Source organism: Sus scrofa, chromosome 4 (genome assembly GCF_054392235.1).
Source record: "Sus scrofa isolate SSC_HxYL_T2T_F1_AM1 chromosome 4, Sscrofa_HxYL_maternal_Yorkshire_Landrace_v2.0, whole genome shotgun sequence".
Classification (NCBI taxonomy): Eukaryota; Metazoa; Chordata; class Mammalia; order Artiodactyla; family Suidae; genus Sus; species Sus scrofa.
Window position 1 is genome coordinate 97,774,121 of NC_139386.1, and position 137,997 is coordinate 97,912,117.

At 53.7% G+C, this 137,997-nt stretch overlaps 5 protein-coding genes and 1 long non-coding RNA gene across 18 annotated transcripts in view; 3 read left to right on the top strand and 3 right to left on the bottom strand.

The window, feature by feature from the left end:
* Positions 1 to 638: 638 nt before the first annotated feature.
* On the bottom strand, positions 639 to 26,906 carry PEAR1 (platelet endothelial aggregation receptor 1). Of its 5 annotated transcripts, none has more exons than XM_001929517.5 (24): positions 26,790 to 26,906; positions 16,824 to 16,943; positions 14,845 to 14,954; positions 14,023 to 14,127; positions 13,279 to 13,379; positions 11,888 to 11,980; positions 11,370 to 11,613; positions 10,036 to 10,156; positions 9,703 to 9,839; positions 9,404 to 9,616; positions 8,927 to 9,101; positions 8,720 to 8,840; positions 7,298 to 7,461; positions 7,093 to 7,195; positions 6,816 to 6,962; positions 6,499 to 6,624; positions 4,603 to 4,731; positions 4,359 to 4,487; positions 3,957 to 4,169; positions 3,682 to 3,764; positions 3,441 to 3,576; positions 3,226 to 3,300; positions 2,876 to 3,124; positions 639 to 1,816 (listed from the first exon to the last, which is right to left on the bottom strand). In XM_001929517.5, exons 3-24 carry the CDS (start codon positions 14,943 to 14,945, stop codon positions 1,665 to 1,667), a joined length of 3,117 nt encoding a protein of 1,038 aa, XP_001929552.1. In that variant the 5' UTR covers positions 14,946 to 14,954; positions 16,824 to 16,943; positions 26,790 to 26,906; the 3' UTR covers positions 639 to 1,664. The 5 variants fall into 5 exon arrangements, with proteins under 5 accessions (XP_001929552.1, XP_013852407.1, XP_084878825.1 ...); XM_013996953.3 differs by having other exon boundaries at positions 3,414 to 3,576; XM_085022699.1 differs by having other exon boundaries at positions 11,888 to 12,187; positions 12,888 to 13,379.
* Positions 26,907 to 27,078: 172 nt separating this feature from the next.
* LOC106510126 (uncharacterized) lies at positions 27,079 to 36,009 on the top strand. The gene is made up of 4 exons (XR_002343414.2): positions 27,079 to 27,587; positions 29,892 to 29,972; positions 32,199 to 32,334; positions 32,956 to 36,009. It is a non-coding gene; the product is annotated as an uncharacterized LOC106510126 (long non-coding RNA).
* A 5,279-nt stretch (positions 36,010 to 41,288) lies between these two features.
* On the bottom strand, positions 41,289 to 59,740 carry NTRK1 (neurotrophic receptor tyrosine kinase 1). 2 transcript variants are annotated; one of them, XM_001929525.6, is made up of 17 exons: positions 59,459 to 59,740; positions 56,229 to 56,303; positions 55,853 to 55,924; positions 53,774 to 53,842; positions 52,871 to 53,016; positions 52,477 to 52,619; positions 49,383 to 49,515; positions 47,193 to 47,519; positions 46,757 to 46,774; positions 46,545 to 46,597; positions 46,154 to 46,256; positions 45,503 to 45,649; positions 45,082 to 45,212; positions 44,666 to 44,838; positions 43,723 to 43,963; positions 43,204 to 43,362; positions 41,289 to 41,687 (listed from the first exon to the last, which is right to left on the bottom strand). In XM_001929525.6, the coding sequence occupies exons 1-17, from the start codon at positions 59,668 to 59,670 to the stop codon at positions 41,502 to 41,504; spliced, it is 2,388 nt and encodes a 795-aa protein (XP_001929560.2). In that variant the 5' UTR covers positions 59,671 to 59,740; the 3' UTR covers positions 41,289 to 41,501. The 2 variants fall into 2 exon arrangements, with proteins under 2 accessions (XP_001929560.2, XP_084878828.1); XM_085022702.1 differs by having other exon boundaries at positions 53,672 to 53,842.
* A 758-nt stretch (positions 59,741 to 60,498) lies between these two features.
* INSRR (insulin receptor related receptor) lies at positions 60,499 to 79,865 on the top strand. 6 transcript variants are annotated; one of them, XM_085022696.1, is made up of 23 exons: positions 60,499 to 61,127; positions 61,924 to 62,082; positions 66,059 to 66,610; positions 68,680 to 68,983; positions 69,079 to 69,221; positions 69,465 to 69,609; positions 70,483 to 70,697; positions 70,989 to 71,115; positions 72,991 to 73,229; positions 73,441 to 73,608; positions 73,706 to 73,901; positions 74,089 to 74,130; positions 74,207 to 74,427; positions 74,634 to 74,770; positions 74,854 to 75,016; positions 75,223 to 75,328; positions 76,007 to 76,059; positions 76,243 to 76,472; positions 77,412 to 77,522; positions 77,643 to 77,802; positions 78,088 to 78,217; positions 78,341 to 78,475; positions 78,752 to 79,865. In XM_085022696.1, exons 2-23 carry the CDS (start codon positions 61,956 to 61,958, stop codon positions 78,993 to 78,995), a joined length of 3,948 nt encoding a protein of 1,315 aa, XP_084878822.1. In that variant the 5' UTR covers positions 60,499 to 61,127; positions 61,924 to 61,955; the 3' UTR covers positions 78,996 to 79,865. The 6 variants fall into 6 exon arrangements, with proteins under 6 accessions (XP_084878822.1, XP_001929559.3, XP_020945319.1 ...); XM_001929524.6 differs by lacking the exon at positions 60,499 to 61,127 and having other exon boundaries at positions 61,493 to 62,082; XM_021089660.2 differs by lacking the exon at positions 60,499 to 61,127 and having other exon boundaries at positions 61,493 to 62,082; positions 78,756 to 79,865.
* Positions 79,866 to 104,188: 24,323 nt separating this feature from the next.
* Positions 104,189 to 115,005, top strand: SH2D2A (SH2 domain containing 2A). Its single transcript, XM_001929530.7, has 8 exons — positions 104,189 to 104,329; positions 104,936 to 105,096; positions 106,171 to 106,343; positions 107,404 to 107,493; positions 107,744 to 107,912; positions 111,458 to 111,607; positions 111,793 to 112,101; positions 113,886 to 115,005. Exons 1-8 carry the CDS (start codon positions 104,296 to 104,298, stop codon positions 114,051 to 114,053), a joined length of 1,254 nt encoding a protein of 417 aa, XP_001929565.3. The 5' UTR covers positions 104,189 to 104,295; the 3' UTR covers positions 114,054 to 115,005.
* Positions 115,006 to 119,652: 4,647 nt separating this feature from the next.
* The window catches only part of PRCC (proline rich mitotic checkpoint control factor), a 27,335-nt gene continuing 8,990 nt past the window's right edge, over positions 119,653 to 137,997 (bottom strand). For 2 of the 3 annotated variants that reach the window (XM_085021282.1, XM_085021283.1), the window contains exons 2-8: positions 136,922 to 137,064; positions 132,946 to 132,993; positions 130,171 to 130,737; positions 126,985 to 127,080; positions 124,887 to 125,030; positions 122,820 to 122,885; positions 119,653 to 120,114 (exon numbers count right to left, since the gene is read on the bottom strand). In XM_085021282.1, the coding sequence (XP_084877408.1) occupies positions 120,028 to 120,114; positions 122,820 to 122,885; positions 124,887 to 125,030; positions 126,985 to 127,080; positions 130,171 to 130,737; positions 132,946 to 132,993; positions 136,922 to 136,924 (1,011 nt within the window). In that variant the 5' untranslated portion in view covers positions 136,925 to 137,064 and the 3' untranslated portion in view covers positions 119,653 to 120,027. The remainder of the gene's footprint in view (positions 120,115 to 122,819; positions 122,886 to 124,886; positions 125,031 to 126,984; positions 127,081 to 130,170; positions 130,738 to 132,945; positions 132,994 to 136,921; positions 137,065 to 137,997) is intronic. The other variant, XM_001924343.7, reaches the window with a different exon arrangement.

Here is a 137,997-nt window from a genome sequence, read left to right on the forward strand (position 1 = left end):
GGTATCCTCTGCTGTGCCAAAGCTTGTCAGTTTGATTAGGTCCCATTGGTTTATTTTTGTTTTTATTCCTATTGCCTTGGGAGACTGACCTAAGAAAACATTTCTAAGATTGATGTCAGAGAGACTGTTTTGCCTATGTTCTCTTCTAGAAGTTTGATGGTGTCTTGTCTTACGTTTAAGTCTTTAAGCCATTTTGAGTTCATTTTAGGGCATGGTGTGGGGGTGCATTCCAGTTTCATTGATTTACATGCGTCTGTCTGTCCAGTTTCCAGCACCAGTTGCTGAAAAGACTGTCTTCTTCCCATTTTATATTCTTGCCTCCTTTGTTGAAGATTAGTTGACGGTAGGTGTCTGGGTTTATTTCTGGGTTCTCTATTCTGTTCCATTGGTCTGTATGTCTGTTTTGGTACCAGCACCACACTGTTTTGATTACTTTTTTTTTTTTAAGGGCTGCACCCATGGCATATGGGATCAGTAGCTGTTGGCTATAGCCACAGCCACAGCCACGCAGGATCCTTAACCCACTAAGTGAGGTCAGGGATTGAACCCACATCCTCATGAATCCTAGTCAGGTTCATGGCCATTGAGCCATGTAGGGAACTCCCCACACTAGTACTTTTAATTCACTCAGCCACTCAGCCTTTGGGGGAACATTTATTGAGGGCCTGCTGTGTGCCAAGGGAACCAATGTTGACCATAAACACAGGATTCCTGATTTCAAGAAACTTACAGTCTGGTGGAGGAGGCAGAGAATAATCAAATAATCCCATTAAAAAATAACACATTAATAAGAGGGGCCTGGCATCCTGTAGGCCTTCTGCAGGTATCTGTGATCTGTGATCCGTGCTATGAAAGAGGTGGGGGGAGGTATGTGAAGGATGAGCAGGAGTTAACAGGTGAGTGGGGGAGGAAGAGCATTCCAGATGCTCAAAGTCCCCGTGGTAGGAAGAAGTGTGGCTCATAGGCAGATCTAGAGGCCAGGGTGACTGGAGCACAGGGCACAGGGAGCACAGTTCAAAATGAGGCTGAAGAGACAGACAGGCCAGCAAAGGTTTTAAGGTATTTGACAGTTTTGACCATGCCCCAAGAGCCCTGGAGCTCTCATGAAGACGTTCAGGCAGGGATAACCTAACCAGCTTGTATTTTGAGCAGCTGTTTGAAGGGAGTACCAAGTGAACGCAAGGAAGCCAGTCAGGCTGTTTCTAGAGTTAACATGGGTTTGGGCTGCCTCTCTGCTAAATAGTGAATGCCAGGATCTGTGCCTGGCACCCCTCTGAAATCACACACACACACACACACACACACACACACACAGAGCCTAGCCCTAGAGTGCACAGAAAAGTTCCCAATATACATTTTTTACATCAGTCTAAAATCAGAGTTATCTAGCAACACTCAACCCACCAGTTTATGTACACAGGGCCCTAGGGGCCTTGGGGAGCAGTGGGCTGGGGAAAAGGAACACAAGCTTCCTGCTGACCAGTGTCTCCCACGATGGAACCTGGGAGCCAGGCTCCCATCTCCATTCATTTCCTCTATGAAACATGTTCATGTTCACGGCCTGCCGCTTCTCTCCCTGCTCCTGGCAGGGTACAGCAGCTTCTGTCCTCAGCCTCGGGCAGCAAGGAACAGGTGTGCTGACCTCTGCACACCATCCCGGCCCCTCAGCGGTCCTGGCGCCGAAGTGGGGGTGATGGGGGATGCCGGACTGGAGGCAAATCATAGTGTCCAGGGATGTGGCTGTTCTTGGGCGAGTCGTAGTGGCCCGGAGGCAGGCCTGGAGGCAGAGGGGGCTGGGAGCCCATGGAGTCTCGGTCTGGAGACAGAAGGGAGACGATGAGGAGAGGTTGGCTCTTCCCCTTCCCTCCACACCCCTTCCCTTGCCAGACTTTCTTTTTCTTTCTTCTTCTTTTTTCTTTTTAGGACCACACCCAGGGCATATGGAGGTTCCCAGGCTAGGGGCTGGATCGTAGCTGTAGCCGCCCACCTATGCCACAGCCATAGCAATGCCAGATCCGAGCCTCGTCTGTGATAAGCGACACCACAGCTCACGGCAACACTGGATCCTTAACCCACTGAGTGAGGCCAGGGATCAAGCCAGAAACCTCATGGTTCCTAGTCGGATTCCTTTCCGCTGTACCACGACGGGATCTCCCGCTTCTCCAGACTTTCTGCCCAAAGCCAGATGGAGGGTGCTGGGCTATAGACCAGTTTGTGCAGGTCCTTAGCTGACAGTGGGGGAGGCCACCTCGACCTGCCCATTTCTCAGGCTAGAAGGACACTGTCACCTGCCTTGTTCCCAGATTTTCTGAATACTAACTCCACCAACCCAGGTGCTGTAAAACCAATTCAAATTCTCAGCCCTGTGAGGTAGGTACCGCCACCTACAGGCTGGAAGAGGCAATGCGACTTCCTGAACATTGTGCCTGTTTTTGTTTTTTGGGTTTGTTTTTTTGTTTTGTTTTGTTTTGTTTTGTTTTGTTTTTTTCCTCTAGGGCCCCACCTGCGGCATATGGAGGTTCCCAGGCTAGGGGTTGAATCAGAGCTGTAGCTGCTGGCCTACACCACAGCCCTAGCAACGTGGGATCCGAGCCGCGTCTGCGAGCTTCACCACAGCTCATGGCAACTGGATCCTTAACCCACTGAGCGAGGCCAGAGATCGAACCTGCAACCTCATGGTTCCTAGTCGGATTCGTTAACCACTGCGCCACAACGGGACAGTGTGCCTGTTTGGAGCCCAAGTCTGACCCCAAAGGCCTTGCTATTGCCGCCACTTTGTGCTGCCTTCATAGCCTCTCGTTCTGTGCTTGTTCTTTTCCCACCTCCTGGTCCCAGTTCTCTCCAGTCCCTGCCCCAGTGGAGAAGGAGGGCTCACCATGGGTCAGGGGGCTGGGCTGCTCATAGGTGCCGCTGTCTCTCTGTGGCTGGGGGTGTCGCCGCCTCTGGCTGTCCCTTAGCTGAGGAGGCTGCCTGGGGGGTGACCCTGAGGGAGGGCCTTTCATCTCCACGTAGCTGCTCTCCCGGGGGCTCCCTAGCAGGCTGGGCAGGTCCCGGATGGTGGCGTAGGGGTTCTCGCTGCTCAGGGAAGCCATGCTGGCCCCCAGCCCCTCTTCAGAGATGGGCCCTAAGGACAGAGGAGAGAAGTCAGGCTGGGTGGAGGTGCTGGCTCCTAAGCCCCCGTGCAGCCTCCCCCCTCGTGCCACCCCCCCCCCCCAGTGCCCACACCTTTGCTATAGAATGGGCCTGGGCCATTACTGTTGCTGTAGCTACAGCTGTAGCTTCGGTCCAGGCGGCTGCTCCCTGAGGAGGAGGAAGCAACATGCAATCAGACCCTGGTCCCCCTCCTCTAGAGCTGGAGCCCAGAACCCCCCTCAGATGGCGCAGTATGCCAGGCTGCACGCATCCACCCTCACCAGAGGCCTTGGCTCCCAGGCTCCTACCCCTGTCCAGAGGCCCCGGAGGGGGCTCGCGGCGGTGCTTCCAGTCAGCAGGCAGGGTGGCGTGGTTCTCATGCCCAGGGGTTCCACCTGGCCGCTCAGGGGTCTGGAGGCTGACAAAGAGCTGACTGCCTGGAACCTGGGAGGGGGTGAACAGGACAGGAAGAGGAACATGCAAGTCTGGAGCATGGCAGAGAATGGGGGGGGGGCATGCCCACAGTGCATCCCTGCCCCCAGCACTGACCTTGTTGGGGGGCGGAGGGTTAGGTGAGCACAGTGTGTGGTAGCTGGGGTTGGAGTAGTAGTGACTGTAGCTTGGAGGGACATCTGTACAAACACACAGGCACCTGCTGGGTCAGACACAGGCCTGGGCCCAAGACAGTTGTTCTGTCCCAGAAGATCCAGTAAAAGGTCTGGCTGCCTCCCTTCCTCTCCCCAACTCCCCACTGCCCGCTTCCCAGGTGCCCCGCACCCCGCCCACCCTGTGACTAAGAGTCCCCCACCCCCAGGCCAGCTCACCTGGCATGACGTACTCAGAGCCATCCAGTCGCCCGCTGCTGTAGGCCACTGCCAGGTGCTGGTGCTCCTTGCCTTTTTGCCAGTGGCGGTAGCCAATGAACAGCACCACCAGGGCCACCACCAGGGATCCCAGCACGGCGATGCCAATCACTGCTCCCACTGAGCTATAGGCCACTGGAGCCGTGGGCATCATGGTGAATGGCTCCTGGCTTCCTGCATGGGATGGGGTGGTCACTCAGGACAGCGTCTTAGCTCCGTGGGTGAACTTGGGACGTGCGCATGGGAGAGGGCCCAGTAGGGAGGCAGGGTGGTACAAGGGTACCACCTAGCAGAGATCTGGGCAGGTACCTGTGTCTTGGCTCCCCAGGGACAATGGGGTTGGGGAGCTAGAGGAGAACTCACCGATCCTGCAGGGGGCACCACTGTGCCCTGGGGGACACACACAGGCCCCGGTCTCGGGGTGGCATCTCTCTCCAGAACCACACTGGCATGGTTGGGAGCAATTGGCACCGAACATCCCTGGAGGACAGCCTGGGAGAAAGCCAAGGAGGCAAGTGGGGATCAGAGGGGCTGCCAAATGGCAGTCCCCTCCTTGAGGTGGGGCTGACTTGGGGGAAGAGGCATGGAGCTCCCCTTCTGTTGGTACCTTCCAAACAGAGATGTCCGATCCAGCCTGGGGGGCAGAAACAACTCCCATCCTGGGGGTGGCAGGTCCCACCATGGCGACACTGGCAGAGCTGGGCACAGTTGGCTCCCCAGTGTCCTAGAGGGCACGCTGCAAGAGGCAAGGTTGGAGCCTGTCTGGTGGGCAGGGCCAGCCCCTCCTGGGTGAATTCTCATCATTGAAATCTTCCACTGAGCTTTGGTCTCCCCAGGGACACCAAGGCTTCGAACCCACTCTACACACAGATGACTTACAAATGTTTATCTGCAGCCCTGTCTCTTGACCAAACTCCAGATCCATGTGCCCAACTGCCTGCTTAACTCCTACACTTGGCTGTCTAATAGATTTTCAAAATAACGCGGTCAGGGCCGGACAACCAAAGGCTTCCAAACTCCTCTGTATTGCCTAGCTCTGGACCTCAAAATAAGTAAATAGATAAACAAATAAGAGAGAAGTAAATGGCAACACTATTCAAGGCATAATTTTTGTGTACTTGACACTAGCAAATAATCTAATCTAGCAAATAGTAGTTACTGAATTCTATGGGGAAAAAAAAAAAAACTATTGTCCAAGATCACTTTCTTCTAGGGAGTTCCTGTCGTGGCACAGCGGAATTGAATCCGACTAGGAACCATAAGGTTGTGGGTTCCATCCCTGGCCTTGCTCAGTGAGTTAAGGATTCGGCATTGCCATGAGCTGTGGCGTAGGTCACAGACACAGCTCAGATCTGGCAATGATGTGGTTGTGGTGGAGGTTGGCAGCTGTAGCTCCAACTAGACCCCTAGCCTGGGAGCTTCCATATGCCACAGGTGCGGCCCTAAAAAGCAAAAAAAAAAAGATCACTTCCTTCTACCCTTTCGTCTTTTTTTTTTTTTTCTTTTTTTCTTTTTTTGGTCTTTTTGCCTTTTCTAGGGCCACTCCTGCAGCATATGGAGGTTCCCAGACTAGGGGTCTAATCCAAACTATAGCCGCTGGCCTACGCCAGAGCCAAAGCAATGCCAGATCCAAGCTGAGTCTGCGACCTACGCCACAGCTCACGGCAACGCCGGATCCTTAACCCACTGAGCAAGGGCAGGGATCGAACCTACAACCTCATGGTTCCTAGTCGGATTTGTTAACCACTGAGCCACGAGGGGAACTCCTACCCTGTCGTCTTTTTCAGCTGGTTGGTTTGTTGGTTGATTTTTTGGTTTTTGGTTTTTCATTTTAGGCATACAGAAGTTCCCAGGCTAGGAGTTGAATCAAGGTGGCAGCTACTGGCCCACCCAACAGCCACATCCAAGCCAGCTCGTGGATCCTTAACCCACTGAGCATCCTTAACCCACTGAGCGAGGCCGGGGATCAAACCTGTATCCTCATGGATACTTAGGTTCTTCACCCACTGAACCACAATGGGAACTCCCTACCCAGCTGTCTTTTTCGTGGTAACAGCTTCTCATTTCCCCTTTTCAAAAATGTGCTTTACTTGTTTTTTTTAAACTAATCTTTTCAAGGATGTTCTTCTTATATTTATGTGGGGAAGAGGCCACATATAAATAAATGAAAAGAAGTTGGCAATGTGAAAGAAAAAAAGAGAATGTGTCCAAAAGAGTGCTTATAGTTTTCTCTGCTGTCCCCCAGGCCTCCCACGCAGAGGCGGGGAGGGTTTTCTTTCCTGACCTGTTCATTCTTGCATCCTGGGCACCTAGAACAGTACATAGCATATAGGTGATGCCCAAGACATAGTTGTTTTAAAGGGTTAGTATAAATGGCTGAAACAAGTTGGGTTCAGATGCTTTTCTACCCAGGAGTAAAGGAATGGAAGCCGCTGGTCCTCAGCCCCCACCCCCCACCCCCCACCGCATGTACACACGCTCAGACACATAAGCCACCACATACGTTGGGAGCAGTCAGGGCCGGTCCAGCCTGCCAGGCAGTAGCAGGTTCCATTCGAGGGGTGGCAGGAGGAGTGGTTAGCACACTTGCAGGGTACACAGCGTTTGCCATAGCGGCCGGGCTGACAGGCTGGGGGAAAGGGGCTCGTGGTGACTGGGGGCAGGGGCCAACCCTCTCTCCCTCCCTCTTTCCCACTGCGGTAACTGGCCCAGAGATTGGAGTCAGCACGAGAGATCCAGTGGGGTAGGGTGGGGACTTTGGGCATTGCCACTGCCTGGCCCACTACTGCTGGCAGGTGGAGGGAGGGGAGGGAGACTCACGTCTCTGGCAGGAGGGGCCTCGGAATCCGGGTGCACACACACAGTTGCCATTCTCGGGGATGCAGGTGCCCCCATTCTTGCAGGTGCAGGTGTTGCTACAGTTGGTTCCCCAGAAGCCCTCAGGGCAGGGCAGGTGGCAGCGGGTACCTGTTGGAGGGGTAGGATGAGCCTGGCCTGTGCCCCCCTCTCCTATAGGAGTTCTTCTGGACACATATCCTGTGAGATGCCTCCTGCAACTCCACAGCAAGCCTGGGATCTGGACACCAAAAATGCTCACCCGTCCAGCCAGCCTGGCAATGGCAACGTCCATGAACAGGGTCACAGCCATCAGAATGGTCACAGTCGCAGTGACTGGCACAGCCTTCACCAAACTGCCCCTTCTTGGGAGAGGGAGTGGGTGGAAGAACAGGCCAGTCAGTGGGGTAGGGGGGTGGGGGCCATACCCTCCTCTCCACAGGGCAGGCAGGCTGTTGTGCACGTACCGGGCAGGGGAGCTGGCAGTGGGCCCCGTGCCACCCAGGGGTACAAGTACAAGCTCCAGTTTGGGGGCTGCAGGCTGCCCCATGGGCACACTGACAGCTAGCATTGCAGTTGAAGCCCCAGGTTCCAGGTGGGCAGGGTATTGAGCAGTTACCGCGCTGCCAACCTGAAAGAGGAGACTTGCAGTTAGGCATGGGGACCCAGTTCCCCTCCTGAGCGAGCACACCCTGGACATCGGCTGTGCCAGGCTCCACACTGAGCTGGGGATGGGGATGCTCAAGGCCCCACAGGAGACAAGCATATAAACTGTTAGAGGGCTGAAGGCTGGCCGGGGCTGCACCACCCCCTCTGGGTCTTGGTTGCTTCTTCTGCAAAATGAAAGGGGTTGGCAGCAAACCCAAATGCTTACAGAGTCCCCATGAGGTAACTAATCGAGTTCTCCAGATCATGTGTAACACAATAGGGAGGAGTGGGGAATGGAGACAGGACTTTTTTTTTTTTTTTTTTTTTTTTTTTTTTTTGTCTTTTTGCCATTTCTTGGGCTGCTCCTGCGGCATATGGAGGTTCCCAGGCTGGGGGTCTAATCAGAGCTGCAGCCGCCGGCCTACGCCACAGCCACCGGCCTACGCCACAGCCACAGCAACGCTGGATCCTTAACCCACTGAGCAAGGCCAGGGATCGAACCCTCAACCTCACAGTTCCTAGTCGGATTCGTTAACCACTGAGCCATGACAGGAACTCCTGGGCTTTTTTTTTTTTTTTTTTTAATTTAATGCTTTTGTCTTTTTAGGGCCCAATCCGGGGCATATTGAGGGTCCCAGGCTAGGGGTCGAATCGGAGGTGTAGCTGCCAACCTACGCCACAGCCACAGCACCACCAGATCCAAGCCAGGTCCACAACCTAGACCACAGCTCACGGCAATGCCAGATCCCTGACCCACTGAGCGAGACCGGGGATTGAACCTGCATCCTCATGGATGCTAGTCAGGTTCTTTTCCGCTGAGCCACGACAGGAACTCCTAGACGTTTGTTAAATATGACAGAGAGCTAGTCAAATAAAACACATCCATGTCAGAATCTAGCCTGAGGGTTGCCAACGTGCCACCCCTGGTAGCTCTCCGAGGCCCTTCCTGGCGCTGCCATTCTGTAATTCGTCTGATTGAGAATGACGAAGGTTCAGCGAAGAGCTGCCTCTGGCCTGGGTCTTTAAGGACAATTGGGATATTTGCGGTTGAAGAAAAGCAAAATGGATATTCCAGGAAGGAAGTAGCCTGGCTACTTTCCCGCCGTCCAGCTGCTGCGCAGTGGCTCCGCCCTTACCCTGCAGCCTCTCTCCTACTCTTGGCCGGCCCCTACCCTTGGACTCGCCCTTCTTCTCACGGCCCCGCCCCCAAACCTCCCTTTCCGGAGACCCCACCCCATTACCTTCCTTGCAGATGCAGGCGCCGTCGACCGGCGAGCAGGCGATGGCATTTTCGCAGGAGCAGCGCGAGGAGCAATTGACGCCATAGGAGTCGGGAGGGCAGAGGCTAGCGCAGTGCGGGCCCTGAAAGCGGGCGGCGCACTCATGAGAAGGGCGGGCGGGCTCCCGGGCCTCTCCCCGCATCTCCCTTGCTTCGGGGCGCGCCTCACCGTGTAGCCCGGCGCGCACCGGCAGAGGCCGCTGTCGGGCTGGCAGACGCCGCCGTGCAGGCAGAGGCAGTGCTCCTGGCAGCCTGGCCCGTGCGTGTCCTGCGGGCAGCTCTCGTTGCAGTGGAGGCCTGCCCAGCCCGGCAGGCACGAACACTCCCCGCTCATCGGGTGGCAGCTGCGGGCGGAGGCGGGGACGCGGCGCGGGGTCTGAGTTGGGGGGGTCCGTAGGCCGACATCCTCGTCCCCTCAGTGTGGTGGGAGCGAGGCGTCGCCGAATTAAGGGGGCCATGGGGAGACTCGGTGATGTTCCGAGAGAGCGGTCCTTCCCCATCCCCGAGGCCCCTCCCCTTTCCCTTCTGTGACATCTGTGCCGCCCTAAGATATACCTCTGTCCTTTTGGTGACTCCTATGGCTTCAGCACCAAAGGCTTCTCGCGTTGGCCTCCTGACCCCTTGACCAGAGTGTCCCGCGGCCTACCTGAAGCTGTGTTCCGGGTCGCAGGTGCAGGGCACTTGGCAGCTGAGGCCGTAGAGACCGTCGGGGCAGAGGCGCTCGGCGCAGCGGTCCCCGGTGAAGCCGTGTTCGCACAGACACGCGCCGTTGGCCGGGAAGCAGCGGGCACCAGGGGCGCAGTCGCACATCTCAGCACAGTCCTGCCCAAAGTAGCCCACGGGGCACTCCTCTCGGCACCTAGGGGCCTCATAGGAGTGAGCTTGGTCGTGCCCACCTCCTCCCGGCTCGGCCCAGCCACTCCAGCCCCCACCAAGGCCTCTCACCGGTCCCCCGTGTAGCCCGGAGCGCAGCGACACTGCCCAGTGAATCGGTCGCAGAGGCCTCCGTTGTGACAGCGACATTCCTGGGAGCAGTTGGGTCCATGGAAGCCCTCAGGGCAGGGCAGAGAACAGATGGTGCCCTGTGGAGGTGAGAGGTCCATGGAACCCCAGATGCCCAGCCCTTTCACCATAGCCACAGGAGCCCTCAATACCCCTATACCCCAAACCCTCAAAACTCTGCAGGGCACGCATAGCCTACCTTCTCACAGCATCCTCCTCGGAGCCCTGTAGAGAACCACCCACAGAATTCACACCCACAGGCCCCACCCTTCATACCATCCAGCCAGGTGGGCAGCTGCAGGAGCCCTGGGAGGCCTGGAAGACACCCCCGTTGTGGCAGGGAGGGATGCTGGGGCAGGAGAAGCCAAAAGTGCTAAGTGAACAGGACTCCTCGCAGCTGTTGGGCAGAGGGGGTGAAGTCTTGTGTAAGCAAGCAGTGCTGGCCTCTCCTCTTGCCTCCAGGGGCTGCCCAACCACACTCAGGCCCTCCCCGGAGGAAAGCTGACCCCGGGGCTCAGTGAGTCGCATACCTCCCTCGAGTCTCATCCCCCTTCCCTGGTGGGTACTGCAGGGGTCAAAAAGCCAAGGCTGGAGTTCCCACTGTGGTGCAGTGGGATCAGCAGAATGTCTGCAGTAGGTTAAGGGATCTGGCTGGGTTAAAGGAGCCAGCACTGCTGCAGCTGCAGCATAGGTTGTACTGTGGCTGGGATCTGATCCCTGGCCCTGGAACTCCGTATGTAGCGTGGCAGCCAAAAAAGGAAAAAATAAAAATAACACCAAGGTTTCCAGGACTGGAAATGGCAGGAACACCCAGCGCCATCAGGCGGGGCAGAATGAAGAGCCAGGGGTGGCATGTCTGTCTGCTCCACCTCCACCTTTGCTCATGCTGCTCCCTTTGTGGGAGCACCTCTGCTGACTGTAGTTTTCTCTCCTGAGGCTCAACACCAGAGCTCCTCCTTGAAGCTGGATCTTCAACTAGATGCACATCCTCTCTCCTGTGACTCCCCAGCTCTCTCTGCCCCCTGCCTTGCACTACTTTTCTCTGCATCCCTGTCTCAACCCTACTTCGGGCTGAGCCTTCATACTCATGCCAGCTCATATTATCTTCACAGCAAGGCTTCTAGGTGGACACTACTGCTCCCGTTTTACAGGCAGGAAACAAGCTCATGAAGAGCCAACAATTTGGAGTTCCATCGGGGTGCCATGGATACGAATCCGACTAGGAACCATGAGGTTGCCAGTTCGATCCCTGGCCTAGATCAGTGGGTTAAGGATCAGGCGTGGCCGTGATCTGTGGTGCAGGTCACAGACGGGGCTTGGATCTGGCATTGCTGTGGCTGTGGTGCAGGCCAGCAGCTGTAGCTCTGATTGGACCCCTAGCCTGAGAACCTCCACATGCCGTATCTGTGGCCCTAAAAAACAAAACAACAAAAAAAGAGTCAACAATTTGCGCAAGGGTGCTCAAGCAGCGAGCAACAGAGCCGGTACCATGACCTTGGCCTCTTGACTCCATCCCAGCGTTTAGGATCCTAAGTCTCCTTGCATCCCCTGCATGCCCCGTGCATCCAGTGTTTGCCGCCCCATTAGTATGTGTTCCTCCTGTTACGCACCTAGGCCCCGTTCTCTCTGGGGGGCAGAGGCAGGCTCCAGTCTGGGGGTCACAGGGTGCCCTGTGGCACTGGCAGCTGTATTGGCAGGCAGGGCCATAGCGTCCAGGGGAGCAGGGCTGAAGGCAGTGTGGGGGCTGCAGGCCAGGGGGACAGGAACATGCCCCACTCTTGGGGTCACAGGAGCTGCTATTGCCGCAGTTGCAGGGCTTGTCACACTGTGGCCCCCACACTCCTGGGGCACACGCTGTGGAATGGGGAGGGCAGAAGGGGGTCACCAGGGGTCTTGCCCCCTCCCCAGCCTCTAGTTAGCCTCTGTCTCTGCCTCCCAGACCCCACTCAAGCCCCATGCCAGTTTGGGCCTATCTCCTGCCCCAGACCTCAGGAAAAGGCATCTGGCTGCTCTGGGAATCTGCTGCGTAACTGCCTAAGCACCTGTGCCCTGGCAAGGAGAGTGTGCCCAAGGGTCCTTCTTCCCTGAGGACACAAGAGACCATGCCCAGAAGTCACCAGGCACTCACCACTGGAGCAGTCATCACCCCGCCAGTCTTGCACACATTGGCACTGATTGGGCGCCACGCAGCGGCCATGGACACACTCCTGAGAACAAAGCGCTGAGGCAGAAACAGGAGGAGGGGGGAGGAGGGAGATTATTAAGATGCTTCCAGAGTTCCCGTTGTGCTGAAGTAGAAACGAATCTGACTAGTGTCCATCAGAATGCAGGTGTGGTCCCTCCCCGGCCTTGCTCAGTGGGTCGGGGATCCCATGTTGCTGTGGCTGTGGTGTAGGCTGGCAGTCATAGCTCTGATTGGACCCCTAGCCTGGGAACTTCCATATGCCATGGGTGTGGCCCTAAAAAGCTGAAAAAAAAAAAGATGCTTCCACCCCTGCTCTACCCACTTTTCATCCTCTGAAGCCCAAGCCCAGCTTCTTCCCTCACCAAGGACCTGGAGTTTACCAAGCAGCAAGTTTGCCTCTAAGATGCAGAAAGACAGAGTAAGCAACTCAGGTCAGTACTTGTAAGACCTCAGGATTCTGGGCTCCCCAGCTCCTTTCTGTAAATTTCTCCAAGTACCTTGTCGGGAAATGGGGGTGGGTACATTCCTCACATAAGGACCGGACATGGATGCTGTCCAGAGAGAGGGTAGGGGTTGGGGGCAGGGGGCAGACTGAGCAGGAGTTTCTCTAGGGCTGGTGATGGTCCATGGCTGAGTGGAAGGGAAAGAGAGAAAAAGCAGGCTCCGCTCTGGGGGTTTCAGAGTGGTGGGGGCAGGGGACAGGAGAAACTGGACAGTGACAAGTCAAGACAGATAGCAGCAGGAGTTCCCATTGTGGTGCAGCGGAAACCAACCCAACTGGTATCCATGAGGACTCAGGTTCAATCCCTGGCATCATGCAGTGGGGTTAAGGATCCAGTGTTGACATGAGCGAGCTGTGTCGTAGGTCACAGACATGACTCAGATCTGGCATGGCTGTGGCTGTGGTGCAGGCCAGCAGCTGCAGCTCCATTCGACCCCTAGCCTGGGAATTTCCATGTGCTGTGGGTGTGGCCCTAAAAAGCAAAAAAAAAAAAAAGACAGATAGGCACAGAGAGATAGGGACAGGAAGAATCAGAGAGAAAGCCAGACATCAAGTCCCGAGACATGGTAATAGAGAGACTCAGGCAAAAGGAGAGCTCTGGACAGAGATGCTGAACCAGAGACCACTGAGAGACATGGAGATAGGGGATGGGAGAGACATGGGGTCAACTAGAGACGGAGGTATGAAGGGACAACTTCGTCCCTAGAGACACCAAAGCCAAGGGAGGGGGAGGGCAGAGGAGGAGGAGTAGCCCCCACGCTGGTGGGGGCAGGGAAGGCCTAGGAAGGTGAGTCCAGGCCCCTCCCACTCCACGGCCCCACCCATGACTCACGGACACAGGCCCCTCGGCTCTCATAGAAGCCCTGGCAGCACTGCAGGCGCTTCCGGTGCTCCGTCTTCACCACCTGGCGGTACACAGTCCGGTAGACAACCCTGGGGGAGACCAGGAAGGTGGCCCACGTTCGTCTTTGCTGAGGGGCCGGCTCCCACCCTTGACAAGGTGGCACTGGGGGAGGCTGGGGCACTGCCCACACTCTGGGCTGGAGGGGCATAGAAAGAACATTCCCGGAGTTCCCGTCTTGGCTCAGCAGTTAACAAATCTGGCTAGCCTCCACGAGGACGCAGGTTCGGTCCCTGGCCTCGCTCAGTGGGTTAAGGGTGTGGCGTTGCCATGAGCTGTGGTGTAGGTCACAGATGTGGCTCGGATCCCGCGTTGCTGTGCCTGTGGTGTAGGCTGGCGGCTACAGCTCCGATTGGACCCCTAGCCCGGGAACTTCCATATGCCATGGGTGCCGCCCTAGAAAGCAAAAAAAAAAAAAAAAAATTCCCTACTTCCCCCCACCCAACCACACACACACACACACACACACACACACACACACACACTACACCATGCCTGCACACCCCAAACACACCCCCACCACAAACCACACACATAGCATGTCTTGAGGGCCTTGAGGCTAGATGCTTCCTCTGAGTTCTATTCTGAGAAAAGAAAGGGGGTACAGAGGGCGTGGGCCTTGGCCGAGGCAGCTACTCGGGCAGCCCATCTGCCCTCGGGGCGGGGGGCACTCACGTGGGCCGCGGGCAGGTGTGCGGGCTCTCCCAGGGCCGGTCGCAGGGCTCCGAGGGGAGCAGGCTGAATGGGCGCAAGTGTGACTCCTTGGTGGTGGTGGTGAAGCTGCAAGACAGGGAACAGGGTGGGGGTGAGGCAGAGAGAAGCCTGAGCTGGCCCAGGGAAGCAGGGGTGTGAGGGCTTTGCCACAGTGGGGAATATTTAGCTTTGCTCCCCCAAGTCTAGGAGGGACCCCATCCCACCCCCTTCAATCTGGAGAGGTCCTCCCAGAGCTGGCATATCCCAGGGACACTCCCAGCAGATCCCTCTTCTCACCCTCTGCCATCCACCACAGCCTTCTAGCCCCCTACTCCCGCCCCTGCATTTGGAGAGCTTGGCGTAGAACTTCTGGACTTGAAGAAGTCTTGAACTAGAACTAGACTTCTAGAGCCAATGGAGATGAGTTGAAGCACTTCTGGCCAAATCTTGTCCTGGAGCACGTTCCCTAACCCTGTCCCCTTTGCTCTTCCCGGGGCGCCCCTCTGCTTGCTCCACAGTGAATGACTCCTACCCATGTCCTGTCCTGCCACCAGACTCACTCAGGGACCAAGGGACTGGGCTTAAAAAAAAGGTCAGGGTCAGAGCCAGGATAGAGACTGAGACAAGGTCAGAGGTGTGGAGTCTGGGGCAGCCCATTGAGGGGAGCAGAGAGAGCAGAAGCAGAAAGAGGAGGGAGCTGAGGGCTGGAGAGGGGGTGGGAGGGATGGGGGGAGGAGGGTAGGGGAGAGGCATGGGGATCTGGCCGCCTGGAGCCCTCCGGGCACAGCAGGGGCCCTCTCTCACCTTTCCCAGAAGCTGCAGGTGTTGGGATCCTTGGGGTTGAGGGTTCCAGCCAGCCCCAGGGCCAGGGCCAGGAGAAGGAGGGAGCGCAGGGGCGGTGACATTGCTGAGGCCTGTAATGGACCAGGTTCGGAGCAGGTGAGGGGCACTGCAGCCAAAACCTGGAGGAGCAGATCTCTGCAGAGACCGAGCAGGGCTGGCAGAGAGATGAGGCTACTGCCTCTGGTCCTCCGGCCCCTGCTCCATGGGCTCCAGGTCTTATTCCCGAGCAAGTGGAGCACTGCACTTGTCTCTGAGCCTTTTTCTCACATGCTTTCCTGTCTGGACACCCTCCCCGTGTTCTTCGTCTTGAGTATTCACCTTTCAAGATCTACCCTTGGTGTCACCCTTCTTTCTCTGCCCTGTTCCCGACTCCCACTGGCAGACTCCCCCCACCTTATCCTTTCTGGGACCCCCCCAGCACCATCCACCCCCACACCCATGTTCTAGCGCCTGTTTCCTGACCATGATGTCTAGAGGCAGGGACCTGTGCCTAAATTCCCAGACCCCAGCCCAGCCCCTACGCAGGGCACTTTGATATTGTACAAATAGATATGAAATTGGAGCTCACGAAGGGAAGTTATGACGGAAACTGACTTGGGCTTGGTTGGAGGAAGAGCTGTCCAACCATCAAAGCAGGTCTGTAATGGAATCAGCGACCTTGGGTGGTGAGCTCCCCGTCACTGGATGTATGCAGGCAGAAGCCAAAACCACCCTAATGCAGTTGGGGGCTTCTTGCCCTATGGGGTGGGAGGAGGGCTGGGTCCAGGTGACCTTGAAGAAGGCCCCTCCCTACCCACTGGTGGGCTGGCCCAGCTTATACTGACTCCTGAGAGCCAGTTGTGACCTCTCTTCCCAACTCCTGGTTCAGTGCTGTTACATTTGCAGCTTGAAATCAAACATGGCGGGGGTGGAATTATTTACACCATGGAAATTGGCAAACAGCACAAACCACGGCCCCATCCCCACCCTCCCCAACCCTCCCAGCAGAGCTGGTTGTTAAAGACTTGCCCAAACACCCCTGTCCCTGCCTCTAGGCCCTATCACCAGAGAGGTCCCCAACCTGGTCTCAGAGATAAGGAGAAGCCCCCACCTACCTCTGACCACCCACTCGCCATCTGGAAATGGGCTCCTCCCCCTCTCCTCCAGCCCTGGCCTTGCCCAGTGGGTGGGAAGCCGGTCAGGACCTCAGAGGAGTCTGTTCTGTCTCCTGAGCTCAGGAGCAGCTGAGCCCTTTGAGCGCCCGCCCCCGCTGGCGGTTTCAGATTCTCTGTTCAGTGTTCCTAAAACTGGCCCTGGCTCCCGCCTCTATGCCTCCCTGAGGCGCCCACATCTGCTTATAATTTTGCCGAGAAGAGAGAGAGGTCGTGGTAGCTGGCCCCTTACCCCCCTGAGTATCTCTGGAATGCCTGCCGCCCGGCCTCCACCCCAGGCCCCCCACCCACACGCTCCCAGGGTCCGAGGAGGCCGTTCAGCTTCCACCAGGACAGCCCTCAGAAGGATGCTTCCTGCCCTCGCCCCAGCCCACTTCTGCATCCGCCCCACCCTGAAACCTCCCAGTGGTCTGCTCACCACCCTCTCAGCATCTGGGAGGCTCCCTAGGCTCCCCTACGCTCTCCAGGCTCCCTCCCCGCCACAAGTTTCTACCCCCCCGCCCCCAGTCTTGTAGAGCAGCACTGGCTGCCCAGGACTCTGGTTAGTTGCCCCATCACAGCTCCCCTGGGGCAAATTTCCACCTAGTTTTCTCCTCCTTTTTTTTTTTTTTTTTGATCATGCCCATGGTATGCAGATTTCCAGACTGGGGATCAAGCCGCACCACAGCAATAACCAGAGCCACAGCAGTGACCACGCCAGATCCTTAACCCACTGAGCCACCAGGGAACTCCTCCACTAGTAGTCTCTTTGAGTTCTTTCCATCCGCCCCCAGTCCCCAAATAACTCACCAGGCCTCTATGGCATCCTGGGGCCTGAGACACTCAGGTGAGCCAGAAGCAGGGAGATGTGACCTTGAGCCCCAAAGCTTGGGGGTGGGGCAGAGAGAGAGTCCTGGGGGATCCTGGTACCTGAAAACAGGAAAGAAAGCCTGACTGGACTGTGGTATGTGGGGAGGGCAGCAGGGAGTATAATTATGGGTGGGGTGGCTCTGACCTACCACCCTCCGAATTCAGAAGGTGGGATGAGGGCAGGGGGGTGGGGGGCAAGGCCAGAACTCTCTTTCCAGCGGCTTGGCTCCTGAGCTGAGCACTGTGGTCCACTCTGAGGGTTGGGGGGTGAGGGAAGGGACCCAGCCTGTCCTCATAGAGCCAGGCCACAGTCAGGAATGTCCTTCAGATGACCCTGTAGTCTGTCCCAGCACGCCACCTCCATAGCATCCCCCACAAGCCCCCTCCCCCTCCCCAACAGAGTTGGCTCCTTCTCCCAACATCCCCAAACCATGCCCTCCACCCCTGCTCTGCCCTGGCTGCCTTCCCAGGCCCAGTGTCCCCTCCGGGGTTCAGCCTGTCTGGTCCCAGCTGACTTTCTCCCCACTTCCCCCTCGCATGTGGCTTGGTGACAGGGCCACGGGCGGGACCCTGAGCCCTCCACGCATCTCCCTCCCTTCTTCCCTCAGTCTTGTCCACACTCCCCTCTTCCTGGAGCCCCTGCTGTGGCCCTGGGATGCGGGGGCTCAGATTGGAGCTCATTCCGTCTAGATCCAGGGTCATCACCCTTGCCCCTGGGTGAGCCTCATCTCCAGCTGCACAGGGATCCCAAGGTTCCCCTGGCCCAGATCTGTCCCTAGAGCTCCAGGTTGCAGTGAGGTGGACAAGACCTGTGGCAGGAAGGCCCCATGAGCACGGGGTGGGGGGTGGGGTGCTGCCTGTCCAAAGAAAGTCCCTCCTCTCACTTATAGCAGCCCCTTCCCACCAGCCACCTCCTCTTAAAGAACTTTTAGAGGAAATGGTTCACTTGGGTTTTTTGGTTTTTGTTTTTGTTTTTTTGTTTTGTTTTGTTTTGTCTTTTTGTCTTTTTAGGGCTGCACCTGCAGCATATGGAGGTTCCCAGGCTAGGGGTCTAATCGGAGCTGTAGCTGCCAGCCTACACCACAGCCACAGCAACGCGGGATCTGAGCCACATCTGCAACCTATACCACAGCTCACGGCAACGCCAGATCCTTGACCCGCTGAGCGAGTTGAGGGATCGAACCCACAACCTCATGGTTCCTAGTGGGATTCGTTTCCGCTGCGCCATGATGGGAACTCCCACTCGGGAGTTTTGAGAGGGACCCTGAGCTGGGCAGGGGAGCACGATGAAGGCCTGATCCTAATCCCAGCTGCGTGACTCTAAGAACTAGAGGGGTGGGGAGAGCCTGTTTTCCCAAAGGACCTCAGGCTAGAGCCGGAGTGCAGAGCTGGCCTCAGCTGGTCAGCAGTGGGGCTGGAAGCCGGGGCCAGGGCAGGGGGTGTAGAGGGGCGTTGGTGACATCAGTGGGAGGTTGGGTCAGCAGGGAGGGGAGAGATGAGAGGGAGATCCCGGCAGGAGGGGGCAGGGTTTGGCCCGACCAGCCTCAGCCCCCGAGGAGGGGACACAGGCCAGGCCAGGAGGCCAGAGCCCCAGCCTGGGGCCCTAGGCTTGTGCCCCTCTGAGCCTTTGTCCCTGAAATCTTGGCCCACCCTCCCCAGCAACTTCCATCTCAGCAGCACTGGGGCCCATGTGATTACACATGCCCCTTTAAAGGGTTTATTTAAATTTTTTTTCTTTTTCTTTCTAGGGCCGAATCTGAGGCATATGGAAGTTCTTGGGTTAGGAGTCAAATCGGAGTTGCAGCTGCTGGCCTACACCCCAGCCACAGCAACTCGGGATCCAAGCGTTGGGATCTGAGCCTCAGGATCCAAGCTGCATCTGAGACCTACACAAAAGCTCACAGCACCAGATCCTAAACCCACTGAAAGAGTCCAGGGATCAAACCCATATCCTCATGGATAGTAGTCAGATTTTCAACCTGCTAAGCCACAATGGGAACTCTCTTTTAAGGGGTGTAATTATTGCCTCCCCATCTGGTTCCGGGGTCCTCACTCTAGGCTCCCTTCTCTTTCTTCCCATACAGATGTCCCTTTCCCTAGGCAGCACCCCCCATCTTCCATTGCACCTCTGTTTGGTTTTGTTTTTGTCTTTTTCCAGCCATACCCATGGCATATGGAAGTTCCCAGGCTAGGGGTCAAATCAGAGCTGCAGCCACCAGCTTGTGCCACAGCCACAGCCACTCAGGATCGGAGCCAAGTCTGTGACCTGCACCAGAGCTGGGGTCTCGCAGCGCTGGATCCTTAACCCGCTGAGCGAGACCAGGGATCGAACCTGCATCCTAATGGATACTAGTTGGATTCTTAACCCACTGAGCCATAACGGGAACTCCTTTCAGCCCCACTCTTGCTCTCCATCTTCTGTGGAAATGGATCACCTCCCGTCTGCTAGGGACGCTACTCCCCTCCCAGGAGGGGCTGGAACGCAGTGCGTTGTAGGGGCGCTCCCCACCAGAGAGAATTTGGCTGAACCCAAGAAGAGCTGGGGAGGGCCAGCTGGGCTGGACCCTGTGTAGGCTTGGAGGCCAAGAGGGCAGGGGATGCTGAGGGCCAGGCAGGCGTGCAGGCGGGACTGGGGACTCAGGGGGCCTGGCCAGGAGCCCAGCTGCTTTGCATCTCGAGGTGGAGGAGAGAGAAATGTCAGCTCATTCTTGACTGTAAACACATCCCGGTTCCCACGCCTCTGATCGCGTTCTTGCGGCCGACCCCACCCCCATCCCCTTCTCCAGTCCAGCCCCCTGCCAGGCTCCCCTCTCCCCATAACTGAGACTATTAAAAAGATATGCAAAGCCTCTGGGATTCCCGCTCCCTCGCTTGCTCGCTGGGGCTCTGGAGAGACTAGAAACCGCAGGGAGGGCTCTGCCGGTCTGGGTTTGGATCCCAGCTTGGGGATTACTGGCTGTGTGGCCTTGGGCAGGGGACTTACCCTCCCCCTGCCTGTTTCCTCATCTGTAAAGTGAATAACAACACCTACCACAATGGGTTGACATAAGCTTTACATGAGATGATCCACATAAATCGCTCAGCACTCTGCCTGTGCTGAGTAAACGATACATGCGCTCTGGGCATTATTCTTGTTGTGAGGAAAAGTGTGTGGGGCCTTCCATCCAGGGTGCAGTAGGGAGTTCCTGTTGTGGCTCAGCAGTAACGAACCCACCTAGCATCCACGAGGTTGCAGGTTCGATCCCTGGCCTCATTCAGTGGGTTAAGGATCTGGCGTTGCGAGTAGCAGATGCAGCTTGGATCTGGCATTGTCGCCGCCTGTGGTGTAGGCGACCCCTGAAGCTACGATTCGACCCCTAGCCTGCTGATGGCAGTGAGACAGCAAGAGGGGCTCCCCCACCAGCTCCCTTCCAGCTGCTCTCCTCCGGAAGGGGGGGCAGCAAAGGATACCCTCTGAGCTCTGCACCCCCTCCCGCCCCCGTTCAAACCTGGGTGCAAATCCCAGCTCTCTGTTCCCTCATCTCTAAAACAGGGAGGATAATAGTACTTCCCTTTGTGGCATTGTTGTGCAGATTGATGCATGAGTTGATACAGATCAAGCGATAAGAAGCTAATGAACTTTGCTCTTTCCCGTGACAGCATTCTCAGCCCTGCACCCAGCACAGCCCCTTCCCCACTCTGCTTGGCATGGTCACAGCCTTTGAGTGTTAGTTCCCAGCCTTTGAGTGATAATTCCCGGGAAAGCAGTTTCTTTCTTCTTCCCTTTCTTTCTTTTCTTCTTCTTTTTTTTTTTTTTTTTTCCCCCCTGAAGAACCCCCAGGATGATCCGGGAATGGGAATGGGGCCTTAGATGCTGACAAAGAGAAAGGAAGTGGAAAGGGGAGGGGACCGGGCTCCCCCGAGAAGCTGATCCCCCAGAACCATGGGCTGCCCGCCAGGTACTTCTTCAAGCCAAAGGCTGTTGACGAGGCAGGACGCCTGGATTCTGCTTCCATCCAGTCCTCAGCCTGAGCACCAACTCTATCTAGCTCCTAGCCTGGTTCCCCTGGCGCCTCCCCTCTCTTTCAGTCTCTCTCTCTCTCTCTGTCTCTCTCTCTCTGTGTCTCTCTCTCTTCCCTGTTCCCATCTTGGAGTCCAAAATTTCTAGAACTGACAAGCTGTGTGACCTCAGGCACGTCGCTTGAGCCCTGTGAGCCTCCATTTTCTCATCTATAAAATGGGTGAATAACCCCCCACATCTCTCAGGGTTTAGTGGGAGCTGGAACTGCTGGTCCCAGGGACCAGCCTGGAACAGAACCTCAGAACAGAGGCTGCTCAGTGGACATGTGTTGATGCAAAAACAGAACCTCCCCAAGTTCTAGGCTCTCTGCCTCTTTCTTTGGCCTTTTGTCTTCTTCTTCAACAGAAGCTCTCTGTTTTCTGTCTTTGTTTTTTTCCCCTTCCTCCATCAGTTGCTTGGTCTCCGTCTTTCTGCTTCTCTCCTTTTTTTTTTTTTCCTTTTTTTTTCAGGGCTGCACCCATGGCATATGGAAGTTCCCAGGCTAGGGGTCAAATCGAAGCTATAGGCACAGCCACAGCAACACAGGATCCAAGCCTCATCTGTGACCTATACCATGCGCACAGCAATGCTGGATCCTTAACCCACTGAGCCAGGCCAGGGATCAAACCCACGTGCTCACGGATACTAGTCCGGCTCATCACTGCTGAGCCACAGTGGGAACTCCTTAGCCTTCCTTTTCTGAGTCAAGGTTACCATGTACAGTTGCACAGTATGTTCACTGCACCAGGGCATCTGCCTTCAGGTAAGGAGCGGAGGTAGAACTCCAGCCCGGTGTCTTAGCTTAGTGCCAAGGTGGCCTCGCCCTGTGGCTCTCTGGTCTTTCAGGCTTTCCCTGTGTCTGTTTGTGCTCCGTGCTCTTTTCCAGCCTCTCTTGGCCATGGGGACAGGATCACTCGGCCCTTTCCACTCAGCAGTGAGATCTCAGTCTAAAGAGTCCCCTTCCCTCCTCACACAAGGACAATGCTCCTCTGACCCAGCTCCGCTCCACGTGCATACAGAACACACGTGTACACGCTTGTACACGCACGCGCAGAGCCCTCCAGCATCCAGCCGAGCCAGGCCTCCGGCATGCCAGGCATGTCTGCCGGATGGAGGGACAGGAAGCCTGCATGTGCTCCAGAGGCTGGGCGGGAAGGGGGCAGGGGTGAGGGGCCGGCCTTGTGTTCTCTGTGACTCAGGAAACAGAGGCTAGAGGGTCCTCAGCCCGACCTGTTTACTCATCAGGAAATAGAGAAACTGAAGGGATTTGATTCACCAAACACTCACCCCGCACCTACTGGAGGCTGGAGGCAGTCCCAACCCTTGCCGACACACATAGGGGTAAATATTGTCACCCCCACTTCACAGGAGAGACCATGGAGAGTGTCAGGTAAAAATGACTTGCCCAAGGGCCACTGGTGGTCAGAGACAACAGTAGGATTAGACTCTGCTTCAGAGATCAAAGCAGGGTGGGGGGGAGTGGGGGTGGGGTGGGGGGAGTTTAACCCCTGGGGTGACCCAGGCCAGGGAGTAGCTCCCTTTCTGGCTCTTTGCACACTCACCAAGGACCACTCCCAGATACCCTCCGAAAGCTGCAGCTCTGCTCTAGTCACTGCCTCTCTCTAATGCCTCTGTGACTCCCCACACCACAGGAAAGGCACCCAGGGCCAGGTGCCCAGGCTCAGCTCCTGCTCCCGTGCATCTCTCACACTGGACAGCCCATTGCCCCTACGGGCCTCTTACTGTTTGGCCACCTCTGCCCAGGTGCCCCCTGGAAGGCCCAGGTCCTACCCATCCTTCCAGGCCAGCCCCCTCCAGGAAGTCCCCTCAATGGCTCCACAGCTCACCCATTCCCCCTGTCCCTCAGACTTTCCTCCAGGCTCTTTGCACCCTCACCATGGACCCCTGTGGCCCAAAGGAGCCCTGGGTTGTTCTCTCCCAATGCTTCCCTGAGGCTGGCTCCAAACTGGACACAGATCAGCCCCTAGAGGCCAACACTTCCCCAAACCCCAGCCCTAGACACCCGTGTCTCCTCTGGGGCAGGTGGGAGGAACTCAGGTCGAGCCAGGAGTTTACAGCCCCTGGAACGCCTCAAGTCTGATGGACAGATGAGATGATGGGTCCTCACCTTGGCTTTTTTTTCTTTTTTGCCATTTCTTGGGCCGCTCCCGCAGCATATGGAGGTTCCCAGGCTAGGGATCTTATCGGAGCTGTAGCCACCGGCCTACACCAGAGCCACAGCAACGCGGGATCCGAGCCGCGTCTGCAACCTACACCACAGCTCGCAGCAACAACGGATCCTTAACCCACTGAGCAAGGCCAGGGATCGAACTCGCAACGTCATGGTTCCCAGTCGGATTCATTAACCACTGAGCCATGATGGGAACTCCTGGGTCCTCACCTTGGGACTGCCAGCTGTGAGTCTTGTCCCCCCACCCCTGGAACAGCCTCTAATTCTATTCCTGTCCCAGGCTCTGCCAGTGGGCTGGTTGCCCCCTGGATGTTCCCTCATGGCTCCCATCAGGATGTTTTTATTAAGGTCTGTCTTCCCCAGTGGAATAGAGCTCCAAGGGGTCAGGGCACTCCTCTGCCTGCCTCGCCACTGTGTCCCCAACACTGGCCAGCACCTGCCTACACGCACGCTCCCAGGGTGCCTGGCACCCCGTGGGCCGAAACTAATCATTGTGTGGAGTGGATGGACGGATAGGTCCTGAAATCCTTTCTGACTTTCCATCCTTACTCTGTGGGGAATGGGGGAGAGGGAGAAAAGTTTGAACTGGGCCTTCCTTCTAGGGTCCTCAAAACGCAACTTTAGGGAGTTCCCGCTGTGGCTCAGCGGGTTAAGAACCCAACTAGTATCGTGAGGACTCGGATTTGATCCCTGGTCTTGCTCAGTGGGTTAAGAATTGGGCGTTGCATGCGCTGTGGTGTAGGTCGCAGACACGGCTCGGATCCCACATTGCTGTGGCTGTGGTGTAGGCCAGCAGCTGCAGCTTCGATTCACCCCCTGGCCTGGGAACTTCCATATGCCCCACGTGTGGCCCTAAACAGCAAAGAAAAAAAAAAAAAAAAGCACAACTTTGGGAAGCTCATTGAAGGTGAAGTTCAGAAAGAACTTCCCAAGGTTAGGAAGTGAAAAGCAGCTCTAGACCGGCCCTCCTGAGCGCAGGCAGGAATTCCTCAGGGCTGGCCTCCAAGTTCCTTTGGGATGAGTGCACCCGGAGTGCAAGGCACTGAGTCACCTGGAGAGGAGGGGGCATGCCCTTGTCCTGCAGGCTCTGCCCATGGACCACGCCCCTCACTGTCCAACCACACACCTGCTCCTACAGGGGGGACTAGGTCTCCCATGCCAGAGTATGGGGGTGGGGTGGGAGGCAGAGGCAGGAGAGGGGACTCCTGAGGCAGGAGAGTGGCCCAGCACCCATCCATGGGCTCTTTCTAGAGACCTCCATCTTGCCAAGTGTCAGGGCCATAGCACCAATTATCACCCCTTGTTCAATGGACCTTGTGAGCTGGATCCTTTCTTTTTTTTTTTTTTTTTTTTTTGCTTTTTGCTTTTTTTAGGGCCATGCCCTAGGCATACAGAAGTTCCCAGGCTAGGGGTCTGATCGGAGCTACAGCTACCAGGTTACGCCACAGCCACAGTTAACGCCAGACCCGAGCCACGTCTGTGACCTACACCACAGTTCACGGCCGGATCCTTAACCCACTGAGCAAAGCCAGGGATCGAACCCAAAACCTCATGGTTCCTAGTTGGATTCATTTCCACTGCGCCACAATGAGAACTCCTGGATCCTTTCTTTTCATTCCCTCAGCAATCCTAAGGAGTAGATGTTATTACACTGCCCCTTTTGTAGATCAAGAAATCCCAGCCCCTTTAGAAGATGAAGAAATCCCAGCGAGGTTAAGTAGTTTGCCCAAGGTCACACAGCCAACCAGTAGCAGAGCGGGAATGTGGACCAGGTCGATCGAGCTCCAAAGGCTATGATGTCCCTTCTAGGTCCTTCTGCCTCTATGATTTCTCGCTGGTCTTTGGACTCTGTCTCTTCTATATCTACCTCCTTCTCAATCTTTCTCTAGTCTCGGTTCTATTTTTCCAAGCATGCCTCTCGCTTCCCCCTGGGCCTTATTGTTTCCAGGAGTCGCTAGGCCTGGGTTTTTGCATCTGTCAGTCTCTGTCTCTGTTTCCATATTTCTGTTCCTTGATGACTCTGTCTCTGTCTCTCTCTCTCTCCTTCCCTGCCTTCTCTTGCTGCTCCTGCTGGCTTCTAACCCATGGGTTAGGTGCCAGGAGTGGTACCACCACCCTCCCCACGGCTGGGATGGGCCCCGGGGGCCCCCCATGCATCTCAGGAGGCCTCTTTTTCAAGGCTGCCAAGAGAGCTGGAAGGAGAAGCTCAGAGCACCGTGGTGGCAGTGCTGCCTAGCCTGAGTCTCCTCTCCAGTGGTGGCAGCGGGGGGTTGGGGGGGTGGGCAGGCGACAGCAGCCCAGCGGCCTCTATCTCTATCCAGGTTTCCGAACCCTGGATGGGGCTGCCTGGAGAGCCAGTTTCCTCTTCTGGGAAAGTCCGATAGGGAATGGAAGGGAGGGGCCCTGGGTAGTGGAGAAACCGACGCCAACCCTCAGTGTCACATCCCAGTGAAGAGAGTGAGACAGAGGGAAGACTGGCCAGCCCAACTCCTAGGCGGCAGGGAAGGTGGCCCCAGCTGCAGTGGCAAGTGTGACGAGTAGACCTGGGGAGACCTCAAAGGGGGAAGAGGCAGCAGCAGGAGAGAGATGGCTGGAAAGAGGACAGCTGCCCCCAGGCCCTGGCTCCCATGGACACACACACAGGTGCTGTATCGTGGATTGGGATGTGGGGGGATTCAGACAGCTCCCCAAGCTCCCCAGGCCCAGCTGAGGCTGGGGTTGAGCACTGACCCCTTGCCCAATCCTGCTTGGAGCCGAGGTCTGGCTGAGCCTGGGAAAGTAGGGCCAGTACAAGCTGTTCCCATTCCCAGGGACTGAGGTCACAGGCAGCCCTGGGAGAGGCCACTCATAAAAGGCCAGAGCAGGACAGCTGAGAGTTGACTACTGGAGGCTGGAGATGGGGCAGGGGTGAGGGATGGCCTTGTGGGGGCCTGGGCCCCTGGGGCACCCTACCCTCACTCCCCTTCTTCACACCCACCAGCCCTTGGGGGGCTTTCTGAGGGTCCACATGCCTGAGACCTGTAACCAACTTCTAGTCCTCAAAACCGCCAAAGCTATGCCTGCAAACCTGGGTCCCTTCCCTACCTCCAGAAGGCAACGCTGTCATGAACACAGACCAGGCACCCTTCTAAGCAGGAGACATGTTTGTGGGCATCTAAGCCTCACAACACCCCACGAGGTAGACACCATATCTGATGATTCCCCTTTTAGAAATGAGAAACCTCTAGGGAAACTCTCTAGACCAAGGCCTTGTCAGCGCAAATGAGGACGAGAGGAGGATTTGAACCTGGGCGGGCTTGACTCCAGTGTGGGTGCTCTTAACACTTACACATCCCTTCAGCCAAGTAGAGGGCCTGGTCTGTCCCCTTCTTTCTCCAGCCCTGAGAGGGGGCATCGGGCAGATGACTGCCCCTGGCGCACGGAGTCCCATCCGCCGGGCTGGGAAGCAGCCGCATTTGCACATCATTTACATGCTGCTTCATTATGGATGCCAGCCCCTAATTCTCTTGGCCCAGTTCCACCGCCCCTTCCCCTTCAGGTCTCTCTGTGGGGCTTTCTTTTTCCCCCACTCCCCTCCCGGGGGGGTTTCTCGGCCCCAAGAGGAGACCTCAGAATCTGCTTGCCGGTCCCCCCGAGGCAGGGTGGTCGCGAGACCAGGGGTGCAGTGTTCACTCACCTGCCACGGACCCTATCTCTCCAAGTGCTGGGGTGGGCTCGGAGGAGGACAGGGCGGGGGGGTCCTTGCGTTGAATCCCCACCCGACTGCGGGAGTGGCGGGGAGGCCGAACATTGTGGATCGCAGGGCGGGGAGGGGCGCGGAGGGGCGGGGGGCAGGAAGGGGGTGGGAACTCGGGCTCACGCCAAGGCAGGAAGTTTTGACAAGGAAGCCGGGAGCCGGGGGAGGGGAGATCCAGAGTGCCGGGGAGGGAAGCTGTGTAGGGGTGGGACCACGGAGGTCTAGCGGCGGGGGCCACTCCCGGCAGCCTGGACCGGGAGCAGAGAGGGCAGGAGCAGGGGAGAGGAACAGGGGCCCCGAGTCCCAGTCCCTCCTCTGCGATTCACCCGCTGGGTGACTTTGGCGTACTCCGCCTCTCCGGCCTCAGCTTTCCTATCTGCAAAGTGGGGTGGTGGAGGAGCATCAGTGAGATTGTCTAAGTGGGACACCTTCCCAGGGCTGCCCAACAACTGTTATTAAAGACTCAACCCGGGGACCGACTGGTCGCGTCCCAGTCTGGGAGAAGCGGATCGCGGAAAGGCCTCTCTTCTCTAGCCGCCAAAAGCACACCGAGGGAGGGTGTGATCCTGGGAAGCAGTGTTCTGTGGAGTCTCCGCCTTCGCCCGCCCTCTTGCTCCAGGGCCCCAGGCGCTTCTGTGCGTCGCGCGCCGAAGCCTTTGAGCGGAAGCAGCCCGAGCCGAGCGCCACCTTGCGGCCAGCGCCTGCCTCACAGCCCGCACACCGGACCTGAAAGTACAGGTATACAAACCATCACCCACAACAGAAAAAGCTACAACAGTTCGGAAAGAGCAAGACAGGGACATTCACCTTTGGCGACTTTTAAAGTTCAGCCTTCTTTGAGTATTACTGACATATAGTAATAAAAAAATACCCCTTGAACTGAGTTGCCCCCATGGAGCACTGCAGGCAACTCGGGTCGCCGCGGAGGTGCGGGTTCTATCCCCAGCCTGACTCAGTGTGTTAAAAGATTTGGCATGGCAGCGGATACGGCCATACATTTTTTTTTTTTAAATGTAAGGTAGCCCATTTAGAAATGTACAGTTGGATGAGGGTCTTTTAGATTTTTTATTATGGTAAAATATACACAATGTAAATTTCACCGTTTTAACCAATATTTTTTTGTTTTGTCTTTTTAGGGCTACACCCGAGGCATATGGAAATTCCCAGGCTAGGGGTCTAATCGGAGCTGTAGCTGCCAGCCTATGCCACAGCCACAGCAATGCCAGAGATGCAGCTGAGACCCACACCACAGCTCATGGCAATGCTGGATCCTTAACTCACTGAGCAAGACCAGGGATCAAACCAGCAACCTCATGGTTCCTAGTCAGATTCGTTTCTGCTGCAGCACAATAGGAACTCCATTTTAACTATTTTTAAATGTATTCTTCAGTGGCGTAAACTACATTCGTATTGTTCAATATTCACCACCATACATTTCCATAACTTTTTTATTATCTTAAAACAAAACTCTATACCCATTAAACTATAACCCCCCCTTTACTCCCTCCCTAGTCCCCAGTAAACTCTATTCTCCTCTATGAATTTGAAAACTACTTTAGGTATCTCATGTAAGTGGAATCACACAATATTTGTCCTTACAATATGTGTCTCGCTTATTCATTTAGTCTGATGAGTTTTGACGTATATGTTCATTTGTGTAACAACTACCCCAATAAAAATTAAAATATTTTCCCTCTCCTCAAAACTTCTCTTGGAGTTCCTGTCATGGCTCAGTGGAAATGAATCTGACTAGCATCCATGAGGACACAGGTTCAATCCCTGGCCTTGCTCAGTGGGTTAAGGATCTGGCATTGCCATGAGCTGTGGGGTGGATCACAGACGGGGCTTGGATCTGGTGTGGCTGTGGCTGTGGCTGTGGTGTAGGCTGGCAGCTGCATCTCCGATTCGACCCCTAGCCTGGGAATCTCCATATGCCTTGGGTGCAGCCATAAGAAGCAAGACAAAACAAAACTCTTGTGCCCCTTTGCAGGTAATACACCACCCACAACTCCATCCTTACTCCCCAACTCCAACCTATGAAATCTCTGATTTGCTTTCTGTCGCTGTAAATTTCTTTGTTCTAGAACTTCATATAAGTGGATTCATGCAATATGTATTGCTTTATGTCTGGCTTCTTTCATTTACCATAAGGCTTTTTGATAGTTCCTTGCTCCTTATCACTGCATTGCATAAAGATACCACAGTTTGTCTTTACACCAATTAAGGGGCTCTGGGTTTTTTTCCCTCCAGTTTTAGGTACTATGAATAAATCTACTATGAACATTCGTGTACAAGTCTTGTGTGAATATATCTTTTCGTTTATCTCTATAGCTGCTTAGAAGTGGGATTGCCGGGTTATAACCATTATGAATTCTTTATGCATTCTGGTTCCAAGTCCTTTGTCAAAAATATCTGTTGAGAATTAAAAATATGTGTCAAAAATATTGTCTCTCAGAATAGTCTCTGAGAGACAAGCAAGTATTGTTCAGTTTGGTGCTTCCAGAAGTGGAAGGTGAAGGGGTGGGAGGATCAGAGGGTGCTGCTGCTTTGGGGAGGGAAGGAGAGGGACAGGTTGGACGTTGCTTTTCCTGGCTTCGGCGTTACCAAAAGTCTCCAGCAGGGGGCAGCAGAAACCAGAACACAGATCCAGGGTCCGGAGGCCAAAGACCATAGAGCTGCAGCATGTCTGAGGCCTGAGGGGCCTAGAAAGCGGTCTGATCATCTCTTTACAGGAGTAAAGGAGAATGAGGACCAGAGAGGAGGAGCATGCGCGCCTCCCTGCTTCACCTGGCTCACTTGTTCTCATCCTTCCACATTCAGCTCAACTGCCCTTTCTCTGGGAGCCCTTTCCAGCCTCTGCCACTCCCTCCCCGGTCCACTCCTGCATGTGAAAGTTTAAGTTGCCCTCTCTCCCTAGACTCTCAGTTCTTCAAAGACTGGGGCCAGGTCAGAATCATCTTTGTGATCTCAGGGCCTGCCACAAAGTAAGTGCACCGCTAACATTAGAGTGAATAACTGCCACCCTATGCTATGCACTTCCAGGTCTGTGGACCCCAGCTGTGCCTCCAGGACCCAGCCCTGCAGCTGGAAGGATGGACAGTCCCTCTGTTGCCTCCCTGGAAGGTACAAGGGCGCCCAAGATAAGCTCCTCACTCAACCTTTTTTTTTTTTTTTTTTAACAGCACTCCATTTCATTTCTTTTCTTGTCTTTCCTTTTCTTTTCTCTCCCTTCTTTCTGTCTTTCTTTCTTTTTAGGGCCACGCTTACAGCATATGGAAGTTCCCAGGCTAGGGGTTGAATCAGAGCTGCAGCTGCCAGCCTACACCACAGCCACAGCAACGCAGGACTGGAGCTGTGTCTTCGACCTACACTACAGCTCACGGCAACACCAGATCCTTAACCCACTGAGCGAGGCCAGGGATCAAACCCGCATCCTCTTGGATACTAGTTAGGTTCAGTTCTGCTGAGCCACAGTGGGAACTCCAGCACTCCGTTTTCTCTTTGCCTGATGTTGAGCTGCACCCCACAGGCCTGCAAACCCTGTACTTGCCCAGCCTCAAGACAAAGAAAGAGCCCAGAGTCAGCAACAGAGACACTGATGGTTTAATAGATGGAAGATCTTAACAAGTCTGGAGCAAGGTCCCAGAGTGAGGGGTGGGTGGGGGTCGGAGGTTACCAGTTATAACATGGAATTGATTACAGGTTGGCTTATCGGTTACCAGGGAAACCAGCAAAGGGGCACACCCTTTTGATAAACTATTACAGTGGAGATAGTTGTGACCTAAAAATTAGAACAGTCACTAGCTGGGGTGGGGCATATACATAGGAATTTACTGATTGTGCTCTATGATTTTTTTATTTTTATTTTTATTTTTGTCTTTTGTCTTTTTAGGGCTGCACCTGCGGCCTATGGAGGTTCCCAGGCTAGGGGTCTAATCAGAGCTACAGCTGCCAGCCTATGCCAGAGCCACAGCAATGCCAGAGCTGAGCCACATCTGCGACCTACATCACAGCTCACAGTAACACCAGATCCTTAACCCACTGAGTGAGGCCAGGGATCGAACCCACAATCTCATGGTTCCTAGTCAGATTTGTTTCTCCTGTGCCATGACAGAAACTCCTGATTGGGCTCTATGATTAAGAGGGAAAGTCAGTCATAGGAGTAGGGTGCAGGGGAAGCAGAGACTGGTTGAGAAGGAGATATACAGACAGCAAGAGGACAGCCATCTTGGTGGCCTGATCATACACCTAGTGCCCAGGATACAAGGGAAATGACATCATAATGATACTGATGATAACTACTAACTTGTATTAAACAAAACCTTCTGATTCCTAAGCACTCTTTTAGGACCTTTATATGTTACAAGTTATTTAGAGAAGAAATACAAGTTTCCTGCCCTCAAAGAGCTCATGTGCTAACTGGGGAAAGAATCAATTTGGGTAGTTCCTGTCATGGCTCAGTGGTTAAGGAATCTGACTAGGAGCCATGAGGTTGCGGGTTCGATCCCTGGCCTCACTCAGTGGGTTAAGGATCCGGCATTGCCATGAGCTATGGTGTAGGTTGCAAATGAGGTTCGGATCCCACATTGCTGTGGCTCTGGCCTAGGCTGGCAGCTACAGCTCTGATTCGACCCCTGGCCTAGAAACCTCCATATGCCATGGGAGCGGCCCTAGAAGAGGTAAAAAGACAAAATAAATAAATAAATAAAATAAAAATAAAGACTATCTTTATAAAAAAAGTCAATTATGCATTCAGAGTCAATTAGTCATTCATTCGTGAATAAAGATTTGTTGAGCACCTATTATGTGCAGGCATAGGGGTTGGAGCCATGAATAAAATGGACAAAAATATCTGCCTGAATATCAAAGGGAAAAAATGGGAGAGTCCCCATCGTGGTTCAGTAGTTAATGAACCCCACGAGCATCCATGAGGACAAGGGTTCGATCCCTGGCCTTGATCAGCAGGTTAGGGGTTCGGTGTTGCTGTGAGCTGTGGTGTAGGTGGCAGACTCGGTTCAGAACCCGCACTACTGTGGCTGTGGCTGTGGCATAGGCCGGTGGCTACATCTCTGATTGGACCCTTAGCATGGGAACCTCCATATGCTGCAGGTGCCTCCCAAAAAAGACAAAAAAAAAAAAAAAAAAAAAGGAGCTTTCATTTTAGTAGTAGTGCTGGTGAAGAAATGATAAACAGTATCCATAAAATCATGACACTTTCAATAATGATAAGTGAAAATATCCTGAAAAATAGAGAAAAACAAACCAGGAAGAATGACAGGGGGTCACTGCTAGGGGTACAGTTTTTGGAAGGGTGGGCAAGGAAGGCCTCACTGAAAAGGTGTCTTCCAGACCAAGCTGTAAATGAGGTGAGGAGGGAGCCACACAGACTCCTGGGAAGAGCATTCTGGACAAGACAAGAGCAAGGACGAAGGCTCTGGGGCCAGAGCATATGCCAAGTTCAAAGACGCCAGGAGACTGGAATCAGGTGAGTAGCAGGGAGCATGGTGGGAGATGTTGAGAACAGAGGCGGACTGGTGCTCAGATCTGCAGGGCCTTGTAGGCTGCAGCAAGGCTGCTAGATTTTGTCCTGCATGAGATGAGGGGCCACTGGAGGATTGGGGATGGAGGAGGAACATGGTTTAACACGGGTTTGGGGGTTTGTTTTGTTATTAGGACCACACCCACGGCATATGGAAGTTCCCAGGCTAGGGGTTGAATCCGAGCTGCAGCTGCCCGCCTACGCCACAGCCACAGCAAAGGCGGGATCTGAGCCCCATCTGCGACCTACACCACAGCTCAGGACAACGCCAGATCCTTAACCCACTGAGGGCGGCCAGGGGTGGAACCCGAGTCTTCGTGGATACTAGTCGGGTTCATTACTGCTGAGATGCAACGGGAACGCCTAACTCAGGTTTTGAAAGAATGGCTATTGTGTTGAGAAAAGGCTGTAGGGAGCACAGGTGGAAGCAGGGAGAGAGGGAATGAGGCCATGGCACTGGTCCAGGTGAGCCACGCGGTGGCCTGGACCCGCGGAGGCGCTGAGGAGTGCGTGGGCTCAGATCGCTGTGGCAGGTGCGAACAGGGAGTGGGTGCCTCTTCCCTCCAGGATGAGAAGGGGTTGCTGAGGATTCCCGGAGGCCTTGAAGGAATTGGAAAGGGCTGGACAGGACTCCTGGATCCAGCTTGCAAAGAGCGGCTCAGAGGTGAGCACGGGGCTGTCTCTGTCTTCTGAGTACACAACTCCTCGGGTTGGATGCCTGCGCGCGCACCTAGCGTGCCACTCCCTGCCTCAGCCACAGAGGGGCGCTCCAGAACACAGACACAGGGAGCCAGCGGCCTTGACCCCACGCAGCCCACAGTGGCGGTAGGAGCTGAGAGGTTGATAAGGTTCTCTCAGGAAAGCCCAAAAGGAGAAAGGCTGGCATGTTCTTGCAGCTCTCCTTGCCTCTCCAGCCAAGCTTGTCATAAATGCTTGGCAGTGACACTGATGACAGTGGTGAAGATACCCACTCATGGGGGGGTGCTCATCTTAATATGGGGGGAGGGGCTGTGAAATACAAACTGTGACCCCCCCATTGCCTACCTTCCAGTCTGGCCTCCTGTTCCTCCTTCAGGCTCCCAGTTCCCTGCCCACCCCCCCACCTCCCGGGGGAGGGTCTCTGGCCTGAATTTACCCAAAGGCCCCCACCCCCTACGGGCCCCCTCCCAGCCCTGCCCATGGCCTGCCCGCCAGCCTGCCTGGCACTCAAGCTCTCTCCCCCACCCCCTCCACTCTAGCTGTAATCACAGCTCAGCCCAGACCGCCTCCCCCCCGTCCTGTGAATAATTGGGGCTGATTTAGGGGCTATCAGGGGAGGGGGGGGCTAATGGAGTTCGTGGGGGGCCGCCCTGGTGATGAGGGGAAGGTTGAGAGGCAATTAGCAGGGCTGACAGCCTCGGGAATCACCTAATGCGCCCGCCTGCCCGCAATAAGGGTTAGGGAAGGGTTGGGGGGGCTGCCCCACCCCCACATCCAGGGGTGGACTTGGACTTGAGGAGGCATCTTGGCTCTCCCTCAGCAGGGGGCTGGAGGACAGATAGCAGGAGGGACTTCCAGAAAAACAAGGGCAAGCTGGTGGGGGGGGCGCACTATGGGGAGGAGGAGGCTGAAGGGGTGAGTCAGGAGGTCTTGGTCCTCCATAGCCCCCCACATCCCAACACAGACACACACACACACACACACACATACACACGCGCACAATGCCCCAGCTGAATCCTATCCCTCGCTGGGGACCAGCTCCTGATTAATACCAACATTATCCCTGAACACTCTCCCCTCCTGGCCTCCCTGTCATTAATTACCTCCTCGCCCAGCCCAGCAGAGGGGAAGTCAACTCCTCGGGGCACAAGGAACCGAGACTGACCCCCTGCAAGAAGCTCCTCCTGCTCCTCCTCCCTGCTTCCAAAGGAAAAGAGAAGAAAGGAATCTGGAGGGAGGGAGAGCATGCCCTCCTGTCCCCAGCTCCCCCACGTCTCCCTCTCCCAGGCTCTCGCCCCCCACCCTCCAGAGTCTTTGTGCAGTTTACGTTCCATCCCCGCCCTGCAGAGTGTCAGCAGGAAGCTGAAAAACCTCTGGCCAGAAGGGGGCCCCCCTGGACGAGGTAGACAGCAGATCCCTGAACCCCTTCTCCTGCCTACATCCCTTGTGACTTCAGGCTGGGAACCAGACTCTCTACAGACACGTGCGGAGAGCCAGGTTTACACACACCTGCACACAGGGACCGCCACCCACAAACGCAAAGCCAGACACACTGGGACCAAAGCCACCGTGGAGGTGGGAAGGGGTGACACCCTCCCCTGTGAGGTAGCACCGACCACCACCCATGGAATCACACCAGGAACATTCAGTCGGCTGCTTGGAGCGGGGCGGGTCAGGTGTCACTGAACAGCCAGTGTCAGTGGAGGAGGCTTTGCCTCAGCTGAATGTATATGAGCCTCAGGAGGGATTCCTGCTTTCCCTCTGTCTCCCTGCACCCCCACACACACACCCCTTAATGCAAAGGGTAGTGTACTGAAACCAAGCCCACGCCCACCCCAGCCGTCTGCCTGCCCCCGCCCCACCACACAGTCTGCTCCTTGCCCGGGGCGCCAAGCCCTGTCTCTCCCCTCAGCCCCTCTGCCTCCCCAGAGCACTTGCCTCCCAAACTGTGTCTTTGTGTGTCTTTCTTTGGGAAAACCCAGGCAGCCCAGCTCCTACTCAAGGAGAAGGGCTGGAGGCTCCGTGAGATTTGTCTGAGCCCCTCCCAGCACCCCCGTGAGCCCCGTTATAAGACCAAGGGAGCCTGGAGACCTGACAATCAATACCCCTCAAAGATGAAGATGCTAATAACTGTATCCCCTCTTGTCCTCCAACTCTTGCCTACATTAGCTCTGACCACAGGCCCCGGGCAGCTGGGACCTGCAGAGGGCGGACCTGCAGCTAAGTAACCCCTTCAGATCCAGGTGGCAGGCAGGAGGCTAGACAGAGGGAAGGACTTCCTGACACTCCAGAGTGGGAAGCCACAGGGATAAAGGATAGAAAGACCCAGAAGCATGTTTCCCACTCCTGGATGTATACACTGGGGACCTGACTTGGGGCCTGGGAGGATTCGTGACCTCAGAAGCACTCGACAGGGGTGCCAATGTCCATGTCTAATCCCTGAGGGCTGCCTGGAGGAGGTGAGCTAGGAGAGGAGTTCCCACTGGGGGGAATTAAGGGAATCGGGGGATGGGAGTTGATGGCAGTAGTGAGTGGGGGACACTCTGGCCCTGCCTTCCCTGCAGCACCCAGGGCTCATCCTCCACCAGGGCGGCTTGGGGCAGCCCAGAGACCTGCAGCCTGTGGGGTTTCAGAGGCGGGAGAAGCCCTCTCCTCACTCACACACTCCACAGCCAGGCTAGCCCTCTCTCTCACGCTGCTGCAACTGGAGGAGGTGGTGGAGCCAAGGGACAAGAATTTCTCTTCTGTGAGCTCCAGTCCCCCAAAACATTTCTCCTGCCAGCTTGGACTATCACCCCCCCTCCCCCAAAGACCAGGGTCAGGTCCAGGACTGAGGAAGCTCAAAGTCTGTCCTAGGAGAGAGAGAAAGATCTGGAAAAGGAGGAAGAAGAATGAGAAAGAGAGAGGAATGAAAATAGAAAACATTATGAGAAAAAGAATATATGTATATACATGGAGTTCCCCTTGTGGCTCAGCAGGTTAATGAACCTGACTAGTGTCCTTGAGGATGTGGGTTTGATCCCTGGCCTCGCTCAGTGGGTTAAGGATCCGGTGTTGCCATGAGCTGTGGTGTAGGTTGAAGATGAGGCTCAGACCCCACATTGCTGTGGCTGTGGTGTAGGCCGGCGGTTATATCTCCGATTCAACCCCTAACCTGGGAACTTACATATGCCATGGTTGTGGCCCTAAAAAAAAAAAGAATGTGTGTGTGTATATATACATATATATACGTATATGTGTGTGTGTGTGTGTGTGTGTACATTCAGCAGAAATGTATATATTCAGAAATTGACAGAAGATTGTAAATCAATGGTACTTTAATAAAAAAAATTTTTTTTTAAAAAGAAAACCAGACACAGCACCTACCACAGGCCAGGCCCCATTGGAAGAGCTTTACACATGAGACTTGTTTAAACCTCATAATGACCCTATTACTATCCGTATTTTATTTTTTATTTTTTATTTAATTTTATTTTTTACTTTTTTTTTTTTTGTCTGCCCCCTTGGCATGTGGAAGTTCCCAAGCCAGCAATCGAACCCGTGCCACAGCAGTGACAATGCTGGATCCTTAACCTGCCGAGCCTCAAGAGAACTACTCATTTTTTATTTTTGACCTGCATCTGTGGCATGCAGAAGTTCCTGGGCCAGGGATCAAACCCGAACCACAGCAGCAACCGGAGCCACAGCAGTGATAACACTGGATCCCTCACCTACTGAGCCACCAAGGAACTCCTGTTACCTGCAGTTTATAGAGAAGGACACTTAAGGTACAGAAAGGTTGAGTAACTTGCTCACTATCACACAGCTGCTGGCAGGTGCAGAACCAGGCCCTCTGGCTGCAGAGCCTAGAAGCTTAACCTCCAGGGAACTGAAACCTGGAGAAAGAGAAGGGGCTCAGGGGGTGGGAGGGGTGCTGAAAAGCTCTGTCTTGGGCCTCAGTCCGAGGGAGGACTCAGAGTAGAATACACTGCCCCACGGCTCTGTTCCGCATCGGGTGCTCTCTGCTTTTTTCTCTGTGCCTGTGCACAGACCTCTTGGCTTCTCTGCTCTGTTTCCTTCTCCCTCTTTCCTCTACGTGGACTCCTCCAGCAGCTCTGGTTCTGTCTGTCTCTGTCTCTCCTGGCTCCAGGTCTCTATCCTTGTTACTGCCCCAGAGCCAGAACTGCTGAAACTTTCCATCTCAGCACTGGAGAATCTATCAGAGCCAGGGCAGGAGCGCCCTCAGAGAGAGAGAGCCAGTCAAGGAGGAACCTGATCCTGGGAGCCACAGAGTCACTTCACTGCCCCCTGGGAGCCTGGACTGCCTGAGGGTTCAGCCTGGCTCTAGGCTGAAAGTTGGGATTGCAGGAGTTCCCATTGTGGCTCTGTGGGTGATGGACCTTACTAGTATCCATGAGGATGTGGGTTCAATCTCTGGCCCCACTCAGTGGGTTAAGGGGCTCTGGCCCCTCCTGGGACTGTCAGCCCCTGTCTCATCGAACAGCCTTTAGGAATTGGGCAAGACAAGCTTTCTCCAGCTGGCATTAGAGAGCCCAGGGCCTACAGGGTCTGGAATTTTCTCTAGGATCTCTCTTCAGCTTGGGGGCTCAAGGGGACACAGGACAGGACATTCTCCACCCAGGCTGCCCCAGCAGTCTGCCTGCACTGTTCCTGGAAACTCGAACAGATGCTCTGCTCTCCTGTCGGGAATCTAGCTCCCTGAGGGAGCAGGCGGGAAGGAGGCAGAGGCTGGTTAGGAAGGCTGAGGGGGTCAGGCTGGACTCCTGGGTTCTGTAGGGAACCCATCCACGCACCAGGGGCCCCTGGGAGCCACACCGGCTTTTGCACACTGATACCACTGATGCCTTCTCTCCAGAGCCCTATGGAGGAGCTGGCAGGAGCTTCCTTAGAGTGGGGAGTTTTGGGTTCTTTCCTCAGTGCTGGGTGGTTGTTTTTTGTTTGTTTGTTTGTTTGTTTTTATATGGCTGCACCTGCAGCATATGGATTTTCCCAGGCTAGGGGTCGAATCAAAGCTGTAGCTGCTGGCCTACACCACAACTACAACAACGTCAGATCCGAGCCACATCTCGGCTACAGCACAGCTCACAGCAATGCTGGATCCTTAACCCACTGATCAAGGCCAAGGATCGACCCCAAATCCTCATGGATACTACTTGGATTCGTTTCCACTGCATCATAATGGGAACTCCAATGCTAGACGTTCTTGAAGTACCCGCCACCTCTTCTGAGCCTCTGTCTCCCAACCAAGGCAGCGTTCTCTGAGAGGGAGGGGGAGGAGGGGTGCCTATGCCAGATCCAGGGGACTCACATTTCTGATCCCTTTGGCCTCAGGTGGCTGTCCCTGTCCCAGCACTCCATGGGTCCTCGGGGCCCCATTCCTTTGATCCCTGCAAGCGTTCATCTCAGCTGGTTGCTTGGCCCCTGGCGTGTACGTGTGTGTGTGTGTGTGTGTGTGTGTGTGTGTGTGGCAGTTGGCAGGGCAGGGGTGGGAGCTAATGGACTTGGCACAGCCAGGAGGTAATTAACAGGGAGGAGGAACGTGCCATAGTGGGGTGGAGGGGAGCGCTGTTAATGATAATGAGATCCAGCATTTACAAGTGGAAGGTGCTGTGTGTGTGTGTGTGCGCGCGTGTGCGCGCACGCACATGCGTGCGCGCCTGTTTGTACGTACATGCCTGGCTGCGTGGGGTAGGCCATTGTGCCTGTCAGTGTGCTCATCTGCATGTCCATCAGTGAGGGGGAGGGACCAGGGGGCCTTTTAGGCCACAAAGCTGGCATTGTGAGGGTTAGCCCCCTCCTCTTCCCCCAGGACGAGGTCCCAGGGCCCCACCCAGCTCAGAGCGACTGGCTTCAACTCCTGTTCCTAGATCAATGAAAACTATCCAGTTCCCTCTCCCATGCTCTCTCGGAATTTTCCTCTCCCTGTCCTAACCTTGCGCCCAGAACCCCTCACCTCACCTGCCCAGATTTTCCAGCAATACCTACAGCTGTGGTTTTAAGAGCCTCTGAGGGCATGATGCTTTCGACCTTGGAATGGCTCCATGGGCCCTGACGGATTCCTTCCGCTACCTCCAGCCCCTCTGCTTCAATGATGCTCAATGTGGACCAAACCCCGGGTCCCCTGTGTCTCTACCCACAGAGTCTCCAAGGCCCAAAGTGTGTCCCACCTCCCTCCTCAGCCCTGAGGAGAGGCTCAAGGGGCAGAGGAGGAAGTGAGGATGGGGCTGTGGGCGAGACAGAAAGCACCCGCCTGCCCCAGGAGTCCATCCTAGTCTCCAGGACTCTGATTCAGCTGCCTGTCCCATCTGCATGTGTTTCCGCCACTCCTCTGTGCCTCTGTTTCTCCATCCGTGTCTCTATCTTTCTCCTTCTCTGTGCCCTCTCTGTGGACTCTCAGCCTGTCTCCACATCTGTAGGTCCTGTCCCTCTCTCTGTCTGCATTGCACCTGTCTCTGAGCCCACCTGTTGGATCTGATCCCCTGACCCTGTCTCTCCCAGCATCTTCTGCCCCCCTCTCCCCCGAGTCTCTTCTCTTGCTTTAAACTCTCCCTTTGGGGGGGCAGTGCCGCCCCAGTCCCGCCCATCCTAGGGCCTGAGAGGAGGGCCTATGAACTTGGCCCTTAGGGACCAGACCGACCCCCCGCCCCATCAATCAGCCTGCAGCCCCAGGTCAGACCTCTATTAGCAGTAACCAGCCTGGACAAGAGGCAGACACCACTGGGATAGGCCTAGGGGTGATAAGACCCAGATTGAATCACCGGGAGGGTTGGGGGGGAGCTGGGCATTCAGGGACATGAGACAGCCACACCATTAGCCCTGAGGAGCCATGGGGAGTGTGGGTTATTGCAGGAGCTGGGCAGGTGATTGGAAGTGATGGGCCTGAGGGTGGGGGAAACGGCTCCTCCAGGGAGAGGAAGATGGGGGCAGGGCCCAGGTCCTGGGGAGGGAACCACCCAGCCTCGGAGCTGACAGAAGCCTCGGGCCAGGCGGTAAGGCCATTGGTGACAGAGAGGAAGGGTGAACCTACCTCTTCTCTCGAGCAGGGATGGGGAGATGGCTCTGTCCTTTGGAAACAGCCATCTTGTTTGATCCCTGGCCTCCAAGTGCTGATCTCCAAGCACATAGAGACAAGAAGAGTAACAGAGGGTCCTGTTTCCCTTACCTGTTCCTTTTTTTGTTTTTTTTTTTTTTTTTGGTCTTCTTAGGGCTGCTTCTGTGGCATATAGAGGTTCCCAGGCTAGGGGTCCAATCGGAGCTGTAGCCAACTGGACTACACCACAGCCACAGCAATGCCAGATCCGAGCCTTGTCTGCGACCTACACCACAGCTCACAGCACCACCAGATCCTTGACCCACTGAGCAAGGCCAGGGATGGAACCTGCATCCTCATGGATGCTAGTCAGATTCATTTCCACTGAGCCACGATGGGAACTCTTCACCTATTCTTTTATCCTGCTCCTTCCCTGCCCCTGCCACACACACACACACATGAATGCACATGCCCGCATGCTCTCTCTCTTTCTTTCTTTTCTTTTCTTTTTTTCTTTTGGCTATTTTTTTTTTTTTTAGCTTTTTTTTAGGGCTGCATTCATGGCACATGGAGGTTCCCAGGCTAGGGATCTTATCGGAGCTACAGCTGTCGGCCTACGCCAGCCACAGCCACGCAGGATCTGAGCCGCATCTGCGACCTACACCACAGCTCACAGCAACACCGGATCCTTAACCCACTGAACAAGGCCAGGGATCAAACCTGCATCCTCCTGATTCCTACTCTGATTCGTTTATGCGCCCCGACAGGAACTCCCCTCTCTCTCTTTCTTACTGTGTGCTTGCTCTATTCTGGCCGCATCAATACAAGGAAGGACCCAGGCTTCCGTCCTGTCCACCACAATCTCTGACTTCCATCCCTCCCACTGCAGCCCCAGCCTTCCTGAACCCAAAATACAAAGATAGGCAGTCGGAGTCTGAAGATCTGGAAAGCTCAATTTGAGGCTGCCTAACCACCAGGCGAACAAGATGATCATGGGACAGGGAGGCAAACCACAGCCACAAGGCGGAGGTGACAGCTGCATGGAGTAAGGGTAGGTGGTCAAGGGTAACCAGAGAGGGGGAGGATCCCAGAGAGTCACCCCCCTACCTGAGTCCCTGTAATGACCCCCTTCCAGAACGACGTCATCCCAAGAATCGGCAAGAGACACAGCCAAGGGATAATAAATATAATTGCTATGATGGAACCCTGCCTAGAGAAACAGGCCCGTCCTCCGCTCCCAGACCCCACTTGTCCCCTCCTGCATGCTGAGGGTGAGTTAGATGCTTTGAGATCACCCTGGGGCCCCTGGGAGCCATGGGTGTTGCTGAGGGCAGGCTGCAGCATTCCAGCTACCCAGCCCCAGCCCCAGCCCCGGGCCAGCTTCCTAGCCCAGGACATCCAGGTAGACAGGAGGCGCCTGGGCCAGGGCTTGCAGCTGGGCATGTACATCCTTGATGCTGTGGCGTTGTTGGGGCTCCCGCTGCCAGCAGCCCCGCATAATGGCATAGACCTCTGGCGGACAGGCACGCGGTCGCTCCAGCTCACGTCCCTGCGTGATGCACTCGATCGCCTGGGGCCACCAGAGGGAAAAAGAAGAGGGCAGATGGAGCTGAGGCTGACCCAGCACTGCCTCTGCCTCTCTCAGGCTCCCAAGGTGGGCCTCTTGGCTACTAGCAATCTAAAAGGATGCAGTGAATCCCAAGATTTCTTTCCACTCTGACACTGAGCAGCAAAAAGGATGGAACCCAGAAAGACCCTGGGAAGGTTGGGCTGGGGTAGAATTGCTTTCCAAAGGGCTGGAATCAGACCTTCAGAGGACATGCCAGGTGGGTTGAGAAAGGGGAGGGGCCAAGGCCTTTGCCAAAATCCATCAGCTTAGGGCTGAGGGCTGAATGAAGGAAGGTGAGGATCTTGTCTCTCAGCCCCAGAGGGCAAGAAGGAAGAAAAGAGCAGGGCTGCAGGTAAGGCCTTGAAAAAGGTCTGGCCTATTTTTAAGTCAGAGGGAAAACCCACTTCCCACTTTTTTGTTGTTGTTGTTTTTGTTTTTTAGGGCCATACCCAAGGCATATGGAAGTTCCCAGGCTGGGGGTCCAACTGGAGAGACAGCTGCTGGCCCATGCCACAGCCACAGCAATGCGGGATCTGAGCTGTGTCTGCGACTTACACCACAGCAGCACCGGATCCTTAACCCACTGAGCAGGGCCAGGGATGGAACTTGCATCCTCATGGATACTAGTCGGGTTCATTTCCACTGAGCCACAGTGGGAACTCCCGAAAACCCACTTTTTTTTTTCTCTTCTGTAGCTAACACTTTGTGGGGACCTTGCTCCTCTAAAGAGAAACTGCAGCAGGAAAGCCCAAAGTCAGACTCCAGGAAGGACTGCTAGAGCAGCTAAGGGATCCAATGAAGGAGAGATGGTGGCAGAGAGATGGTTGAAGGGGCCTGGAGCTACTTCCCTCCTTCTTCCCTCCCTCCCCATTAGAGGACTTGGGTTATGGGCGGCACTAATTCCATTCCTTCTCTCAGTGCTTGAGAAAATTAAAATCTATAACCCTCTCCCCCACCCCACCAGCCTCCAGGGAGCAGACTGCATTAGGAGGAGAAATGGAAACTGACAGCTGCGAGCCAAGAAGGGGGTGGGGGGCAGCTGCTCTGGGAGAGGAACACCTGGGGTCTGCTCCGGCTGTGTCCAGCCAGGAGGGCAGAGGAAGGGGGGCAGGACTGTCCTTCGTACAGTCTAACCTGCAACCTTCCTGCTGCAGGCCCCTTTGTGCTGTGTTCCTCTTCACGTGCGTCTCCCTTTCAACCTGATAATGCCTACTCGTCTATAAAATGCAGCTAGGAATGGGGGTCTGGGCTCCATTTACAAAGTGCTTTGGCCCCAGGAACCAGTTAGAGTAGGAGAGGGAAGAATGCGAGAAAAGCACAGGTTAGGGTGGAGGGAGCAGTGTCTGCAGGATGCTGGATGGATACTGGAGCGGCAGTAGGATGAAGGGCAGAAGGGGACAAGATTCCCTGAAAACGAGGCCCAAAGGGGCAGGGGAGGGGGCGGCCGGCGGGGAGTGACCCAGCGAGTGAAGCTGACCTCGGTGTTGGAGAGCTGGTACCAGGGTTGCTTGCCATAGGTGAAGATCTCCCAGAGCACCACGCCGAAGCTCCACACGTCGCTCTCGGTGGTGAACTTGCGGTAGAGGATGCTCTCGGGCGGCATCCAGCGGATGGGCAGCATGGTTCGGCCTCCCACCTGCCGGCGGGCGGGCGCCGCGTCACCTCCAGGGGGCGCCCGCCCCGGACAGCCTCTCTCCGCGCCGCCCGCCCCAAGTTCCGTCATTAAAAATAGATGGAAGTGGCTCTCCCGCCCAGGGCTAAGAGGGAAAAACCGATGGTGCCGTTTCCGTCCGGGATAGTGGAGACAGACCCTCCTCCACTGGGGGCCGAGGGGATAGGAGGAGGCTTAAAAACCAGAGCCAGAGAGTCTCGGACCCTATTCCGCTCGAGGAAGGGGTCGTGCCCGGTAAGGGCAGGCACTTGGAGCGGGGGGACTTGGCATCAGGGTGTCTACAGTTCGGACGCCGGGGGAGGGGGTGGGATGAAAGGGCCTTACGCGGTAATAGTCGGTGCTGTAGATATCCCGGCTCATGCCGAAATCGCCGATCTTGACCACGAGGCCCTGACCCACCAAACAGTTGCGCGTGGCCAGGTCGCGATGCACGAAGTGCAGACCCGCTAGGTACACCATCCCCGCAGCGACCTGGCTAGCCACAGCCAGCAGCTGCCCCAGGCCCAGGGGCCCTGGAGCCACGTCTTCCCCGCCGGCCAACAGCTTGGCATCAGGCCCGTGGGACCTTCGAGAAAGAGTCGGGGAGAAGTGGGGAGGCTGGCAGGAGAGAACCTCCAGAAGCCGGAGGAAAGGAAGCCCCGGGAGCTGGGGGTGGAGTGGGGGACTCTGGGACTGGAGGAAGGAAGGAACAGGGGAAGCTGCTGTCCGGTGAGCGCGAGATGGGAGCTAGGGTGCTCTCACTTCCAGAGCGTCCCCCAGTGCCCAGGTCTTCCACATTCATGCTTTCCTCTCAGGCAGCCGCCTTGGACCCCAACCCCAGAATCTAGCTGCCCACTGGCCTCTACATCTCTTGCCCAGGTACACCTCCGACTCAGCCCTTGCCAAAATGCAACTTCCTGCCAGCCTGCCCCTCCTCACTGAAGGTGATCTCCCTCCCCCAGGCCAAAAAAGTCCCTGCCACCTCCTATAGGCCTGGCTGCTGCGTGCCACACATGAGTGTGCACACGCTCTCTGCAAAGCCTATCCACCCCAAAGGTTCAGCTCCTGGCTTCTGCTAATGTAACTTCCCCGACTGTCACCACTCTATCCTCCACACAGACTCTCCCCACATTCACACCTCTGCCTTAGAACTCCCTGGGGACAGGGGCTGTGCCTTCCTGCTCCATCCTGGTGTCCCCCCTCAACACAGTTCAGCAGTCAGGCAGGGATGTGCTGGTAGCCAAGGGACAACAGGCCAGGGGCTGGCACCAGGGCTGGGCCATCGTACCGAAGGAAGCGGTTAAGGTCCCCATGCCGCATGTACTCAAAGACCATGAGCAGCGGACGGCCCTCGGTGCAGACGCCAAAGAAGCGCACGATGTGCTGGTGCTGCAGCATGGTGAGCAGCTCGGCCTCCCGCTGGAAGTCCTGCCTGGCGCTCTCGGACACTTCCTTCAGCGCCTGGATGGTAGGGGTGGGGACAGGCCTGGGTGGGAGCCCCAGTTCGGCCTCCCCACATCCAAGGTGGCTCACCAACCCCCTAGCCTGACCCTAGCCTCTCCCCCTCCTCTCCCACCCCCCCAACCCCTCCCAACCCTCCAATGCCCCCCCCAGCCCCCAGCCCCCCAGGCCTGGAATGATGGTCCTCCGGGAGGTGGCGAGGGGGTGGGGGGGGGGTGCAGTAGCTCAGGGCCAAAGTCTAACCTTGACGGCCACTAGCATCTTGTCCTGCTCGGGCAGCAGGTTGTGGCACTCGGCAAGGAAGACCTTCCCAAAGGCGCCCTCACCCAGCTCCCACTTGAGCACGATATCCCGGCGCTTGATGTGATGAACACCTGGGGGAGGGGCTTGCAGGATCAGAGGGGAGCCCCAGTCTTGGGAAGGGTGGGGAAGGGGCTGGGACGGGGGCTGTCCAGCAGGGCTGTGCTCTGTACAGGGGTGCCAGGCAAGGGGGGAGGATGGAGACTGAAAGTGAGCCTTCGCACCTTCACCCAGCCCCCCTGTGTGGACATGGGTGGGGGAGGGGGGTGGGGAGGCTTGTTCAGGCCTGGGGTGATGACACAAAAGCCCCCAGGCACACACAGGCTCACCCTCCCCCACCCCTTGACCCAGCATAGCCCCTCACAGGCATCACTGAAGTACTGTGGGTTCTCAATGATGTGGCCTTGGAGCCCAGAGCCTTTGCTCTCGGTGGGGGACAAGGAGCTGCCACCCAGTGTCATGAAATGCAGGGACATGGCCAGTCCATCCTCTGGAGCCAGCACAGCGGGGCCTGGGGAGAAGACACAGTCACGTGGCGGGGTCACAGCCCAGGCACGCACCCTGGATCCCGCCAGGTGGCAAGCAGGGTGCCAGGCGACCCCACCTGAGAACTTGCATGGAGGGAACAGAGGAGCTAGGAGGCAAGGCAGCAGGCAGGGGGAAGGAGAAACACTACGGCCATTCTCTGCCTGGCTCCTGTCCAACCCCAGGCCCCATGGGCCACCAGAAACTCCCCCACTCCCCCCGCTCGCCGCCCTGCAGAGCTCAGACCTCCCACACCCACTTAGTGTTTGACTACAATCCAGCCACCAATTAGCAGCTGCTGCCTCTGAAACTACCCCAGCCCCGATACACACACACTCACAAGCCCCACAGCAGCCCTCCCGTACCCCAAACACACAGTCCCTGGAACTCCACGGGGGCCCAGGCCCCCACACAGAGGACAGAGAGGGAAGAGCCTGCAGGAAACAAAGCTCCAGGCAGACTGACAGCCCCTCTGCAGCCCCCCACTCACGGTTGATCCCAAACTTGTTCCTCCGTCCACATTTGTTGAGCACAAGGAACATGGTAGAAAGGAAGAGGCAGGCAAAAACGGCCAGGCCCACGGCCATCGAGACCTGGGGATGTGGTGTGGTTAGATCTGGGGGTTCTCCTGGGCTTTCAGCGCTCCCCCGGCAAAACATTTCTCCATCCTGCATAGACGCCCAGAACCGAGCCCCCAGGCCTGCCTCTTCCTCCTCCTCCTCTCCCCCCGGAGGCCCCAGGCCACGATGTGAAGGAGGCCACCGAAGCTCAGATCAGACTCTTGTGATCTCCATGCTCTGACCAGAAATTATATGCAGGTGCGCCTCTAGCCCAGCCTCCTGATCCCGAGTCCCAGACTAGCTTCCGCTTTCCAAGCTCACCCCAAAAGGTGTTTCATCCTTCTCCACTGGGTTTCCAGATGTGCTGTTGGTGTCTGTGGGGACACAGGGCAGGAAGTGTGGGCTTTGGCACACTCTCTGTCTCCTCCACCAGCTCCCCACCCTGGCCCCGGCTGACCCCTCAGGGATCAGGATAAGTGGACCCTCTGCCCCAGGGACCAGAGAGAACCTGCCCTCCAGCCTGGGCTACTCACCGACTGGCGAGAAGGAGACTGCAGCAGGAGGGAGGAAAGAAAGCAATCAGATGAGGTTAGAGAGCAGTGAGACCCTTCCCCCTCTGGGACTCATCCCTTCTTGGGGTAGGGGCGGGGCCAGGAGGCAGAGCTGCCGACCTCAAAGGAGAAGATGCATGTGGCCCTTTTCCAGCCGGGCGGGGGATGCCCTGGTGTCTGGCTTTCTCTTCAGCCAGCCCGAGAGAATAGAATTGCTCAGGGGTTCAGGACTCCTGGGGTAGGAGCAAGGAGGCCAGCGCAGAGCTGGACACCAGATCTCCAGGCTCCTTTCTGTCCAGGACCAGGCACTCCAACTTCTGAGGGCAGGATCACAGCAGGAAGTGGGTCGGGCATCCCTGGTCACCTGGATCTGTACCCAAGTAGAGCCTGAGGGTGAGGACAGGGTTCAGGGTCGCACCAGGGATGGGGTCCTCAGGGTTGAACTCAAAAGGGTTGTCCATGAAGGCGGCCATGATGGAGGAGGCATTCTGGCCCAAGGGGTTGGTAGCCAGCAGCGTGTAGTTGCCGTTGTTGACGTGGGTGGGCTGGTTGAGGCGCAGGCAGCCGTGCCGCATAGTCTCATTGGCTGCCGGCTCCATGAACTCAGTGAAGATGAAGCTGGTCTCATTGAGCACGGAGCCATTGAAGAACCAGCGCAGGGAGGGTGCGGGCTGCCCGTCCACCGAGAAGGGAATGCACCAGTGGTGCTGCTCCACTGCTGTGTGCAGGCTCACGATGGGAGGGACTGTGGGCCAGAGAGGGGGACAGTGAGAGTCAGGAGGCAGCTGCAGGGAACCCAGTGCTGACCTGACAAGTCTCAGGTTGGGGTGGGGGAGGGGGGTGGACAGCCTGAAATCAGGGGGGTGGGCCTAAGAGAAACTGGTCTGCAGGCCCTAAGAAATTCACAAGGAGAGACATTTTGAAGAAAGGTGACAGTAAATCTTAAATAAATCAGGCAGCAGGTGCATAAAATTCAGAAGCTTAAAGAACTTCGGTGGTCAGTTGAATGTAAGTAAGTAAGAGTCCTAAAGCAGTGGGGTACCAGCTTATTGGAAATTGGAGATTTTTGGATGAGGGATGGAGAAAAATAAAGTGTAATTAACATTAAAAGGATTGGGGAGTTCCCCTGTGGCACAGCGGGTGGAGGACCTGGTGTTGTCACTGTAGCAGCTATGGCTGCAACGGTGGTGAGGGTTCAGTCCTTGGTCCAGGAACTTCCACATGCTGCAGGCGTGGCTGAAAAAAAAGATTGGGAGGGGGCCTAAATATGAAACAAGAAAAACAAGAAACAATTAAAGAACTTCTTGAAAAAAGATAAGGGTTTGAAATAGACCCAAAAGAGGCAAAAGCTCTTCAATAACAGAAAAGATATATGTATATATATATATATATATATACATCTATAAACGTATATAATTGGTACTGGAATTCTAGCCAGCATTCATGCAATGGAATACTATTCAGCAGTGAATGGAAGGAACTAATTGTTACCCCCATTAATATGGATAAATCTTACAAACGTTGAGCAGAAAAAACTAGACACAAAGTAATACATGAGGTGTCATTCCATTTATATGATGTACAGGAACAGGCAAAATTCAACCATGTTGATGGAGAAGCATATGTGTGTAAAATTATTTTTAAGAGCAAGGAAACGATTATCACAAAATTCAGGATGGGAGTTCCCGTTGTGGCTCAGAGGGTTGAGAACCCAACTAGCATCCATGAGGATGTGGGTTTGATCCCTGGCTTCACTCAGTGGGTTAAAGGTGCTATGAGCTTCGGGGTAGGTGGCAGATGTGACACTGATCTGGCATTGCCATGGTTGTGGTGTGGGCCAGCAGCTCTGGCTCTGATTAGACCCCTAGCCTGGGAACCTCCATATGCCATGGGTGCAGCCCTAAAAAGACCAAAAAAAAAAAAAATCAAAAAGTCAGGATGTGGTGCAGGAGAAGAATGGGCTTCTGAGCGGGGAGAGAAAGGGAGTGTCTTCTGAAGTGCTGGTAAGAATAGCTATTGTTTAGGATTTCCTCTCTTGGATCAGTGGGTTAAGAACCCAACTAGTATCCATGAGGACACAGGTTCGATCTCTGGCCTCGCTCAGTGGGTTAAGGATCTGGCGTTGCTATGAGCTGTGGTGTAGGTTGCAAATGTGGCTCGGATCTGGTGTTGCTGTGGCTGTAGCGTAGGCCAGCAGCTGTGGCTCTGATTCGACCCCTAGCCTGGGAACCTCCATATGCCGCGGGTGTGGCCCTAAAAGGAAAAAAAAAAAAAAACCTAGGATATAGGGCAAAAGTTCGACAGAGGGATGGATATGAAGAAATACAGTGGAGCAGTGAGAACGGGCAAGCAGCTGGTGTCGAGGGCCTCAGGTAGCAAGACTTGGGCAGTGGGCCAAAAAGAAATCCATCTCCATCCCTCTGGCCTTGACGAGCCCACAGGACTTCCCTCAAAGGATCAGGTTTTCATGGGAATCTGGAAACAGCTGGGAGGGAGCAGCTGTGGACACACACACATCCCACCCCTTTCCTCCAGCCCCCTGGCTGGGGCTGACATCTTTGGGGAAGATGGGATGGGGGTGCGTGCCAGGGCAGCCTTGGGGACTCACAGGAGACGTTGACCTGGACGGAGATTTCAGCCCGGCCCACATGATTCTCGGCCCAGCACGTCACGTTCTTCCTATTGAGGTCACTGGTGACATGGGCCAGGGTCAGTCCCAAGGACGGCAGACTCCCAGATTGCTGGGTCAGAGAAGAAAGGAGAAAATCCAGAAGAACATCAGCTGCCTTGGGGCTAGAGGCGGGGTGCAGGGGCTGGGGCTGACGTCTTTGGGGAGCCCCTCTGGTTGCAGATGGAAAAGAGAGGAGGGATGAAAGGGAGGGGGAGGAAAGAGGTGTGGGAGAGAATAGAGCAGAGAATGGACTTCCTCCGCGAGAGCTGGTTTGCAGGCTCTCCTGGATCATTTATTTAATGATCTGAAAAATCTAGAGCACAACCAATAATCTCAAAATCGGCACAACACATCCCAAACCGTAAAACCACCCATCTGAACAACTCGGTAGATATCAGAGATCCCAAGTTCCAAATGGACACAGCGAATCAGAAAACCAGCTAGGACCTCACCACCTACACAATCTGTTTTACGCATAGTTCTAAGAAACTCAGGCTCAGCCCCAGAAAGATCAGAAACAAAGAGATGGTGCCGATAACAAGGCAGCAGTTAGAAGCAACGGCAGCATCATGACAACTGCCTTTTGGCAGATGAAAAAGAAGAGTGAAGTTAGAGAGGCTCGGTGACTTGGTTCTGAATCATCATCAACAGATTGAATCAGATTCAGATTCTCTTCCTAAGACACTATGGACCTCATAGGACCTTAAGACAATCCTTAATCTTACTGAACCAAGATCTTATTCTGCAAGCTGGAGAGGGAGGCAAAATGATCTTCTGACACGTGATAAAGCTATTTCCCCAAAAGGATGAAAACGAAGGACGGGGTGGACTAATCCGAGTTATCTGGAAATTTCACAAACACGGAATCCCTTGAATAAATGCCAGCGGAGGTGAAGTTGCAGGGGGCTTCCATTGGAACATGTGAGTTCAAAGACTCCAGAAGAGCTTTCCAGCCTCTCTTGCAAGCCCTGGGTTCCAGCAACCCCAAGGGGAAGCCCTGCCCTAGGCTGTCCCCAGTTCCTCCAAGTCCCCCTGGGGTACTGCATCCTCTCAACCTTTCCCTTGTGCTGCTCTGCCACCCTTCACTCTCCTGAGGGTGAACAGCTTTCCTGTCTCCATTTGACTCAGTAAGGATGTGGCTTTTCTTTTCTTTTTTGTCTTTTTGCCATTTCTTGGACCGCTCCTGCCGCATATGGAGTTTCCCAGGCTAAGGGTCGAATCAGAGCTGTAGCCGCCAGCCTACACCAGAGCCACAGCAACGTGGGATCCGAGCCGCATCTGCAACCTACACCACAGCTCACGGCAACGCCGGATCCTTAACCTGCTGAGCAAGGCCAGGGATCGAACCCGAAACTTCATGGTTCCTAGTCGGATTCATTAACCACTGCGCCACGACGGGAACTCCAAGGATGTGGCTTTTCTATAGAGTGTCTCCAGAAAACAGAAGTGGTGGCAAACATGTAAACCTCCCAAAGAGAAAAGCAAAAACCTGGAATTTCCCCAAACAGATAGCTGATTAAAGGTCTTTTCACAGACGATCATGGCCAGCCTCCTGCTTCTCTCTTGTCCCCTTTCTATTACTCACTCTCAGTGGCTTTGATCTCTGGGGTGGGAGGAACTGCTCAGTGGCTAGCGGTCCATCCGTCACATCTGGACTCCCTGCTCAGGGCTCTCTGGTTCCTTTTTCAATCTTGTTCCAGGGGCCATCAGCAATGCTAAGGTTGACTCCACTCCCAAAGCGAGGGTCTCCAACCTGAATAGCACCTGCCTCCAGCTTTCAGTGGCTTGGCTCCTCCGGGGGGCTGGAGCCTGTATGTCCATCAACAAGGGGGCCAGATTTGGGGCACATCGCCAGCCTCTGCTGGCCTTGTCCATGAGACCTCCTGAATCATCTAGGGCTACTCTCGGCTGTCCATCACCAGCCTGAGGACAAAGGGCAAGACTTGGGAAGGTGCCCAAAGACAGAGCTCTTCAGAGATGATAGCTAGAGGCCAGTGAGTGCCCAGAGGCAGGCCGGACATCGCAAGGCCATCATGTCCACCTCCTCAGTTGACAGATAAGAAAACCAAAATGCAGGCTGATAGAGCGATTTTTCCAAAAGTCACTCTGAGAATTAATTAGTGAGAGAGCTAGAACCAGACCTGCGCCTCCTCTACTAAGACACGTATCACACACCCAAGAGTATGTTGCTTCTAGCATCTCTAGAAAATGACCAGGAGGTTCCTGAGAACTGGTGTGGGTGCAGGACCACAAATACTGTGCCCTCTCCCTGGTTCTCAGCTTCCTTATCTAGAAAGGAGGTGGATGGCAGAGATGGTCTCTTGGGTTCCTCCGCTTAGCTCCAGTAGGAGGGATCTGTGACCCTCTCTCTTGCAGCCAGCACCATGTTTGCAAAGTGAGGGCCTATGCTGGAGTACCCATCATGACGCAGTGGTTAACGAATCTGACTAGGAACCATGAGGTTGCAGGTTCGATCCCTGGCCTTGCTCAGTGGGTTAAGGATCCAGCATTGCCGTGGGCTGTGGTGTAGGTCCCAGATGCAGCTCGGGTCCCGCGTTGCTGTGGCTCTGGTGTAGGCTGGCAGCTGCAGCTCCAATTAGATCCCTAGCCTGGGAACCTCCATATGCCGTGGGAGTGGCCCTAGAAAAGGCAAAAAGACAAAAACAAACAAACAAACAAAAAAAACCCAAAGTGAGGGCCTCTATGTTTTGACAATCAGAGGAGCCTGGGGCCCAAATTCCATGGGTCTAAACCATCTCTGTCCATCCCTCACCCTCTATGTGCTTCTTCTTCTTCTTTTGGCTGCATCTGCAGGCTGTGGAAATTCCAGGGCCAGGGATCAAACCCCAACCACAGCAGCAACCCAAGCCACAGCAGTGATAATGCTGGATCCTAAACTCCTGTGCCACCAGGAAACTCCAATGTGTTTCTTATTCATTGTCTCTCTTTCCCTGTCTTTGTTCCCTGTGCCCTGTCCAGGCCTTAAATGGGAAGGAGGGGTGCAGGAGCAGGGTGGCAGAGGGCTTCTTACCATCACTGTGGCTGATTCCTCCAGGTCCATGAGGATCCAGCCGGCCTGCTCCAGGCCCTGCCCCTCCACCTGGCACTGTAGCAACACGTCGTCCCCCACATCCACAGAGCCATTGGGCATCTGGATCTTCAGCTCAGGCTCACCTGGTGGCCCAAGTTGTCCCCGGGGTGTTAGAGCCGGGAGGGGCCTCAGAACTCCTACTGAGGGCCACACTCTTTGTCCCTCCCTCAGTGACTCTGTCCCTGCCCCCCAACCTTCAGTTCTCCTCAGATCCTGCCAACGCCAGTCCCCCAATCCTTGTTCAGGGCTTGCCCCCCACCCCAAGCCCTGCCCAATGCCCTTGCGCCAAGCATGTGGCTCTTTCCTAGCCCCTCACCCCACCTCCGGCACCTACCACAGCTGGCATTGGGCATGAGGGCCAGGGGTCCCTGGCCCGGACACTGCAGCTTCTGTTCCCGCACTCCGGCCCGCCCCTCCTGCTCCCAGCGCTGCAGCCAGAACAGGGCACAGGAACAGTGCAGAGGGTTTCCCGACAGGACTCTGGTGGGTGTGGGAGACACCAAGAGAGTCAGGGGAAGGGCAGGCATGAAGGAAGTACTACAGCCGAGGGAGTGCAGTTAGACTGCGGTGGGGCGGGGTGGAATGTGCCCGAGGTGAAGGCTTGGGGACAGAGGATCAGCTCCTCTCATGGACCCTGCCCCGCCTCCCAAGACCTTGTTAAAAGAAATAGAATCCCTGGAAGTCAAAGGCAGCCAGCTGTGGGCTACATGGAACTCTCTCATCCCGCGCTCCGCACATGACAAGCCAGGTGAGGGTCCCCAGTAGGGTGTGACAAGAAGGGAAGGGCACTGCTTTCGAGAGTGGACCCAGAGACCTTGGGCACCCACCAAGCTGTCCCACCTATCCCATGACCTTGATGTGCTAGGAATGTGGGCAGATGTGCTCACGTGCACAGGCCCAGTGAACGCACAAGCTCAGCCTCCTGAGCATACCCTGGTCAGTCCTCAGGGGGCTGGCTCTCCGCCCCCACCCCAATGCGCCCAGGGCAACAGCCCCCTTGTGGGTGGGCCTGCGGACTCTGCTTTGCTGGGGGTTCACGGGCACGCGTGGTCCCCAGTCTCGGCTCACTGCCAAACATGCTGTCCCCCCAGAGACTCCCCTTCCCCCACAGTTCCACACAGACACAGTGACATACCTTCACACAGAGGTATAAGTGCCCCGGGCACATGCGTGCATGCGCGCGCACACACACGCATACACACTTGCAGCCCTTGGCACTGGAAGCCCCCACACTCACAGTTCCTGTAAGGAGAGGCCCTGGACGGTTTTCCAGGAGAGAGACTCCAGAGCATTGAAGGAGAGATTCCTGCGGGAGTTGAGACAGAGCAGAGCAGACAGATCCCGTGAGCGACCCGACCTCGCTCTGACCCAGTGGCGGGGGGGTGGGGGGGTCTTCGGGGAGGAGCCAGGAAGAAGTTGACATCTGGCTCCCCCACTCGGACCCTGGCAGCTAGAACCAGCCCAGGGAGCCATGGGGGGTGGGGGAGAGGCTCTTTGAGTCCCACTCTTCTCCCTGGGACAACAAGGGTTAACCCCACTTAACCCCCTCCCCAGACCCAGGGTTGGGGGTGGGGGTCTGAGGGAACAGCCGCTCCCTCCTCCCCAACCCTTGGCCCCAGCTGGCAAAGTGCTGAGGCCCCAGCTGGGGGCAGGGACGCCATCTGTGCTCCCTGCCCGCAGAGCCCAGGACTGGACCAGAGGAGGGGGCGGACAGGGCTCCCACACTCCCTTGCCCCCTGCCGGATGCTGAGGATCTCAGAGTTCTTCCCCTGCCTCTCTTTCCTTCTCCGCCTCAGGGCCCAAGGAAAGTTGGCTGGAAGGCACCCCAGGCCCCCAGCAACCTAGTGCTAGAGGTGCAAAATGTGAGTTCAGGAGTTCCCATTGTGGCGCAGCAGCAACAATCCGACTAGGAACCATGAGGTTTCGGGTTCGATCCCTGGCCTTGCTCAGTGGGTTAAGGATCCGGCGTTGCCGTGAGCTGTGGTGTAGGTTGCAGCAACAGCTCCAATTGGACCCCTAGCCTGAGAACCTCCACATGCCTTGGGCGTGGCCCTAAAAAGACGAGACAAAAAAAAAAAAAAAAAAAAAAAAGTGAGTTCAGCGAGGGGCTGGTTCCAGGACTCTGTGCCCTGTGCCAGGCTGCCCCGCCAGGGACCCTCTGCCTCTGAGAAGCCTGCCCTGACCCCTCTCCTTGCTCACCTGTCCTTCCGTTTGTGGGTGGCTGAGTTGGAGAGTAGTCACACAGAAAGATCAGAAAGACTACACACTTTAGGGCTGGGGAGACCTCAGTGTGGTTCTGTCCCGCCACTTACAGCTGTGTGACCTCAGCCTAGAAACATAACCTCTCGGATCTTCAGGATCCTCATCTATAAGATGAGGATGACACTCCCTCTCTCACCAGGTTGATTGTGAAGATTTACTGACGTAAATATCGTAAGATGTCACTGAGTACACATTTTTTTTTAATTAGGGCTGCACCCGCAGCATATGGAATGTCCCAGGCTAGGGGTTCAATCAGAGCTGCAGCTGCCGGCCTACACCACAGCCACAGCAGCTCATGTCAACACCGGATCCTTAACCCACTGAGCAAGGCCAGGGAGAGAACCTGAATCCTCACAGATACTAGTCAGGTTCTTAACCCCCCGAGCCACAACGGGAACTCCTGAGTATACATTTTTAACTGAAGCCCCAATACGTAGTCAGTGAGGTAACATCCCCTTATTTTGCTATTGTTGTTAAATCCCAGGATGTAATAGAGTCGAGAGTACCCAGCACAACTCTGTGAATGGCAGGCTTGCACCACACTTCCCATCTCTCCACCTGCACGTAGTGGGAAAGAGGAGCTAAACTCCTGCCCTCAAAAGGCTGCCTCCCCACCCTCTACAGAAGGGGGAGCTGTGACTCCCAGAAATGGGGCATACCCCAGAGCAGCAGACCTGATCCCCCAGCTCCCAGGCTGTCCCAGGGGCCAGGGGGCAGGTGGGATTTGGAGTTCAAGGCCAGGACCCAGAGTCCTGCTCCTGCTTCTGCTCCTAGTCTTGCTCCCTTTGGACTGGTATGTATCTGAACCCCGGGAAGAAAAATGAGGCAGGCACCTATGAGAAGTGTCCCTGTAGCATGAAGCATGGAAGTGAGACAGCAAGAAGGACTTCCTAGCTGGCAGGGGTGGGAGCTGAGAGCACTGCCATCCCTCCGGCAGATGAGAAGGCCTGGGAGAACGGGTGGGAGGACTTGCCTTCCTCAGAAACGTTTCCTGCATTAGCCGCCCCAGCCTGGGGGTCCTCCCACCTCCCTCTGCCCAGCCCCGGCCACTCACAGATGACTGAGCCGAGGAGTGAAATGGAAAGCATCTGGCGCCACGAAACGGAGACCACTCTTCACAATGGTGCTGAAGAAGGTGTGGCAGAATCAGCTCCCAGGACGGTGGCAACCCTGGCCCCAGCTCCCTGCCCATGCCAGCATCACCACCCCCCACCCAGTCTGCAGTGCATAACCCTGGACCCTTCCCCACACCCTCAGAGCTTTCTCAGCCACCTGGGACCCCTATGAACCCTGAGATCTGACCAGCCATCCTCTCAGTCTTCAGCCTCTCAGGTCCTCCCAAGCCCCTAGGACCCTTGAGGCCTCCCTGACCCTCTGGCCCCCCAGGCGCTGTGTGGAACCCCATGCCCACACGGTCCCCAGCCCCTCACAGGTTCCTCAGCTCCCCCAGGCCTCTCAGGTCACTGAGCGTCAGATGCTGCAGGTGCTGCTGGTTCTCGATGTAGCTGTGGGGAGAGGGGATGGGAGTCAGGGGCCCAGGCCCACGAGTTCCTGCACTCACCCACCCAATTCCTTCACAATCACATGCACATATGCAGGCATGCACATTTGTGTGCCACATGCACCCCGTCACGCAGAGACCTGTTTACACGTGGACACATGCACCAGCATGCACACAGGCATGCATCCAGGTGTGCACAGGGACCCACTGCCTCACGCACAGTCACACACTCCCATGCATGCATGAGTCCTCACACCATCACACAGGCGCACTCACACACACTCAAGCATGCACACACACACACACAGGGACGTAAACACAGGCACAGAGTCGCACCTCCTCACATACAGCCACACGTGCATGCATGAACCTACGGATGTGCACAAGTGCATCTCACACTCTCCCACATGGACACACATAGGCATGTAGATCTCATGCACACACACACACAGAATGTGTGGGCATACTCACATTCACAAACACACCCAAGTCCATTCTCAGCTTGGTGTTCTGCTTTTATACACAGAACCTCTCCTGCACACGCTCAATAACGGGGGTCATGCTGAACCAGTTCCTTCCACAAAAGGCCTGTGCCCGGCGCTGCCACTGCCCCACCCAGCACAAAGGAAGCCCCGTGGCCATGTAAATATGCGCTCCCAAACATGCTGGCTCAGGGGCCACGATCTGGGCTCACCCATCCTGCTACACACACACACACACACACACACACACACACACACACACACACCACTCTCTCCCCCTCAAAGCTGCTGGCCCCTCCCCACACTCAAGCAGCAACCCCCTCACTCCCCATCTTTCAGCAGAGCAAATGACAGGCATAGAGGCTGCCTGTCAGGGACCCTTTGAAGCCCTCCTTGCCCCAGGAGGGACCCCAAAAGGTGGAGAGGAGAGAGTCAGAGCTGGGGCAGTGAAGAGGCACCGACTAGTGGCCTCGCACAGTGAGAGCATGATGGGAAGGCTGGGAGCACTGGGGCAGAAAAACAAAGAGATATGGAAACAGAGACACCTATAAGAAGAAGGAACTGACGGGAAGAGACTGGCAGAGGGACAGAGACAGCCAAGGAGAATGACAGATAAGGAAAGGGAGACAGAGAGACAGATAAGGATGGAGAGCCAGAGAAAGCAAGATAGGGAGAAGAGAAAGAGGCAAAAGCAGGCGAGGGGGGCTGGGGGATTTCGGATGCCCTGGGCCCTGCCCAGCATCTGGATCTAGCATATGCCACACGGAGTTCCTGAGAAGTCAGCTGCCCTGCAGTGGCATGTCAGCCCCCACCCCCTCACCCACAGGGGGCCCTGACTCACTGCCTGTTCTCAGAACTCACCCCCTCTTCCCTGTACTGTCCTCAACTTGTGGGAACAAGGACCAGCCCGAGTGACCCCTCCCCCAACCCCTTTCCGGCCTTGGTCTCAGCAGGACAGCTGGGTTTCAGGTCCTCAGCTCCCTAAGGCCTAGGGAGTGAACTCCAGGGACTCTCAGAGAGTAGGTCCTTGTCCTACCCACTCCCCCTCCCCCAGCCCCTTAGGGCTGTCCCACCCACTCCCTCACCCCCAGGGCTTAGGGCTGTAAGGACCCCAGAGCTGGTGAGAACGCAGTGTGGCCCGGGGTGTGCAAACCGTCAGGCAGCGTGCTCACAGCTGCCTCATTCGTTTGGATTTATAATCAATCTGTCTATTGGAGTCCATTATCTCCTCGTTAGCTCTGCGGGTGAGGGAGGAGGAGGGGACAGTGCCGGCGGAGGCAGGGGCTTCGATGGCCACCCCACCCAGAGGGACAGCTCAGCTCACCACCCTGCGTGGCCTCCAGTCCCCAGCCCCAACCTGTCCACCTCCACCCCACCTCTTCAGGCTGGAATCGGGGCTGGGAAGGGAATCGAGAAAAGAGAACGCTGATGGGGAACGTTCACGAGCCTGGGCTCTGCCTTGAAGGCCCAGAGGGATGAGTGGACAGGACTGGGGTTGGCAGCCTGGATCTCAAGTCCCCTCCCATCATGCCAAGACCTAGGTCCAGACCAAGACAAGGCCATCTCCTCTCCCTAGGGCCATTAGGGAGTGAGATGGAGTACCTTCCCGTTAATTACACGCGATACCCGAGTAACTCAGGACCAATTATCACAGGCTGCTCAGGTCACTTCCAGACATCAATGGCCACTGCCTCAGATATGTTTCAGCCCATCGCTGCATGAGGCCGGGGTTCATGGCCCACTCCCTAACCTCAGGCCACAGGAGGAGGATATTCTAGCAGTTCCTCTTTTCTTCTAGAAGTCCTGCCTGGCTCTGCCAGCCACATAGAACACTCAAGTATTTCCCAGCCATCACAATGTGGTGGCTGGGCCAGTTATTACAGAACACTCCCATGGGGTTCAGCAGCTGCTAAAAGGTCCTTGAGTATTTTGTAACCAATTACTGCAGAATGTCAGAGTACCTCAAATGCTGGGGATTTCTCCCAGTTTGGAGTTGAAGGGAGGAGAGTCTCTCAGCAAGGGCCCTGACTCCCTGCCCAAAGTAGGGAGACGTGGGTGATGAGGGTGATGAGGGTGGGGAGACGAAGTCAGGAGCTGGTCTCACTTCCTACATCCAAATCAAGAGGTGATGAGGACAAGAGACGGTGGAAACTGGGAGAAGAGAGCAGGACCACCAGGCTATGGCACCTTAGCACTTCCCACCTATTCCAGTTCAATTTCCCAATTCCAGGGGGAAGAATTGTCATTGCCTGGTCTTGACAAGGAAGAGGGAGGGGGCTGATTTCTCCCTGGAAAAGGGAAATGATCAGGGTGCCAAATTGGGCGCGGGGGTGTCTCTATGCAGCTAACCACCCCCTGTATAGGGCAGAGGGTGGGCTCCTTCATGGCTGAGCTCCAGAAAGCAGTTTCTAGAACGCTGAGCTCTCTCAAATCTGGTCCATGGAGAGCTCCCCTTCCTCTCCCTGAAGCTAGCGCCACAGCGGCCCTGAGCCCAACTTCAAGGCAGTAACGGCGGGGGCTGCCAGGGCAGCCGGGCACAGCCGAGCGCTGCGCTGTTATCAGCCTGCCGCCGCGCCCGTTCCTCCTGACCCAGCAAGCAAGCAAGCAGCGAGTCCGCGCCCACGGGGCACAGCTATGCCCGCCTGTCCCTGCGTCCCCTCGCCCGCCAGACACTCACAGCTCCGTCAGATTCTCGGCGCCCGGCAGGTGGCGGATGATATCCAGGGCCGCAACCTTCGTGCAGCGCAGCCCCGAAGGGCCGTGGGGGCAGCAGACTTCGGGACAGGATGCGGCGCCCGCAGATGCCAGCATCAGCCAGGCCAGTAGGCTGCCCAGCCCCTTAGCCCGGCCATGTCCGCCGAGCTGCCCGCGCTGTCCGTCTCGCGGCATCACGGCGGAGCCCGCCTCGCCCGGGCCGGGCCGCCGTCTGTGCGCTTCCAGCCGCCGCTGCCCGGCCTCCCCCGACATGTGCGCTGGGCGGTGTTAAAGACCCAGCCGCCAGGAAAGGGCGGAGCCAGGGGCCCCGCCCGGCCCCGCCCCGCCCCCTCCGGCTTCAAACCCTCCCCCTCCTCTCTAAAGTCCCCAAATCTGCCCGCATCCCATTCGGGGCCCCAGCGCCAGCCTACTCCCCGAAGATCCCTCCTGCTCCAGGAGACGCGGAGGGGCATTCGCAGAACGCCTCAGAGGTGTCTCCTGAGTGGGGAAACTGGGAAGTTGATACATTATTTCTCCCAGCCTTTAGCAGCTGCATTTAGGGGGGAGGGGAGATGACTGAGCTTGGGAAGTCTTGCGGTCCAGGTCATCCTAGCCAGCCCCCGGCCTCAGATCTCGCCCCGCACGGTAGGCTTGCCTGAGGGAGTGTGCCTGCCACTTGGGATAAATTAAGTGAAACACTCTCTAATGCCTAGAAAGAAATCAGAAGGGATGCCGAAAAAAACCAAACAGGACCTGGGGAAGGAAAATACTGAAGAGACGGAAAGGGAAGGTGTCTCCCCAAACGACCAGAGAATGGAGACCCAGGAGCCGAGACGCCGATTTCCATGAGAGGCCACGGGGTGGCGCTAAAAGCACGCGCCCAAAGGTGTGAGCTCTGTTGGGGTTGGGTGGGTGGGGACGAGGTCTGCAGCCCCCACTGCGCTGCGCCTCAAGACCCAGCATCAGCCCCTGACCCGGGCCAACCAGCACTGGCCCCCAGGCCGGGTAGGGCCAAGCTGGGCTGGGCTGGCATTGATCGCCGCTCTGACAAGAGCATCGATTTCTGCGCGGAGAAATTAATAGATCTTCTCTTAGCTCCTCGGACGCGGGAGCCGCCTTCGGGCGGAGCTGGGGACCCGTCGGTCCAAGGAGCCGCGCAACCTGAAAGCCCCGGGTCCCTAGCACCAGCCAGAAGACAGATCCCATCCCCTCCACACCGCGGGTCTCAAACAGAGGAAAGGGGGGAAAAGAGAGTCCGGGTGCAGGGACTCTTGAAGAGGGGAGGGCAGACAAGTCCCGCAAGGTACCTGCGAGGGAAGCCATCGGAGGGGAGAGTTCTCTCCAGGGCCCCAGCACAGACTGTCTCCCAGTCCCCCCCACCCTCCCCGCAGAGACAGACTGATCAGCCTGTATTCAGGAAGAGGCGGACAGAGGCGGGGCCCCACGGAGTGACTCTCCTTTCCACGAGGATTTTGGCTAGAGCCCAGGGACTTGGCCAGAAAGGAGCCTCGCGCCCCAAAGTCAACGTGACGGCCTCCTGGGAGATTGTGAGCTGCTCAGAGAGGCGAATGGCAGGATTCTTCCGGAGACGGGTCTCGTTCCTGCCAGGTTTCAAGCTCACCGGGTCTCGGCTAACAGCAGTTACCCCGCAGGTGTCAAGGCACTGGGTGGCAGAACCTAGAACCACCCCTCCCCGGGGGACCCGACGGTTCTGGCGGCTCCAGCCGGCGGGCTGCGCAGCCCCACTTGGGAGAAATGTGCAGGGGCGGCGGAGGTGGGGAACCACGCCAGCCGCATCGGGGTTGGGGGGAGCTCGGTTCTTGGTCTGCCAACCTTCTGTATTTTGGCCTTATTTCCCCAACAGACCTGTCTCTCCCCCGTCAGTTGTTAGGCTAAATATTTTGGCTTGGCGGGAGGGGCGGAGAGAACCGAGAGGTCCCAGAGAACCAATCCGTTTGGGGTGGGTGGGGTGGGGCGGGGAGGCGGCAACCGGGCGAGGTCTCTGCGTGCGGCTCGGGGAGACACCGCGGCCGCGCGGCCAGCTGGCGCTGGGGAGCCGAGCGCGCCCGTGGGGATCCGGGGAAACCCTCCCGGGCGAGCCCCGTCCGCCCCGGGACCCCCTGCTGCCTGTTCCCTGCTCTCTGGGCTTCTACTCTGCCTTCCGGGTTGACTGGCCTCCTGCGCCGCCCTTAGCTCTGAACCTTATGTGACTTTGTCCCTCGGATGCCTCTCTGAGTCCCTCCCTGTTGCTGTCTGCACCTCTTTCCTCGTCTCTCTGTCTCTTGGTTCACACTGAGTCTTGCTGTCTCATCGCTGGCTGTGTCTCTGTGACTCTTGGCTCTTTTGTTCCCCTGTCCCCTGCTATGTGAATCACTACGTGGGATTCTTTGTCGCTCTGTCCCTTCCCTTCCCCTTCCCTCTGAAGCCTGCGGCTTTGTGTCCCTTAAGGCCTGTCAGACCCTTCTCCTCTCTGGAGCCGTATGGAGAAGAGCCAGGACTGGGCACAAAGCAGGACTGGGACAATGGCAGTGCCCAGTCTGTGGCCATGGGTAGCCTGCCTGCTTGCGATCCTCCTCTCCCTGGGATTTGGCCTGGACACGCTAGAGGGTGAGTCCCCAGTACAGCCTCCTGGAGCCCCATCTCCCTCCCCATCCGCTGGGAGGCCAAACACCTGAGCTTCCAGCCAGAATACCTCTAATTACCTACTGAGACGTGAAGACAGGGGTTAGCTCTCAGAAGGACTTCCCACCAGGAAGAGCAGTTTGTGTCCCACATGAGGGTCTTTGCCTTTCAGTTCCCTGGGAAGCGAGAAGGGCCTTGAAACAGGGATGAAGAGATGTCCTCCATTCCCACTTATGAGACAGTCATCCCAGTGAAGCCTGAGTGAGGACCAAGGTGGGGGTGGGGGCAGACTTAGAGGTCATTTCTAGAGCCAGTGAATGGGAAGGGGGCCAGGATGGGAAGGGGAGCTGAGAACTAGGCAGCATCGAGTGACTGCACCCATTGTGCAGACAGGAAACTGAAGCTCAGAGAACTGAAAAGTCAGGGTAGACCGGATTCCTGAGCTCCTGCTTCTGGGCCCTGTCCCCTGTCCCCCACTTTGAGGGCCCACCCACTGGGGTGTCGGGCTGCTTTTGATTAGTCCCCAGGCTGAATACTTCCCATGTATAGGGCTTTTGGGGAGATGGGGCCATGGAAACTACAAGGCCCTCGTGGAGGTACTGGGGGCTTGGCCAGGAGAAGAAGAAAAAATATTGAGACTGGAAGATTCAGAGAGGGAAGGATTAGGAGATGCCCCCTTCCCCAAACCCGGCATTGCCTTCCAGACTGAGGGAGCTCAGGCATCCAGCACTCTGTGCCTGCCTGAAGGATCCCTGTGATGCCCTCAGACTGGGGGCTGCCAGGGGCAGGGCAGGGTCTCCCCTTCCTGCAGAGACAGAGGGGTTCTGTGAATGGATTGGAGGAGGGGGTGCCCTGAGGAGTGCCAGTCACAGAGGCATAGTCCCTCCCCTGCTCCCCTCCCCACCTCCTCTGCTGCTCCAGGACAGGGCACAGCAGATGCCAGCCAGAAGCATGGTTGTCAGGACAGGAGCACGTCCAGGGAGGGGCAGAGGTGGGTGTTTGGCCAGGGGACCCAGATGTCCTATTCCCAGTGCAGCTCTGCACAGGGCCGCATCCTAAGGGGAGGCAGGCAGGGGTTAACCTGTGAAGGTTGGAGATTTGTTTTTCCAAATGACTCCCATCAGGGGAGCCTTAGAGAGGCTGGGGCATGATGGGAAGTGGTATGTGGGCTCCTGAGAGAACCCCCCATCTGCCTGCAGAGCCTGATTGGCCTTTGCCTGGAGGGACTAGAAGTGTTTTCTCATTCTCCCTCTCTTTTGTGTGTGTGCATGCGTACCTGCATGTGCACACACACACATACACACACACACACACACACACACAACTTACTGGGCAAAGCCAAGCACAGGGACCATTCATGACAACAGGGAAAAGGTATGAACTAAGCCCCTGGGAGCCAGCCTAGCCTGCCCACCCCCTTTTAACCATCAGAGGATGTGCCTAGGTGTGTGTGATGTGTGCCACGTTGCTCAAAGGCTGGGTAGGGAGGGAGCAGGGGCTGGAGAGCTTAGCAAGACTTGAATGGCAAGCTGAGGGATTCAGATTTGACTCTTCCACACCGGGGACCATGGAAGGTATTGCTGGGAAAAGTGAGTGCAAGAAGCAGGTATGCAGCCCATTATGGGGGTGGCCCAGGTACCTGGGGAAAGAAAGGGAAGAGGGTCTTGGGCCCTGGGATCTGAAGAAGCCAGAGACACTCTGGTCCCCAAGGGAGGAGTGGATTTGGGATGCAATGGTCCATCAATTCAACCCACAGCCCCTGAGTGCCCAGTGGTTTTTGCCCTGAACTGGGCACCATGGGGGATGCTGACTAACAAGGGCCCCATCCTCAGGAGAGTCCCTCCTTGGAGAGGGTGACAGAGATCTAGACAGCAATGTTAGGGCAACGCCTAGGTGTTCTGGTGTGGGTGCTAGACTAAGTGCTCCCGAGCCTAAAGGGAAAGTAATTAACTCAGGGTTAGGGGGTCAGGGAAGGGAGGGCTTGACCTGAGGCTTTCAGGATAAGAACTTAGGGTGTTGGGAGTTCCTGTTGTGGCGCAGCAGAAACGAATCCAACTAGTAACCATGAAGTTCTGGGTTCGATCCCTGGCCTCCCTCAGTGGGTTAAGGGTCTGGCATTGCCATGAGCTGTGGTGTAGGTTGAAGACTTGGCTTGGATCCTGTGTTGCTGTGGCTGAGGCTGGCAGCTACATCTCCAATTAGACCCCTGGCCTGGGAACCTCCATATGCCAAGGGTGCAGCCCTAAAAAGCAAAAAAAGAAGAAGAAGAAGAAAAACTGAGGGTGTTACAAGGCCAACGAACTCTTCTGAGCCTGGGGGTATTGGTGGGGTCCTGCTTAACAACACCCTGGAATGTCAGGCTGAGGAATTTAAACTTGAACTTTTGGCAATAGGGAGCCATGGAATGTCCCTTTGAGAGTAAACAATTGCCGGCATCTAGCTTGCTTAGGCCTAGGAGATAAATGGAGTATATGAAGCTTACACTATTGCTTCCCAGTCACAGAATTCATTCATTCATTCATTAAGTATCAATTGAGCACCAGTTTTGTGCCAGGCACTATACCAGGCACCAAGGATACAGCAATGCATTATGCAAAGATCTGTGCCCTTCTGGAGCTTACAGTAAACAAAACAAATAAGTAAATTATATGTCAGCCAGTGTTAAACACTTAGAGAAAAATTAAGTAGGAGGCAGGGTAGGGAGTGTTGCCATTTTAAACAGAGACGCCCTCATGGAGAAGGTGCCATCTGAGCAAAGACCTAAAGGAAGTGAGGGAGCCATTAAGAGGGCAGAGTGTTCTAGCCAGAGGGAACAGAAGGTGCCAAGACCCCAAGGCAGAAGCTTGGCTGGCTTGTTTGAGGAACAGCAAAGGGGTTGGTGTGTCTGAAAAAGAGAGAAAGGGGATGAAGCCAGAGAGGTTGCAGAGGCCCTCTAGACTAGGAGAAGGACATTGGCTTTTCATGAGTGAGATGAAAGCCATTGGGAAGCTTTGAGCAGTGGAAGAACAAGATCCAATGTGTACGTTACGTTTCCACTCTAGCTGTGGAGTGGAGCATAGAACAAAGAGGGGACAGGGGAGAAGTTCCTGTCGTGGCACAGTGGTTGACGAATCCAACTAGGAACCATGAGGTTGCGGGTTCCATCCCTGGTCTTGCTCAGTGGGTTAAGGATCCGGCGTTGCCATGAGCTGTGGTGTAGGTTGCAGATGCGGCTCAGATCCCACGTTGTTGTGGCTCTGGCGTAGGCCAGTGGCTACAGCTCCAATTCGACCCCTAGCCTGGGAACCTCCATATGCCGCGAGAGTGGCCCTAGAAAAGGCAAAAAGAAAAAAAAAAAGAAGAGGGGACAGGGGAGTTCTGTGGCGCAGCATGTTAAGGATCCAGCATTGTCACTTGAGTGCCTTGGGTTGCCGCTGTGGTGTGGGTTCAGTCTTTGGCCTGGGAACGTCCACATGCCACAGGCGTGGCCAAAAAAAAAAAAAAAAAAAAAAATTAAAGAGGGGACAGGTCAGAAGTGGGGAAACCATTTGCAAGGCTCTTATTGTAAATCCAGGAGAAGATGATGGTGAAAGCAGTGAAGGCAGTGACAAGGGGCCAGATTCTGGATGTATTTTAAGGGTAGAGCCATAGGGCCTGGGGGTTAGAGAAGGAGCGGACTCATGGATGGCTTGAGCCTCAGAGTCTGACTGCAACACTGAAGTTGCAATCACCTGAGAAGAGGACGTGGGTTTGGGAGGGAAAGTCAAGCTCACCTTTGCCCAAGGTGACCCATCTGGTGGAGCCCCTCCAAGCTGCCAATAAGGCCTCTGAGGCCCAGGAAGGAGGTCACTCCACACCCACAACAGAGCCCGGCTTCCTCTCAATGTCCTTCCCAGTGTGGTCTCCTCCTCCATAGCTGCCAGGGAAGATGGGGTGCTTAGCCCAAGTTGTACTGATGGCTGCCTGCCACTTGCATCCACAGTGTGCCCCAGCCTGGACATTCGCTCAGAGGTGGCGGAGCTGCGGCGGCTGGAAAACTGTAGCGTGGTGGAGGGCCACCTGCAGATCCTGCTCATGTTCACAGCCACTGGCGAGGACTTCCGTGGCCTCAGCTTCCCACGCCTCACTCAGGTCACTGACTACCTGCTGCTTTTCCGTGTCTATGGTCTGGAGAGCCTGCGCGACCTCTTTCCCAACCTGGCGGTCATCCGTGGTGCCCGCCTCTTTCTGGGCTACGCACTCGTCATCTTCGAGATGCCACACCTGCGGGACGTGGGGCTGCCGGCCCTGGGGGCTGTGCTGCGTGGAGCCGTGCGTGTGGAGAAGAACCAGGAGCTCTGCCACCTCTCCACCATTGACTGGGGCCTGCTTCAGCCTTCACCTGGTGCCAACCACATCGTGGGCAACAAGCTGGGCGAGGAGTGTGCAGATGTGTGCCCTGGTGTGCTGGGCGCCAGCGGCGAGCCCTGTGCCAGAACCACCTTCAGCGGGCACACCGACTACAGGTGCTGGACCTCCAGCCATTGCCAGAGAGGTGGGTACTGGCACAATACATGACTAGGGGGCACAGGGAGGGCGAGGGCAGATGGAACCGGGTGGCCATGGGATGGTATGGGTCAGTACTTTGGTGACAGTTTAATTCTCTTTCATCCTACGAGGCAGGTACTGTTATTATCCCAGTTTTGTAAATAAGGAATCTGAGGCCCAGAAAGGTTCAATAACTGCGTAACATTAAGGCAGTCAAGGGCTAGAGTTCCTATCTTGGTGCAGAGGAAACGAATCTGACTAGGAACCATGAGGTTGAAGGTTCTCTCCCTGGCCTCGCTCAGTAGGTTAAGGATCCGGCGGTGCATGAGTGTTTGTAGGTCACAGACACGACTCAGATCTGGCGTTCCTGTGGCTGTGGCATAGGCCGGCAGCTGTAGCTCCAATTAGACCCCTAGCCTGGGAATCTCCATATGCCGCGGGTGCGGCCCTAAAAAGCAAAAATAAAAAATAAATAAATAAATAAAGCAGTCAAGGGGTAAGCACAAGACAGCGCCAGGTAGTCATGGAGACGAGTATAAGCTGAGCATGGGGTGAAGGGGAGGGGGGAAGGGTGGCGTGAATGGATACAAGGCAGTCGCACAAGAAGTAGTGTGGGGCAGTGGTTAAGAGCAAGGCCAGGCTCAGCAGAAATGAATCTGACTAGTATCCATGAGGACGAAGGTTCAATCCCTGGCCTCGCTCAGTGGGTTAAGGATCCGGCATTGCCATGAGCTATGGTGTAGCTCGCAAATGCAGCTCCGATCTGGCATTGCTGTGGCTGTGGCATAGGCTGCAAGCTACAGCTCCCATTCCACCCCTAGCTTGGGAACCTCTATATTCCACAGGTGGGGCCCTAAAAAGAAAAAAAAAAGAAAAAAAAGCAAGGACAACCAGCCTGGGTTTGAGTCTTAGCTCTACTCCTTCTTGCCTATGTTCATTTAGCTTGTCTGTGCCTCAGTTTCTTCATCTGTAAAGTGATCATAGCGCTGTGATGAGGAATGAGCTATTCTGTAAAGCATTAGGGCAGTGCCTGAGCCGTGTTAGCAGTTCTGTTTCTGATCAAAGTGGCCACCACATGGGTGATCCAGGGAAGGCCGACAGGGGGAGGTTGGGAGCTGGGTGGGAGAGGAAAGGAGAAGGTGACAGATGGGCCAGACAGGTAAAGACAAATACGTGAAGTGGGATCTTCTTTAGGAGGTAAGGTGCATGGAGGGGAAAGAGTGGGGGTGGGGGAGGGATGAATGGATAAGGAGGGGATGGTTGGAGGAGGAAATGAAAGTTAAGGGGAAGGAAAGAAGACCTTTCAGAAACTGGGAGCAGATCTGGGGTCCCAAAGCTGGGGTTATGCAGTTCCTGGAGGTCAGCTCCCCTCACCCCAGTGCCTCAGCATCAGGGCAGAAGAGTAACCAGATCCCTGCTGTATCCACTGGGCCCCACTTCCCCGATGTCTCCCTGTTGGCTGTAAACACAGCTGCTGCACGTCCTCTCTCGTGTATAGTGTCAACACACCCTGGCTGACCCGTGCCACACGCACGGCTCCCACAGATATCCAGCTGCCACCGTGCAGAGTGGCCAGGCCATTGGCCCCCTTTCCCAAATGCATCTACAGCTGCTTGGGGCCACCTCCTGCCCAGGGCAGAGAGCTGAAGAGGGAAGAAGCCTGGAGCATGGGTCAGATGACCGGGGACCACCCTTCTTTTCACACGCTCCCAGACCCACCTTGCCCAGGGCCTCGCTCCTCGGGAGAAGCTGGCTGGCTCAGCTTGGCACCGTGCCCAGAGATGATTTGGGCACCAGGCCTAGACTGGACAGCAGGTTGGGGAGCAGCAGCCCTGATGGACAAGGTCACCTCTCTGTCCTGAGTTCTGACACCCCTGCCTAGCACTGTGGGAGGTGGGAGCTACAGGGAGGGGCCATGGTCCTTACCTTCTAGAGCCCCTGTCTGAAGAAAACAGAACCAGTGCCACCTGAATTGGAGGGGTTTGAGTGCAGACTAAGGGTGTTAGCCCAAGAACAGGGTGGGGTGAGTGTGGGGCCAGGACCAAGGTCAGATCTAATGCAGCACTCTGCCCACAGTGTGCCCCTGTCCCCGAGGGCTGGCCTGCACAGTTAGGGGTGAGTGCTGCCACACTGAATGCCTGGGAGGCTGCAGCCGGCCAGAAGACCCCCGTGCCTGTGTTGCCTGCCGCCACCTCTACTTCCAGGGAGCCTGCCACCGGACCTGCCCTCCAGGCACCTACCAGCATGAATCCTGGCGCTGCGTCACGGCCGAGCGGTGTGCCAGCCTGCGCTCTGTGCCCGGCCGCGCCTCCACCTTTGGCATCCACCAAGGCAGCTGTCTGGCCCAGTGCCCTCCAGGCTTCACCCGTAATGGCAGTGGGTGAGTGTAAGGTGGGTGGGGGGAGACCCCTGGAGCAGTGAGGAGGCCCCCACTGGTCCAGAGCTCATGCCATACCTTCCGCTTGCCCCTACTAGCATATTCTGCCACAAGTGCGAGGGGCTATGCCCCAAAGAGTGCAAGGTGGGCACCAAGACCATCGACTCTGTCCAGGCAGCACAAGATCTGGTGGGCTGCACCCACGTGGAAGGGAGCCTCATCCTCAATCTTCGTCAAGGCTGTTAGTTCCTGCCTCAGGGCCACACCTCTCCTCCTGGCCACACCCTTCCTCCTGGCCACACCCCTCCTCCTGGCCACACCCCTTGCCATGACCCAGCTAAAGCACCGCTTTCCATCACCTGAAGTCCCAGCCCTGAGGGCCCCTTTCCCTGAGTCCCCATTCCAAATCCTCCCCACCCCACCCCCACTATCATGGACCCTTCACTTTCACTGCCCCCGCTCCAGCTGTCTTCCCCATCCCCAGATAACCTGGAGCTGGAGCTGCTGCGCAGCCTGGGACTGATAGAGACCATCACTGGCTTCCTCAAAATCAAGCACTCCTTTGCCCTCGTGTCCCTGGGCTTTTTCAAGAATCTCAAACTAATCCGGGGGGACACCATGGTGGATGGGTAAGGGGTCAGAAAGCCTCTGACCAGTTTTCTCTATTACTTCTCCTGCCCAACACTCCCAAAACTGTGCTGAAGAGTATGGACTCTGGAACCAGTTCTGCTACTTACTGGCTGTGTGACTCAGGGTAGGTTACCTAACATCTGTGGTCCTCAATTTTCTCATCTGTAAAAATGGGGTTAATATAACACTACTAATTCTTAGGACTGTTGTGAATATTACTTAAGTTGTGATGTATAAACTGCTTAAAACAGAGCCTGAAACATAGTATATATTACTACATAAAATTATAGTTACATGTAACTCTGTATGGTTTGGCTATAATTGTTATCATCTGACCCTCTTATCTGCAAAGCAAGACTGCCTGGCTTTGAAACCTATTCTTACCTCTATCAGTCAAGTCCTACCCTTAATGTAGCCAGGATTTTCCAAAATAAATAAGTGTTTTAAATTACCGCTCAGCCAAATGCCTCATGTACTCCCAGGGGTGCCCCTGCTCCAGCTGGAGAGGCATAGCCCCAGGCTGAGTCCCACTCCTCCCTGTGTCCCCAAAGCCAGGACAGAGCCTGGCACATAACAGGCACTCAGTTAATGTGAAATGAGGGAAGAAGCGAGGCAGAAAAACTGTTGACCCCGTTTCACTGGTGATGAAAACACACAGAATGTGGGTGACTCGCCAGACCTCACACTCCTGGTTGTGGTACAGAGTAGGTGTGTACGAATGGCCTTTGTGTGCTGGCGTGGGTGGACTGCTGAGTGCCCCTCCTTTCCTGTGCCCTCAGTGCAGCCCCTTCTGGATGAACCCGTAAGACATCCCCTTCCTCACCCCTTGCTCCCACCTGCCGTGCAGAGCAAGGTCCCCTGGCCTCCCCCAGGAACTACACTCTGTACGTGCTGGACAATCAGAACCTACAGCAGCTGGGGTCCTGGGTGGCTGAGGGGCTCACGATTCCTGTGGGGAAGATCTACTTCGCCTTCAACCCACGCCTTTGCTTGGAGCACATCTACCGCTTGGAGGAGGTGACAGGCACCAGAGGACGGCAAAACAAGGCGGAGATCAATCCCCGCACCAATGGAGACCGAGCTGCCTGTGAGGCCCTACACCCCAACCCCAGAACAAGCAGCCATCCTGGCAATGAGAGACCCCTAGAAACACCCAGATGCACACACACGCAGACATGCACCCACACTGAAACACACCAGACACGCCCCCGGGTAGGAGGGTACGCTTGAAGAGGACAGTGTGTTAAATTCTCAGAGGCCACGATGGGGGGTGGCACGCCTCGGTGTCAGAGTGGGAGCCTGGGAGTAGGCGGCTCAAGCGGGAAGCGGGTGTTCTCAACGCGGTTAAGAGCAGGTCTTCGCCCTTCACCCCGCGCAGGCCAAACTCGCACCCTGCGCTTTGTGTCCAACGTGACAGAGGCCGACCGCATCTTGCTGCGCTGGGAGCGCTACGAGCCGCTGGAGGCTCGCGACCTACTCAGCTTCATCGTCTACTACAAGGAGTCGTGAGTGGCGAGGGAGGGGCCAGAGCGGGGCGGGGCCATAGAAGGTGGAGCCAGAGCTGGGCGGAGCCAGAGAGGCCAGGTCTGAGCCCCACCCCGTCCGATTTTTTTTTTTTTTTTTCCCTGTCTTTTTAGGGCCTCACCTGCGGTATATGGGACGTTCCCAGGCTAGGGGTCGAATCGGAGCTGTAGCCGCCAGCCTACATCACAGCCACAGCAACGTGGGATGCGAGCCGTGTCTGCGACCTACACCGTAGCTCACAGCAATGCCGGATTATCGAGGGCAGGGATCGACCCCGCGTCCTCATGGATGCTAGTCGGGTTCCTTAACCGCTGAGCCAAGATGGGAACTCCCCCACCAGGGCGATTTGTTTGCTGCAGGTGAAGGCAGAGCCAGCAAGCGAGGAACAACCCCCTTCCCAGCTCGCACTCCCTTGTAGGGTCCTTGTCTCTCCCTCACCTTTTCATCCCTCTGTGCCTCAGTTTCACCTCACCAAGTAACTAGGAGAGGATAATCAGGATTTCTGAGAGCCCAGGAGAGGCGCCCTGCTGGGAGGTCTTGGATAATTAAACTTCAATTCACTATGCTAATGTTTTGTACTGACCACACGCTCCTGCCCCAGCAGCGGTTTGGGAAGTACCCACTAATTTGGCCAATCTTCTGCACATCTTTGCCAGCATTTCATTAAAGCCTGAGAAAGGGAGGGAGCAGGGACAACCAAGGACCAGCTGCTCTTTTCTTCGGAGAGAGTGTACTGACCATAGCAGGATGGATGGTGGTTAGACCACAGGAAGGACTTCTCCAAAAACATGGCCAGGAGTCAAAAATAGAAATCCTTAGAGAGGAGAGATGGTTTAGGGAAAGCAAGCTGGGAGGGCAGGAGTGAGGAGTACTCGCCCTCTATGGTAGACAGAAGATGGGAGCCACCTGGCTTAGAATCATTTCCCATGAATTAAAATTGAGAGATCTTAGTTGCCCAGTAGCACAGGTCCTGCGCCTGGGAGGAAGGGAGGGAAGTCAACTATGTGAGCCCTGCTCAAACGGCCAAGGCTCTCCCAGGCCTCAGTGGAAGGTGAAGGACTCTAGCATGGAAAACTGCATAGTGTGTTAAATACAGATTCCTGGGCCTCACCCCCACAGACTCTCATTCCTGGGCAAGGCCTATATATGTGCATTTCTAAAAAGCTCCCAGGTGGCGTTCCTGCTGTGGCATGATGGGATCGTCTTGGGAGCACTGGGACGCAGGTTTGATTCCCGGCCCAGCACAATGGGTTAAGAGTCCTGCGTTGCAATAGCTGCAGCCTAGGTGGCGACTGTGGCTCAGATCTGATCACTGGCCCCGGGGAACTCCATATGCCACGGAGCAGCCAAAAATAAAAATAAATAAAATAAAAAGCTCCCAGGTAATGCTGAATCTTCTGGTCCATGGACCACATGTTGAGGAGTTCTAACATGACCTGCAATGTAAATGCCTCTCTGCTTCCCACCCCTACTCCCCCACTGGCCTGTGCAGTTCACATTCTGCATAACTATACCCGGGCTAACCTTGTGCTCAAAGGGCAAAGAAGCTTAGAGGTCCTTAGGGGAAACTCTCCTAATGTTTGCCTTGTAGTGTGGCTGTGGCACTCACTCACTGAGTGAGCCTGCTTCGAGCTGGAATTGAGCCAGGATCCAGCTCTGAGCAAGTTCACTCAGTGAGTGTGTCAAGCCCCAAGGCACCTGCCCCAACATGCAGACCCATGCCTGCTTCTGAATGCTCTCACGCATACTGGAAGAAGAACGACCACACAGTCTCTGAGGGATTCAGAGTGGACAGGAGTACTAGAAACTGGGGTTGGGGCTGAGCAGCCCCTCATCTCTAGGGGTGGGGTGTTCAGCCCATTCCAGAATGCCACAGAGTACGTAGGTCCAGATGCCTGTGGGACCCAGAGCTGGAACCTACTGGATGTGGACCTGCCCCTAAGCCGCACCCAGGAGCCAGGGGTGACCCTAGCCCCACTCAAGCCCTGGACACAGTACGCGGTGTTTGTGCGGGCCATCACGCTGACCACAGCAGAGGACAGTCCCCACCAAGGGGCCCAGAGCCCCATCATCTACCTCCGAACCCTGCCCGCAGGTAGGTTGCAGCCTTTGAAGCTGGGTTGGGAACTAGATGCCTGGGTCCTAGTGAGAATGGGGGACCCAGGCACCAGAAAGAGAAGCTGGGTCTCTGAACCCCTGGCCTATAGAGGCTGAGAGGCCAGACCTCAGAGAGAGGGCCCCGTTATCAGACAGTATTTGAAAGGGGGATCTGTGGCCCCTCAGTTGTACCCTACTCATGCCCCCAGCGCCCACAGTGCCCCAGGATGTCATCTCCACGTCCAATTCCTCCTCCCACCTGCTGGTGCGCTGGAAGCCACCGACCCATCGCAACGGAAACATCACCTACTACCTGGTGCTGTGGCAACGTCTGGCAGAGGACAGCGACCTCTACATTAATGACTACTGCCACCGTGGTGCGCACGGAGGAGGCGTGGGCTGGGGAGGTTGGACTGCGGGCCGCGGACCCGGACGCTGCAAGTCTGACTAATTCCTTTCTCACCGCCGCGCCAGGCTTGCGGCTGCCCACAAGCAACAACGACCCCCGCTTCGACCGCGAAGACGGGGAACTCGAGGCCGACAGGGAGCCCGGCTGCTGCCCTTGCCAGCATCCACCTCCTGGGCAGGTCCTGCCACCGCTGGAGGCGCAGGAAGCTTCGTTCCAGAAGAAGTTTGAAAACTTTCTACACAATGCCATCACCATCCCCAAGTGCGTCTCGAGCTGGGCGGGGCGGCCGGGATGCTGATGGGCGGGGTCTGTGAGGGCGGGTCTGGGGCGGGGTAGAGGTTTGGGGGCGGGGCCTGGATTGTGGGTGTGTTTGGAGGCTGTGTACCGTTGCAGAGGCACAGGGGCGCGTTCCAGGCGGGCCTGACAAGGCCTTGCCTGGTCTCCCCAGATCCCCTTGGAAGGTGACATCCATCAATAAAAGTCCTCAAAGGTGAGTCGGGGTGGAGCAGGGGCTGAGGGCGTGGCTCCCGGGGCGAGGCCATGGCTCTGACTTGCGACCTCTCCAGGCACTCTGGGAGGAACCGCCGGGAAGCCGGGACCCTCCGGCTTGGGGGGAACAGCTCCGATTTCGAGATCCAGGAAGACAAAGTGCCCCGGGAGCGAGCGGTGCTGAGGGGCCTGCACCACTTCACGGAATACCGGATCGACATCCATGCCTGCAACCACGCGGCGCACACCGTGGGCTGCAGCGCTGCCACCTTCGTCTTTGCCCGTACCATGCCCCACAGTAAGTGATCCTCTCCCAGCTCTACCCTTCCCCCGCCGCCGACCCCAAGGACCCTATCCAATCAGTGCTCCAACTAGCCAGTTTGACCTCCCGCCACCATCATGGCCTCGCTTTGCCTGCCCCTCCCAGGACTCATAATCCTGGCTTTCTCAAACCTCCCAGTAGAGCCCCCCTGGCTTCGAGCTGCCTGATGCCCTCTCCCGCAGGAGAGGCTGATGGTATCCCAGGGAAGGTAGAGTGGGAGACAGCTAGCAAGAGCAGTGTCCTCCTGCGCTGGCTTGAGCCACCAGACCCCAATGGACTCATCCTCAAGTATGAAATCAAGTACCGCCGCTTGGGAGAGGTTGGTATCCCAGGAGCACCCGACCCTGGCCCCAATTTGTGCCTCCATCCTCTTCCCAGCATGCTGTTCTGTGTTGCCCTCAGGAGGCCACAGTGTTGTGTGTGTCCCGCCTGCGATATGCCAAGTTTGGGGGTGTCCACCTGGCCCTGCTGCCTCCTGGAAACTACTCTGCCAGAGTTCGGGCGACCTCATTGGCTGGCAATGGCTCCTGGACAGACAGTGTTGCTTTCTACATCCCTGGCCCAGGTAAGACGAGAGCCTCTGTCCCAGAACTGGGTCCCCAGCCACATGTCCCATTGTGAAAACCACAGGCCCCCCACCCCACCCCTCCCCCACCCTCATTTCCCACTGTGGCAAGAGAAGTGTCCTCTAATCTCTGACTTCTCTCTCGTCTTGTTTTGTTCTGACTTCTTCATCTTTGACCTGACCCTTTGCTGCCCTCTGGCCACCAGAGGAGGAAGACTCTGGGGGGCTGCATGTCCTTCTCACTGCCACTCCCGTGGGGCTCATGCTGCTCATCATTCTTGCTGCCCTTGGTTTCTTCTATGGCAAGAAGAGGTGATGACAAGTCACTGATTCCTAACCCCCTTCTGTCCCTGAGCCCTCATCATAAGGTCAGTGCAATCAGAGAGTAGTAGATGAGACAGCAGAAAGGACTTCCTTAGAAGCAGTAACTCTTCCCCCAGGACAGCATGAAGGAGACCTACCTTTCAGTTAGGGTGGCCAGCTCATCCACGTTTTCCTGGGACTTCCCTGATTTTAGTAGTAAAAGCCTCACATCCTGGGGAACCTCTCAGTCTGAACACACTGGGAGTTGGTCACCACACTCTCAGCCTGAGAACTAATGAAACTGCTCCTATGATAGCAGAGGGGAGAAGCAGGAGACCTCAGGCTGTGCCTGGGGTTCTTGATGTCAGATCCCCCTGGGGCCTAATACAGGCAGGAACTGGGGGCAGGACTGTGATTAGCAGGGTTCTGAGGACTAGCTGGGGAGACAGGAACCCCTCTGCTCCTGTCCTCCCTATTCCCAGCCCTTCAGATCCCAAGTCCCAGGACTAGGACGAAGACTAGCTTGGAAAGTGTGTGGGGTTCCCCAGAGGTCACCCAGATCAGGGCTGGGAGGATGGTCAGTAACTTCTCTCCTCCTCCTTGCAAAGTCCCTCTTCCCTGTCCTCTGAAATTGCTCCTTCCTTCTTGAGGACCCTGCCAGCCTGACCCCCTCACCCCCCATTGCAGAAACCGCACCCTGTATGCCTCTGTGAATCCGGAGTACTTCAGCGCCTCTCATAGTAGGTCTGGAGGTGGGTGGACAGGTGGTGTGGGCAAGGGAGACAGGAGGAGAGAAGAGGTGGACTTCCAGACCATCTTGGAGAAGGCAGCCTGGGGACCCCAGCCCTTCGGAAGAGAAGAGAAGTGGGTGGAGGGGTGGCAGAGAGTGGTATCCTTGCCTGGTGACCCCCACTTTCTCTCAGTGTACATCCCTGATGAGTGGGAGGTGCCTCGGGAGCAGATCTCCATAATCCGGGAACTGGGCCAGGGCTCTTTCGGGATGGTATATGAGGGGCTGGCACAAGGACTTGAGGTTGGAGAGGAGTCCACGCCCGTGGCCCTGAAGACGGTGAATGAGCTGGCCAGCCCCCGAGAACGCATTGAGTTCCTCAAGGAAGCCTCTGTCATGAAGGCATTCAAGTGTCACCATGTGGTAAGGGAGGGGCAATGGCATTTTCAGAGTCAAACTTAAGGGGAGTTCCCTGGTAGCTCAGTGGGTTAAGGGTCTGGTGTTGTCACTGCTGTGGCTCTAGTCACTGTGTGGCTCTAGTTACTGCTGTGGCGCAGGTTTCATCGCTAGCCCAGGAACTTTCACATGCTGTGTGTGCAGTCAAAAAAAAAAAAAAATTGGGGTGAAGGTCATGTGGTAAGAAGGATAAGGTCACAGATGAGGTCAGGGCATTTTCAAGGTCAGAGTCAAGATTGTGGTTAGGATCCTAGTTGGGGTAAAGGCCATTGCTGGAGTAAGAGTCAAAGTAGGGAGTTCCCGTTGTGGCGCAGAGGTTAATGAATCTGACTAGAAACCATGAGGTTGCGGGTTCGATCCCTGGCCTTGCTCAGTGGGTTAAGGATCTGGTGTTGCTGTGAGCTGTGGTGTAGGTTGCAGACGCGGCTTGGATCCCACGTTGCTGTGGCTCTGGCGTAGACTGGGGCTACAGCTCCAATTAGACCCCTAGCCTGGGAACCTCCATATGCTGAGGGAGCAGCCCAAGAAAAGGCAAAAAGACAAAAAAAAAAAAAATAGCCAAAGTAGGATCATGGTAGGGCTGTGGTAAAATCATGACTAGGGCAGATCAGTCATGGTTGCTGGTCAATATTGAGTGTTCAGATCATTGTAAGGGTCATGATCGGGATTGAGGTCAGAGTTGAGCCAATCATGAGGATTGAAATGATAGTCAGATGCAATCAAGGTCATGGGTTAGAGTCAGGGTCACTGTCAGGTCAGGGTCACTGTTAGGATTAGGGTTATGGTCATGGTTCGAGTTAGGAGGGGTGATGTCTGGTCAGGATGTGGTCACAGCCGGACAAAGCTTTGGCCAGGTGGTTCAAGGGGAGCTGGATGGACTGCAACCAGGTTCTTTGTCCTTCCCAGGTACGTCTCCTAGGTGTGGTGTCTCAGGGCCAGCCAACTCTGGTCATCATGGAGTTAATGACCCGAGGGGACCTCAAGAGCCATCTTCGATCTTTGCGGCCTGAGGCAGAGGTGGGGACCAGGAAGACCCCGGTGAGGGGCTGAGGACTTAGGCACAGCTCTAGGGGTGATCCTTAGGCACGAGTCCAGCCTCCAGGTTCCTTCCTCAGCAGCCCCCTCTCTTGGCTCCAGAACAACCCAGGGCTCCCACGGCCAGCCCTGGGAGACATGATCCAGATGGCTGGTGAGATTGCAGATGGCATGGCCTACCTCGCTGCCAACAAGTTCGTGCACCGGGACCTAGCAGCCCGAAATTGCATGGTGTCCCAGGACTTCACCGTCAAGATTGGGGGTATAGAGGGGGCCAGGTGGGGTAGAGGGACTCCCCCTGAGCTAGGCTTGAGGAGACTCAGGCCTGGCCCACAGCTCTGTCCCTGGTAGCCCCCGACCCTGGATCTCCATCTCCTCGTCCGAGGGCAGTGGGATTTGGCTGGGATGATCCCTGAGGTCACGGAGCCCTCACAGTCCGGGAGTCTCGGAGACTGGAGATAGAGAGGCTTGGGAAAGGTATTCCTGGGGCAGGAGCTGGTGCGTAGCTGTGCTGCCCCACACCCCGTCCCCCCCCCTCACTTTCCAGACTTCGGGATGACTCGAGACGTGTACGAGACAGACTATTACCGCAAGGGCGGGAAGGGGCTGCTGCCTGTGCGCTGGATGGCCCCCGAGTCCCTCAAAGATGGAATCTTCACCACCCACTCGGATGTCTGGTGGGGCCTGGCTGGAGCAGAGGGTTCAGGGGATGTGGAGGCAGGGTCTCGGGGCGCACTCCTTAAGGGGTGCTGAGCAGCCTGAAGAGTTCTGGGCTCAGGCCCTCCTCCCGTGTCCTCCAGGTCCTTTGGCGTGGTGCTCTGGGAGATTTCAACCCTGGCTGAACAACCCTACCAGGGTCTCTCCAATGAGCAGGTGCTCAAGTTTGTCATGGATGGCGGGATCCTAGAGGAGCTGGAGAGCTGTCCGGTTCAGCTGTGAGTGCCCCAACCCCCAAGCCCGCAGCTGCCTCACCTCTGCCCAGCCCACTCCTGCCCCGCCCCGTAATTCTGACCCACATCCTCTGATACTTTTACTTACACTGACCCCCAGCTCTGAGCTGTCCAACTCGAAACCCCACTACAACCCCCATGTACCCCCCTGTGACCCTTGCAGACAGAATTGCCCCTACCCGGTCTCTCACACGGATCGGCCCTCTCAGTGCAGGAGGCTGGGGGGGTGCACCCCGCTGACACGGCCCCCATCCCCACCAGGCAGGAGCTGATGCACCGCTGCTGGCAGCAGAACCCACGCCTGCGCCCAACCTTCACCCACATCCTGGACAGCATACAGGAGGAGCTGCGGCCCTCCTTCCGCCTCCTTTCCTTCTACCACAGCCCAGAGTGCCGGGGGGCCCGGGCCTCCCTGCTGCCCACAGATACCGAGCCTGACGTCCCGCCAGCCCCCAAAGAGGCTTCCTCAGACTTCAGCCCCCAAAATGGGGGTCCAGGGCACTGAGGGGCACCCCATTCCCTGGCTGATGGGCCTCCCACAGGCAGAGAGGAAGGGACCTGACCTTTGCAGCCATGAGGGGTTGCGATGTTCACACTTCCACCCCATGCTGAGATGGGGCGTGGCGAGGGGGCAAGGGGGGGTGCAGAGAGCAGGAGCAGGCAAGACAGAGGGTGACAGGGTGAGCAGAGCAGAGTCGTGGTAGGAAAGGTTTTTTTCGGGAGTCGGAGTTCTCCATGAGAAAGTAAGAAAGGCCTTGGTAGGAGGAGCAGAGATTAGACCAAGGACAAGATGTCCTGGCCACGTCCCCCACCCAACCCCCTCAAGGAGAGAGCCTACTCAGACTAAGAACAGAGGCCTGCCCATCCCTGAAGCAGAATCTGGGGAGCCCTACCCTTGGTCTTGGGGCTCCTATGGAATCTGGGCCCATCAATATGCTTGACACCAGATGAGCAACCAGATCACCTGGAACCCTCTCTGTCTGTGTTTGGGATGCTGGGGATGGGCATCCACGTGACTGCTCTTCTTCCCACCGCGTTTCACCTCTTCCCTCTGCCCCGTGCAGCAGGGGTTGTGGGGAGAACTCTGGGGCCCTGGTGCGTGCGTTCCCAGCCTGGCCTATGGGCCTGCCCTCTGCCCTTCCTCGCCTTCTCCACACCCAGGGACCCCAGGCTTGGTGCTTCCCCTTCCTCTTCTCCGGGGCCATCTCGGTGGATTCCTCCCTTTCCCAGTCCCTTCCCCTCCATCTCCCTCCTGCCCTAGGATTATTAAGGCCTTAAGAGCCTTGCTTCCTCCCCGCCCTCCCTCCTGCCCCCCACCCCCTGCCTCTCACGGGAAGAGGGAAGAAGGCACAATAAAGGTCGAGGTCTGTTTGTACCCTGGTCCCGGGCAGCCCATTATCTCTCCATCTATATGGTGTTAACACTGGATGAACTTCCTCCCTCCTTCCTTGGGGACTTGAGGTGGTGACCCTGAGGCCGTGATCTAGGATAAATACGCTGCTGTCAAACACCACCTCCATGAGGACCTGAGCAGCCAGGGTTGCCATGGCAGTGAAGAGGGACCATCCTGCTATTATCGGCTGCTCAGGCGGCCAGAAGTGGTGGAGCTCGGCAGGGGAACCTTTGTATCCAGCCTCCCAGCCTCACCAACCCGTCCCCCACACCTCATCGTTAGGTCATCGCTGGCTCTTTTCTCTGGGCAGACATTTCCTGGGGTATGGCGGGACAGATCTCCAGTGGGCAGAACACGGGGGTGGGGGAGGGACCCTGATGACGTCACATGTCCATGCAGGATGCCCCCCCACACACCCCCTGGGCCAAGGCAGGGGAGGCACAGCAGAGCAGAGTCTGTGTGTCTGGCTCCCTCGTGTCATTCCATCCCAAGAGCAGAGATGCCCCGGAGGCATGTTGAAGGAGCACACAGGAGTTGTTTCCAGACTCTTATGCCAGGGCCATGCAGGCACTGGAAGGGAGCTGCCGATGGACGACTTAAAACCCTAGTGAAAGGGTGGCAGCAGAAGGGGTGTGCATGGATCAAGGCTTTTTAGCATCCTGTACCAGCGTTTCCTTGGGGCAGAGGTCCCATGCTGCCACACATTACCACGTGCCACCACACACAGGGGGTCTGGGAAGATTGGGACTTCTAAGCATGCTTTCTCACTCTGGCAGCTGTCCTGTAAACCACATCTCCTTAAGGCAGGGCCTGAGTAGAGTGGGCATAAGCCATCTCTTTGATAACAACTGCAACTCATACACATTATCCTGACAGGGTCATAATGGACAGCAAGGACCATGGGTCCCTCCGCACCCCTGCCCTGCCCCTGCCTGTCACTGGAGGCTAAGGCAACAGTGACCCCTAACGGTCACTGGCAGAACCACAGCTAAGGGAGGAAAATCTGGGAGGTTGTTCTCTCCTGGGGCTGCTCAGAGAGGCCACCATCAGAAGGACAAGGGAGGAGAGACTCCACCCAAAAGCCCTGAATCTGAGGTCCACACACTCTCACAGAGCACGCAGGTACACCTGCATTTACACAGGCCCAGAGGGAAGCACTGGGATCAAGACCTTTCCCCAACCCTGGGTTGGGGGGGACGCTGAGCTCAGGAAGTGCTGGGCATCTGGATGCAGGGGGGGCTTAAGGAAAGAATTGGGAGTCAAAGAAAAGAGGGTTTCAAAAAACTCTGTCTGTGCCTCATCTCCAAACATACGCAGATGGTGACTGGCCCCAAAGAACTTTTTGGAGAGGGATGTAGCAGTGCTGGAAGACAAACTCTACTGCCATCCATGTCGTAGAAAAGAAGTAGATTTACTAAGGTAACAAGGGAGTTCCCACTGTGATTCAGTGGAATTGGCAGCATCTCTGCAGTGCAAGGATGCAGTTTCGCGATCCCCGGCCCCCAAACAGCTGGGTAAAGGATCCGGCATTTCGGCAGCTGCAGCATATGTCACAACAGTGGCTGAGATCTGATCCTTGGCCCTGAAACCTCATATGCCATGGGGCAGCCAAAAAAAAAAAAAAAAAAAGATAGTAAGAAAGATAGGGTTAGACTTCAGAAGGGACTTCCCGGAATTCCTGTTGTGGTTCAGGGGGTTACGAACTTGACCAGTATCCATGAGGATGTGGGTTCAATCCCTGGCCTTGCTCAGTGGGTTAAGGAGCTGGCGTTGCTGTGAACTGTGGTGGAGGTCGAAGACTCAGCTTGGATCCCGAGTTGCTATGACTGTGGTGTAGGCCCGAAGATGTAGCTCTGATTCGACCCCTAGCCTGGGAACTTCTTAATGCCACATCTATAGCCCTAAGAAGCAAAAAAAAACAAAACAAAAAAAAAAACAAAAAAAACAAAAAAGGAAAAGAAGAAGAGGAAGAAGAGACCTTTCAACCATACAGGGAAGAAGTATCTTCTCTGTCAGAAACAGCTAGAGACACAATAGGTAGGCCTGGGGAGAGAGTGATGCCCACTTACCACAGAGGTGGAAGGATGAATGCAGTGACTAAAGAGAGAGTCCATAAACACAATTCTTTTTTTTTTTTTTTTTGTCTTTTGTCAAAAAAGACTGCAACCGCGGCGTATGGAGGGTCCCAGGCTAGGGGTCCAATCAGAGCTGTTGCTGCTGGCCTACACCACAGCCATAGCAATGCCAAATCAGAGCTGCGTCTACGACCTACACCACAGGTCACAGCAATGCCGGATCCTCAACCCACTGAGTGAGGCCAGGGATTGAACCTGCAACCTCATGGTTCCTAGTCAGATTCGTTTCCACTGCACCACGAGGGGAACTCCAAAACATGCTTCTTGATTTCCCCATCTCTCCACTCCCACCCCCGATTCAGACAGAACTCCAGAAAAAATAACCTGAAACTGGCTGGGAAGGGAAGGGAGTGGAGTGGAGACAGATGAGCATAACAGAATTACATGCTTACTATCCATCCCCTTGCAACTGTTCTTGTGTCCTCTTGATGAGTCCCCCACCTGGGCAAAGGGATGCTGGAGGCTGTGGGTCTCATATCCCACCTCCTCCAAGCTCAAGACCAGCTGCTGCATCTTTATGGGGCAGAAGGTTGGAGTCCTCCATGATGAGAGGCTCAGAGACCTGGGGCAGGAGGATCCCAGGTCTAGTGGTCTGAAGTCAGGTGAGCTGTGCCGCTGGTCCAGGCCTCAGTGGAGGCAGGACACATTGGGGTGCTCACAGTTCCTCTCCTCCTAGGTTCTGGGTACAGAGCAGAAGGCTGCAGCCAAGGTGGGTCCTAGCTGTCACCATGTAGGAGGAAGAGGAGGCAAAGGGGACAGGAGAGTCATCCCCCTGCTCCTGCTCTTGAGTCAGCCCGTGCTCCCTCCAAGTCCCAGGGAGCTGGGTGGCAGAACTTCAGGACTTAGATGGCCAGCCAGGGGGCAACCCTGAAGGAAAACCTCAAACCTTCCCCTTGACCTCGTGTCAACAACGCTGTGGAGGCCCCTCCCCTGGTCCAGAAGTCGTCTGTCTCTCCACCCTTCAGCTGGGGCAAAGGATGAGGAAGATGTTAGTCATGGCGAGAGTTCCCATCGTGGTTCAGTGATAATAAACCCGACTAGTATCCATGAAATGCAGGTTCGATCCCTGGCCTCACTCAGTGGGTTAAGGATCCAGCGTTGCTGTGAGCTGTGGTGTAGGTCACAGACACAGTTCAGATCTGGCATTGCTGTGACTGTGGCGTAGGCAGGCAGCTCCAATTCAGCCCCTAGCCTGGGAGCTTCCATACGGCGAGGGTGTGGCCCTAAAATAGGAAGAAAGGAAGAAAGAAAGGAAGGAAGGAAGGAAGAAAGAAAGAAAGAAAGATAGAGAAAGGAAGGAAGGGAGGAAGGAAGGAGAAAGAAAGAAAGGGGAGTTCCTATTGTGGTGCAGTGGAAAGGAATCCAACTAGGAATCATGAGGTTCCGGGTTTGATCCCTGGCCTCGCTCAGTGGGTTAAGGATCTGGTGTTGCCATGAGCTGTGGTGTAGGTTGCAGACGCAGCTCCAATCTCCCATTGCTTGTGGCTGTAACCGGCAACTGCAGCTCCAATTTGACCCCTGGCCTGAGAACCTCCATATGCTGCAGGTATGACCCTAAAAAAAAAAAAAAAAAAAAAAAAAGACAAGAAAGAAAGGGGGCTTATTTAGGAGCCCAGGACATTCCTTCCTGCCTCTCTCCTCACCCCCACCCCCAGTGGCTGCAGGTCTCAAGCACCAAGGCCATTGTCAGATGTCAGGCAGAGGGAGGACAGGAAGGGATGGGGTGCTAGGGAGATGATAAAGAGGGGGAAACAGGCCAGGGGCGTGTGGGAGGGGAGACCCGAGAGGCAGGGAGACAGAGCTTCAGAACAGCTCTACATACACGATCTGGAAGCTCTGAGGACACCCCACTCTCCCGGTTTGAGGGCCCCCCACCTTTCCCCAGTCATGAGGAAACTTTGTGCTTGGTCAGGTCTGGGTACTTCCCGAGGGAGTAGAGGGCCACTCAGGTTCCCACCCTTTCAGGTTGTGTCAAGCTGGTCCCAGAATCGGACAGGAGAGGGGAAGTGAGCAGTGATGCAGGGGGAGAGAGGAAAAGGATAAATGATGCTCAGACAGGGATGGAGCTGGAGCTGGGAAAGACATTCTGAGACTATGCAGGGGATTCTTCTTCTCTTTTTTTTATTTTGTTTTTGTTTTTTTTTGGGCCACACGAGAGGCATATGGAAGTTCCCGGCCTAGGGATCAAATCCAAACCACAGCCGCAAACTACACCACAGCAGCAACAATGCCAGATCCTTAACCCACTGCACCAGGCCAGGGAAGGAACCCACGCTGAAGCAGAGACCAGAGCTGCTGCAGAGACAACATCAGATCCTAAACCCTCTGTGTCACCTCGGAAACTCCTATGTATAAAGATTCTTAAGCAACTGAGACAGAGGCCCCTTCCTCTCTGAGAGGCAGAGAAAGGGGTGACTGTGGACAAAAGGACAGAGGTTGACAGCTGGGTCAAGCAGGAGGAGGTAGAGACGGAGGAGAGGGCTCCAGCCGGCATCCATCTCTCCAAATGGCAGTTGGCGTGGAAATTGCTGCTGAAGCAGGCAGAAAGGAGGTGAGGCTTTAGGAAGCCTTCTGGGGAGCAGCACTGGGGGGAAGCCGAGGAGCAAAGGAGGCAGGGTGGCCTCTTTTGGAAGCAGAATTGCCTAAGGGAGAGACCTCCATGAGGGAAGGCCAAGGGCTGAAATAAGATAATGGACACCAAATGCTTTGTAAGCTATAGAGCACTACACGGAATTACTGTTGTCATTATCTAACTGGGATATCATTTTAAAAGATGCTGCAGGAGTGCATTTTGTGCCATGCAAAGATGGCCATGATGAACTGCAGAGCAAAAAGAGCAGGTTGCGAATAATATAAATGCCATTTTTTGCATTTACATGTACGAACTCAGAAACGTATCTGGAAGTGTAAACATACATCTGAGAGACAGGACTGTGGGTGATTTATATCTTCTCTTAGCTTCTCTTTATGTTTTTTAAAGAACATCCATTATTGATATTGTGAAAAACAAGCAATTGGCTTTGAAAGGAATGAGATCTCCTCCCAGTTGGTCGAGGTCCTGGGCTTGGAAGGGCAAGGTCAGAGCTGGCTGGCCCCCTGGCTCTGCCCTCTCTCTGCCTGCTTGGGTACCTCGGGGTCCGATCCGTACCGACTCTCTGAGAACATTTTTCTCCTCTGGGTCAAAGTCGGTTTTCATGAATGTGGGATTGGCAGCATGTTTTTGTCACCCCGCGAGGTTTCCAGCCTGGAAAATGTAAAACAAGGGGAGGAAGTAAAAAGACAGAGTGACAGAGGACCCAAGGGAGGCCCGTAGCCCTCTGCCTAATGGGTCTTTGGGGCCACCTTCTCCACCCATCCCTGCAGGATCGGCCTCCACCTATAAGTGGCTCCCAGCACGGACAGGAGACTTGGTTTCCCCCAGCCCCTACCCAGCCGGACCTGCATCCCACACCAACATCCAAATGTGGCTTCCTTCTTCATCCCTTCCCCCGGCCTCTGCCCACCCTCTCCTCCCCGGCTGTATGTGGACCATCCCACCCCTGGGAAGCCTCCGCCTACCTTCTTCCCCAATGAGCTCCCACGTCCTCTCTTTCCCAGCCTGAAAATATCCTTACCACCACCACCACCACCACTGCCACCGTGAGCCCCTCCCCCAGAGCTGCTCCTCCCCACCTGCTCAGAAGAGTATCTAAGATCGATAGTTCCTTATGCTGGCAAAGAGCTTCCAGCTTCCAAAGTGTATGGAAAATCCACTTTCGAGAGAATGGCAACCGTGATGGGAGAGACAAAATGACTTGCCTAAGATCACAGAGCCCCTTCCACCACCCACCCTGCCTCCAGGGCTGAGAGTATAACCTGATTTGTCCTCTCTTGTGCTTCAGTCCCTTCTTTATCTCTAAATGGCATCTTCAGTGGCAGGTAAGCCTTCTGCTCCTTGCTGCAAAGTGCCTTGCCAGCATCATGGTCTGCCTTGGCCCAAAACAAACCCCATCTTCTTTTTCTTTTTTTTTTTCTTTTTAGGGCCACTCCCTTGACATACCTTCTAGTATAAAGAGTAATCTGGTGGGCTTTGTTTTTTTGGTCTTTTTCTCTTTTTAGAGCCGCACCTACAGCATATGGAGGTTCCCAGGCTAGGAGTCCAATCGGAGCTGTGGCCGCCAGCCTCTGGCCACAGCAAAGTGGGATCCGAGCCACGTCTGTGATCTATACTGCAGCTCACGGTAACGCCAGCTCCTTAACCCACTGAGTGAGGCCAGGGATGGAACCCGAGTTCTCATGGATGCTAGTCAGGTTCGTAACTGCTGAGCCACGACAGGAACTCCTGATGGGCTTCATTCTATCACTGACATTTTACAGATGGGGGAACTGAGCCTTTGGGAGGTGAAATAAACTTGCCCAAAGTTCCACAACTCATCAATGACAGCGCTGGGATTCAAAGTCGGATGTTTCCACACTTTTCCCACTCGATCCTGTTGCTTACAAAGTGCCTTACACCAGGCTAAGAAGGCTCCAGAGAAGGGTGGGCATGAGTCCTTGTGGGTAAGGATGGTAGATGGTACAACTGTCTGGCTGCAACATCCAACCCCCTTGAGCACGTAGTCACGTGCTGAATACCTGTGTATAGGTCCTGCTGGGAGTTTAAAGGGGCTATAAAGATGGACAAAAGCCAGGTCCTGCCCTTGCACAGCGCCCTGTGTCCTGGGCGAGAAGGAGCGCAGACAGATCACTGTAGGGCCCTGCGACAGCCCCGTGGAGCCAGGCAAGAAGCAGAGTTCTACGAGTCCCCTAAATGAAACTCAAATCTCATCACTTCCCTGATGAAAGCCCCTCGATGGCTCCCCAGGGCCAACCAGCCAGAGACCAAGCTTCCAGGCAGGCTGAGCTCTCAAGCTCTCTGCCCCTTGCACCATGTCATCCCTGGGGACACCACAGCTCTAAGCCTCGGCACTTTGCTCCTTCAACCCAGAACATCTCCACTCTCTCCCCCCTTAGCTTCCCGTGTATCCTGAGGATCAACTTCTCACCCTTTAATCCAGCTCCAAGCACAACCCCCCCCCGGGGGGGGGTATGGAGTTTCAGAGCCAAGGATCAGATCCGAGCTGCAGCTGCGACCTAAGCCACAGCTGCGACATCGCCAGATCCTTAACCTACTGTGCCAGGCTGGGGATCGAACCTTCAGCCTAGTGCTCCCAAGACTCGGCTGATCCCATTGTGCCACAGCAGGAACTCCTCTCTGAAGCTTCTCTTTCTTTCTTTCTTTTCTTCCTTCCTTCCTTTTTCTTTCTTTTTAAAAAAAATTTTTAAAGGGGCCACACCCACAGCATATGGAAGTTCCCAGGCTAGGGGTCAAACAAGGGCTATAGCCACTGGCCTATACCACAGCCACAGCAATACCAGATCTGAGCCACATCTGTGACCTACACCACAGCTCATGGCAACACCGGATCCTTAACCCACTGAGCAAGGCCAGGGATCAGACCTGCATCCTCATGGATCCTAGTCAGATTTGTTTCCACTGAGCCATGACAGGAACTCTTCTGAAGATTTTCTTGACTTCACTCTCCCATCAACCTTATCCTGGGCAGAATGGAACCACTCCTTCCTATACCTGCCCCTGACCTCCAGGCTTCTAGTTCAGCTCCTGTCATTCTGAATGATCTGGGTTTGTTTACCTGTGTATCCCCTCTGCCCTCGTATCCAATTTATCTTTGTAGCCTTTCAAATTATCACACATTCCAGCACATAATATGTTTTTAATAGGGGCTCCATGAATTCATGATAGCAAACCAGCCAGGGGCAGAGCGGGCAGAGAGGAAAAAATATTGCCTTTGGAGCCAGACCTGAACTGAATCTTAAACAGACTTACTAGTTTGCTTGAGCAAGTTATTGGTCATTTATTGCTCCTGGCTTCAGTTTAGCACATCTCTCCAATGGTAAGTCCACTGTACACCCCAGAGCATGATGCCTGACCCCAGACATCTGCAAGGCTATCTGCCTTCTCCTTCAGGTCATCCTGGGCGAGGTTCAGATCACAGGGAGGGCCTCAGCCCCAGGGCTGCTCCAGGAAGCCTGCAGGCCTGACATCCATGCCTCTGCCTCAACCACAAATTCTGTACTCAGAGTGTGCTGGAGGAGAGAAAAAGAGAACCCTAAATCTCTCTGGTCCCTCTATTTTTTTTTTTTTTTTTTTTTTTGCTTTTTTAGGGCCACACCTACAGCATAGGGAAGTTCCCAGGCTAGGGATCAAACTGGAGCTACAGCTGCCGGCCTACACCACAGCCACAGTAACACCATAACCGAGCCACATCTGCAAACTATGCCAAGGTTTATAGCAATGCCAGAGGCCAGGGACTGAACCCTCATCCTCATGGATACTAGTCGGATTCTTAACCCACTGCGCCACAATGGGGAACCCTTCTCCAGCCCTCCTGATCTCGAGTTCCAGCTCCCAGAGTCGACGAGACCCTGAACTCCCTAGGACATCTTCCTGCGCGGACCCCCAAACCCCCAGCACCTTTGGTGCCCCCAGTTTCACAGGTTGCTCAGAAACCCCCAGAGCTCCCTCTGCCCATCTGGGGTCCCTGGAGATCCCCAGGATCCTCTACACTTCTCCACTCATCTCCCTTCCTTCTCGAGTACTTCCAGGCAGTCCTGGACCCTGACCCTCAGTCACCAAGAAGCCTCTGTGCTGTCTCTCCTCTCCACCCCCTCCAGGCACTGCAGCTCTAACCTGGCACCATCTGGACACGGGGCCACGGCTGCTGCATTCCTGTCACCGCTGCCCAGCCACCTCTTCCCTCTGCTGCTTTTCGATTCACTCTAACTGCAGATTCAGCCTGAGGAAACATCTGGCCACACACACCTCCCCAAAGGACCCACCGCAGAGGAGAGAACGGGAGCTAAGTGGGAACAGTAAACTGATCTGACCGCATGTGCTCTTCACCCGGCCCCACATCTGGCCCAAACGTCTGGGCCTGGGACGCCCTCTCCACCCACGACTTCTTAGCAAGGCCCAGCCCAGATGCCCCTACATCCCACAGTCCTCTGAGACCCCCTCCTCCATCACCCCAACCAGAAAACAGCTGTCTCCCCGAGGTCCTGGGGGAGGCACGAGGCCCTGGGCATGACTGCTGCTTCTCTGTGGTCCTAACTGCCTTAGGACATGAGCTCCTTTTTTTTTTTTTTTTTTTTTTTTTTTTGTCTTTTTGTCTTTTCTTGGGCCAATCCCATGGCATATGGAGGTTCCTAGGCGGCTAGGGGTCTAATCGGAGCTGTAGCCAAAGGCCTACGCCAGAGACGCAGCAACGCATGATCCCAGCCACGGCTGCGACCCACACCACAGCTCATGGCAACACCGGATCCTTAACCCACTGAGCAAGGCCAAGGATCGAACCCGCAACCTCATGGTTCCTAGTCGGACTCATCAACCACTGTGCCACGACGGGAACTCCAGGACATGAGCTCCTTGAAAAGGGAGGACAGGTTTGACATTTAGTGCGTGGACTGAATTGTGCCCCCTCAAAATTCATATGCTGAGGGAGTTCCCGTTGTGGCTCAGCAGGTTAAGAACCTAACTGGTATCCATGAGAACTTGGGTTCATTCCCTGGCCTCACTCAGTAGGTTAAGGATCCAGTGTTGCTGTGAGCTCTGATGTAAGTCACAGAAGCGGCTTGGAGCCCAAGTTGCTGTGGCTGTGGTATAGGCAGGCAGCTGCAGCTCTGATTGGACCCCTAGCCTGGGGACTTCATATGCTGCAGGTGCAGCCCTAACAAACAAAAAATAAAATAAAATAAAAATAAAAAATTAATACTTCGAAGGAGTTCCCGTCATGGCTCAGCGGAGACGAATCTGACTAGTATCCATGAAGATGCAGGTTCGATCCTTGGCCTTGTTCAGTGGGTTAAAGATCCAGCATTGCCGTGAGCTGTGGTTGAAGATGTGGTTTGGATCTGGCATTGCTAGGGCTGTGATGTAAGCCGGCAGCTGCAGCTCCAATTCGACCCCTAGCCTGGGAACCTCCATAAGCCACGCTGCGGCCCTTACAAAGCCAAAAAAAAAAAAAAACATACATTGAAGTTTTACTCACAATGTGACTATACTAGAAGATAGGGCCTTGGAAGAAGTAATTCAAGTTAATTAGTCGTAAGGGTGGGGCCCTAATCCAATAAGACTAGTGTCCTTGGAAGAGGAAGACACACCAGAGATTCCCATGCATCCCCAAATGAGCCAGAGAAAAGGCCACTTGAGGACACAGCAAGAAGAGAGCCACCTGCCAGCCAGGAAGAGAGGTCTCACCAGAAGCCAAACTTGCTGGCACCTTGATCTTGGAGTTTTAGCCTCCTGAGCTGTGAGAAGATACATTTCTATTGTTTATGCCAACCAGACTGTGGGTTTTGTTATGGCAGCTCAAGCAGACTAACACCTTTGGGAATTCAGGGAAAGGATTCTGGGAAAGGAACACCAGCAGACAAGCCATCTCACAAATGCTCTTGGCCCTTCCCGTTATCAGCCCAGCAGCTCATGGGGCTGAGGGGAGGGACCAGACCCAGCCTCTACAAGCCCAGCCAGAGGGAAGACCTGAGGTCTGCCCCTCCATCCCCTCCCTGAGGAGACAGTGGTTAAATGTTCTCATCACAGGACTTCCTGTGGTGGCTCAGTGGTAACAAACTCAACTAGTATGCATGAGGATGAGGGTTCAATCTCTGGCCTTGCTCATTGGGTTAAGGATCTGGCATTGCCGGGAGCTGTGGTGTAGGTCACAGATGTGGCTCAGATCCCATGTTGCTGAGGCTGTGGTGTAGGCCTGCATCTGTAGCTCTGATTCAACCCTTAGCCTGGGGCTTTCATACGCTGTGGGTACAGCCCTTAAAAAAAAAAAAAAGCCCCCAAAAGAAGAAAATGTTCCCATCACAGCGCTAAGAACTTATAGGAAAGAAGGGAACAAAATACCTAAGCTTCTCCTACAGATCAGACAGACCCCTCTGCTGGGCTCAGCGCCCATCTGCTGGGTGGTGAAATGGAAGCTCACAGCCAGCCTTCCAGAGAGGTGTTCTTCCCTCATGTTTCCAGACAGGCATCCAAAACTTGGAGAGACTTTCAAGTGACTTTCCCAGGTTGACCTTGGCATGAGGGTGGAGGAGAATGAAGATAAAAGTAAGGGCAAGAGACAGTCACAGCCTCAGAGAAGCTAAGGCTCTTCCAAGCACAGCTACTTGGTGAATTTTTTTTTTTTTTTTTTTTTTTTTTTTTGTCTTTTTGGGGCTGAACCCTCGGCATATGGAGGTTCCCAGATTGAGGGTCGAATCGGAGCTACAGCGGCCAGCCTACGCCACAGCCACAGCCACGCAGGATCCTAGCCTACACCACAGCTCACGGCAACGCCGGATCCTTAACCCACTAAGTGAGGCCAGGGATTGAACCCACATCTTCATGGATACTAGTTGGATTCATTAATCACTGAGCCATGACAGGAACACTAACCTGATGAAATGTTGAGGCCTGCGAAATTTAAACAGCAAGCCCAAAACCTGGCCTGCATTTGTGGGAGGTTCTGCTGTACCTGGGTCCAAGAGAATTCTCCCCTTGCCAGGGCGGCTGGCCCAGGCCCAGGCCCAGGCCTCCAGACAAAGAGAGCGAGTGATCCATCTTAAAGGTGAGAAATGCTTCCACTGCAATTATCTCACAGTTTATCAAAGCAGTGGGCACAGTTTCCAGAACTGGGCGGTGGGTGAGGGGGTGGGGTGGGGCGCTGCGCACAGAGCAGTCAGAGCAGAACCCTGGCATTTGGCAGGGCTTGCGCCGAGCCTGCCCCCCCCTCACCCAGTGATCAATTAAATGGCAAGTTGGGAGAAGATGGAAATCAGGCGTTTGAGTACTGATAATCAGACCTGAGGCGCTCCTATTTGATTCTTCTCAGATGGAAAAGACAAGGAATTCCCATCATGGCTCAGCAGATTAAGAAGCCAACTAGTATCCATGAGGATGCAGGTTCGATCCCTGGCCTCGCTCAGTGGGTTAAGGATCCGCGGCCTTGCTGTGAGCTGTGGTGTAGGTTGCAGACATAGCTCAGATCCTGCGTTTCTATGGCTGTGGTACATGCCAGCAGCTGCCTCTCCAATTCAACTCCTAGCCTGGGAACTTCCATAAGCCATGGATGTGGCCCTAAAAAGACCAAAAAAAAAAAAAAAAAAAAAAAAGAAAGAAAGAAAGAAAGAGAAGAAAAGAAAAGAAGAGAAGACAACTGATGTGAGGGGAGGAGAGGGGATGGATGCTTAGCACCAAGCAGTGCAGAGCGCAGGGGGATTAAGAGAGAGAGTCCATCCCCAAGGTCTCCCTTGTCCAATAAGCAGAATCCTGAGATGGGGGTAACCAGGATTCTGGAATTCTCTGCAGAATCTGGGCTGGGTAGACAGACTTCTGGGCTGGAGAGACCAATAGAGCAAACCACACCCCTCCTTTCTGCCTTTTGTCTTTGTTTCCCATCTTCCCCTACACCTTTCAGGCCTTCTCTGCTCTGCCCCAGGCCTGGGCCAGCCCTCCATTCTTCCTGAGGAAAGAAAAGCACTGAACCAGCACTGGTGTGGCTGGTGTGGGAAAGGCCTGCAAGGGAGCGGTGCTGGCCTCTCATGCATGCAGCTTTCATGTGCTGCATTGGCTGCCTGGCCCTTGGACTGTCCCAGTGCTCCAACCTTTGTAGTCTGTGCCCATGGCATGTGGAAGTTCCCATGCCAGTTCTCTGAGCCCCAGCAGTGACTAGAGCCACAGTAGTATCAACACTGGGTCTTTAACCTGCTGAGCCACCAGGGAACTCCAGAAGCCTTTGTACTTTAGTTCCCCCTGTTTGGGACACTTTCTCCGGACCTTGAAGGGCAGGCTCCTTCTCACCTGCTTAGTGGGTTATACTGTCAGTCATCTCCTCAGGAGAGGCCTCCCAAGGCAGCATCTACTCTACGTCTAAAGCCCTGAAGTGTTATCTTATTACTCTTATCATGAACTGAGATCATCTTTCTGATTTGTGACACATTTGTTTTCCTCTCAGAATGAAGGCTCCCAGAAGGCAAGGGCCACGCACGTCTTTGCAGTCACAAGCCTACGCTGCCTGACACAACACGGGAAGGCTCGACTCTACTGAACTGGCCAGCTAGATGGATCTTTTTTTTTTTTTTTTTTTTTTTTTTGTCTTTTCGCTATTTCTTGGGCCGCTCCCGCGGCTTATGGAGGTTCCCAGGCTAGGGGTCGAATAGAAGCTGTAGCCACCGGCCTACACCAGAGGCACAGCAATGCAGGATCCGTGCCATGTCTGCGATCCACACCACAGCTCACGGCAACGCCAGATCCTTAACCCACTGAGCAAGGCTAGGGATCAAACCTGCAACCCCATGGTTCCTAGTCGAATTCGTTAACCACTGAGCCACGACGAGAACTCCCCCCCACCTTTTTTTTTGGGCTGCACCTGTAGCCTATGGAGGTTCCCAGTCTAGGGATCGAATTGGAGCTGCAGCTGCTGGCTTGCGCCACAGGCACAGCAACGCCAGAGACAAGCCCTAACAGAGACCTATACCACAGCCACAGCAACGCCGGATCTTTAACCCAGTGAGCGAGGCCAGGGATCGAAGCCACATCCTTATGGATCCTAGTGGGATTCTTAACCTGCTGAGCCACAATGGGAATTCCTCCATGTCTTTTTTTTTTTTTTTTTTTTGTCTTTTTGACATTTCTTTGGGCTGCTCCCACGGCATATGGAGGTTCCAGGCTAGGGGTCCAATCGGAGCTGTAACCACTGGCCTACGCCAGAGCCACAGCAACGCAGGATCCGAGCCGCGTCTGCAATTTAACACCACAGCTCACGGCAACGCCGGATCGGCAACCCACTGAGCAAGGGCAGGGACCGAACCCGCAACCTCATGGTTCCTAGTCGGACCCGTTAACCACTGCGCCACGACGGGAACTCCTCCATGTCTTATTATTACGTAAATAACATGATGCTATCCAAACATAGCCTTTTCCAGTTGACAAAGCACCGCATGAGTCACAGGACTTGTTCTACAGGCAACGGCTTAATCTGGGTAATCCCCGTTCTGCATGTGAGGCCACCGGATTTGGGGGTTTATGGGACTTGCCCCAGGTCACAGGGCTTGTCGGTGGTAGAACAGGGCCTCAAATAGACCCGACTTCTGTTCTCTTTCCACAGCCTATAGTCTCCTCTCCCTCTGACACCCTCATCCACGAAGGTGCCCATGGGAGACACAGATGTGCATGGGGAACAAAGTCTGCACCCAGGGGGTTCCCCCTGTGGCTCAGCAGTAATGAACCAGGTTCAGTGGGTTAAGGTTCCGGTGTTGCTGTGAGCTGTGGTGTAGGTCACAGACACAACTTGGATCTGGTGTGGCTGTGGCTGTGATGGAGGCTGGCAGCTGCAGCTCTGATTCCACCCCTAGCCTTGGAAGTTCCATATGCTGCAGGTGAAGCCTTAAAAAGCAAAAAAAAAAAAAAAAAAAAAAAAAACAGTCTGCCCTGAGACAGAGGCTTGCCTGCAACTGTGTGTAAGGAGACACAAGTGCACAGTAGTGGCCTGTAGAAGAGACCTTTATTGCATAGTCTGAGAAGATGGGGAGGTAACAACATGGAGCCATCTCTGACTTGAGGGGCCTGGGGATTTTTTTTCATTATTGAAGTATGATATATAGTTGTTATTTTTCATATTCTTTTCCATTAAGGTTTATACAGGATTTTTTTTTTTTTTTTTTTTTTTTTTGTCTTTTCTAGGGCCGCTCCCACACCACATGGAGGTTCCCAGGCTAGGGGGTCTAATCGGAGCTGTAGCGTCTTCGACCTACACCACAGCTCATGGCAATGCCAGACCCTTAACCCACTGAGCAAGGCCAGGGATCGAACCCGCAACCTCATGATTCCTAGTCGGATTCGTTAACCCCTGAGCCACAACAGGAACTCCCTATACAGGATATTGAATGTAGTTCCCTGTGCTCTATGGCAGGCCTTTGTTTTTTATCCATTTTATGTGTAGAGCAGCTTGTATCTGTTAATCCCAAACTCCTAACTCATCCCTCTCCCACCCCCTTGCCCCTTCAGTAACCGTAAATTTGTTTTCTATGTCTGTGAGTCTATTTCTGTTTTGTTAATATGTTCGTTTGTGTCATATTTTAGATTCCACGTATAAGTGATATCATATGATAATTTGTCTTCAGGCTTACTTCACTTAGTATGAGAATCTCTAGCTCCATCCATATTGTGGTAAATGGCATTATTCCATACTCTTTTTACGGTGGACTAGTATTAGTAGTCCATAGTGTGCCTGGAATACTACACATTGTGTGCCTGTTTTTATTTATTTTCATTTTTGGCCACCCCCCAGCATATGGAAGTCCCAGGCCAGGGATCAGATCAGAGCCACAGTTGCAACCTATGCCACAGCTGAGGCAACGCCAGATCCTTAACTCACTGTGGCAGGCTGGGATCGAACCTGTGACCCAGTGCTCCTAAGACACTGCCGATCCCATTGCACCACAAGGGGAACGCCACACCACATTTTCTTTATCCATGCCTCTGTCGATGGACATTTAGGTTGCTTCCATGTCTTAGTTTTTGTAAATATAGTGTGGTTATGAATATTGGAATGCATGCATTTTTTGAATTAGAGTTTTCTCTACATATATGTCTAACAAGAGTGGGATTGCTGAATCATATGGTAACTCTATTTTTAGTTTTTTAAGGAGCCCTTGTACTGTTTTCCACACTGGCTGCACAAATTTACATTCCCACCAACAGTGGAGGAAGGTTCCCTTTTCTCTACACCCCTTCTGGCGTTTGTTTTTTGTAGACTTTTTTTTTTTTTTTTTTTTTTTTTGTCTTTTCAGGGCTGCATCCGGGGCAAACAGAGGTTCTCAGGCTCGGGGTCTAATCAGAGCTGTAGCCACCAGCCACAGCCACAGCCACAGCAACACCAGATTCGAGCATTATCTGCTACCTAGACCACAGCTCACGGAAACACTGGATCCTTAACCGACTAAGTGAGGCCAGGGATCAAACCCGAAAACTCATGGTTCCTAGTCGGATTCGTTTCCGCTGCACCACGACTGGAACTCCTGTAGACTTTTTAATATTGGCCATTCTGACCAGTGTGAGGTGGTACCTCACTGCAGGGTTGTTGTTTTTTTTCTTTTTAGCACCACACCTGCAGCATATGGAAGTTCCTGGGTCAAATCAGAGCCACAGATGCTGACCACAGCCACAGCAATGTGGGATCCAAGCCCCATCTTCAACCTACACCCCGAAGCTCACAGCAATGCCAGATCCTTAAGGCCAGGGATTGAACCTTCATCCTCATGGATATTGGTTGGGTTCTTTTTTTTTTTTTTTTTGTCTTTTTGCCCGTTCTTGGGCCACTCCCGCGACATATGGAGGTTCCCAGGCTAGGGGTCAAATCAGAGCTATAGCTGCTGGCCTACACTGAGCCACATCTCCGACCTACACCACAGCTCACGGCAACACCAGATCCTTAACTCACTGAACAAAGCCAGGGATCGAACCCTTAGCCTCATGGGTCCTAGTCGGATTCGTTAACCACTGCGCCACGATGGGACTCCTCCTCATTTTAGTTTTGATTTGCATTTCTCTGATTATCAATGTTGAGCATCTTTTCATGTGCAGAGGAGCTGTTTTTAATTCTCTAAAACCTTTCCTTTTTCCTTTTTAAAATGTTATCACCATGTTAATACATGTTATTGAGTATCTCTGACGTGTCAGCATTTTTCCAGGCACTGAGCATTCAACATAAATAAGAGAAGATTACCACCTAGGAGTGGAAAAGAATGAATAAAAGAAACACAGAAACCTATCTCTTTTGCCATTGATTCATCATTTCCTCTTTTTTTTTTTTTTTTTTTCTTTCCTCCTACCAAAGATGGTGATGTGGGCATCTTTCTTGCAGTTGTGGTCTCATAAGAGATCTTCTGCCAACTTACATTTGGCATTCTGTGAGAATCATTCCACATGAAGATGTATTTTTGATGTGTTTGCGGGGGAAGTAATCTCCTCGTCCTTCTACTCAGCCATCTTGATCCCCTCTACCTGACTCATTGTTTGTTTTTTCATCAATTAATTTCTTAAGAATTGTCCTTTTCTTTTCAGCCACGGCATGCAGAGGCCTCAAGTGGGAACTCATTTGCACATGAAGGGACTGAATCCTTCCACAGAGCTGCAGTGAAAGTGCTGAGTCCTAACCACTAGGCCACCGGGGAACTCCCCTGATTCAGTGTGGCTTTTCTGTTTGTTTGTTTGTTTTGCTTTTTAGGGCTGCACCTGCAGCATATAGAGGTTCCCAGGCTAGGGGTCGAATCAGAGCTAGAGCTGCCGGCCTACGCCACAACCACCAAAACGCCAGATCCGAGCCACATCTGCGACCTACACCACAGCTCACGGCAAGGCCGGATCTTTAACCCACCGAGCAAGGCCAGGGATTGAACCCACGTCCTCTCGGATCCTAGTCAGATTCATTTCCACTGTGCCACAACAGGAACTCCGAGAAAATTTAAAAAATTTTTTTCATACCTTCATAAGAACAAGGAACAACTCTACTAGGCCTGGCTCATTACAAATTCATGTTCTAATTCTATGAAACTGTAATTTAAAAACCCACCCAGACACATGCAGATCCACGAGGTAAATGGGCTCTGAGGTCGGGGCCAAGGGCAACCATTTCAGTGCACAGTCCCTCACTTTTAGCAAGCTTCTTCTGTTACCTGCTGGTTTTCAATAAGAAGTAAGAGACACTAAAAGGTTAATAGGCCATGGGTACTTCTCTTCACCCAGACATGAACTCCAAAAGAACAGGTTGCTGAGTTTTTATTTACTTTTGCGTGCCTAGCCCCTAGCATGTTTGGTATACTGTAGGCAAAGAATACATGTTGACTAAATAGATACAGCAAGAATAACTATAAAGTAATGTCTTTCGTCCTGAAAATGCCTAGAGCTGTTGAGAGAAAAGCCATTATGTGAAATCTGAAATATCATTGTTCCTTTTTCTGTAGTGTCCTCATTGGAATGATCGCTGGGTGAAAAACTACATTCAAAGATGTGGTTCTGGAGTTCCCATCGTGGTGCAGAGGTTAACGAATCTGACTAGGAACCATGAGGTTGTAGGTTCAATCCCTGGCCTTGTTCAGTGGGTTAAGGATCTGGCGTTGCCGTGACCTGTGGTGTAGGTCGCAGACGGGGCTCGGATCTGGTGTTGGCTGTGGTGTAGGCTGGTGGCTACAGCTCTGATTAGACCCCTAGCCTGGGAACCTCCATATGCCGTGGGAGCGGCCCTAGAAAAGGCAAAAAGACCAAAAAAAAAAAAAAAAAAAAGATGCGGTTCTACAAATGGGTCCATGTTTCGGGTTGAAACTGCAGCAAAGCATAGGTTACTAAAACAGTAGAGTGTGTGTGTGTGTGTGTGTGTATTTTCTGGCTGTGCCCATGGCATATGGACATTCCCAGGCTAGAGGTCGAACCAGCATAGGCCACAGCCACAGCAATGCCAGATTCAAGCTGCATCTTCAACCCATGCCAACCCCCTGAGCGGGGCCAGGGATCCTCACACAGACAAGTCAGGTCCTTAACCTGCTGAGCCACAATGGGTCTGATTCAAATGCCTGCTTCCCGACTGTGTGACCTTGGGCAAGTCACTAAACCTCTCTAAATCTCTAAGCCTCAGCTCCCCTATCTGCAAAGTGGGGATGATAATCAGAGTGTGTCCTGTGTGGGTCTGTTATAAGAGTATTAGGGGAGTTCCCGTCGTGGCGCAGTGGTTAACGAATCCGACTAGGAACCATGAGGTTGTGGGTTCGGTCCCTGGCCTTCCTCAGTGGGTTGAGGATCCAGCATTGCCATGAGCTGTGGTGTAGGTTGCAGACACAGCTCGGATCCCGCGTTGCTGTGGCTCTGGCGTAGGCTGGTGGCTACGGCTCCGATTAAACCCCTAGCCTGGGAACCTCCATATGTCGCGGGAGCGGCCCAAGAAATGGCAAAAAGACAAAAAAAAAAAAAAAAAAAAAAAAAAAAAAAAAAAAAAGAGTATTAGGACCCATGCCTGTAAAGCATTTAACACGGTGCTTGCTCATGGCAAAACCTAAAACGTGGTGGCTATAATCTCCCTCTCCATGCTCATAGCTAGAGGGCCCAAGTGAGAAGCCCCAGGTTCAGACTGATGTCCTCATTGAGTGACTGAAGCTAAGTCCTTTTTTTTGTCTTTTTGTCTTTTCTGGGGCCACACCCGCAACATATGGAGCTTCCCAGGCTAGGGGTCGAATTGGAGCTGTAGCCGCCAGCCTACGCCAGAGCCACAGCAATGCCAGATCTGAGCCACATCTGCGACCTACACCACAGCTCACGGCAACGCCGGATCCTTAACCCAACTGAGCGAGGCCAGGGATCAAACCTGCAACCTCATGGTTCCTAGTCAGATTCGTTAACCACTGAGCCACGATGGGAACAAAGCTAAGTCTTTTGACTGTGATCTCAGTTTTTTCACCTGTAAGATGGTGACAGGTAATCCTCAAATAAAGTAAAGCCTGCCCTTGGCAGTTATTTATCAAATAATAACTGATTATATGGTAATGGTGGACTTTTGGGAAAGTCTGGTCACAGATGGTTTAAAAAAAAAAAAAGGGTTCCCATCGTGGCGCAGTGGTTAACGAATCCGACTAGGAACCATGAGGTTTCGGGTTCGATCCCTGGCCTTGCTCAGTGGATTAAGGATCTGGAGTTGCCGTGAGCTGTGGTATAGGTCGCAGACTCAGCTTGTATCCTGCGTTGTTGTGGCTCTGGCGTAGGCCAGCAGCTACAGCTCCGATTAGACCCCTAGCCTGGGAACCTCCATATGCCGTGGAAGCGGCCCAAGATGGCAAAAAAAAAAAAGTTAGTTTTCTTCCCTAAAGGCAGACAGCAGGAACAAAAAAAGTAAAGAAAGCCATTTGTATAATCCACAGATCCACAGGGGGTATTATCTTTCCTCTACTGGACACAGACCTCCTTGGATTCCCCCCATTACCACCTCCTTTCCAAAAACCCCAATTTGGAACTTGCTATAAGGGATAAGATTCTAGGAGTTCCTGTCGTGGCTCGGCAGTAACAAACCTGACTAGTATCCATGAGGATGCGGGTTCGATCCCCTGGCCTCGCTCAGTGGGTTAAGGATCTGGGTGTTGCCATGAGCTGTGGTGTAGGTCGCAGATGCAGCTCCGATTCGACCCCAAGCCTGGGAACCTCCATATGCCACAGGTGCAGCCCTAGAAAGAAAGGACAAGATTCTGTTCCACGTGCTTTCCAGCGCTAAGAAAGAGGCGCAGCATTTATTTGGCCTCTGTGCATCAGGAGATCAGGATTTGGAGGTCACTTGAGAATATCACTTCAAACTCACTGTGACGTGACCCAGAAGGCTGCCAGTTTCAAGTGAGTCCCAGGGCAAGAAAGACCCCACCCCAGGTCCAGGCTGTATACAGGCTGCCCTGCCTCTTGGGCCTTGTAATCTGGCATGTCCGATGGTACTAAGAATCCCTGTGGTGGAAAAGGACGCTGTGTGGAGCCTGACACACTGTGATGAAGAACCACAGCACAGGCCCTGGGGTTCTGGAACAGGTCATGCTCTCTCTGACAAAGAATTACATCTGAAAAACAGACCTTGGTTTGATACGGGGCCCTAATAGAGACCGAGTACCCGAACAATAGGCACCACTCCACCTGGGCTGCCCTTCATAAGCTGAATGTTTTCTGATGCATGAGTCAGACAGGCATAACCGTAATCCATTCTGCAATATGTGTAGCACATCTGGACCAGGCCTGAGTAAATTACAGGAGCAGGTGGCCCAGACTGTCAAATCTCCTGCCTCTATTGCTACTCCTTTTTTTTTTTTTAATTTTTTGGCTGCCCCACAGCATACAGAATTCCAGAGATCAGATCTGAGCCTCAGGTGCAACCTACACTGCAGCTGCAGCAATGCCGGATCCTTAACCCACTGTGCTGGGCTGGGGATGGAACCTGTGTCCCAGCACTGCCAAGATGCCACAGATCCTATTGCGCCACATCAGGAACTCTGCTACTGCTTCTTCTTCAGCCACGTTTGTGACCTCATAGGGGTCCCCTATAACCAACTATTAGACGTGCCTGTGTGACATGTTGACACCAGTGTGGTCTCACTGCGGATGTCTCTGAAGGATAATGCTAATGGAGAATTTTCCTAGGGGTCAGAGCTGCAGCCGCGTATACCAGTCATCCACTTCGCCTATAGGGAAAGATGGTCCAGAGCAAGGCTGTGCCTGGACTACGGGGAGTGGCAAATGGCTTGGCCAGCTGGTCAGACAATGTCTGAAACATCTCTTAGTACTTCCATGCCTGGTGGTGACTGTTGTAGCTACACCAACCAACAAGGGCAGGGCAACTGGGGGTCTACACCTTTGGGGAATGAAGGTCTGGATAAACCCCATCCCCACCCCCAGAAAAAACAACCTAGACCAGATGAAGTTCTAACCAAAAGTGAGAATATCCAGAATGAGTGGCAGAGGAGGGAGATGATGACTGTCCATCAGAACCTCTAGGGGAAAAAAAAAAAAAGAGAAAAATATAAGGGGTTCCCGTGGTGGCACTATAGGATCAGCGGGATCTCGGGAGTGCTGGGACACAGGTTAGACCCCCAGCCCAGCACAGTGGATTAATGATCTGGTATTGGCACAGCTGCAGCTTAGGTGGCAACTGTGGCTCAGATCTGACCCCTGACCTGGGAGTTCCATATGCCTCGGGGTGGCCAAAAAAAAGAAAAAAGAAGAAAGGACCTCTGGATCAGTTACAACTATGAGGACTGTAGCTTTTTTGACTAATCCTCTTGCCTCGAACTTTGAGAAAAATACTGTTGACCTCCACTTTGAAGGGGGCTATGTGACTGCCTGGACTTGAGGCTCCCTTCTTGGAGAATAAGTAAGGGTGTCTCTGTTTGTAAAAAACAAACAGGGATTTCCCCTCGTGGCTCAGCAGAAACGAATCTGACTAGCATCCATGAGGATGCAGGTTTAATCCCTGGCTTCGCTCAGTGGGTTAAGGATTCAGCATTGCCGTGAGCCGGGGTGTATGTAGGTCACAGACACAGCTTGGATCTGATGTTGCTGTGGCTGTGGCATAGGCCGGTGGCTACAGCTCCAATTTGACCTCTAACCTGGGAACTTCCACGAGCCGTGAGTGCGGTCCTAAAAAAAAAAAAAAAAAAAAAAAGGAGAACAAATGTAAGCCCTCTCCTGTAGTATAAGAGCTGCATATAATGAGAGGGCACAAGGGGTGGACTGTATTGGACACAAAACTTGTCCAGCTTCTTAGATTCTTTTCACTGGCTCCTTGGCTGCCTGCCTCCCAAACCACTTCCACTTTTATCAGAGGACTTTTTTGTGACCTGAGCTGAGTAGAGGCTAGGCTGAAGTCCTAGGAAGCCTATCTCTGAGTCTCCCCTCCTTTTTTTTTTTTCCTTTTTTGGCCACCCCTTGGCATATAGAGTTCCCAGGCCAGGAATCAGATCCCAGCAGCAGTTGTGACCTAAGCCGCAGCTGCAGCAACACCAGATCCTTAACCCACAGTACCACAGATCGCACCTGAGTCCCAAGACGCCACTGATCACATTGTGCCATGGCAGGAACTCCTCCCCTCCATTTTTGATTAATATCAACCACCACACCATGCGATTTGGCTTCCTGAGTGGATACCAAGGTACAAGGGATGCAGCGTCTAAGTCGGGTCCTAGGGGATCGTCCTAACCAATGGGAAGTGGGAACACTGAGGGAGCAGGGAAGATCAGTACCTCCCCCTTTCTTCCTTCTGTAGGTTACTCCAAAGAGTGGTTTCACCTTGCACCCTGTATGGAGAAAGCCCTCAAGTGAAAATGCATGTCAGGTACCTGGATGTTTCTCTTTGCAACTTGTTTTGAAGTGGTAACCAATGCAGGATTTTTTTTTTTTTTTGCCTTTTCCAGGGCCACACCCACAGAATATGGAAGTTCCCAGGCTATGGGTTGAATTGGAGCTGTAGCCACCAGCCTACACCAGAGCCACAGCAACTCAGGATCTGAGCCACGTCTGTGACCTACACCACAGCTCACGGCAACGCCAGATCCTTAACCCACTGAGCGAGGCCAGGGATCAAACCCACAACCTCGTAGTTCCTAGTCGGATTCGTTAACACTGAACCACGATGAGAACTCCCCATTCCCCCTTCTTGACACCTTGAGACAAGATCCTTTTTCTCTCTGGGCTCTCAAGACTGTTGGCCTAAATCGCAGTGAAATGTGGAAAAGAAGAGCTAGATTCTAGTCCCAGCTCCACCATCAACAGCCGAGACCCTGAAAGCCCCTGGCTAAGGCATGTAACTTCTCTGAGCTTCAGCTTACCCTCCTGGCAAATGGGGATAATTAATGTTCCCTGTCTTCTTCTCATGTGTGCGGATCTCTCTGGAGAGAAACGGGATTGGTCCTTGGGGGTGACAGGGGAAGCAAGCACACTGCAGGTTTAAGACATCAGCACTGAAGTCCTTAAATAACAACTGCCCATCATCTTGCTGCTAATAACGACCCACTTCGTTGGAGGAAATCCCCACTCCCTTTCTCTGGAATTGCCTAGTTATATCCTAACCCAGCTCCCGCCAACCCATCATCTGCTTGAGGATGAAGCCAGGCTCCCTCCTCCTCACCCCTGTGTCTCACAGATTCCATATGACCTCAGAAAGTCCTTCAAAAGTCTGACCCACATTCTTCGTGTTGCAGCTCTGCTCCCTTCCCTCCATGTGCGTCCTAAGAGCACAGTCCTGAGTCTGAATCTTCGATGACTCCGAAGCCCCATCACCTCATCAGGCTTGTCCTTCTGAGGTTGACCTTACCACTGCCACTGCTCAGAGAGAGAGAGGGAGACAGAGGGACCGAGAGAGGGACAGAAAGGGAAGTCCCAGTCTGGACTGAGGGCGTGGAGAGGGGATGGAGATAAGACAGCAGCAAGGACCCAGACACAGAATGACACAAATACTCACCGCACCCCACCACCTTCAGCTGCCTGGCTTCCGGGGGTGGGGCGACCGTCTTACGGCTTTCCATGACGCGAGTCCTGCGAGAGGGCTGGGGCTGTGGGTGAGGCGACATTTCCTGCCCCCGGAGGGGCTGGGTGAGAGGAGGGATGACTTGCTGAGTGTGCACACCTTTTGAGAGCCCGCACACACACCCTGCTCTAGGGGCTCCTCTGCTAGGCTGCCCCCATGGAGCTCCCCCTGGCCCAGATAGGCGCCCAAGGTAAGTGTGAAGTTGGAGAACGTGGGTGGGGGAGATATCAAGACCCCCCCCCATGATCCCTGCTCTCTCCCCGCTGGCCCTAGCTCCCACTTTAGGGCCCAGAGCTGGCAGGGCTGGCTGGCAAGTGGCTCACAACCCCTGTTACTCCTCGGGGGCTCCGGGTCCCCGCAGCCCTGAGGATAAAGATGACAGAGTCTGCTGAGTGCTCCTTAGAGAGGAGGGGAGGGCAACGGGAGGAGGAAGGGGGACAAGGGGCAGGGGATTCTGGGCCAGAAGACAGACCTGCCCTGAAGAGATCTGCCTCCCTGCCCAGATTTTGGGACGTCGGGCCATCGGAGGGCTGGCTGGCTTCCCAGCTCTCCTGCCCAGCACCCAGTTTCTCTGACAAGCCCCTCTGCCGCCTTGGCCCTCTGCACCCTCTTGGCTCCTTACTCCTCCCTAAGAAATCACCTCAGCATCCCTCCTGCATCTCTCCTGCTGTCATGACTGTCCCTGTCCTAGGGGCACTCCCCAGTCCCCCAGCGAGAGGTCCACGGGGTCCCTCTGAAGGGAGGAATGGGCAACAGAAAGGCCGGCCATCACTGAGAAAGCTCTCTGTGCTAACAGGGAGTCGAGAAGCCCCCGCTGTAACCTTCAGCACCTTCCAGCCCATGGACTTGAACCGCCGGAGCTGCCAGGGCCTGGGTTCGCTTCCGGGACCCAGACTCCAGGCCCCGAAGGCCGAAGAAGCCCAGCCCAGCCCCAGGGCCCCGACTGTCCACGTGGCGGTGAGTCGGAACCTGGGGGGGGGCAGCTCCCTCCTCGGCTCCCACTCTCCCAACTTGAGGACTTGCAGATAGACAAAGGCCAAGGCAGGAATGAGCTGGGGCTGCCGACAAGGCCAAGGGTACAGAGGGAGGGAAAGGAGAGGGGGAGGGCCTCCTTCAGGTGCTGAATGGTCCACTCACTGCTCCTCTGTCCCTGGGGAGCTCAGGGTGTGTCCACAAGTGACCAGGGTACAATGATTTGAGTTCCAGAAACTTGCACACCTGCAGCTCTGTCCATTGCCTTCATTTGGCCAGGACAGCCTTATCTCAGTCTTTCTCTGCCCTCCTTTCACTGGGAAATCTGCCCAGCTCGGTCCCTCCTAATGGAGGGTGAGCCCTCCCTCATTCTGGCCTCTGGAGTTCCTTCCCTTCATTCCTTAGGCCAGGGAAGGACTTTCTGTCCATCTGGAAGGCCTCACCTCCCGTTAAGCACAGTTTAATAGCTCACAGCTACTGCACCAAAAAGGCCCACAGGCCCCAGACAGAGTGGAAGGAAACTCCCTGGAAACAAAAACAGCTGGAGCTGGTGTCCCCATTGTGGTTCAGTGGGTTAAAAACCCAACTAGCATCCATGAAGATGTGGGTTCAATCCCTGGCCACGTTCAGTGGGTTAAGGATCTGGTCTTGCCGAAAGCCGAGGCATAGGTTGCAGATGTGGCTCAGATCTGGCATTGCTGGGGCTGTGACGTCGGCCTGCAACTGCAGCTTTGATTCAACACCGAACCCAGGAACTTCCATATGCCTAATGAGTGGCCCTAAAAAGGTAAAGAAAGAAAAAGAAAAAGAAAAGAAAGAAGAAAAAAAAAAAAAAAACAGCTGGAGCTGAAGAAGAGATTTAAGTTAGAACTTTCTGGGCAATTACACCCTAGAATAGGCCACTGGGATGAGGGGTGACTTTCTCCACATATCCAGGAGGGGCTAGGTATGAGAAGGTGACAGCTGGCTTCATCCAGGAGCCAGCTGCCACCTGGCCCGTCAGGAGAAGGACCACTATTCATGGCTTCTTCCCCTTCCTTGAACTCCTCCTCTATCCAGGCCCCAGGCGCTACGTGCAGCCCAAAAGACATTGGGAAGGCTGAAGAGATGCCTAGAGAAGAAGCCTTGTCCCTACAGGCAGAGACTCTGGCTTGGTTCCAGAAGACCCAGGCCCATGAGCTCCTGCAGCACGGGGAAGCCCCTGCCTGGTTCCACGGCTTCATCACCCGGAGGTGAGTCACAGAGGAAGAAACAGGCTCAGAGAAGGGCAGGGGGCCAGTCCTGAGTCCTGCGGTCAATCAGGAGCAGATTGCAGCTACAAGCCCAGGCTATGAATTCTGGAGGTTCAAAGGCTGTTTACTAGGGTAGCTCTCCTGCGGGAGATCATTGGAGAGGCTCCAGCGCAAGCCCCCATCCTATGCCTCGGTTTGCCCCTTCTAGGCTCAACCTTCCTCCTGTCTCTGAGGCTTCTCATGTTCACAGTTTCCACCTCCGCCTCAGGCTCTCTCTCCATGCATATATATATATATATATATTTTTTTTTTTTTTTTTTTTGGTCTTTTTGCCTTTTCTAGGACCGATCCCGCGGCATATGGAGAGTCCCAGGCTAGGAGTCTAATCAGAGCTGTAGCGGCCAACCCACGCCACAGCCACAGCCACAGCCACAGCCACGCGGGATCCGAGCTGCATCTGTGACCTACAGCACAGCTCAAGGCAACGTCGGATCTTTAACCCACTGAGCAAGGCCAGGGATCGAACCGAGTCGGTTCCTAGTCGGATTCGTTAACCACTGAGCCATGTCCGGAACACCTCCATGCATCTTTACCTCTGGCTCTCTCCAGCCCTCTCCTCTATCTTCCCACCTTTGCAGTTCCTCCCTCCTCCTCCACTTCTCAGCTTTACTGTATCCCTGTGTTCACCTCCTCCAGCACCGGCCACTGGTGATTTTGAAATCTGGAAGTCTACTCCCATCCCTGTTGCTGTGGCCACAGCACTGTGCCCTCCACCCCCACCCCCCGCCCCGGCCCCTCCACCCCCTGGTTGCTTTTCCAGGATGAGGCCAGAAGGAGGATGCTGGGCTGGGAGGTCTCCTGAGTGGGACCTCTGGCCTCTGTCCACACCCAGACCCCGCAGCGAGAGTGCAGTACCCACATCCTCTCTTCCACCTTCACCCTTCTCTAGCCACTTAAGGCCACTTGGCGGCAGGTTGGGGTCTCCTATGAGAGCCAGGGAGACAGGGAGTGAGGCTGGAAGAATCAGAGCAGCCTTCCATGTCTTTTCTGTCACCCACAGAGAGGCCGAAAGGTTGCTGGAAACAGAGCCTCAGGGATGTTACTTGGTGCGTTTCAGCGAGAGCGCCGTGACCTTTGTGCTGACTTACAGGTGCGGGGCGGGGAGGTGCGCACGCGGACAAGGAGGCGGGGCTTCTGGCTAAGCGGAGGGTGGGACTTGGTGCTGACTCACAAATAAGGGGCAGAGAACTTCACGCCCAGCAGGGGCGGGGTCTTTACGCTCAGCCCCCCGGGCTACTGAGGATGGGAGAGCCTGGCGCCGGGCGGGGAACGGTCACGCCGCGTGCTGATGCCCTGGCCGGGAGGAAGGAGCAGATCTGATTCTGACTGGTGCCCTCCAGGAGCCGGACTTGCTGCCGCCACTTCCTGCTGGCCCAGCTCCGGGACGGGCGCCACGTGGTGCTGGGCGAGGACAGCGCCCACGCGCGGCTGCAGGACCTGCTGCTGCACTACACGGCGGGACCGCTCAGCCCCTACGGGGAGAAGCTCACCGAGCCCCTCCCCCGCCAGGTACGCCGTCCCCACCCCGGCCTTGACCCTGACCCTGAGCCCAGAGACCCAGGCCAGCGCCCCTCCGCACGCAGAGCTCAGGTTGCAGGACCGAGACACAAGGCACTTTCCCATTAGGACGGATAACCCAACCACGCCTCCCCTGCCCTTCCGGGCATGCCCTTCCAGAAAGATGCGGGCTGGGGGAAGGGTCCTTGCCAGACTAGCCTAACCACTCAAAGACTGGAAGGTTGGAAGTGGCCAGCTAGGCAGACGGGTCCTTGTGTTTCTGTTTTGTTTTGTTTTTAAATTAGGAGATATTTACTGAGTACCCAGCATACACCGGGTGCTGGCAGGCCCTGAAAGTAGAGTCATGGACAAGATAGATGGGTGTCAAACCCACAAAGCTTTCTTAGCAGCAGCAAAAACAATTATAGGAATCAAGGCTCACCTTTCTTCTGTCTCTAAGGCTTCTCGTTTTCACAGTTTGAGTGTGATGAGAGAGGAAATATAGAATGGGGTGCCCTTTAGCTCACTCAGTGGAGAGCCGCATCAGAGAGGCCCTCCCCGCGGAAGTTCAAGCAGTTCTGAGGGACAACTATGTGCCATTCATTTGTCTGGGCACTGGGGAAATAGTAAACCAAACTGACCAAAATATCCTTATCTCACAGAGCTTTCATTCTAGTGAGAGGAAACAGACAGCAAATGCATAATACAGATAACAGAGACTACAGAAACTGGGAGTGACAGTGTTGGGGCTATTTTAATAGGGACATCAGGAAAGTCTACTCTGGTAAGGGGACATTTGAACAGAGGCCTGAGGGAGGGAGTCATGCAGCCAACTGGAGGAAAAGCATCCTAGGTAGATGCCACAGCAGGTGCAAAGGCCCTGAGGTCAGAGGACCCTTGAAGTGTGTGAACAAGACTAAGAGCAGTGAGATAGAAAGGTAGGAGATGAGATCAGAGGGGTGAAGGAGAAGGGCCCTGTAGGCTCTTGTGTGATTAGGTGTTTTTATTCTGAGTGAGATGGGCTGGCACTAGACAGATGCAAGCTAAAGAAGGACATGACCTGGAGTTCTCGTTGTGGCTCAGTGGTTTAGTATCCCTGAGGATGTGGGTTCGATCCCTGGCCTGGCTCAGTGGGTTAAGGATCTGGCATTGCTGTGAGCTGTGGTGTAGGTCACAGACGCGACTCAGATCCTGAGTTGCTGCGGCTGCGGCTGTGGCTGTGGTGTAGGCCGGCAGCTGCAGCTCCCATTCAACCCCTAGCCTGGGAACTTCCATATGCCGCAGTTGGAGGCCATTACAATGCTTTCAGGAGGAAAGATTGCAGCCTGGACCAGGTTGGTAAAGGGGAAGAAGGGGTTAGGAGGTGAGACTCTGGGTCTGTTTGGAAGATGGAGCGGACAAGGGTTTTTGCAGAATTGGATGAGGAATGTGAAAAGATGGAGTTGTCCTTGACTGAGATGAGGAAGATTGTAGGAGGAGCAACACTGGGAGAGTCAGGATCTGGAATTCAGTTTTGATAGTCACAGTTGGAGAGGTCCGTTCAGTATCCAAATGCAGATGTCACGTAGCCAGTTGGAATACATGGATCTGGAGTTTAGGACAGAAGTCTAGATTGGAGTTCAACATTTGGGAGCCATCAGCATGTAGATGAAATCTCATCTGCCAGGAGCAATGAAATATTCAGGAGCAATGAAATCTCACTCAACAATGAGTATAGATGGAAAAGAAAGGAATACCACGTCTCCAGCAGAGTGTGCAGAAATGAGGGGGAACCTACAAAGAAAATTAAGAAGGAGCAGCCAGAGAGAGAGGAGAAGAACCAGGAGAGTGATGCTCTAGACAGCAAGCAAAGAAAATACATCCAGGAAGAGCAGGTGCCAGTGGGTCCAGGATTGACAGTTGGATTTGGCCAAGATAAGGTCACGGGTGACCTGGGCAAGAAGAGTTTCCTGGAGCTTGACTGGAGTCAGTTCCAAGTGTGCCCTGTGGGACTATGCCTAGGGTGACTCTTGGGCAGAATTGTTTGAGGAGGAGACAGAGACCTGAAGATTCCCCAGCAGTGGCAACGGGGTGTAGGGAAGTCTGGAGCTGAGAGGGCTTAAGGCAGAGCTATCTGAGGCCAAGCTCTATGACTGGGCCTCAGCGGGTCTTGTCACTCAAGTTGTCTGGAGTTTGGGCTTCATCCTGGAGCAATGGGCAGCCACCAAAGGATTGCCAGGGGAACTTCTGCAGGCTCAGTCTGCTCTCAGAGTGGAGAATGGGTTGGCAGGGCAAGATGACACAGGCAGAGAAATTAAGACCTGAACCAGGGAGTTCCCTTCGTGGTGCAGAGGAAATGAATTCTACTAGAATCCATGAGGATGCGGGTTTGATTTCTGGCCTCGCTCAGTGGGTCAGGGATCCGGCTGTGAGCTGTGGTGTAGGTTGCAGATGCAGATCGGATCCCATGTTGCTGTGGTTGTGGCACATTTGTGCACCCACGGATAAATGCTGAGCTAAAAGAACACCTAATGTTGGAGTTCCCATTGTGGTGCAGCAGAAAGCTATCCGACTAGGGACCATGAGATTGCAGTTTGATCCCTGGCCTTGATCAGTGGATTAAGGATCCAGCATTTCCGTGAGGTGTGGTGTAGGTTGCAGACACAGCTCGGATCCCATGTTGCTGTGGCTGTGGCGTAGGCTGGCAGCTGTAGCTCCAATTGGACTCCTAGCCTGGGAACCGCCATATGCCATGGGTGCGGCCCTAAAAAGTAAAAAAAAAAAAGAAAAAGAAAAAGAAAGAAACACCTCACGTGGGAAGAAACCCTGTAGGGCTCATGTCCCCTGAGGCAATGTCTCTGTCCCTAAAATATCTAGCTTATAGCAGCATAAAGTACTCCCCCGGCACCTGCAGAAATAAACGCAGGCACAGTAGTCTTGAGGATTTGTCCTCATGCTGGAAATTTTTAGGCCAGACTTCTAAAGCCTTGGGGGGTTTTTTGGGTTTTGTTTTGTTTGTTTTGTCTTTTTGCCTTTTCTAGGGCCGCTCCTGCAGCATATGGAGGTTCCCAGGCTAGGGGTCCAATCGGAGCTGTTGCTGCCAGCCTACACCACAGCCACAGCAACGCCAGATCTGACCCGCATCTGCAACCTACACCACAGCTCACGGCAACGCCAGATCCTTAACCCACTGAGTGAGTCCAGGGATGGAACCTGCAACCTCATGGTTCCTAGGCAGATTGGTTGACCACTGAGCCAGGACAAGAACTCCTCTAATGCCTTGTTGCAGTTTTATAACCACAGGCACAAATAGCAACTAGTCTTGCCCTGCGTTCCAGGTGAAGTTAAGTTTAATGCTAGATATGGCCTGTGAACAGAGTTACTGCCCTGCCTCTGGTCCCCTTGTCACCTCCATCCCCTCGTCCTCACCCGGGAACCCAGCGTCTGCCAAATTTCTGTGCTCCCCCGACCCCATTCTCCGCGTGGACCAGAATATTCTGCCCTCCTGGATCCCAGGCCCATTCCGGCCCACCACCCCGCCTGCACCAAGTCCCTGAGGCCTGCTTTCTTCCCCACAGACTCCTGAGCCCGTAGGACTGTCCCTAAGGACTGAAGAATCAGACTCTGGAAGCAAAAGCCAGGACTCACAACCTCAGTACAGTCCAATTCTCAAAAAGGAGCAGAGCGCAGCCTTCAAGCAGAAAGAGGGGGCCGGAGAGCCAAAGGAGGTATTGGGAGGGAGGGGCTGAGAGAGAAGGCAGGGTCTGAGGGATGGGAGGAGCCTGCGGGGAGGGGAGGGGCCAGAAGGGAGGAGGCGGGGCTTATGGGGGCGGAGTCTCAAGCTGGGCTCCTGCTTCGGATCTGCCAGGGTTGCTCTGACCCACTTCCCCTCCCCGCCCGCTTTCTCTCCTAGCCCACCCAGCCGCCCAGGCCTAAGCCTCGCATCCCCGCCAGACCCCACCTGCCCCCCGAAGTCTACACAAGCCCCGCTCCGAGACCCCGCCCAACCCCGCCCCACAAGCCCTCCAACCCCATCTACCACGAACCTGACGAGCCCATAGCTTTCTATGCCATGGGCCGGGGCAGCCCCGGGGAAGCCCCCAGCAACATTTATGCCGAGGTGGAGGTGAAAGTGCCTGATTCAGGGGGTGAGAGCCCGCCGCGCATCCTCAGGCACGAAGTCCTACGGAAGTGCCAGTCCAGGCCTGTCCTAGGAAGCCAGGTAAATGGGGGTGCGGGGGGAAAGTTAGACCACAAGGAGGACTTTCTTTTTCTTTTCTTTTTTTCTTCTTTTTCTTTCTTTCTTTCTTTCTTTCTTTTTTTTTTTTTTAGGGCCGCACCCACGTCATATAGAGGCTCCCAGGCTAGGGGTCCAATCGGAGCTACAGCTTCTGGCCTCCGCCACAGCAACGCAGGATCCGAGCCGCGTCTGCGACCTGCACCACAGCTCACAGCAACGCCGGATCCTTAACCCACTGAGCGAGGCCAGGGATTGAACCTTACAACTTCATGGTTCCTAGTGGGATTCGCTTCCGCTGCACCACGGTGGGAACTCCAAGGAGGACTTTCTGGAAGCTCGATTGGGGAGGGTGAAGAGGGTGTTCAGACTGGATGTCTGGGTCAAGGTTAATGCAGGTCAGAGGTCTAGGATGAGATGGGAAGGACAGAGGGTCCAGGCTGCCAGCCACCCTCTTCCAGGCTCAGATTTGCTCCCTCTCCTCTGCCTGGAGTTAATAGGACCTGCCTCCCTTATGTCAAGTCTCCCCCTCTGCTTCTTAGAGAAAACAGAGGCCCCTTAGGGCCTCCTCAGCCTTCCCCCACCTGAGCCTGAGTCCCTCTCTCCTTGCTGGTCCTCCTCAGACACCTGAGACTGGCCCCACCCTGTACCGGGAATCCTGGCTGAACTTGGGCCTCTTCTGCTCTGGCCCCCTCCCCCTCAGCCTTCAGGGCCCTGCCTTGCCAGAGAAGTCTGGAATCCCTGGTGTCACCTCAGCTGAGCTCAGGGGAGGGGGCGCCTGCACTCCCCTCTTTCTGCACCCTCCTCCTCCCCATCCATCCCCCCACCACACCTGCCCAGTCTTCTCACTGATCAGTTCACATGAGCATCTTGTTTCACGGGATGTGTTAGACCCACAGGCTGCTCCCAGCCTCTCCCTCTGCCTCTGCCCCCCCTCCTCAGGCCCTTCCCCACCCTCCCTGCTGGTGTCCCCTGTTTCCCCCTCAGCCCTTGTGCTTGCTCACACTAACTCACACCCCTGCCACCTATTGCCATCCTACAGCTGATGTCACAGTCCGCCCCTCCATGCAAACTCCTCTCCAAGCTTTTCCTCAGCTCCCCAGCATCCCACAGCCTCTTGGACTCGGTGTAGCCAACACTGTTCTCCCCCTACTCCCCCCAGCTGCTTCCTCCTGTGTCCCCTATCTGATCTGACAGCTCTCCAGCCACCCAACGATTCAAGCCAGAATCTCAGGGCTCCCTTGACATCTCGCCTCTCCTCACCCTTACTCCCCTGTAAGCCACTGATTCCTACTGGTTCTCTTCCTGAATATATTTTTCCTTTCCCCACTTTCAGCCCCCATCATCTCTCATCAGGTCTTTTCCAAGACCTTTTTTTTGGTCTTTTTAGGCCTGTACCCACAGCATATGGAGATTAGGCTAAGGGTCTAATCAGAGCTGTAGCTGCCGACCTACACCACAGCTCACGGCAACACCGGATCCTTAACCCACCAAGTGAGGCCAGGGATCAAACCCACAACCTCATGGTTCCTAGTTGGATTCATTTCCACTGTGTCATGACAGAAATTCCCCAAGACGTCTGATCTTAAAGGACATTAGCCTGCAGAAATGAGGTCTACACCTCATGCTGCGGGAGCGGCCCTAGAAAAGGCAAAGAGACAAAATAATAATAATAATAATAATCAGACGTCTTGGCCCTTGAGGGTGCAGGCAGGCCTAAGGGACCTAAAGGCAGAGAGTGTGACCTGGGACCATTCTTCTCTTTGCAGAATCCGGGTAGCCAGCAACTGCATTCTCAGAACTCTGTGGCTGAACCAGGCCTTCCTCTGCCCCATCAGCCCCTGCCCCGCTGGGGGCACACCCTCCCCCACAACCTTCCTAGGCAGGTGCTTCAGGACAGAGGACAGGCGTGGCTCCCCCTGGGGCCTCCTCAGTAGCTGGTGTCTGAGCTGGGGGAGGATAACTCGGAACAGCGGGTCCAAAGAATCTCACACACACACCCAGGCGCCCTTCTCAAGAAATGTGGATGGAACAAAACCGTAGGTGATCAAAGCTAGGAAAGACTTTAACCATCATCTATGGCAAGATTGGCAAAAAGGTGTCACCTCGCATGCCAACTCCCATCCATCGATTGTGGCTGCCTAGAGCACTTCATTGGAAAAGATGTTAAGGTCATATCCCATCTCAGCAGAAAAGAACACCGTGATTGATTCGTGATGTCTGCCGTGGGTGAGAGAAGGAAGAGGAGCAGCTTCTCCTTTGCCTGCCTGTACCGATCGAGTCCAGCCCCCTTACTGTGCAGATAAGGAAATAAACCCAGAAAGGGATAGTGGCTTCGCCAAGGTCAAGGACTGGAACTCAGGCTTCCTGATTCCTCTGTGTGGTGCTCTGTTCCGTACCCCACACCCACTAACTTCTCAACAGGAAATGTCAGAGGTTTCCTCAGATAGGAAATCTGGCTGCTTTCCAGAGCACTGCTCAGGGGGCCCTGGGGGCTGGTGCCCCTCTTCCAGATCCCAGCTTAGTCCCGTTCCCCTGGCTGGTCTGGGCTCCCACAGAGAAGCCTGGAAGTCAGACAAGCAAATGTGGAGTCTGCCTCCTTTTAGGGACACATGCACTTGTTTCCCCCCAAGGCCCCTTGCGAATCCCCTGGCTCGATGCTTGCCTCTAAGCAGTGGGCTAGGAGGACCCTGCTGCATCCCACTGCCCCAGTTTCTCCTCCTGGAGTCTGATTTCGCTGGTCCTCCGAGCCTTTAAGTCTGGGCCCTGGTCCAATGCTGCTGTTGTCTGAGGAATGGTTTGGCGAGAACAGATGTTAGAACTTGTTTGTTGATTCTTGTCTGGCTAATAAATCATCACCAACCACCTCCCCCAACAGGGATTCAAGTACTCCAGGCTCCTTCTGTCTCTGCCTCTGACTCGATTCTATTGTGAAAGGCAAGTGGTTGAATGACCATTGCAGAGAGGGGGAGAAGGGTCGGGGGGGTTGAGGACACCTGGGCAAGGGTCACAGATCTGTGGGCTGGAGGCTGGGGAGACACCAAGGCAAGGGACACAGATCTCTCTCTGCTGAGTATTTCTTCCCTAGCTGGGGTGGGCTGGGCAGCTAGCCAGCAGCAGAGGGGTGGCTCCATCACCTGGGGGATGCTGGGAAAGAGAGGCAAGGAGGGGAGTGATTGAAAGGTAGTCCCTGCACCACCTTCCCCAACCACCAGGCCAAGCACAGGACTGGGCCGGGAAGGGTGCACCATTAGGCTGTGGTGTGAGCTCCTTGGGAGAGGATGCAGAGGCTGCAGTGGCTTCAAGCCTCTTGTGTCCTCCTAGATTTCTGGGCTTAGGCTTTCTCTGTCCCTCTTGCAAGACTTCCTCCTCTCTGCCCAGACCCACTTCAGGGCCAGCCTCCTGCCCCTGTGGCCAAGTGCCACATTCTGGCTTTCAATCACCCAGAAGCATATGCCTTGGGTCCTATGTTTGTCTCAGGCTGGGAGCTCTCTGAGGCAGGGCTATTTCTGCCCCGAATCAGCCTCGGAGCTCAGAGACTGTTCCCCACCCCTCGGAGATGCTTAGGGGGCTTCTGGGTACTCCTATGGTCCCAGACTGTTCCTACACTCATTCCTCTGAGGGTTCGGTCAAGATGGTCAGTGCCCATGGGGGACCCTCTTCCTGCCAAGGGCCCTGGGTACTTGCCTGAATCACAGAAGTTCCCCGGCTCATTCCCTGTGCCCTAGGTGCGGCCACCACCCCACCACCCCCAGCCTGATGCAGGGCCAGCTCCGGTGACTAGTGAATTCCCCTCCTTTCCACTCCAGTGCTCATCAGCTTAAGGAGAAATATGGTTGCTGAGTCAACAGAGTTGGGGTTCCACTTCCTTCGGTCTGTAGGTCTAAACTCCCTCCTGAGCAAGGGAAGAGGTGGGAGGGAGATGGGGGAGGGGTGGGAGCAGATGGCTTTGGGGGAGGAGAAGCTGAAAGTGCAAAAAAGGTCTAAGATTAGACTCAGGGAGTCACCTCGTGGCTGATTCCTTGTGGCAGGAGAGGAGGCAGAAAAAGGAGTTTTGCCGTGTGGCAAGATCTGGAAATCAGAAAGTCAGAGACAGGATTTCCTTAGACTTTGGGACAGAACAGGATGGGCAGGTGACAGAAGGGGGGCAGAAAACACCTTGTGACCCACTTGGTGTTTCTGAAGGGGCAAAGCCTGTTAGGAAGGGCCAAGTGGGACCCAGGGAACCTCGCCATCCCTCTCCAGCTCCTCACAGCTAGAGGGGACTCACCGGAGGGTGGGAGGACCCAGATGATGGCATCATGGGGAGCTCTGGGTTCCTGTTGGGGCTTTTTGCTAACAAGCCACCCAACCTTTGACAAGGAAACTTCTTTTTTGGGCCACTGTTCCCTACATTCCTTTGAAATGGACCAATGCCTTATGTGCACACAGGGATGCTCTGCAGAGCAGGTGAGACCATGCAAGGGAGGGGCTTGGCAGAGCAGGGCTGCCAGGGCTAGAAGGGACTTCAGACCCTTTGTGACTGACTTCCTTGTTCAACCAAATAGGAAGCTGAGGCCTAAAGAGGGGAGGTGAGAGGGAGCCGGGGGTAGTGAGAACCAGATCTGGTCATCCAGTGTCCCCCTTATCCTATGAGGCTCCTCCCAGGCCAAAGGCTAAGGCCCCAGTTCTCCTGAGGGCTCCAGCTACAGGCCCAGCCTTGACCCAACCAAGGTGGTGGAGGCTTCCTTCTCGCCACCACAACCACGGGCACCCCCACACCATCCTGCTGACCTCACTCCCAAGCAGAGGCCTGGGGCTGCGGTGAGACCTCGGGATGCAGAGGCTGAGTAACGAGTACAGGAAAGGGAGCCTGGGCCACAGTGCTGAGCAGGTCGCTCTGTCCTAGGGGAGACCACTCGAGCCAGGAGGGAGAGGGCCCCTTGCAGCTGATTCAGCTTGGCGTGGTTATTCCACCTCTCCCGACTCATCCAGTCCCTGCCTTTCTCTGCCTCAGCCGCCTATTAGATTGGAGTCTCCCATCCTGAGCCCCAGATCCCCTTCAGAGCCTGGGGAAAGCATTGCTGTGAAGGGTCCAGCTTTTTCCTCTGGATCCAGCCCCTTCGGCATCATGGCTGACCCCGCTGCCCCTTTTATCCTATCAGCTCCTTCAGCAGTCTCAGTAAGTTTCCCTGTAACTTCGGCTCAAGAAGGCCAGGGCCAGGGCGGGGGTGGGGGAGTTGAGAAACTATTGACCTGCCCCCCAGCCTCAGCTGTCCTGACTTATGAGCCTATTCAAGGAGGGCTGGGGGGCCAGCCATCACTGAGGTCCCACCCTCAACCAGCTCTACTGGCCTTAGAGTGTGTCCCCACCTGAAGCAAAGCTGAACAGAGGGAGAGGGGGTGAAAAAAGACTGGGAGCGGGCAGCAGAGCATTCCAGCATCCTTGGCCCCACGGAACTCCACAGTCTCACAGACTGCAGCACAGTACCCAGCTGGGGTGAAGACCTGGCTGGGTCCCTAGCAGGGGGCCAGAGGCCTTAGGGTAGGAGTCGAAACCCTCTCCGTGTGACAGCTGCCTTGTCATCTCTGCAGTTCCTAAGTCTGCTCCTCACGGACACTGGCTTCCTCAGCTACACTGTCCTGGTCCAGGCAGCGCTGCCCTTGGCCTTTGCCCCAGCTCCTCCAACACCTATCAGGGCCATCTGGATCCATTTCTGACTAAGCCCCCTCCTCCCTTTACCCCTCAGATGCCAATGTCAATTTTAGCCATTCCTTATTCCGCCTTCCCTTCCCCTCATCCCTGTCTATCCTCTTTCCTGTTTATCGCAACTTGAGCCTGCTACCTCAGGAAGCCCTCCCCAATAAAGTCTGTCCATCTTCTAACTCGTATTTTTCTTGGTGACTAGGAAATTCCAATCTCCAAATAAAATGTCATCTTTGGTAGCAATAAAAAGTGGCTTTAAAAAAATGGCTTAAGACTACTCACAGAGAACCAAAGGAGATGAGAGGAAAGCAGCTAAAAGATCTGGCTTGACCCTGTCCATTCTCAGAGACTCCAACACCCTCCCTGTCCACCATGTCTTGCCCCCCAACCCAGAGCACTCCCATCACCATCATGATGCAGACCCCAAAATGAGAATGTTGAAGAGCTGAACCTCAGGACCGAGGCCACCTCAGGAGGGCAGGGCCGCGTCTATGCGTCCTGGATGCAGAAAGAGCATCTGCCTCCTTGGGACCTGCCTTCTGGGCCCTGCTGAGCCTACCTCACCACCTCACTTCATTATGACACCCCAGAGGGGCACTCTCAGCCCTGAGTGCCTCTGTGCATGGTAGAAGTGATGAACAGGCCAGGCTAATGCTCCCTGCTGAAGGCTGGCTGGATGCATGGACTTGGACGACTACAGCTCGAGTGTCCCTGTGGGATGCAGGAGCCCTGTCTGGCTCCAACCCGAAGTAGGTCAGATTTCAGATAAGCGGGTGGTTTTCCTGTAAGCGCTGAAACCCTCCTCTGTACTTAATGAGAAACAGACTCCTCGACTTACCCCGGCCCACAAGACCAGGAGCCTGGTAAGATTCCTCACTTCCTTCCCATCCCCAGGTCCTCATCACACACCCCTGCAAAGCGCCCCTCTGGCCTTTACCTCCCTCTCCATCACCAGGACTGTCAAACACCAGTTTCACTCAGTGTCTTCCCTGTTCAGAACCTGCAACAACTGGAGTCAGGCCTCATTGTCCAGTCAATGCTCCTCTGCCTGGCATTCAAGGCCTTTCTTCTTGCAGGAGTTTCTTTAACACTCCTTTCTGCAGGAAGCCACTGCAGTTAAACCCTACTGGAGTGCCGGTTCCCCTCAGCAACATGTTTCAGCAGGGGTCTGCACTAGGATTTGCATGCTGTTTTGTGACCGCTACATGGTACCTTCCGTCTCTATGTGAACCTTGCCCCAAGGAGGAGGGATCGTGCCACCTATCTTGTGGTTCCCGGGCATCACAGTGCCCTACAGCTACCTCTGGTCCACAGACCCTGCCAACTCCCTGCCCCACCCACCCACTCAAGCTGCCCCTCCCTCCCAAGAAAAAGGCCAGGAGTCCAGAAGTCTCTAAGGAGATCTGTGTAGCCCCCGAGCTCTATGCAAAGCTTCCGAACCAGACCCGGCTGATGATAACAACCAGTATAAATTTGAATCATCTTTAGGGACAGGCATTTCACTTTTTCATGTCCAACAACTCTTTCATGTCACCAAACAATCTCCTTGACTTCCCCCGATCTTCAAAGACACCTGAGATCAGCAATACTTTCCATATTTGGGAGCGCACACCCCTATCCCATACAAAATTGCACGTACAATTCCTAGAGTCTTCAATGGGCATGACCCCAGCTTAGATGGTGAGTATGCAGGAAAAAATGCAAAGTAATCATGAGGCAGCTCCTCATGGAGGTTGCTTTACACATGGTAAATACTGAGATCCAGGGACAGGACAACAAATGAGAAGGGTCCAGAACAGAAAAAGGAGGCCTCACTAAAAAGTAGGAACAGGGACAGGGCAGGCAGCGTCTGTCAGACTGAACGTTTTATTTCAACAGACATCCCTGGTTTTAAAAAAAAAAAAGAAAGAAAAAAAAAGATGGAGGGAGGAGTCCAACATTTCATCACACCCAACAGGGAGCAAAACTCCCATCCAAGAACTCAGAGCCCCTTCTGAGGCATCACTTGAGTCTTTGCTAGCTCCGAGACAGAAAGGAGCTGAATTTTCTAACTTTTTTTGTTAAGAAAAAAAATCTATCAAATATGTTCATTCTCGCAGAGGCGAGGGCTGGGTCCTCAGGGAAAGAGATCCTGGGCTTGGAGCAGCTGGGATCCCAGAGATGAAGCTGGAGGCTGGGCCAGCTGGGGTGCAGGAGATCCCGGGGGCGCAGTCAGGTCCAGAGCCCTAGAATCCGTATTTGGCTTGGGTTTGCCGGCGGCTGAGCTTGTTCTCTGACCAGGTGTTCTTCAGTTCCAGCTCCCGCTCCTTAGCCTGTGCAAGAAAGAAGCAGCAGCAAGGGAGAGTCACCCTGGTGTTCTGAGAAACATTTTCCTCTTGCCTCTGCGAGCTTCCCAATTTAAAGTCTTGCTCCCATCACAACAATTATGCGGAAAAAGCAAATCCCTCAAAAGACTTCATTTTCTCTTATTCAAGCAGAAAGGGAAGACCCTGAGAAAGCAAAGGAGCTATTTAAGCAGAATAAAGACTCAAGAATCCTGGTCCTTCATGAGCTAACATTAAAACTGAAATGCTTGGAGTTCCCATCATGGCACAATGGTTAACGAACCCAACTAGCATCCATGAGGACGAGGGTTCGATCCCTCACCTCGCTCAGTGGGTTAAGGATCCGGTGTTGCCATGAACTGTGATGTAGGTCGCAGACATCTGAAAGGAAGACTATCAGCTGCCTTGGATACCTAACCAGCCAGGTGGGAGAGGAAGCTTCAAAGACTTGGACAGGTCAAAACAGGACACCCAACCAACAGCAGCTTAGTCTGGAGCCACAGCTTTGCTGTTGTGTTGATTATAGTGTATGTGGTATACTATAATCTATACTGTATGTGATACCCCAGAAACACACCACTTTAAAGTACAGATATAAGCTGTGAAAAACTGACTGGAAGGTACCAGAGTTTATGCTCCTGGTTCTACGCTGCATTCTGAGAATGTACAAGCAGCACCCTAGAAAAAGGGCTCCTCAACCCACCCCCACAAGTTATCTGATGCCTACTCATTTTCCCTGGAATGGGGTGGGGTATAAGACCTTGGATTTAAAAAAAGACCCTACCCCAAACTCTTTCCCTACAAATAACAAGACAGGAGGAGTTCCCATCGTGGCTCAGTGGTTAACGCATCCAACTAGGAACCATGAGGTTGGGGGTTCGGTCCCTGGCCTTGCTCAGTGGCTTAAGGATCTGGCGTTGCCGTGAGCTGTGGTGTAGGTTGCAGACTTGGCTCGGATCCCGTGTTGCTGTGGCTCTGGCGTAGGCCGGCAGCTACGGCTCCAATTCGACCCCTAGCCTGGGAACCTCCATATGCTGCAGGAGCGGCCCAGGAAATGGCAAAAGGACAAAAAAAAAAAAAAAAAAAAAAAAGAAACAACAAGACAGGACAAGGGTAACAAAGGAATTCCTAAAAGGGAAGGTGAAAATCTAAGAACAATCTAAAAAGCAAGTTTTGCCACTGAAATCACCAACCAACATGTACACTCCCCAGGGAAATGGCCAGGAAGAGTCTTATTCCTGTTTGTACCCTTGACAGCATTTAGTACAGTAGGTCTCAAAAAGATGTTTCACGGAGTTCACGTTGTGGCTCAGCAGTTAACAAACCCAACTAGTATCCATAAGGACACAAGTTCAGATCCCTGGCCTCGCTAAGTGGGTTAAGGATCTGGCGTTGCCGTGAGCTGTGGCGTAGGTCGAAGATGTGGCTCGGATCCTGAGTTGCTGTGGGTGTGGTGTAGGCCGGCAGTTACAGCTCCAATTCCAGCCCTAGTGAACCTCCATATGCTGCAGGTGTGGCCCTAAAAGGCAAAAAAATATATATATATATATGTTTCATGGTTCAATGAATTTTTGAAAGATACCAGGTCCTATAAAATAAATACCAAGACACATTCTAATTCCAAAAGTTTTTTTGTTGTTGTTTTTTGCTTTTTAGGGCCGTATCTTCGGCATATGGAAGTTCCCAGGCTAGGGGTCAAATTGGAGCTGCAGCTGCTCGCCTACACCACAGCCACAATGCGGGATACGAGCTGCATCTGCGACCTACACCATAGTTCGCAGCAAAGCCAGATCCTTAACCCACTGAGCAAGGACAGGGATCGAACCCGTGTCCTCATGGATACTAGTCCAGATCATTACTGCTGAGCCACAATGGGAACCCCCTCCAAAAGATAATTTTAGGTTATCTGTAATTTTGAATTATTTGCAATGATGCTTCCTGTCACAGAAATGGAGAACACAAAACCAGCTCTGGTGGATGTTTTGTTAAAAGCTGGTGAATCAATTTTTCTTTAAATAGCTTTTTTTTTTTGGCTGCACCTGCAGCATGAGAAAGTTCCTGGGCCAGCAATCGAACTCACGCCATAGCTGTAACCAGAACCACAGCAGTGACAGCACCAGATCCTTAACTAAGGAGCCATGAGAGAACTCCTTTAAATAGCTTTTAAAATTACTAGATGGCCTCACTCAGTGGGTTAAGGGTCTGGGGTTGCTGTGAGCTGTGGGGTAGGTCACAGACACAGTTCAATTCAATTCTGAGCTGCTGTAGCTGTGGTGTAGGCTGGTAGCTAGTTGCGTCTCCGATTCAATCGCTGGCCTGGGAACTTCCATATGCCACAGATGAGGTCTTACAAAGCAAAAAAATAAAATAAAATAAAATAAGAAAAAGAGAGAGAAGAATCTGAAGAACCCTGTGATAAACCACTTGACTCCACTATTACATTTATGCCTTGAAGGTCTGTATTTTCACTTGCCGAGTTTCTTTCAAGCACCATTACCTGAGTCTTATCTGAAGGAAGACTGATGCCGAGTAGGAAAATTCTGAAGGACACATCCCCACCTAGTGGCCACATGGAGAACTGGGGAGGGTGCCTGATGGAAACTGGTACCCTGCACAGAGGCTTCTAGCCTGGATCTCAGCCTTCAAATCCCTGAGGATCCTGCCTGGCAGGTCTGGGCCCTCGGCCCTCTCACCTGATGAATCAGGTATGTGATCTGGTGTTTCCGCCGCTGCTGGCCTGTTGGCTGCTCACCTTTCTTCTGCAAGGGAAGAAAACAATCATTAACCCACTGAAAGAAAAGTGGAAGTTTCCCATGGGCCCTGATGGGACAAAGCTGGGTATAGAGCAAACTACACAGCCCAAATCCTAGGGGAAAAAAGTCAGCTTGGAGCTGTTTTTATGTCCATATACTAACAAAACAGTTATTTTTATTAAAGCCATTACGCAAAAATCCCAAGCTCAGAACACTTGCCTAAAATAGCTAGCTAATATCCCCATTAGACTGGAAATACTTTGAGGTCAAGACTGACTTCCATTTCTTTGGTAACCCCACCCCACTCCCAGCACCAAGCTCTTCCCACAATGGACACCTGATACCAGCTTTACTGCCTGCAGCCAGTCCAAAAGAGCCGAAGTGCCAGGGTCCAGGAGACCTTCCCCCCTCCAGACCCGCTCACCACCTACTCTGCCCAACTCCCCTCGAGCCCTCTTCATCTCTGTCCACTTCTCCCCAGTCAGGCCAGATGTCTAGCCTGTTCTCCTACCTACTGCTTACCACGCTCTCTCCCATCAATCACCTTTGGCTGAAACCCCACCTCCCTCACTCCTGGTAAGTGCCAACAAACAACTTCCCTGGAATTAGATTTTCACAATCACGCCACCTCTCTCCAATCTTCCAGCTTTCACCCGTAACTGCACGGAACCCCCTAACCAAACTTTGATGCACATGATTTACTGTCAAAGACTATATCGGTCTGGGCTTTCATCCTGTGGTTTTTCTGTCCTCTGCCAGTGTTGTATCAGACTAGAATCTTCCTTATCAGCCCCACCCAACTGCCAAAACTCCTCTCTGGAGTCTCCTCAGCACTTATGTAATCAATCTGCACCGTAATCATTTACACTCAAGTGTCCTTAAATCTTTTTCCCAACTGTACTGTAAACCCCTCAAGGAAGGAACTGTAGCTTTCTCTTCTTTTAAAAAATCTAGCTCAACACAATGAGATGGTAGGGAAAAAAACCTTAGACCTGGGAAAACAGCAAACTCCAAATCCTTGCTGCTATTTAATGTCATTTAATATGACAGTTAAAGATGACAAGCACAAAACATCCAGCTCCATTCCTGGCCCACAGTGAGCACTAACAACAGCAGCTATTACTATGTGATGATGCTTTTCAACCCACGGTTAGTAGAGCATCCTCTCCTAAGTGGTTTTTTCCAGTAAACAGTGATGGATCTATGCTGATCTAACCACAATCCTTTGCTCTGTCCTGTATGACCGCCAGCATTCAGTTAAAACAAACGGCTGAGGCTCAGATGGCCATCTGTGGCCACAGAACAAAGCAAGGCAAATGGGGGTGGGGGTGGGGGGAGAAGGGAATAAAACACCCAGCCTGGGCCTTGCTGGTGCTGGGCTTGAATCCAGGGCTTCCCCACATTTTCCCCTCCGTGGCAGGCTCATAAATGTCCACATACACTGTACTCAGCTACTAGCCAAAGAGAGGTTGTTCATCACACTGACCAAAGAACACTAGCACAGGGAAGGTGGAGCGTGGGGTGGGAAATGTGAGGAATATAGCATCTGAAAAGACCACAGTTGGCTACAACAAAAAATGGGGAGAAAGGAGAGAGATGCATACTCAGAACCTAGGACCCCAGGACTTCTGAGGCTCTGCTGTGCCCACACCTCACAGATATGCTGAGCCAGGTCCCAACTTCATAGGATGGAGAGAGGGATATGACTGTACGGAAAGGGAAGAGCAGCTACGGCTTCTGTCCACCTATCAGAGATCTTCCCAACTCAGGCTAGGAAACTGTTTCGACCGTTCAGTCTCAGTAACCAGACTCCACCGTCCAGATGGAGAGTCAAGTGCTGCAAAATTCTGGAAGGCAGGAGCTCTACCTGGGAGGCTTGATGTACACTCCAGTCAGTACCAAGAAGAACATTTGCTAAAGGTGCTGGGACAGTAACAATGGGGTGTGGGGTCAGATTTCGCTCCGGGGACTCCCAAGTTGGCCCCCCAGCAGACCTTTCCCACTTACTTTGCTGAATGACTTCATGGTTTTCTCTTCTGTCAACGACTTGGTCATCCACTGCTGGGCCCCACTGAGCTGGTCGTCACCTTTGATCTCCACGAAGTTGATCTCCTCCCTCCCTCGGTTCCTTTTGCCCTGCAGCCGCTTAAACTGGAAAAACGGGGGGGAAATGCAGGAATGGGGGATCTGGGCAGGGGATCAGAAGATGCTGCCAAGGATCCAAAGTTTATGGAATGGTCTGGGGGCTTCCCAATTCCATTACTCCCTCAATTTTCCCTACGCAGTATGTCCTTTCACTGTGCCACCTACCAAGCTCCCCTGATGCCAGGTGAAAGGCGCCTTCTCAAAAGTTCTCCTGGATTCAGGGAAAGGAAGGCCAAAAGGTATTCCCAAACATGAGTGAGTGCAGAACATCACTGGTATGAATTTGTACCAAATTACTGATAAATTGTATCTGCCTAAAAGAACTACATACTATTTTCAAATTAGGAATTAAAGGTTAAAAAGAAATTTTGGATTTCTCCTCTAAAAATGGGTTCTTGTAACATGCCTATTCCTTCCCAAATTGGTTCAGTATCAGCAAATCAGCAGACCTCACACCAAAGCAGACATTAGAGGAGGAGAATGGAGAACTGAAGAGAGAAGAGGGGTCTCAAAAAAAGGCCTGGCAAATTTTCTAGGAGACTGCTTCTCTCTCCTCCTCAAAAAAAATAAAAAATAAAAAAAGTGCAGATCACATCACGAATCACCAGATGTGCCTAGGAAGGAGTATGGGTGACGGGGAATTAAATTCAAGAGCACTCAGAAACCTCCAGTGAAACCCGGGTTGTAGTCTGCGCATGAGCAAGGCCTCCTGGGGTCACTCTACCCACAGGAAGCTGACTTTTGCCACTGGATGGACTCTTTGCTGCCTCCCAGGCTTAGAACAAAAAGCCTCGAGGACATACACAGGGAAGTAGATGAACACACTATCAGACACAAGCAGAAGTCTGAGAAGGATGGACACCTTTCTGTGAAATGGTGAAGGAAAAAGTATTTTTTTTATAAGAACTTGCATGCCAAGAGGTAACATCCCCTATTTCTCCAACAGGCTGTGTCCAATAGGTTGTCCTGCCTACAGATGGCATCCTCTATCTGCTGAACATGACCAGATGGCCACAGGCCACGGGGTTTTCATCATCCCTTGTGCCAAGGTTAGGGAGTAGCTGAGCAGCAGGGAATACAGGGATGAGAAACACGGGGTTATTTACTGTGGCTGCTGTTCCCTTCGCTCCCCAAATCCACTCTACTCTCCCCATCTCCTTTAGTGGGAATGAACCAACATTTTGGCTAGGCATATTACCACCCAACTAAAAGACTACATTTCCTTGCAACTAGATACGGCCATGTGACCAGGTTCTAATCCACAAGCTAACAGAAGAAGTGTTCTGAGGAACCTTGAAAAAAGGGGGGTGACACTCTTTCTCCACTCTGCTGTCTGGTATGCAGTAACGATGGCTGTGGCCTTGGCTACATTCTTATTCCTATCACCGACCATAAGAATAAAGGCCATAAACCCAGGATGGACAAAGTAATGATCAGAAGGAGACTGGATCCCTGACAACTCTGTAGAGCTGCCATGCCAGCCTTGGCCTGACTACCTCTGGCCTTCTTTTATAAAGGAAAAAAAACCCAACTTCCCTTATATAATCTATTATTATTTGAAGTTTTCTCAACTGTATATCGCCAAACCTAATCCTATGAATATAGTTTTTTTTTTAAAGTATTTCCTGGGGTTCCCGTCGTGGCTCAGTGGTTAACAAATCCAACTGGGAACCATGAGGTTTTGGGTTTGATCCCTGGCCTTGCTCAGTGGGTTAAGGATCCTGCGTTGCCATAAGCTGTGGTGTAGGTTGCAGACATGGCTCAGATCCTGAGTTGCTGTGGCTCTGGTGTAGGCTGGAGACTACAGCTCCGATTCAACCCCTAGCCTGGGAACCTCTATATGTTGTGAGTGCGGCCATGGAAAAGACAAAAAAAAAAAAAAAAGGTATTTCCTTAAGCTTCAGATTTGAAATCTGGTGTCCAGGGGTCAGAGATGGTCACTTGAGCTTTGTTAACTTACTGCTTCGTCATCGATGAAGGAGGCATCTGGGGCAATTTCCTGGGGGGGGACCAGAGCCGGGTCCTGTGCGGGATAGTAGCCACCACTGTAATAATCCTGCAGCCAGGGAGGGAAAAACACATATCAAATGAAGGCAGAGTAGAGAGGGAACAAGGTCTACCCAAGAACAGAGAAAACCCTCGTCAAAGAGGCAGTGGTGACACTCACACTACAAGCCCCTCAAATGGACTAGTAAAAGCACGGACTAAGGACCTACCGTACAGGAGTTTCCGTCGTGCCTCAGTGGTTAACGAATCCGACTAGGAACCATGAGGTTGCGGGTTCGATCCCTGACCTCGCTCAGTGGGTTAAGGATCCAGCATTGCCATGAGCTGTGGTGTAGGTCGCAGATGCGGCTCGGATCTGGTATTTGCTGTGGCTGTGGTGCAGGCCGGCGGCTACAGCTCCGATTCGACCCCTAGCCTGGGAACCTCCATGTGCCGCAGGTGTGGCCCTAGAAAAAGACAAAAAGACAAAGAAAAAGGACCTACTGTACAACTTAAGAACAACAGTCTTTTCTGATCTGCACCATCCAGACAGATGGATAGTTTTTAAGAAAGAGCAACAAGGAGTAAGACTGTTTTCTCCTGCTTCAATTTACACCTTGTTCCCTTGGCTCCTTCCCAAGAGTGATTTCCACTCCTTACCTCTACCGTGTCTCAGCCCTGCTCCTGCTCATAAGGCCCTAGTAAGCTCCAGTGTGAGCAGAGTTGAGAGGCTGAGACATGCCATTCTTGCTCCTCATCCTATCTAGGGGCCCTTGATACCGGGGGCTGCCTGTGATAGGCAGGGAAATTGCAGGTGTCTAATAAACATAAACCACTGTGAGGGTAGTAAGGAAATGACACAGCTGGGAGCCAACCAGGTTTGTGTTAGCAGATTCTTAGCTCAGGAGTTGATGATTCCCCTTTAGAGGAGAGCTGTCCAGATGCTGCCATGGACCCCAGAGGAAGAAGGGTGAAGGCAAGGGCAAGGCCCTGCCGTAGCTGAGCCAGGCAACCTCAGGGCTGAGAAACTCTCCCTCGCTGCCCACACTTTTCCAAATTATTCCACCTTGACCCAAAACTCCAAGAAATGCTCCTTTAAGAATATTAATTTTTTTTTTTTTTTTTTCTGGCTGCATTAGTGGCACACACAAGTTCCCAGGCCAGGAATCAAACTCTCACCATAGCAGTGACAAGTGGATCCTTATCTGCTAGGGACCACAAGGGAACTCCCTGAGAACATTCATTTTATAGTGAGCTATATGAAAAATAAAGGTTTAATACTGACTAAATAAAAATAATGCATAAACAGAGTAAAGCATTCTTTTTTTTTTTTTTTTTGCCTTTTCTAGGGCCTCACCAGCGGCATATGGAGGTTCCCAGGCTAGGGGTCCAATCGGAGCTGTAGCCACCACCCTACACCAGAGCCACAGCAGCATGGGATCCGAGCCGTGTCTGTGACCTACACCACAGCTCACGGCAACGCCGGATCCTTAACCCACTGAGCAAGGCCAGGGACCGAACCCACAACCTCATGGTTCCTAGTCGGATTCGTTAACCACTGAGCCACGACAGGAACTCCAGCATTCATTTTTCATTAAAAGAATTGATAACAACATACATTTATATTGCAGGGCACCCTAATATATTTAAAGTGCTTGAATTTGCACAGACTGCCTCGATGATGTTTATAACTGCACACAGAATTCCGATTGCTATTCATTAGCTAGATGTTTTTTCTTAGTTTTTCTTTTCCTGCAAAACAAGTCAAAAAACTTCCTCCTTCCAACAACCTTAAGAGGATATACACTGTCCCTGATCTGCCTATAGGATGCAACAAGGTTTAACAGCAAACAGTTTTCAAAGTCTTTGCTCAGAATAGAGTCTCCTCAAAACCCACCTACCATGGGCACCTAGGCAGACCTGGACTATAGGTAAGATTAACACCAACCATTCAGAGAATCACAACGGTTGAAGGAGACTGAAGTCTTGCAACCATTCCACACTGGCAGGAGAATGTCCTACAGCTGCCCAGCCACAGGACCACAAGCTGCCTCTGCTCAGCCACCACTGCTCCTCTGAGTCCCCGAACTCCTGGGAGCCCTCTCCATCTAAGGAAACTCTAACCACTAGAAAAGCCTTTCTTAAACCTATTTACAACCTGGGCTCATATAGGCTAATTCTCTGAAGCCCAGAGAAATTTAAACAGCTCTTCCAAATAACACTGGAATAAAAAGTTATCATAACCATTTACTGAGCATTTGCTATGTCCCAGGCACCACGCTAAATCAATGTAATTCTCCTAGCAACCCTAGGTTTTTATTCTTTCCCATTTTACAGCTGAGAAATCTGAGAAGCAAGTTAACTCATCTGCCCAGACTCATAAAGTCTGAGATTCAAACTCCAAACCACCCTCAAACCCGTCTTCTACCTCCTCCCAAACTATGACCCCCCAGCATCTCCTCTCCAGGCGCTTGTCTTAGTGCTTTCAACTTCCCAGGTCTTAGCCGAGGCCTCTCACTATTCTCCTCATTCCCTTTTGCATTCGGCTCTCCAGATTCCGTCCTTTCCCCTCAGTCCCTCTTCTCCCTTTCTGTCTGTGTTCTCAGCACACCTCATCTCCAGAACTCTTTTCTTGGACTCACTGCCACCTAGGAGTCTATGCCACAGTTCACTTGTGCTCCTCACCCACATCTGCAGAGGCCACCTGGGATCTCTAAGACTAGAGACCACTCTTCTTCCACCTTATCAGCTTCTACAATGAGATTTTGTTTTCAGAATAAAAGGGCCCATTATGTGGTTCTACCTGCTAAGACTTCAAGACTTCGGCAATTTCAATTTTTTTAAGTATTTTTTAGCCTGCCCATGGCACGTGGAAGTTCCTGGGCTAGGGACTGAACTCATGCCACAGCAGCAACCCAAGCCACTGCAGTGACAACCTGCTGTGCCGCAAGGGAACTCCAAGACTTGGGCAATTTTAAATTGATATGGTTCAATAGTAGTCTGTTTTGAGGCCTGATAGGTATAGGAAAACCAAGACACCAGAAGATTCATTAATTCAGCCAAAGTGATGTCACAGAGGATGTATCACTGGCTCAAAGCTCTCCCCTAATTTTTGCCATATTCCAACATTCCGGCCCTGTCCTCCATGCCTCCTACCCACCTGATAATAAGCACCAGCGGCATTGGCATCGCCATATGTGGAAAACTGATTGTAGCTGTAGTCGTCCCCAGGCTTGGGCATCCAAGGGGCCCCACTTGAACCTGCTGCCATCTTGAATTCTAGGGGGGCATTGGCTGCATCGTCCTGGAAGGCCGGCTCTGGTTCCGTGCCTGGAGGCAGCTCCTCAGGGACAGTGGGAATGGGATAAGGGTATGGCTCAACTCCAGGTGGCTCGGCCTTCTCCGGGAGGGAGAAAAAGTTCTCAGGAGCTACTTCCTCATCACTGTCGTCCTCCTCCTGTGTGATCTGCTTTGTCACCTGCAGGGCAGCACTCTTGGCGGCAGCCTTGATGGCAGAGGGCGATGGAGTGGTGGTTGTGGTGCCCACAACAGGGGCAAGAGAGGAGGGCTTGGTCTTAGAAGCCTGTCTGGAAGGCTTAGTGTCAGAAGAGCCATCCGAGGGTTTCCGGGAGAAGGCATGGGGCAGGAGCAACCTGTTAGTCTCTTTCACAGTCAGGTTTTTAGGTTGGGGAAGCAAGGCAGACAAACCAGTCCCCTCACTGGATCCCTGGTGAGTCCAGGTTTGAGTAAGGAAGGAAGAAAGATGACAAGAGAACTGTTATGATACGTACTACTAAGAACAAGCAGCACAGATATGTGCTCTAGTCTAAAATCTTACCAACCCTGTTTCTCTCTTACCTCCACCCACTAAGGTCATCCGAACTGGGCTTGACCCCTCCCACCTCAGGCCCTCCTGCAGTCTGCTTCTCCCAAGGTAAGATGTCATCCCCGGTTGTCCTCGTCCATCTCAACCCAGATCCTCCGCCCTCTGCCACAAAGCCTTCTCTGTTTCATTTCGGTTTTTTGTTTTTTGGTTTTTTTTGCAAATATGATGTATTCAGCAAATACATCATCATCCTTCTTCCCCAAAGACCAGGGCTCTCTCCAGCTCATCACTGAACCTCTCTATGTCTTAAAAGTTCCTCTTAACATGGGAACCCTCTGCTTCCTTTGGACTGCTACTCAAAGTCAAGAGCAAAGCTCCGTCCAAAAAAGACATGCATACATACCACCAAAAAAATCTCTTCTCCTGCCCAAGGAAAGCCATACAGACGTGATATATTCAGCTTATTTATGTCAGAATCAAGCATTAGCAATTTGTAAGCTAACTGGTTCAGCCATCCAGGATTCCTATTACTCATAAGAATTTCTCAGATTCTGCTTTCTGTATGCTACACAGCCAGCTTGGCTGACTGTATGGCTGAGGGAGGTGTCAGTTTGAAAAAGGAGAACAGAATAAGATCACTGTGTCACTGTCCTGGAGGACCCATGCACTTCAGCCCTCTCAGCCAAAAATGCCCAGAATGTGTAAAATAAGACTTTTGAATCAAGCAGGCCAGGCAGAACTGTTCAACCAGAAAATGGGCTCCTTTCCCTGCTGTCTGTGTTCATAGATTGGGGTCATTCCCAATCTAGACTCCAAATGCCTAGGCTCAAAAAAAAAAAAAAAAAAAAAAAAAAATAGACTGAGGTGCTGCGTGGAGCACATTCTGCGAAATGTCCAACTTCTCAGATGACATCTGGGATCATGGCTACATCCCGTTGCAGGGCTGGGTCCACATTCTGCTTTAACAGCTCGGGGTTTCTCTATGCACTCATCTAGAAGACTGCTCTTTCCTGGTGTGCCTCCTGAGCCAGTGTCCTCCCATCTCTTTAGCTTCCAGGAAGCCATTCTGGTAAGAGGAGAACAACTGGCCTCATTCAGTCTCAGCATGTCAGTTTCTTCCATGATTCCTCCTTTATCACCCACAACAAGCAAAGACACAATATTACTATCAGTGATCTTTCTAACTTCCACATGACTGTGTCCTTCTAAGACCTCCCAGTGGTGGAAGTGACACCTTAACAAAATCAGGGGAAGAAGCAACTTCAGCATCACACACGTGAAGCATAAGACAACCACCTTATAAAGGCACAACCGCGTTTGCTTTTGCTCTCCCTGAGACATATCACCAACATGCGGTCAGAGAGCATAAAAATCACCGAGTTCAGAGCACAACAGGAAGAAATTCCTGGGGGCACGAAGGCAGGGGGACAAAAGGAAATGGAAAATAGCAGCAAGCTTATCTCCTGGCACTGTCTGGTTGAGGACTTCTGGCCTTGATGACAGAGCAGCAGCCAAATGCAGCAGGTAAGAGTTTAGACTCTCCAGTCAGACTGCCGCAGTGCGAATCCCAGCTCTCTCCCCACTCTGACTTGAGGCAAGTTCCTTAAGCTCTCATTTTCCTGATAGGTAACATGCAGATGATAACACTGTGACTTAGGCCCTACCAGAGGAAACACTGGTAGAGCACTAAGAAGCGCCTGCGTAAGTGCTATTTAAGTGTTTCTTTTCCAGATTAAAAAAGGAGACTGGGAGAAGATGGAAAATTTTTAAATTCAGATGTTCCTTAAGATCATTTTGACCAATCCATTTATTCTACTGTTCCTAATTAATCCCTTTAGCTAAAATGTAATGGATCAAATTGAGTTCCCATTCATCTCCCTACCACACCTGTCCTCTAAGAGAGGCAAGGCCAGCATGCGACAGCTGGGGAACAGTGAGGACAGGGTAGAGAAGCACAAGGTCTGATGTTATCAGGTTTGACCCCTATTGTTACTACCCAAATACCTGCATTTGCTCTAAGCCTGACTTGGAAACTGCTGGGCACTGTAAACCCCATCTTTTCGGAGGCAATATGGGAAGAAATGGCTTCTATTATGTCACAAAGCTTACCTGAAGGACAGTTTTCTTCTTTGTGGGTTCATCTTCCTCGGAATCTGACTACGAGAAAAAGAAACGGAATAAGGCCTCACTGCTTAAGGACAATGGGGGAAGCACTCACATTAAACGAAGCACAAACAAAGGACTAGAGGACAACAGCCATAACCTGCTCTGTACGCCCATCGCTCTATGAGAGGTCCACCTCCCAGGACCAGCAGAGCTTCCTTCCTGAGCTCAAACAGCTTCAGAGAATGAGGTATGTATGCACAGACCTCCCCGGGTCACTCATTACCAGACCCCCAGACCTGATGCAGAGCCTTCTTGGTATCAATTTCTAGGCTTTTAAATTAAAACTACTTCCTCCCATTCAGTCTTGGGTGGAAAGAAAATGCTATACCCATTCTTCTTCCTATAAATCTGTCCACTAGAAGATGAATGGCATTTGGCCCACAATCTCACCCAATCTCGGCTTCACTTCTAAAACCACTTATATAGACTACATAACCACAGGGCTAGGGAACTCCGGTGGGATTAAGTGGTGTGTTAACTACTCTTCTATGAGGCTTTAAAGGTCAAAGCCATTGGAGAAATCCATTCCCTCTCCAAGTATGATCTATTGTCTGCCAGACAGAGTTGTTTGTGTCCAGGAAGAAGGCAAGCAAATGATGACTGTGAGAATTTGGGGCAGGACAGGAGGTCATCTGTGTTATCCCTCTGACTCATCAGGATTGTTTCTGCTACAAGCCCTCACACTGAAAAATACCTAAACTTTCAGCTCAATACTAGCTCCTCAGCACCTTAAACCATCAGAAAGATGCAAGGCATATGAATAGCAAGGTTTTTTAATTTTAAAAGATTATTATCGCCAAATCTTGATTTGGGGCATCTGTAAATAAAGATGATTAGAAGGAATCTAAACTAAGACCCTGTTCATCTCCAAGAGTCTTTGGAACTCAAAAAACTGACCCTTATATCTCACAAGTTCCTTTTTTGGATTCATCTGCTACAAGGACCTTTTGATCATCATTACTCAGAACCTACTCTATGCAAGACGCTGTGCCAGGTACTGTAGACAAAGCTTCCCCAGTGGTATGCTATGGCTGAGTTCTAAGCACTACGATGATATTGAGCCTCTCAGCCCACAGGCCATCAGGCAGGACCTGGAGCAGGTAGAGTCCTGGCTCACTGGTTTCCAGAGGCACATTTCCAAGATTTTCTTGTGCGCCATGACATGAAAAAAAAGGTCCTCCCCTCAAGAAACGTATAGTCCAGTACGAAGAATGACAAGTACCCAAATAATTGTAGTAAAGGCAGTAAAAGATAAGGGCCTCAAATGTGGTTCCAACATCCCATCAAAGAACTGGCTGGTCCTCCTTTTGTGCTTTCTTTCACGTAAGTCCCCCACCTTATCATTCCCTCTCCGTACCTGGATCACCGCCACCTCTCACTCTCCTGTCAGTCTATAATCTGTCCTTCCCGATTCAAAACTCCTGGGGTCTTCCTGAATAATCTCACCTTGCTCTTTTTCACTGCGTCCCTACATTACTCATTGGCTGGGGGTGGCATCATGCTAACACTGCTTCATTTGTGTTTACACTGTAAATGTTACAGTTTTCATGTGTGTATTCCCGCCTTTACTCTGTCAACAAAGGCTCTCTCTTACAGTTGAAGACTACCTCACAGTAGTCAGTACACAATGATTTTAATTACTAACTGCTGCCAAATACAGTATTAAAACAATCTCTAGGGAGTTCCTGTTGTGGCTCAGTGGTAACGAACCCAACTAATATCCATGAGGATGCAGGTTTGATCCCTGGCCTTGCTCAGGGGGTTAAGGATCTGGCATTGCGTTGAGCTGTGGTGTAGATTGCAGATGTGGCTCAGAACTGGTGTTACTGTGGCTGTAGCATAGGCTGGCAGCTGTAGCTCTGATTCAACCCCTAGCCTGAGAACCTTCATATGCCATGGGTGTGGCCTTAAAAAAGACATAAATAAATAAATAAATAAAGAAAACAACCTCTTAAACTTTCCATTGTGGCACAGTAGGCTAAGGACCCAACAGGGTCTCTGTGAGGATGTGGGCTCAATTCCTGGCCTCACTCAGTGGATTTAGCATCTGGTGTTGCTATGGCTGTAGTGTATGCTGCAGTTGCAGCTCTAATACAACCCCTAGCCTGGGAACTTCCATATGCCATGGGTGCAGCCATACACATAAGTAAATAGATAAAACAATCTCTAAGGGGGAGGTTCCCCTGGTGGCTCCACAGGTTAAGGATCTGGTGTTGTCACTGCTGTGGCTTACGTTACTGCTGTGCAGGTTCAATCCCCAGCCTGGGAACTTCTGCATGCCAAAGGTATGGCCAAAAAAACAAAAAACCTCTAAGAGAAATCTGTCTTGGCGTTTAAATGTGGGGCAAAGAGAAAGGGCAGTAAAGAAAAGGCCAGTCATCTGCTGAGTACTCACTATATGTCAGGCAATTTACTTGCAATTTTCTATTCAATCTTGACAATAAAATTTCAAGGTAGGCATTATTATCTCAACTTTAAGAGTAAGGAAAGTAAGGCTCAGAGAGGTCAAACAATGGCTACTATATGGCAGGACCAGGACCTGAATCCAAATCAGTTCAGGCTCCTGTGCTTCTGCAGTGACATCCTGTTGACCTGTATGTATGTGTCCAGGTCTGAGATCCAAGTTGACCAGATGCCACTAGATCCCATATGACACAGCCAGAAGAGCATGAGGTGCAAAAGCAGAAATACAGTTTGGGGAGTTCCTACTGTGGTTCAGCAGGTTAAGAAGCCAATGTGTTCTCTGTGAGGATGTAGGTTCAATCCCTGGCCTCAATCAGTGGGTTGAAGATCTAGTGTTGCCACAAGCTGCGGCATAGGTCACAGATACAGCTCGGATCTGGTGGGGTTGTGGCTGTGGCGTAGGCCCGAGGCTGCAGCTCCAATTCAACCCCTGGCCCAGGAACTTCCACATGCTCCAGATGCAGCTGTAAAAAGAAAAAAAAGGGAGTTCCCGTCGTGGCACAGTGGTTGATGAATCTGGCTGGGAACCATGAGGTTGCGGGTTCAGTCCCTGCCCTTGCTCAGTGGGTTAATGATCCCGCGTTGCTGTGGCTCTGGTGTAGGCCGGTGGCTACAGCTCCGATTCGACCCCTAGCCTGGGAACCTCCATATGCCGCGGGAGCGGCCCAAAGAAATAGCAAAAAGACCAAAAAAATAAATAAATAAATAAAAGATAGTTTTAAAAAAAAAAAGAGAGAGAAATACAGATTTGGGAGTTCCCTTACGGTTCAGTGGGTTAAGGATCCAACAATGTCACTGCTGCAGGCTGGGTTGCTGCTGTGGTATAGGTTCTGTCCCGGGCCTGGGAACTTCCACATGCCTCAAGCGTGCCTGGAGAAAAAAAGGAAATACAGATGTGCATCTCAGCATTGCCACTCATTGGCTAGGAGATCCCAAAAAAGTCATTTAAGCCCCCAAGCCTCAGTTAGAAGTAGTATTTGGAGTTTCTCACTGTGGCTCAGTGGTTAATGAACCCAATTAGTATCCATGAGGACCTGGGTTCGATTCCTGGTCTTGCTCAGTGGTTAAAAATCCAGCAGTGCCATGAAGTGTGGTGTAGGTCGCAGTGAGTTAAGGATCCAGCGCTGCCCCCAGCGGTGGCTTAGGTCTGCCTCGGCTCATATCCTGAATTGCTATGGCTATGGTGTAGGCCAGCAGTTGCAGCTCTATTCAACCCCTATCCTGGGAATGTCCATATGCCGTGGGTATGGCCCTAGAAAGCAAAAATAAATAAATACTACATGAACTACTATCCATGAAAATGTATATGAACTAAAATTCTTCACAGAAATGAAGGGTTATTATTCTCTCTGGTCTGTCAAGATGTCAAAGTGAAAAAGTCTTAAGCCCCAAACACCCAAGCATTTTTGACCCTCTCTCCTGGTTCCAAACTCCCACTGCCTCAGGGGCTACTGACCATTTCCCTGCCTTTTGACGTGGAAGACTTCTCCTTTCCAGCAAACCACACGGAACCACCTCACTACAGGGTATATAAGGTCTTCATGAAGCCCCAGGCACATTAAACTTTAACATCTCAGCCAATACATCCAATGAAACAATCTGAAAATAAAATGTTATCAAGTTTAAGAAGTCACATTTATAAACCTGTACAAGCACATTTCTATTTTTCAGATCCTGTGACAAACAAAAGTGGCTACTCTGCAAATGTAGGCAAACTGTCCTACAGCTAATAGAATTGAAGGCCAGATCCGCTATGGGAAGAAAATTCAATTTTTCTTTAAATGTCAGATTGTTTCCATTATACTGTCAACCTAAGTTTAAAGTTTTAAAGCCACACACACACACCCATACAAATACACACAAACTGTACAAGATTTTAGGAATGAATACCTTATTATTTCTGGATTTAGAGGACGGCTTTGGCTACTCACAATCATCTTTCTCTCTTGGAACATCTTATACTAATCTACTGAACCCCCATTTCATGATGTGCACTAAATAAGCCAGATTTTTTTTTTTTCGTCTTTTTGTCATTTTAGGCATGTGGAGGTTCCCAGGCTAGGGGGCGAATCAGAGCTGCAGCTGCCAGCCTACACCACAGCCACAGCCACAGCCACATCAGATCCGAGCCGTGTCTGCGACCTACACCACAGCTCATGGCAATGCCGCATCCTTAACCCACTGAGCAAGGCCAGGGATCAAACCCACATCCTCATGGATACTAGTCAGTTTCGTTAAACCAGTGAGCCACGATGGGAACTCCAAGCCAGACTTTCTAAAACATGACACTAAGACCCTCAAAAATGCGCTGAGCCCCTAAACCCCTGTTAAGTCATGACTACTCATCTTTGAGGGAGGGGCAGAAATAAACATTTACCTCTTAAAGCTGACAAACTGGGCTCGGAGACATTCAGTAATCTACCCTGGGCCACAGAGAAAGTCCAGGGGCACTGGGAGGGTGGAGAAAGAGAATGAGAAACACCTCGTGCCCCTTGAACTCACTTTAGCCACCTAAAGAGGGTGGAACACAGA

Coding starts and splice junctions, on each gene's coding strand:
- NTRK1 (XM_001929525.6), bottom strand. CDS start 59,670: ATGCCGCGAGACGGACAGCGCGGGCAGCTCGGCGGACATGGCCGGGCT. Junction 47,520..49,382: donor CGTCCAGGTCAACGTCTCCT/GTGAGTCCCCAA, acceptor TCTGGCCCACAG/TCCCTCCCATCGTGAGCCTG. Junction 46,257..46,544: donor AGGATGAAACACCTTTTGGG/GTGAGCTTGGAA, acceptor CCACATCCCCAG/GTCTCGATGGCCGTGGGCCT.
- INSRR (XM_085022694.1), top strand. CDS start 61,956: ATGGAGAAGAGCCAGGACTGGGCACAAAGCAGGACTGGGACAATGGCA. Junction 73,902..74,088: donor AATGCCATCACCATCCCCAA/GTGCGTCTCGAG, acceptor TGGTCTCCCCAG/ATCCCCTTGGAAGGTGACAT. Junction 74,131..74,206: donor ATCAATAAAAGTCCTCAAAG/GTGAGTCGGGGT, acceptor CGACCTCTCCAG/GCACTCTGGGAGGAACCGCC.
- PEAR1 (XM_013996953.3), bottom strand. CDS start 14,945: ATGTCACCGCCCCTGCGCTCCCTCCTTCTCCTGGCCCTGGCCCTGGGG. Junction 9,840..10,035: donor GCTGCCCACCTGGCTGGATG/GTATGAAGGGTG, acceptor TCACCTCCACAG/GGCACCATCTGTTCTCTGCC. Junction 3,301..3,413: donor CCTGGGAGCCAAGGCCTCTG/GTGAGGGTGGAT, acceptor CCTCCTCCTCAG/GGAGCAGCCGCCTGGACCGA.
- SH2D2A (XM_001929530.7), top strand. CDS start 104,296: ATGGAGCTCCCCCTGGCCCAGATAGGCGCCCAAG. Junction 104,330..104,935: donor GGCCCAGATAGGCGCCCAAG/GTAAGTGTGAAG, acceptor CTGTGCTAACAG/GGAGTCGAGAAGCCCCCGCT. Junction 106,344..107,403: donor CACGGCTTCATCACCCGGAG/GTGAGTCACAGA, acceptor TGTCACCCACAG/AGAGGCCGAAAGGTTGCTGG.